Here is a 144,179-nt window from a genome sequence, read left to right as displayed (position 1 = left end):
GTAACAGTTCTAATATCATAACTTGTCATAAATACACCCTTAAAAAGGCAAATCCAGTATAACAGACTGTCTCAATGCAACTCTCGCAGCAGGAAGAGAACCCAAGCATTTATCTATAACCAATAATGCGGGGAAAGACAGCTTCCACATCTTTAAGACCCCAAAAAACTGATGCTACTGAAAAAATAAAACTAGAAATCCTGGTTTAATGGGAGATTGCCCCACCCATTTAGGTTGTTTCTATTGTTCCTTCATTAAATAAAACCTCCAACACCTCACAAGCTGTTTACCTTAAGGGGTTTCACTAGACAGCTCTTTATCTCTGTCTTAAAACCTCTCTTTAAAAAACGGATAAAATGCCACTCTTGAAGGCTTTGTATTGTCACTGCAATTACCTTAACGAAAAAAAAATCAAGGCAGAAAGATGGGCTCGTTTTTAAAAACTTTTAGTCTCTCACTGTTAGTATGTGATACATATGCATAACATTGACTCTGAGCATGCAACCATTCACTACTATAGTCTATTTCAGTCCACTTTCTACCTGCCACCAACACCTTCCTCAATTGAATTTGCGACAACACGTCACCATTATATTCTCTGGTCCTGTCTCGTTCACAATTTTCAAATTGAAAGGATGTAGTAAAAAGCTCCATCTGGAAAAATAATACTTAAAATTTTCCGAAAACTTTAAGGGGTTATGATCAGTACATACAATTGTGTCAGATATGTTTCTGGCAACATAATTGTTCAAATGTTCCAACGCCAAGCTGAAGGTCTTCTTCTCAATCGTGATTGAGAAATTTTTGGATTTTCTGTGAAAATACTCAGTATGTCTTTTTATCTTCCTGTGCTCTTCTTGCAAGAGAAGAACACTAACAATATCATCACTGGCATCGGTAGTCACCTTGAATGTCCAATAACGTGGGCCATGAATGTCATTTACACTTATGCGAACTCACTCTTAGTTAGCTTTGACTTTGTGCACACCTCCTGAAGTTGATGAAATAGTTCTGATCGATAGACCAGAACCCAGCAAAATATGTTAAAAAAATAGCCTCGACCCTAACTTTCTCCTGTTTTAAAGCCAAATGCCAGGTACTGCATTTAGACAGAATTCGCTGGATCAAAATATCAGATTTAAAGCAAAATACACTTCGTACATACACTATAGTTGAAATACAACAAAAGAAAGTGGAAACTGTAATGACTTAAACCTAATAGAAATATTACCAAAATTATACATTATCTAACTACTAAGTATTAGCTTGTCTAATGTAATAAATCCCCCGAAGCACACGTGTGGCAAAAAGCAAATTCAATAAAACACACTGTCTCACATGCAATTCTAGCAGCAGGAGAGAACCCCAGCTTTGAGCTGCAACCAAGAGAGGGGGAAAAGCAGCTTCTACATCCTCAGGACCTCAAGAACTGCTTTCACTGAAAATCTAAAACAGAAAGCATTGGTTCTGTCGGAGACAGTTTGAAGTTGAGTGTCGTGATTGGAACGAGGGCCAGGAGAATCTTAATGATGATGAGATCCCTGATCGGGGTTGTTATCCTGCACCAGTCAGAGATTCCTGCTTGACAGATATAAACAACGGTCTCTTTCCCCCTCCAACTCTATTTTGATTTAATCCCTGCCCTCCCCTTCACTGTTTGATCACGCAATATTGCCCTTTGAGGTGAAGGGCACTGCTTGTCACTGGCCACTCAGGTGTTTCCTTTCTTCCTGGTGGTGGAAACAGAATAAAGAATCGTGCACCTTGTGTCTTTCACTGTGTCTCACACCTGTAACAAGTTCAACCCCAGGTTGCTATTTATATTGATGAAGTACTAATAACAGGAAAGCCAATAAATAGTACTTAAAGAAGTAGAACATAGTGCTTAAATGTTTCTCCAAGGCAGGTGTACACCTTAGAAGGGAATAGTGTGCGTTCCAGGCAGCACAAGTGATCTATCTGGGCTGCAGAGTGACAAAAAAACACATTCCACCCGCTGGAAGATAAAGTGAAGGCAATCAAACATGTTCGGACTCTAACATCTGCACTGGACTTTAGGTCTTTCCTTGGTTTGGTGAACTGTTACTGGAAATTCATATGTAATGTGGTCTCCATCTTGGCACCCTTACATCTGCTTTTAACTAAGGGTCAGTTTTGGAACTAGTCACATAGCCAAGAAGTAGCCTTTTGGGAAGGTAAAAACAGTTATCATCACCTGGGGTGTTGACCCAGTACGATCCGAAGCAAGTGGTGGTGCTGACATGGGATGCTTCCCCGTATGATATTGGGTTGCTGTTGGTGGTGGGTCACTGGTGGCCCAACAGTGAGGAATGTCCGATACCATACGCTTCCCGGATTTTGGCTCATATAGAGAAGGACCATTCGACGGTAATCTTTGGTGTGGGAAAGATCCACCAATACCTTGAGAAATGTAAACTTGTAAGAATAAAGGTCAACAAACCCCTGCTGGGGTTACCTAAGAAAAGGAAAGACCATGTCGCCCATAGCATCTGATCAAATTCAGCAGTGGCCCTTATTCTCAATTATAACTTGGAAGAACGTGGGGTGGATCAGTGGCTCACTGGTTAGCACTGCTACCTCGCTGTGTCAGGGACCCGCATTCGATTCCAACATCGGGCGTGAAGTATTCACATTCTCCCTGTGTCTTTGTGTGTTTCCTTTGGATGCTCCGGTTTCTTCCCACAGTCCAAAGATGTGCGGGCCATGCTCAATTGCCCAAAGTGATAGGTGCAATATTCGTGTGTAGGCAAAAGGGTCTGGGTGGGTTACTCGTTGGAGGGTCGATGTGGCCTTGTTGGGCCGAAGGGCCTGTTTCCGCACTGTAGGGATTCTAATCTAATTGTCGGGAAGACCAAGTGACAAATGTGGATGCCGTCTCCCACTAATAGATATACCATTGATTGTGCATTCCCTGGTAGAGTCTGTTCTGATTTTAAACTTTCTGGACCACATTCGGGTCACTCCTGGCAATATCCGACTGTGCAAACAAAAAGCTTCCACCTTGGCAAAATGAAAAGAGCTGGTGGTGAAAGGGGAAACAGAAGAACATCACCATCAGAAGTGAGACCTTTCTGGACCAACGAAGCCAACATCACAGTAGAGGACAGCACATTATTAGGGGTTGTGTGAATAAAGGTGGCCTGAGTCACTGTCTGATCTCTATCAGAGACATCCATCGGTTTCCAAAATGAAAACTTTGGCATGAAGCTGTATGTTTAGTGTTTAGGATTGAATGCGAACAAAGTTGCGTTGGTGGAGCTTTGCCCAGAGTGCCAACAAGGGCAAGAATTACTGCCAAGTGTTCCCCTACCTTCGGGTGAATGACAGGTTGAACGTTGGAGTGGGTTACACCTCGATCGTGTTGGTCCATGCATGGGCTCAATGTTCTTGGCTATTGTGGATACCCATTCAAAGTATTTGGACGTGCAAAATGTTAATTTGTCAAACTCAGGGATGACAATTGAAAAGCTGCGAGCAACATTCATGATTCATGGAAAATGGGATGTCATTTTCCAGCAGGGATTGCCAGTATTTCCTGACATCGAAAAGCATTCGGCATGCTCAGGCACCTCTTTAATATCCATCGTCCAATGGTCTGGTGGAAAGAACAGTCCAAACATTGAAGGCAGGTTTTAAAAAAACAACAATCAACAGTTTCACTGGAAACTAAACTGTCCCGGGTCCTGTTTGATTATTGGACCACCCCTCACACAACAACAGGGATAGTTGCAGCAGAGTTGCTAGTGGGGAGAAGATGCTGCACCAGGTTAAACCTGATACTCCATGGCCTTGGAGGAGGCTGAAACATGATCAGGCACACCGATACCAGTCACATGCCTCCTCTAAGAGAAAGAGATAGTTTACTTCAGGGGATGAAGTTTGGTATCGAAACCACAGCAACGGCCCTGGATGAGTACGAGGTGAGGTCAGTGTGATGTCAGCTCCCATGACTTATAAAGTTTGGGTAAATGAGGCTGTCCTGAACAAATATGTCGATCACATGAAAGCTTCTCCTTTGAAAACGAGGCAGGATTAATACATACCTGTACCCCCTCAGAACAACCACAAAGTCTTTGGGAACTGTGGGTTCTCCCCCTCCAAATAAGATCAAAGAAACCTCCAAGTCTGAGATGGATGCAGCCGCAATACCGTTACCACCTGAAGAAGAGGAAGAAACTCTCCCAAAATGCTCTGGGCACAAAAGTCATGCCCCAGTACAGTGCACATTGCCCACGTCAGTATAAGAGTCGAAGGAACCAGATCTGGAGTGAAAATGTCCAAGGAGAATATGTAAGAAAATCAACAGGGTTTCGTCCCTTAACTTCGAGGAGTGAGCAATATAGTGAATGGAATGATGTTGACCCAGCTGGATCACATTGACTATGAGTCCACTGATTGGGGCTGTTAATCTGGGCCTTTCAGTGAGCCCTGGCTGACCGAGATAAACAGGAGTCTCAGAGTCTCCTCACTGAAGGAATGGCTCTGAAATAGTTGCTCAGATTCTGCAGATTGTCCTTCTGTAAATAAAGGGTGAGTTGGCAACAAGATAATGGCTTTCATGCAGTTTTCTTACCCTCCAAGCCACTCACATCCTGACTTGGAAATACATAACCATTCCACTGCTGTCATAGAGCCGCAGAAATTTACAGTACGGAAACAAACCCTGCAGTCAAACCTGTCCATGCCGACCAGATATCCTCACCTTACCTAGTCCCATTTGCCAGCACTTGGCCGATATCTTTCGAAACCCTTCATATCCAGATGCCTTTTAAATGCGGTAGTTGTACCAGCCTCCACCAATACTTCTAGCAGCTCATTCTGTACACGCAAATCCCTCTGTGTGAAAAATTGCCACTTAAGTCCGTTTTAAACATTTCCCCTCTCATGCTAACCCTCTGCGCTCTAGTTCTTGACACGCTCATGCCAGGGAAAAAAAAAATGTGTATTTATCCTATCCATGCCACTCATGATTTTATAAACCTCAATAATGTCACTGTTCAGCCATCGAAGCTCCAGGGAAAACAGACACAGCTGATCAGCCTATTCAGTCTCTCTCTATAACTCAAATCCTGCAACCCTGGCAACATTCTTGTAAATCATTCTGAACCCTTTCAAGTTTCACTACATCCTTCCGGTAGGTGGGAGACCAGACTTGCACAGAATATTCCAAAAGTGGCCGAACCAATGTCCTGTACAACCGCAATATGACCTCCCAATTCCCACATCAATGTTCTCATAAGTAAAGGAAAACATATAAAATGCCTTCTTCACTATTCTAGCTAACTGCAAATCTACTTTCAAGAAACTATCAAACTGCACTCTAAAATTTCTTTGTTTAGCAACACTGCCCAGGACCTGACTATGAAGTGCATAAGTCCTGCTCTGATTTGCTTTTCCAAAATGCAGCTCCTCCCATTTATCTAAATTAAAGTCCACCTGCAACTCTTCAGCTCATTGGCCGATCTGATCAAGGTCCCATTGTAATCTGAGATAATCTTCTTCACTCTCCACTATACCTAAATTTTGGTGTCATCTGCAAACTTACTAACTGTACCTCCTATGTTCACAGCCAAATCATTTATATAAATGCTGAAAAGTAATGTACCCAGCAGAAATTCTTGTGGGATACCATTGTTCACAGGCCTCCAGCCTGAAAAGCAACCCTCCACCACCATCCTTCATCTTCTACCTTCGAGCCAGTTCTGTATCCAAATGGCTAGCTCTCCCTATATTCCATAAGATTTAACCTTGTTCAACAATCTCCCTTGAGGAACCTTGTCGAACGCCCTACTGAAGTCCATATAAATCACATCTACCGCTCTGCCCTCATTAATCGTCTTTGCTACTTCTTCACAAACTCAATCAAGTTCGTGAGACAGGATTTCTCACGTGCAAATCCATGCTGACTATACTTAATCATCCCTTGCCTTTCCAAATACATATAAATCCTGTGCCTCAAAATTCCCTCCAGCAACTTGCCCACCACAGATGTCAGGCTCACTAGTTTATAGATCCCTGTTTTTTCCTGACCACCTCTCTTAAATAGCGACAACATGTTAGCCAAGCTCCACTCTACCAACACGTCGCCTGAGACTATTGTTTATACAAACATATCGGCAAGGATCCCAAAAAATCATTTTCCACGCTTCAACACAGAAGTATAGGATACACTGAATGAGGTCCATGTGGATTTGTCCATTTTTATGTGTTTCAAGACATGCAGTAACGCCTCCTTTGCGAGATGGATATTTTTCAAGACGCCAGCATCTATTTCCCCACATTCTATATCTTCCATTTCATTCTCCACATTAAACACTGTTGCAAAGTAACCATTTCAAATCTCTCCCATCTCCTGCGATCTCCACGCAAAGGCTGTCTTACTGATCTTTGAGGAGCCCTTTTCTCTCCCCAGTTACCCTTTTGCCTTAATGTATGTTTTTTTAAAAATTTGGATTCTCCTTAACGTTATTTGCCAATGCAATCTCAAGGCCACTTTGTGCCATCCTGATTTCCTGCTTAAGTATACACCGCCTTCATTTTTACTCGCTGGTCACAATCATGGAGCACCCTCCCTCAGGGCAATGTGTGTCACCCCACAGAAGGTAGTCTGCAAATATTCTAGACAGTGCCGCTTTCGTCTCAAGGGGCAACTCGAGATTGACAATACGTACTGGTCAGCCGGCTCACATCCCACATATGAATGAAAAAAATTCACTTTGATTATGTTAATTTGTATTGATACCAGTTGTGTCTGAAAAGTTACATTTTATGGAGTGATAAGAACAGTTAGGGCAGAGTGACTAACCAAATCATTCAACACCCGGAGTTCACTTCCAGCATCAAAGAGTTTATTGATGCAATACCTGTGGGAGGATACCCTCTGGGATTCCAAAATGCTTCTTCACTGGAACGAAGTAAAGTCATAAACGTTTATACATTTATTTTATCCTAACTTAGCAATTATAGGCCAGTCATATTATTAGTTACTTTACAATCCAATTGGATATGTGACTGTGTGGTCAGTGATGGACATACTTATAGACAACTCTTGGTCTTCTATGATCTCATGATGTTTCCCAGATGCTCTTATGTCTATCCTTGGAGCTTTCACAGTGCGTGCTGTATATAACCACATTCCATTACTGCTGATGTACGCACCTGCAATAAAATCCTCCCTGCCAACAGTGTGAGGGCTCACCTTGACTGTCCAGACGATTTTTAGTTAAATCTCTTTAATGCTTGTTAAGTTTTTTTTAAAAAAACTGCATTTATATTCAAGTTCTGTAGCTAATGCAAAATTTATAACTATCAGCCTCTAGAAATCTTAAAGTCATTCTATTTGTGATGGTTCTCAGTCTTTATAGCAGTTGTCTATGGAAGTCTTCAATAAGCATCCTCAAAGGTGTCCTTACCCAATGGTCTCTGCATCAACAACGACAGCTGCATGTCTGCAACAGGACCCTTTGTGCATTATTTTGATCTGTTACCTTGTTTATATTCTGTATACAAAGCCACAATTGTCCTCACTCATGCGTTACTTTATACTACATTAAGCAAGTTATTTTTAAGTTAGCTGAAAACCACGGTCATCTTTGTAGCGATGGGAACAAGGTGGACCTCACAGAATACGAGTTCCCTGATTGGGGTTGCTATCCCCACTTAAGAGTGGTCCTAAATGAATCGCAGAACGTTGATTTGCAGGCGCAACAGTTAATCAGGAATACAAATGGAATATTGGCTTTCATTGCTTGAAGAATTGCATTGAAGAGCAGGGAGTTCTGTAGCAATTGTATAAGGTGTTGGTGAGGCTACAACTGGAGCATTGTGCGCAGTTCTGGTCTCCTTACTTGAGGAAGGATGTATAAGCTTTGGAGGCAATGCAGACAATGTTTAACAGGTTGATTCCAGAAATAAGGGCGTTACCCTATAGAGGGGAGGTAGATGCACCTGGGACTGTACTCGCTAGAGTTTAGAAGAATCAGAGGGGGATCTTGTCGAATCATATAAATCAATGAAAAGGATAGATAAGCTGCAGGCAGTCAAGCTGTTTTCACTGTTGTTAAGACTCGGACGAGGGGACATTGCCTCAAGATTCGGGGAATAGATTTAGGACAGAGATGAGAAGGAACTCCATTTCTCAAAGAGTCGTGAATTCTCTGTCCAAGACAGCAGTGGAGGCCGCTTCATTGAACATTTTAAGCTAGAGTTGAATGGGTTTTTGCATGGTAGGGGGATAAAGGATTATGAGTATAACATAGGTAGGCAGAGGTGAGATGAGGGATAGATCAGCCATAATCTTAATGAATGGTGGAGCAGGGCCGACAGGCCAAATTGCCTATTCCTCCATGTATTACTATGAAACTTGGTCCGATCAGGAAGCCTTGGCTGACAAATACAAACAAGTGGATCAGGGATTCTGTTCACTTTGAGAGCTGACTCTGACGAAGCTGCAACAGTGCAATGTCCGTGTAACTAAAGGAGGACTTCCTATTGGGATAACGATCTCTGTGGAGTTATTTCAATCTTGTGTTAGTTCCAGCCAAGGGTAGCCCCTACAGCTGTGATGCAAATATGCGATTGATCACAACTGAAGAATGATCACTTTGTTGCAAGGAATTAGTGAAAGAAGCAATTCCCTGACATTTGCCTTATTGAGGAAGAAGTACCTTATTAAGATACAGATTTTGGAGCGAGCTTATGCTGAGCGGCACTGAGATTCTGAAGAAAGAAATAACTGCTTGTGCATTCACTTACTTTTTTAACTTATGGACTATGAGGATAACATAGGCAATGGACATGGGATCCAATTGAATTTGGAATCGTTTTAAATCACAAGAAGACTGCATCTGTACACTTAGCTTCAGTGATAAAGAGGTAGAATATTGGGGACGTACTTTATCTCTCATCTATAGAGGCTCGTTTCTGTTGCCTGATACACGTGTCCAGGATCCAATTGGTAGTGTTAATTAAACTGTTTCCTGCTGCGAAACATAAGTTTCACCTGCCTTTTCAATCGTCGAGTTGTCGAGTCATGCAGCACAGAAACAGAGCCTTCGATCCAACTCAACCATGCCAACCACATTTCCCGAACTAAGGTAGTCCCATTTCCCTGCTTTTGGCCCAGTTTCCTCTAAACATTTTCTAATCCTGTACCTCTCCAAATATCTTTTAAATGTTGCAACGGGACCTGCACCGACCATTTTCTCTAGCGGTTCACTCCACGTACGAACCACCCTCATGTCTCTTTTAAATCTTTCTTGTTTCCCTTTAAAATTATGGGCTCTAGTTTTGAACTGCCCCAACTTACGAAAAACACCTTTGTTCTTCATCTTATCTATGACTTACATTATTTTATAAACCTCTATAAGGTCACCCTCATTTTGGTGTTTTCACATTCTCCCAGTGTCTGCCTGGGGTTCCTTGAGGTGATCCCGTTTACTCACACAGTGCAAATATGTGCAGGTAAGTTGTCCCATAGCACCTTGAAATGTGCAGGCGAGCTGGTTTACCAATGGGAAATGTAACATTACGGGAATAGTGTGAGGGTTCTGTAGGTCTGGCTTGGCTACGTTTAGGAGGATTGGTGGGGACTTTAGATTAGATTAGATTACTTACAGTGTGGAAACAGGCCCTTCGGCCCAACAAGTCCACACCGACCCGCCGAAGCGCAACCCACCCATTCCCCTACATTTACCCCTTTACCTAACACTACGGTCAATTTAGCATGGCCAATTCACCTGACCTGCACATCTTTGGACTGTGGGAGGAAACCGGAGCACCCGGAGGAAACCCACGCAGACACTGGGAGAACGTGCAAACTCCACACAGACAGTCGCCTGAGTCGGGAATTGAACCCAGGTCTCTGGCGCTGTGAGGCAGCAGTGCTAACCACTGTGCCACCGTGCCACTTGATGGGCCGAATGGCCTGATTCCGCATTGTAGGGATTCTATGAACTGTTTGTATGTGGGGTTCAGGGAGATGAAAGTGCTGAAATGACAGACCTGATGGAAAACAATATTCATTCCAACGGAATCTGCCATCCTGCTAGTTCATCTTTACAATTATATGTCTCTTTGAAAACGGGATGATATTGAATTGCACAAATGAACTCTATCTGTATTCCAGGCAAAACAAAAAAACAGATTTAAGTCAATGCCACGCAAAACAATGTTGGAAGGAAAATTCAAACAAATGCAGCAAAACTGATCTGATTGACTTCCCTTTATAGACAGTGCTATAGACTTAAAAACATCAATAAGTTTACTAAAGCAAGCTGTTCAGCAATATCAAGATATATCTCTGGAATAGGAGGGACTTGATCCTGGGACTCCCTGGTCCACAGATAGGAGTTGATAGCACCGGAACAACAGAATTGGATGCTGCTAGGCATCTCCCAGGGAACCAATGCAACTCACTATTTTGAAAATGTAACAGTCAGATTGTAGAAGTACATATTAACTCATCCCAGGCAATATGCTGTGAAATTATTTATTCAAACTCACAACACACAGATCTAATTGGCAACAGTCATTTATGGGCAGAACAAAGTTCTGCTAATCTGATGGTTTGGAATTGAAGCTATTTTGTTTTGCTGTGTTTGATAATTTAAGGGAATTATCTACCAATCATTGTCCTTTGAAAAACAGTCAAGCAACAAAAGTATTGATATAGGACCACTTGATCACCATGAATCAGAAAATATATCTTTCAATGCTAACCAATACATGAACATTATTGCAATCATCACGAGAGAAAACACTTTTCGTGAACTATGTGGAACATGTAACTAACTGCCATATGTGAAAAAAGTGAAAATCGCATGTACTCATTAGTTCCATGTACTAATTAACAGATATTTAACACATTACTCAAGATATGGTGAGTGGTTTTGATCCCCGTGTCTAAGGAAGGAAGCTTTGGACTTGAAGGAGGCTCAGAGGAGGGTCACAGGAACTGTGCACGGGGTGAAGGGCTTGTCATATGAGAAGCGGTTGTGAACTATGATTCTGTACACCTAGAGTTTATAAATAAAATGGGGAATCTGAATGAAACTAACAAAACACTGAGAGACCTGGATAGAGTGGAAGTAGAGAAAATGTTTCACTAATAGAACACATCAGGCCCTGAGGCTATGCCTAAGGGTGAAGGGATGACCAAAAAGAACTAAGAAGAAGAGGAATTTCTTCAGCGAGAGGATGGTGAATCTGTAGAAATCATTGACATAGAGCTGCTGTGGAGAACAGGTCACTGAGTGTTTTTTTTAAGACAAAGATGGTTTATTGATGATAAAGGGATCAAGGGATACAGGGAGAAAGTAGAAGAATGTGGTCAGGAAACATGTCAGCTTCGATTGAATGGTAGAACAGATTTGTTGGGCTTAATTCCCATTCTATACCTTACTTTCTTATGATCTTATGGACAAGTAAGTAGTAAACAACATTTGATCACAAGTGTCAGGCAAGTACCATCTCTAACAAAAGAGATTCTAAACATTGCCCGTTGATATTCAATGACATTGTCATTATGCAATCCACCACAATCCACATCCTGGGGTTTGCTATTGCACCTATGGCTTAGGCATATAAGTATTGTTGCTACAAGTGTCGGTCAGAGGCTAAGAATCCTGCTGCAAAAAACTCACCTCCTGACTCTCCAAATCGTGACCACAATCTACAATGCACAAGTCAGGAGTGTGAGCGAACACTCCCCACTGGCTGGGATGGGTATGGCTCCAACGACAAGCGAGAAGTTTGACACCGTTCAGGACCTTGGGAAGTTCTGAAGAAAACTCATACCAGTCTCAAAACCTTAACCTTTGTTTGTCCATCCAAAGGAAATGGCAGATCCCTTGAGACTGACTTGCATTGTCTTTGTTTATTAAAGATATCTGGCTTGCGCTGTAGTTTGCCTTTATTCCAGGATATATCAGGAGAAAGTGAGGACAGCAGATGCTGGAGATCAGAGCTGAAAATGTGCTGCTGGAAAAGCGCAGCAGGTCAGGCAGCATCCAAGGAGCAGGAGAAACGACGTTTCGGGCATGAGCCTTGAAGAAGGACTCATGCCCGAAACGTCGATTCTCCTGCTCCTTGGATGCTGCCTGACCTGCTGCGCTTTTCCAGCAACACGTTTTCAGTCCAGGATATATCAGCCCACTTAACCGTCACTACATCCACAAACCTTTAGTTTGTACCCCCAGCGACGTCAGTGACAGCAGGCTGTACCATATACAAGACATATACTGCAGCTCATCAAGGTTCCTCGGAACGGTCTCTCTCCCACTCCTACTGGCTAGAAGGTGCAGGTAGATTGGAATGACATCATTTGCAAGTTCCCTTCAAGCCACTTACGTTCCTGGCTTGGAAACACATCACTGTTCCTTCAGCGTTGCTGGATTAGTTAAAAGGTATTTCGACAGCTCCATGGATAGGAAAGGTTGAAGGGGATATGGGCCAAATACGAAGAAATGGGACTAGTTCCGTTTAGGAAAACTGGTCAGCATAGAAGAATTGGACCGAAGTGGTTGTTTCCGTTCTCTATGACTTTATGCGGGTGCTCTTACACCAAACGGTCGACAGTGGTTTGAGAAGGAAGCTCACCACCACGTTCTGAAGTGGAACTCTGGATAGGGAATAAATGCTGACTCAGCCTGTTCTGTATTGGAACTAAATGCTCTGTAAAAAAATATAACTAAACCTGCTTCAGCAGACGAAAGGAAACAACAATGCAACTGAACTACTGGTGAAATCATTAGGAATACATTGTGTGGAAAAAACCGAAGTCATGCAAAGAATGTCAAATTCCAATAAAGAATGAGGAAGTCAAGTTAAACGGGATTAACACAATTATAACTGGATTTAAGGACTTACCAATAATACCAACAGCTGCAAGTATTGGATAGTAAATGCGTGCTATCTGTAAGATTGCTGAGTATTTCATTCTGCCCCAGTCAGGGCTGTCAATTCTTGTGGAGTCAATGCCCACTGAAATACAATCATGTTGTCAACACAGTCTCATTTTATTTGGAAGCTAAATGTCCAGTGAGAAAATAAATCGCGTTGAGTCACTAATTACATTAGTTGCAGTACTCTGAGCAAGTAGCAAAATAACGACTTTTCTCTGAGGATTATGATGCTGGGAATTTAGTTTTAAGAATAAAATGTCGCTAATTTCTTGAAAATTCGAATAAGACTTTATTGTCATATGTACTCAAGTACAGAAGTGCATGAGTAGTGTGAATAGTGGGTAATGTCACTATATCTTTTGGCAGCATCTTTGGTACAAAGGTAGATTGGGATAAAATCTGATGTACAAAGTAGAACAATGGTACAATTTCAAATATTCCAGTATGTCTGAGCATTAATAAGAAGAAAAAGGTGAAATAATGTCAAAAATTAAAAGATTAGTATTTAAATATTTACAAAAGACAGAACAATGCACCACAGTTTGAAATAAAACTATTGTGTACCAGATTGATACGTTCTTTTTCCCAAATTATCACATTTTAAAACAACAAAATAATGGGATGGATATTCCGGTGATTGGGAATATCACACCAATTGTTAATCTGGTTCTTCTCTGATTAAAGTGATGCAAGAGTAAGGTGCCAGATTGGTCATGACTTAGGGTCCATGTTAATAGGGTGCAAGGTGGTTAGGTTGTCAAGGTGCCAGGTATGTAGGGTGCTGACTGGTGAGGTGTTTGAATATCAATTAGAATGTGGGTAGTATGGACATTATGTTCCATGATTGGGGCTGTTTACTTGGCCCAATCAGAGAGCCCTGGCTGACAGATATACATAAGAGTGTCAGTGGCTCTATTAACTCTCGGAGATGGCTCTGAGCTATTTGAGTCAGTGTCATGTACTAGACCCGTGGAAATAAAAGGGTACTTAGTGACGGGACACCAGCCTTCGTGGGGTTATTTCACTGGCAACGAGAGCAACATTAATGATGTAAACATACAAAATGACCTAGGAACTGAAGCCCAACTGAATGTCAAACAGACATTTCCATTCTCTCTATCATCAGGAAATGCAGCAAGTGAAGTTTGTGAGTTACAGGGTAGGGCGATGAAATTGGACAAACTCACCAGGCTGAGTGAGCTTTGAGCACACCACTTCAGTGAAGACAATTGCACAGCGTCAATCTGGACATTGAGCATAGCACTGTGCAGCACAGGAACGGGCCCTTTAGAAAACAATACTGTGTTGAACATGGCCCCAAACCTAATCAGTCCCTTTTACCTGCCCTTGTTCCATATCCCTCCATTCCTTACATATCCAAAAACAACCTGAAATTCTCTGACACCTCCTTATAGATCCTGCACTCTAATCCAGGCAGCATCCTGGTAAATCTCTTCTGCACCCTCTCCAAAGCTTCCACATCCTTCCTGTAAAGTGGCAGCCAGAATTAAGTGCAATATAATAAGTGTGGTTAACGGAACCTTGATAGTGCAGCAACATAGAGAATCTCAAAAAAAATTATAAGATCATGAGAGGCATGGACAGTGTGAATGCACTCAGTCTTTATACCAGCGTTAGGGAATCGAGCATTGGAGGGCATCAGTATAAGGTTAGAGGTGAAAGAATAAAAAGGGACCTTGAGGGGAAGCTTTTTTTTTACACAGAGGAATTTTCCAATTCGAATGAGCTTCCAAAGGATGAGTTGAGATGGATGCATTAACATCATTTGAAAGGTATTTGAACAAATACATTGATAGGAAAGGTTTAGAATAATATGGGCCAAGTGCACGGAAATGGGGTTATCGTGGATGGACATTTTGATCGGCATGGACCAGTTTGAGCCGAACGGAGTGTCTCTGTGCTGTCGGAGTCAAAGACTATAGGACTCTATATCATAAAATTCTGACTCTTACACGCAATTCCCTGATCAATAAAGGTAAGCATGCCCATACACCTTCTTTACCAACCTATCGACTTGCATGGCTACTTGCAGGGAGACATGGAGTTGAACCTCAAGATCATTCTGTACATCAATGTTGTTCAGCCTCCTGCCATTAACTATATACTTTTCCTTAACATTTGATCACTCAAAGTGCAGCAGCTCACACTTATCCGGATTAAACTCCATCTGCCATTACTTAGCCCATATTTGCAACTGATCTATGTCCCGCTGTATCCTTCTACACTATCTGTAACTCCACTGATCTTTAAACCGTCTGCAAACATACTAACCCACCCATCTACAGTTTCAACCAAGTCATTTATATATATTGCAAACAGCAGTGGTCCCTGAATGGTCCCTGCGGAACACCACTAGTCACAGACCTCCAAACTGAAAAATACATTTCCACCTCTACCCTCGACCTTTTATGGGAAAGGGTTCAAAATGATCCCAGTCCAACACCAATGCATCCAGATCTCAGGAAAAAAAAACAATTCTGAAACCACACGGCCAAATCACGTGGATCCAACACATCGTATTCTTCGGGATGAGCATAGCATGAGAGACCTTGCCGAAATCCTGACTAAATTCCATGCAGACAACATCCAATGCTCTCCCATCTTTGACCACCTTATACCGAGCAGATGGACTCCAGGTTAGGCCACACTAAAAGCCCAAAACAAAACAAAACCTCGTCCAAGCTGGAAATATTTTCTTCAGGATTCGAGCTGGTAAGCCATTGTACTTGCTGCTGGACTTGTGACAGTGAAAGAGTCCCACTATACATGAAGTGATAATAGAACTGATATATGTTATCCAGAATTTGCACACCCTGGAAAGTCCACCTACAGCGAGTTTGGAACAGTTACAATGTTTAGCAAGTATTATGGACGAAGGTAGACCACTCAAAACATTCTTAAACAGGCAGCTCAGACTTTTACTCTGCAATTTGTTTTGGTACGTGCACATTGAAAATTACCAAGATTAAGTCTGCTAAGTTGACTATTCGATTTTAAAACAGGCAAAGAAAAATTCACAAAGTGACGCAACGAAGCATGAAGAACAGAACAAAGAAATCCTACAGAACTCAACCTATCCAACGAGAATAAATTATGTTGATCTGAATATACACAGCCGCCCCATTAAGCAAACTGCCTTTTAAACCCAATGTAAATGGAACGCATACTTTCAAGGTGAAGTTGAAGGGCAGAAAGAGGGAGAGATCTTCCAGATAGCTCCCTGTTGAACTTCCAACCAGTTCAAGGCTGAACTAAAACTGCTCAGCTCGGCTAGAGAGCTAACCACTCACCTTTCTTTTTACAGGCCACTTCTACAACATGCGCACTTCAGCTAAATCTCATCTGTTTACATAGAAACAAAAGGTCTTTCAAATTCCTTTTCATCAGAGCCCAGCCCAGTTTATTACCCCTCTTTAAAAAAAATCAAGGAAAAAGTCTCCTTGAGCCAAGGAACAGCTTTTAGAAAAGAAGGGGGCTAGCTTTGTGACACGTCGTCCCTTAAAAAAAAAGAACTATCAATACTAAAAGATGGCTTCATTTTTAAGCCTTCAAAACCCGGTAAAGATTCTAATCACACATATACATTATGATAACCATAAACATGCAAACATGCACAACGCCAAGCAAATTCAGGCCTCGGTACACCCACCAATGAATGACTTCATATCCCATTAGAATCTAGATATCTATCAACAATCACATTTTCATGAACTGCCAAATGCACAATTGTCAAATTAAATGGTTGCAGCAACAAGCTCTATCGAAACAGTCTGGCACTTTTGTCATTATTTTTTTCCACAAATGTCAATGGGTTATGATCAATGTGGACAATTGTCTCAGATACATTGCTGGTAATATAACCAATGAAATGTTGTCGTGCCAACATCAAGCTGAAAGTCTATTTTTTCACCATGAAATATTTCTATTGATGAACGCTCGATTTCCTGGAAAAATACCCGATGGGTCTTTCTGTTCCCTCATCATCCTCCTGTAGGAGCTCCACTCTGATAACCACATCAGTGGAATGGATAGACACCTTGAAAGGCATCGTGTCATTCCATGTATCTCATGCTGGGGCAGTAGCTAACACAGATTTTAGGCTGTCAAATGCCTTTTCACAGTCCGTTGTCCACTGAAACCTTTTGCCTTTTTTAGCAATTCGTTGAGTGAAGCAACCACACTGCTTAAGTTTGGCACAAATATTTGATAAAATCCACTCAACGCTAAAAACCATTGTACTGCTTTTGTTGTTGACGGTGTGGGAATCTCTCCAATTTCTTCCATTTTCGCATCCCATGGGGCCATTTCTCCATGCCAAATAACATGGTTCAGGAAGATGACTTCAGCTTTTGCAAATTCACTTTTACCTAAGTTTACCACCAAGCCTGCTATCCAAAGTTCATCGAACAAGTCCAATAAATGCTGGAAACTTTCCTTCCAGGAGTGACTAAAGATCATCAGGTCATCAATGTATAGCACACAGTTGGATAATCCGGCAATGACCTTGTTAGTCAGTCTCTGAAATCTGGCTGAAGAGTTTTTTTCATATCAAATGGCACGACTTTGAACTGATATAGCCCATTTGGCGTTATGAAAGCAAAAAAATGCCTTTTTTCACTCTCTGACAGAGATACTTGCCAGTAGCCTCTGAGCAAGTCCAATTTAGAAATATAAGTTGCTTATCTGACTTTTTTGACACAATCCTCCAACCGTGGAATTGGATATGCATCAGTCTTTGTAACAGCGTTGACTTTGCAATAGTCCACTCATTGGATACCATGACTATGGGTGGGCTCCATCATTTTAACTTTGATTATGACATCTTAGAGCATGCGCTATATCTTCTTCTGAACCTGTGCCAAGCTGTGAGGCTTATGGATGCCACTTAATAAGAACAGCATCGCCCATATCTTCGTCATACATAACTAGGATAGTACTTCCCAGTTTATTTCTGTATATCTCTACATGTGAGAGTAAAACCTCTGTCAGGTCGTTTAGATTTTTTTTGTGGAAGGTAACTCAATAATTTATCCCAATTTCAAACGACTACTTCATTGTCCAATTTGATTTGAGAAGTGTCTAATTCAGAATCCTCTAAACATGTCCTTCTGTGCTATAATCATTAACATCTTCTCCTCTTGCTTTCCTTCCCTATCAAAATACCTTTTGAACATATTCACACGACACACTCTGTGAGATTTCCTACATTCTGGAGTCCTTATTAAGTATTTCACCTCACTCTGTTTCCTCTCGAATTGATACGGTCCACTAAACCTTGCTTTTAAAGGCTTACATGTTACTGGAAGTAACACCAAATACCTTATCCCCACGTGAAATATTGCAAGTTTGTGACTTTTTAACCGCTCTTGTTTCATTACATGCTCTGATACTTTTAAATACAGTCTAGCCAACTCGCCAGCTCCATTTAATTCTTCTCCACAATCTGACATAAAGTCCAAATGAGTGGTCTCTGAATTCTGATTTATTGATTTTTCCTTAATCAATTTTAATAGTCCTATTACTTCACAATCAAAAATTAATTCACAGGGACTGGATTTGATCGATTCATGCGGTGCATCTCTGATCGCAAAAAGTATGAACGGAACTCCCTTATCCCAATCATCTTCATAATTCTGACCAAAAGCCACTTCATCATAGTCTTTCTTAATCAATGGTATCCCTCTTGCGCTCCTTACGTTTTAAGATGATATGGATTAGATTTGAATTGCTTCATTCCCAAGTTATCCATAAAATCTTTTAATAGTTATTTGAGAAGTTTGATTTTTGATCTGACTGAATCTCTATTGGCAGTCCATATCTCGTAAAAGTTTAAGTAATTTTTCCACAATCCTTTTAGATGTGATGTCGCGTGAGGGGTTGCCTCTGGAAATTTCATCAACATATCCATTAATAAATACTTATTCCCACCTCTTGTTTGAGGTAGGGGGCCTACACAATCAATCAGACGCTTGTGAAATGCTCCTCAAGTGCTGGAATAGGTATGAAAGGTGAAGGTTTTATTACTGCCTGTGATTTTCCGATTAGCTGACATGTATGGCATGTGTGGCAAAATTCAACTACGTCTTTGCGTAGTCCAGGGCAGTAAAAAAAGTCTTTGTATTTTAGCCTGTGTTTTCCTCACCCCGAAATGGCCTCCAAGTTGTACCACATGCACCATTCGCAGTGCCTCCTTTTAATCCAACACTGGCAAAACAATTTGATGAGTCTCTGCCTATTTGTCATCTGTTGAAAGTGTGATGGTCTCCTTTTCCTTACTCAGACAGCATTTGTTAAGTAATAAAACACAGGAATGCATTCGCTTTCTTTCTCGGTATATGCCTTTTCTTATAACTGTTTTCACTCCTATCTTTCTGTGTAATTCAATGAGATTAGGAGAGATAAAGATACTGGCATGAATAGCTATTTTCTCCTTCTTTCTTCCATTTATCTGATCAAAAAAGGCCACGGATAACACTATGTCAGCTTCCTTATCTCTGTCTTTTGATCTCTATTACTGAAGCTTGTGCTCTTGTGATCTTGTGACAACTCAATCCTGAATAAAGGGTCCTTCATTTCTTCAGTTGCCTGCGTTTCCACTGACCTTTCAACTGGAGTATGTAGCACACCTCACAGTGAATAAGCTATATCATTTTCAAGGACAAATTGTATTCCTGGTGCTGAGAGTTTGTCCAGTACTCCTACCAAAAATTCTCTATTCTTCTCTGGACTCTCTCGCCTCATATTGCATAATTGAACACTGTTTGTCTCACCATGAATTCTTGTTACTAGTACCTTTTCTGTCAATGGTCCCTCAGGACTGCATATCTCCACATCCTTAGCATTACAGACTGAGAGGATCCTGTGTTCCTTATTATTGTTACCTCCTTACCTACTACTCCTGCCCTATGTAAGTAAACTTTTCCGTTGCATGTACATTTTTAAAGCAGATCTGGCACTTCCTCCTTAATAAACCTCTGATCATCTTGTACACTCTGGGGCAGTTTTCTAACATCCCTTGGGCGTTTTGTTCCTCATTCAACAAAACTGCCAGGGCTTGTCTGGTTTTCCTACATCTGGTTTTCTCCTAGCCAACCAACACTGATTTCGTGTGGCCCACATTATTACAGTGAAAACACTGGAGCCTTCTGACTTCTTTGTTCCCCTCACGGGTTTATTTTTAAACCCTATGGTAAGTTATCCTTATGGTCTTCATTGATATCTATCTTTCCATTTCCACATGAGGGTGTCTGTTTGCCTCAATTACTATCCCGCATGGATTGAAATTGATTCTGGAAGCCAAACGGAGTTGTTTGGACCAGCTCATAATCATCAGTCACTTCAGATGTTAATCTTGCTGCTTTAACTCGTCCACATGAGTTAGTATTGTTTCCTCACTGAGCCTACCATCAGCCTTTATCTCCAGCCTTTTAAGCTGAAGTTCCGTTTTAAGTATCAATGTTTGAACTTCAAAGACTCTCTTTTTCTTTCTGTTCTGCTGCTTTCTTTCTTTCTCTTCTGCTTCTAAATGTAACTCAAACTGTTACATTTCTGCTGCCCTTTCCTTATCTCTCGCCTCTAACTCGAGCTGACTCATTTGCACTTGAATTCTTGTCATTGCTATAGATTCCGATGGTTTCTCCAGCAAGTTTAAATGCTCTAATTATCTCTCCTTTCCTCACAGAAACAGGCAGTTGCAATTCCAACTTCTCTGCTAAATCTTGTAACTTGGCCCTATTCACATTTTGCAAAACTTCCAAATTCACTGCATCCACATTCAGAAAACTTTTGGCGACTGAAAAAGCCATTCCTATCCCAAGCTTTGACCACCAACCAATCCGCCATCCAAAGTAAAATCACTTGTGATTTAAAAACCCGCAAAGAGTTCGTTAGATGGGTCGGTGTTTGTCCAATGTGTGCAGGAGGGTTTCCTGACACAATATGAAGACAGGCCAACAAGAGGTGAGGCCATACTGGATTTGGTTCTGGGTAACGAATCAGGCCAGGTGTTAGAATTGGAGGTAGGTGAGCACTTTGGGGACAGTGACCACAATTCAGTGACTTTTACTGTAGCGATGGAGAGGGATAAGTGTGCACTGCAGGGCAAGAGTTATAGCTGGGGGCAGGGAAATTATGATGCGGTGAGGCACGACTTAGGATGCGTGGCTTGGAAAAGTAAGCTTCAAGGGAAGGGCGCAATTGATATGTGGAGCTTGTTCAACGAGCAATTATTGAGTGTCCTTGATAAGTATGTATCTGTCAGGCAGGGAGGAAAGGGTCGTGTGAGGGAGCCGTGGTTTAATAAGGAATTGGAATCCCTTGTTAAAGGGAAGAGGGCCGCCTCTGTAAAGATGACGCGTGAAGGATCAATTGGGGCGATTGAGAGTTATAAAGTAGCCAGGAAGGATCTGAAGAGAGAGCTAAGAGCAGCAAGGAGGGGACATGAAAAGTCCTTAGTTGGTAGGATTAGGGAAAACCCTAAGGCTTTCTAAAGGTATGTCAGGAATAAAAGAATGACTAGGGTAGGAATAGGTCCAGTCAAGGATAGTAGTGGGAAGTTGCGTGTGGAGGCTGAAGAGATTGGGGAGATACTGAATGAATACTTTTCTTCAGTATTCACTCAAGAACAAGACATTGTTGCCGATGTGAATACTGAGTCACAATTAATTCGAATGGATGGCTTTGAGGTAGGTAGGGAAGAGGTGTTGGAAATTCTGGAAAGGGTGAAAATAGATAAGTCCCCTGGGCCTGATGGCATTTATCCTAGGATTCTCTGGGAATCAAGGGAGGAGATTGCAGAGCCATTGGTTTTGATTTTTATGTCCTCGTTGTCTACAGGAATAGTGCCAGAAGACTGGAGGATAGCAAATGTGGTTCCCTTGTTCAAGAAGGAGAGTAGGGATAACCCTAGTAACTATAGGCCGGTGAGTCTCACTTCTGTTGTGGGCAAAGTCTTAGAGAGAATTGTAAGGGATAGGATTTATGAACATCTGGATAGGAATATTGTGATCAAGGATAGTCAGCATGGTTTTGTGAAGGGCAGGTCGTGCCTCACAAACCTTATTGAATTCTTTGAGAAGGTGACTAAGGAGTGGACGAGGGTAAAGCGGTAGATGTGGTGTATATGGATTTTAGTAAGGCGTTTGATAGGGTTCCCCATGGTAGGCTACTGCAAGAAATACGGAGGTATGGCATTGAGGGCGAGTTGGAGGTTTGGATTAGGAATTGGCTGGCTGGAAGAAGACAGAGGGTAGTAGTTGATGGTAAGAGTTCATGTTGGAGTGCAGTAACGAGCGGTGTTCCGCAAGGATCTGTTTTGGGACCTTTGCTGTTTGTCTTTTTATAAATGACCTGGAGGAGGGGCTAGAGGGTTGGGTGAGTAAGTTTGCGGATGATACGAAATTCGGTGGAGTTGTTGACAGTGAGGGGGGATGCGTCAGGTTACAGCGGGATATAGATAAGCTGCAGAGCTGGGAAGAAAGGTGGCAAATGGAGTTCAATGTAGGTAAGATTAAAGTGATTCACTTTGGTAAGAGTAACAAGAAGATGGGGTACTGGGCTAATGGTCGGATACTTGGTAGTGTGGATGAGCAGAGGGATCTTGATGTCCATGTACACAGATCTCTGAAAGTTGCCACCCAGGTAAATAGTGCGGTGAAGAAAGCATTTGGCGTACTGGCTTTTATTGGTAGAGGAATTGAGTTCCGGATTCCTGAGGTCATGTTGCAGTTGTATAAGACTCTGGTGCGGCCGCATCTGGAGTATTGTGTGCAGTTTTGGTCGCCATACTATAGGAAGGATGTGGAGGCACTGGAACGGGTGCAGAGGAGGTTTACCAGGATGTTGCCTGGTATGGTAGGAAGATCGTATGAGGAAAGGCTGAGGCACTTGGGGTTGTTTTCATTGGAGAAAAGAAGGTTTAGGGGTGACTTGATAGAGGTGTACAAGATGATTAGGGGTTTAGATAGGGTTGACCATGAGAAACTTTTTCCACGTGTGGAGTCAGCTATTACGAGGTGGCATAGCTTTAAATTAAGGGGAGGTAGGTATAGGACGTATGTTAGGGGTAAATTCTTTACTCAGCGAGTCGTGAGTTCATGGAATGCCCTGCCAGTAGCAGTGGTGGATTCTCCCTCTTTATGGGCATTTAAACGGGAATTGGATAGGCATATGGAGGATAGTGGGCTAGTGTAGGTTAGGTGGGCTTGGATCGGCGCAACATCGAGGGCCAAAGGGCCTGTACTGCGCTGTATTTTTCTATGTTCTATGTTCTAATCCCGAATCTGTTATTGTTTAAGACAGACTACTCAAAATATTCTAAAGCAGGCAGCAACTCTGCAATTTATTTCGGTAAGTGTACAGTGAACATTACCCGGATTAAGTTAGCTCGGTTGACTACTAGAGTTTAAAAACAGACAAAACTTTATTCACAAAATTACGCAATGAAATACAAAGAACAGAATAACAAAACTCCTACAGAACTCAACCTATCCAACTAGACTTAATTGTGCTGTTTCGACTATACGCAAGAGTCCCAATGAACAAATTCCCTTTCAGAACAATTTGAAGGGCAGAAAGAGAAAGAGAAAGCGAGTTTACAGACAACTCCCTGTTGAATTTCCAACCAGTTCAAGACTGAACGAAAACTGCTCAGATCAGCTGGAGAGCTGACCACTCCTCTTTCTTTATACAGGTCACTTCTGCAACATGACTACATGCCCTGAAGTCTAATCTATTTTTTTCTAAAAAAAAAGCCTCTCAGAATTTTTTACATCTCCGTACCAATACAGACTGATCAGAGCCCGGCCTGGCTTATCACCCCTCTGAAAAAAAAATCCAGGACAGAGTGATCCTGAGCCAAGGAACAGTTTTTAGAAAAAAAAGGACTATCTTGGTGACACAACATTCAAGTCAGAACCAATTGAAACAAACATCTGGTTAAATTGTCACCTGATTCTAAAGGAGGAAGGTACTAGCACAGCTGCATCAGTGATTGCAAATTCAAACATTAACAATGTTTGCTCGAGACTCCAAATCATACGTTTGTGTAAGACTTCGGCTTGACTGAGAACCTATCAAAGGGAACATTTTCAGATTAAGACGCCAAGTTTGGTTCCAGGCTCGGATGAGAAGCAACTGTTTCAGTTCGCACTGATTGTAGTAAAAGGCTCAGGCTCAAGACTGATGGGGGGAAATTGGCTGAGAAAGATTCACTTTCATTGGCTCATCCATTTCGACTCGAAAATAGCTGTTTGGTTGAAGGCCGAATGAAATACCAAACGGTTTTTCACGAAAGTCCAGGGGTGCCCGAAGGAGACAAGGCCACATTGCATGTTGACCAGGAAGAAATTCCCTGATTCTGCAATTCCCGCCAAGTGTCATTTGCCTTATGGGGAAAAGTAGAGGTAGAAATCAGGAGGGTGGAAAGGGAAGAAGTCATGAACCCAGTACAGTTTGCAAAATGGACAGCATTGGCTGTACGTAATACGAGGCCTCAGTGGGTCGATTTGCCATTGTGGGATTTTAAACTAGCAGTCCAGAAATTCTCATAACCAGATAAATATCGAATCCTTCAATCTACAGAGCAACATTTTATTATAGGGCACCGGAATGATTGTCCCAAGCAAAGGTAAACCCTGGACTCTTTTAAACATAGACACAGGTCCTCTCCTGGGATCAATGTTCTTGGTTATTGTGGATGGCCATTCAAAGTGGATGGACGTGTAATTTGTCAAAATGGGATGTTGATAACAAGGTGTGTGCATTATCAGTGATACATGGACTCCTGGAAGTGCTAGTCATGGACAATGGGATGTTATTTTCCAGCTGGGATTTCCAGTATTTCCTGATGTTGAAAGGCATCCGGCAAGTTCAGACACTTCCATAACATCCACTGTCCAATGGTCTATCGGAAAGAGCAATCCAATGATTAAAAGCAGATTTAAAGAAATCACCACAGCTTCACTCGATACCAAACGGCCCCACGTCCTGTTTGATTATTGGACAAACCCGCACAGAACAACAGTGTTGCTGATGGGGAGAAAAATCTGCACCAGTTTAAAACTAGTACTCCTGGGCCCGAGGTAGGGTGGTTAAACAGAATTAGGAAGACTAGTAGTGGCCAAATGCCTCCCTCCTACAGGAGAGAGTTGACTTCAGGAGAAAATAAGTTTGGTGTCAAACAAAAAAAATGTCCCTGCATGGGGACGAGGTGAGGTCAATGTGACGTCAAGTCCCGTGACTTACAAAGTTTGGGTAAGTGAGACGGTCCTGAACAAACAAGTAGAGCACAGGAAAGCCGCTCCCTTGCAAACGGAGCAGGAACAAAACATCCCAGGCCCGTCAGATCAGCTGGAAAGGCTGTCAGAAACCAAGTGTTCTCCTGCTCCACCTGGCGTCGAAGGAAACTTTGAGTCTGAGATGGACGCAACCTCGATACCGCTGCCACCTGAAGAGGAGGAAGAAACCCTCCTGTTACACTCTGGGGGCACGAGACTGGTTATGGTCCAGTACACGCCACCCGTGCCCGAGTCAGAGTCAAAGGAACCAGACCTCAGGTTAAAATATCCTGGGAGAAGCTACAAGAGAAAGTGCACATCCCTGGACTTCGTGGGGGATTAATGTCATCGTTAGATCGAGGGCCAGGTGGATCGCATTGGCAATGCGATCCTTGATTCTTTTTAACCTGGGCCAATCAGGGAGCACTGGCTGACAGATGTAACCCGTCCCTCGTTGGTCCTTGAAGATGGTGGAGTGTTGTTTCTTATCCACGTGCTGTAAGCTGACCAACATTGCCTTTCGGGAGGAAATTCCAGGATCTTCACCCAAGGACAATGAAAGGACAGCAATATATTTCCCAGTCCAGATGGTGAGTGACTTGGAGGGGAACGTGCATGGTATGGTGCTCCGGTGTACCTGCTACCTTTGACTGGATGGAAGTGGTCACGTATTTGGAATTTGCTGTATGAGGATCATTCTACAGTGTATCTTGTAGCTTGTCCACCCTGACGTTATTGAATGACAGTGGTGGAGTGGCTGGATATTTGTGGATGTGTCTATATTCAAATAGGTTGCTTTGCTTTTTCCTGAATGGTGGGAGTCACAGAAGGTCCGAATGCATCCAAGGAACAGGACAGTCGACATTTTGGGCAATAACCCTTCATCAGGAATATGGGGGTGGGTGTGTCTACCACCTGGGCTGATAGATAAATGGGAAGGGGTCGGGGCGGGGGGGGGGGGGGAATGATCACTTGTTCCTTTTCATAGATGGTGTCAAGCTTTGTGAGAGCACTTGGGCCTGTACCCATGCAGAGACAGGGATTAAAGGGCATCAATAGAAGATTGGGGTGAGGAGGAATGTCACCCCCCCAGAGAGATTGGTGGCGATGGAACTCCATTGCACAAGGAAATATGGAGGAATAGTCCTTTCCTATATTTAAGGTAGACAGAGACAGATTTCTGATCAGTTGCTGATTGACGGGTTCTGGGGAAAGTACAGGAAAGTGGACATGAGAACTGTCGCACCAGCATGGTCCTATTAAATGGTGTAGCAGTCTCGAGTGGTCGGGCGGCCTCCTCCAATTCTTATGTATTACAGCATCATGGTCTTTTAGACCGTCTAATCACTATCCCAATGAGCCACTGAGTCATGCATTCCTTGTTAGAGAGGAATGACTGAAGGCAATCACTTGACAATAAGTTTCAATCCAATCATGAAATTGTTTATTTCATAGCCAGCGGAGATTAAGTCACCGGGTTTCCCATGTGATTATCCACTGAACAAACGAAATCATGCACTTTGTTTACTTTTCAGAAAGCACATCCTGACTGCTTCAGGATTTCTTACACAATTAGTCTCAGTGGTCTTTTTTTTCCTAGTTAGTGTCAGTGTTCAGTATATCTTTCATAGTAAATCTTGGTGCTGAGTCTCAGTGTTCGGGGCGCTTTTTAGATATGGCGCGGCAAGTGACCATCCACTGTGCATTGTAATTAATGTGCCTGGAAATAAACAGGAGACTGTAACAATAAAGAGTAACAGTTGTAGGCAGGAACTGAAACCTCAACTGACATCTTATGACAGCTTAAACAAAACAAAATTTAAGCTACACACAACTAAAAATTTTCAGGAATGTTTACAATCGAGTAATTTTAATGATGGAGGGTGGTGGATGATATAAAATAATGGGAACAAATGTACACATTGTTTTTGGGAAACAATGCCAAAGAGTGAGTGTGAATTCAAATATTGTACGTTATGATCCCAGCTGCTAAATAATGCTGCTAAAATCAGATCTCAGAATGACAGTAGTTTGGAAGATTTTTAAATTAATCTTTGCATTTGGATGCCATGGAATATACTCACATGAGGCTATCATGTGAGCCTCATGTGAGCCTCATGAGCATAAATAAGAGCATAAATTTATTAATGAGAAAATGTAAAGCTATAAATGCATTAGCAATCGGAAAAGGTCTTAACATGACACAGAATAAGAAAGACTCAACCTTTTGACGAGCAAAATCTTTTACACATTTTCAAACACAGTGAGATATTATTCTCAACTCAAAACATTAATTTCGTGCACAACTGATTATTTCCAATTTTCTGAGACATCTGAGAGGCGTCTTTCCAATTCTGAGGACATAGAGTTCATTTAAATTAGTGCAGCCAGGGAAATTTCACAAGGTCTTTCAACCTGGAGAACTTGTTGTAAGACTGGAAATGCATCATCAAATAGAGGTCAGACTTGTGTGCTTATTTGAACAGTTTAACTATTCGAGTAAATGAATATTTTGCTCCGTTGATTAATTCCTCTCTGAATTTTGTATTAGAGAATATAAACAGGTGCTGGTGCACAAACTCAGAAGCCGTAGCATTAATCCAATTTTTTGAAAGACAAATATTGAACCTTTCAAAGTCTTGTCCTTATAATTATGGTTCATTTCTCGCCGGATTAAAACTTGTATGACAAGCGCTGGCCACAACAATATAGCATTAGCAGACAGTGCAAGAGCAAGATGATGGATTTTCTTCGGGTGACCACCTCTGAATCAGTATTATTCTGTCCATTTCGGTGGATGTGGAGGCGACAGCGGCTCTTGTAATATTCCTGGCAGTCAGAGCATTGAACACCAAAATCAATACAATTGGAAGGAATAGTATCATTATAATATTTATCAATGTATACACTTTCCAAAATAATGACGAGTAATAGTCTGATATTATGATGCAAGACCATGGTACATTGTCAATAACAACTGAAGGAATAAATACAAAATACAAAGTAATTGACCGCAAACAGCTGGCCACGCTCACATTTCCTGTAACCCCAAATGCTGTTCTCGATTACAATATCTTGTTCTTAGCTTCTGGCCACAAACTGCTACAAACCGATCAAAAGTAAAAGCAACTGTAACCCAAACGGAGCAGCTCAGCGCTGCACTGTACATAACAACTCTCAAGGCATAGACAGGAGTGATGGGTAACGAAGTTACTAGGCGGCACAGTGGTTAGCACTGCTGCCTCACAGCGCCAGAGACCTGGGTTCAATTCCCGCCTCAGGCGACTGACTGCGTGGAGTTTGCACATTATCCCAGTGTCTGCGCAGGTTTCCTCCGAGTGCTCCGGTTTCCTCCCACGGTCCAAAGATGTGCAGGTTAGGTGAATTGGCTATGCTAAATTGCCCGTCGTGTTAGGTGTAGGGGAATGGGTCTAGGTGGGTTGCTCTTCGGTGGATTGATGTGGACTTGTTTGGGCCGAAGGTGAAGATACTGTCATGGACAGTATCACTGAGAGGGATGGGGAAGCTGTGTATACTGTCATGGGCAGTCAGTATCACTGAGGGAGTGGGGAAGGTGTGAATACTGTTAGGGGCAGTCAGTATCACTGAGAGGGCTGGGGAAGGTGAAGATACTGTCAGGGACAGTCAGTATCACTGAGAGAGGTGGGGAAGGTGAGGATACTGTCAGGGCAGTCAGTATCACTGAGAGGGGTGGGAGTGGTGAGGACACTGTCTGGGGCCGTCAGTATCACTGAGGGATGGGGAAGGTGAAGATACTGTCAGGGGCAGTCAGTATGTAAGTAATCTAAAAGAAGTAATGATTCGGTTCAGTATTAAAGGAAAAATGACGTGAAGTAAATCTGCTGTAGACATGCTCAACAAATAGTGAGTGATGCATTTGGAGAGCACGCAATTGCCTCGATTCAGATTCACAATTCCCACTAAATCAACTGAAAGAAAAATAAATAAATGCGCACTTTTTCCCGATTAGACCCACAGCAAAATCATCAGCTTGGATGACTGCTAAATCAGACCAATTGCCTCAGATTAATGCCTCGATGACATGAGACAGGATTAAAAGTTACATTGGAAGCATAGACTAACTCGAAACAGAATGAAATGAAGACATGTTGGGAACCAATGTACAAACAGAAAAAGTAAACAAATAAATTACGTGGGGGTATAGCTCAGTGGTAGAGCATTTGCTAGTGGGTGGCACAGTGGCACAGTGGTTAGCATTGCTGCCTCACAGCGCCAGAGAGACCCAGGTTCAATTCCCGCCTCAAGCGACTGTCTGTGTGGCGTTTCCACATTTTCCCCGGTTTCCTCCGGGTGCTCCGGTTTCCTCCCACCGTCCAAAAATGTGCAGGTGAATTGGCCACGCTAAATTGCCCATAGTGTTAGGGGCAAATGTAGGGGAATGTGTCTGGGTGGGTTGCGCTTCAGTGGGTCGATTTGCATGTGTGGGGCCGAAGGACCTGTTTCCACTCTGTAAGTAATCTAATCTAAATGAGGAATAAAACCCGTGATGAATGGAAAGTTCAGCATTATCAATGATGGAAACAAAGAAGCAGGTCCTGGTTGATCCTCCCTCTCACTGACATCTCTCCTGTAAGACCTTGGGTTTGATTTTACCTTTTGTGACAAAGGATGCTTGTGGGCAAGTATTTAGAACAACATCGTTAAATTGGTATAATTTGTTGGGTCTTTGGAATAGGTTAAATTATTCTGAATCCTTTGTTTCTCTTTTGTTTGTATTTCTTCTGATAATCTTGCAAATAAATTGTTTCGTTTAAAACTAAGTGGTTGGGCCAACTGCAGCACATATGGAATATCCACTTAACACCTGCTTAAAACAACTTGCAAATTTAGTGTCCGGCTACTTCCTTGAAATGTTTTGAGGGGGGCCTGGCCTGGTCCATAACAGATTGATTATTATGGATGTCCATTGGATGTGCACAGAGTTAATTTGTCAAAAATAATTTCGAAGCTGCGAGCTTCATTCATGACACGTGGACTCCAGAAAATATTGGAAGCGAGATCGCTGAAAGTATTTGAAAAACGAGATCGATAGATTTTTGAAATACCAAGAGGTTGAGGGCTATGTGGAGCTGGAACGAAAGAAGTTTGAGACTTGCGGCAGTTGAGTCATGATTTTATCGAACAGCCGGCAGGATTGAGGTTTGCCTGCATCTGCTCCTGTTCCAGAGGTTTATATAACATATCAAGAATTCTTAAACATCAAGGAAGTGTGAGAATTCAAGCTTTGGAGGAGATCAATATATAGGAGGAAGAAGTTCAAAAGGAATCAGGAAAATTAACTTTATATACCACCCTGATTGATCATTGAACTATAAAAAGAAATGGTTACGAACAGCAGACTGCAGAACTCCAGGAAGAAGGCATTGAGGACCATTCTCAGAAATGGATCCTGTGACGCAGGGTGTGAAAATAGATTAAAGTATGCAGAAATCAAACAAGTGTTTGGCGGTGGCACGGTGAATTAGTGGTTAGCACTACTGTCTCACAGAGCCAGAGAGTCGGGTTTCATCCCCTCCTCGGGCGATTGTCTGTGTGGAGTTGACACATTCTCCCGTGTCTCCGTAGGTTTCCTCTAAGTGTTCCGGTTTTCTCCCACAGACCAAAGACGTGTAGTTTGTTTGGATTGGCCATGGTAACTTGTCCCATTGTATCGAGAGTTGTGCAGGCTAGGTGGGTAAGTCATGGGAAATGCAAAATTAGAGGAATAGTGTGGGTGCGCCATGGGTCTGGGGTAGATAATCTGAGGAGGATTCATGTGGATTAGATGGGTCGAATATTCCACATTGTTGGGTTTCTATGAACTGAGGTTCTGCGGAAAGAACTTCAGGGAATATGAAAGTACTAAAATGGTAGAACTGATGAAAAACAAAGATCCTTCTCGCAAAATCTGTTGTCCTGCTCCTCCCCCTTGGCAAGAGAATTTCAATTTGATAAAATAATGGTGTTGAATTGCACAAATCAATTTTATCTGCATTCCAGGAGAAAAAGAACATATTTAATTCAAAGCCACACAAAACAATGTTCGAATATTAATCTTAACAAGTGCTGTAAAATCATATATTATTTGATTGACTTCCATTTGTAGACAGTGCCAGAAATTTTAAAGCATCGATATGTTTTCCAAGTCAAACTGTTCAGAAATGTTATGATATACCTTATGAAAAGGTTGGACTTGGTCCACAAGTCAGGATGAATAACATCAATACAGCAGAGTTGATTGTGGTTGGGAAGGTACTGGGAAGCCAATATACTTCGGCTGGTTGAAATTGCAACAGTCATAATGTAGAAATATATATTAACAAGCCCCAGGCATCACGCTGTCTAATTATTTACTCAAGCTCACAACAAGCAGACACAGTGAAAGCTGTCATTTTATGTGCAGTGCTGCTAATCTGATGAATCGGATTGGAAGTTATTTTGAATTGCTGCCTTGATAAGGCAGGACAATATTTTACACCTTCTACTAAAAAAAAATTAAAAAAAATCACAGGAGCAAGCGATTGCCAGAAATCAGAAAATATATCTTTCAATACTAACATGTAACAGAAAATTATTGCAATCATCACAAATAAACGAACTTAGAAAGAACTATGTGGGAAGGGTGACTAACCAATATATGCAATAAAATTAAAAGTCTCATATACTCATTAGTTTCATATACTCATTAGCAGATACGTAACACCTTACTCAACATTTCGCGAGCAGTTCTTGGGCCCCGTGTCTAAGGAAGGATGCATTGAACTTGAAGGAGGTTCAGCGGAGGTTCATAAGAATGGTCTTAGCGATGAAGGGTTTGCTTAGAAGGAGCGGTTAAGGACTCTGTCTATGCCCGCAATATGGTTTAGAAATATGAAGGGCAGTGTGTTTGAAACTTACAGAATATTGAGAGACCGGGATAGAGTTGACGTGGAGAAGATGTTTCCACTAATAGGACGCATCAGGACCTGAGGCATAACCTTGGGATTGGACCTGAGACAAGGAAGAACTTCTTCAGCCAGAGGATGGTGAATCTGTGGAATTAATTGCCACAGAAAGGCTCTGTAGACCAAGTCACGGAGTGTATTGAAGAGACAGATAACTGTTGATGAACTATCAAGGATTACAGGGAGAAAGCTAGAAAATGGCGTTAAGAAACGTCAGCCATGATTGAATGCCTTAGCTCATTCATTGGGCCCGATGGTCTAATTCTGCTCCTATGTCTTATCTTATGGACAAGTAGTGAATGACATTTGATCCACAAAAGTGTCAGGCAATAACCATCTTCAACTCTATAAGGAAAAGCCGAGGCAGAAATCGGAGGCTGGAAAGAGAAGGAATCATTAACCCAGGAGAGTCTGCAGAATCAACAGCACTGCACGTACTGATTGTTAAACCTAATTGGCCTTTTGCCATTTGAGGATTTTAAACAATCTGTACACCAATTCTCACAGCTAGATAAATATCTAATCCCTCATTATAGAGGACAGCATTTTATTATGGAGAACAAGAGGGATTGTTCCGAGTAAAGTAGTCTAACTGATATTGATTGAATACCAGCAGGGTTATCCAGGGCTGTCCAAAATGAAGATGTTGGAGTGAAGTTACGTCTGATGGCCAGGATTGGATGCCAACATGGCCACGTTGGTGGGACAGTGTTCAGTGCTCATATGGATAAACATTATTTGCAGCAGGCACCCCCAACCCCCACCCCACCCCCACACTCCTGCAAACGGCTGGGTAAACGCTGGATTAGTTTACACATGGACTATATCGGCCCTTTCATGAGCTTAATGTTCTTGGTTATTGTGGATGTCCATTGAAAGTGGTTGGACCTGCATTGAATTCATTTTGTAAACTACGTGATGATGATTTAGTGGCTGTGAACATTATCCATGATATACTGACTCCTGGAAGTACTGGTCACAGACAAGAGCATGTCATTTTCCAGCAGTGTTTTCCAGTTTTTCCTGACCTCAAGTATCATTCGGCATGTTCAGACAGCTCCATGCTATCCACCATCGAATAGTCTGGTAAAAAGAGCAGTTCAAGCATTGAAGGCAGGTTTAAAGAAACAGCCAACAGCTTCACTCGATACCAAACTGTCCCGGGTCCTGTTCGATTATAGGACCATCCCTCACAAAACAACAGAGCTAGCTCCAACAGAGTTGTTAATGGGGAGAAGATGCTGCACCAAGGTTAAACCTGATATTCCCAGACCTGGGAGAGGGTGAAACAGCATCAGGAGCACCAATACCAGATAAATGTCTCCTCTAATCGAGAGAGACAGTTAACTTGAGGAAACGAAGGTCGGTGTCGAAACAACAGAAATGGCGATGCATGGGTAAAAGATAAGGCTATTGTGACGTTTGATTCCAAAACTTACATGGTTTTGTAAGTGAAGCGTCCCTGAACAAGAAGGTAGATCATATGAAAGCTGCTCCGTTGCACACTTGGCTGGAGCAATGCATACCTGGCTCCTCAGAACAGCCAGATAGTCTAACAGAAACCGTGGGCTCTTCCCTCTGCTTAGCGAAGAAGACACCTTCCAGTCTGAGATGGATGCAGCCTCGAAACCGTTACCAACAAATAAGAAGAGGAAAGTCTCCCGTGACACTCTGGGGGCAAGAGACTGGTTACAGTCCAGTATACATCACCCCATGGCCGGTTCAGAGTCAGAGAAACAAGACCTGGGGTAAAAGTATGCGAGGGAAGCTACAAGAGAATGAACAGGCGTGCATCCCTGACTTGGTCGGGGAGTAATGTCGTCATTGAAACAAGGGCCTGGTGGATCACTGACGATGTGAGCCTTGACTAGGGCTGTTAACCTGGTCTAATCAGGGAGCCCTGGCTGACAGAGTTAAACAGGAGCTGGTCTCTGCCGTGTGCCTGTCCCTCTTCTGCAGTGGGGTCCGAGGGTGGGTGTCCTCGGAGAGGGAGCATGGAGTGTCTCGATGCATTTAGGGAGAATTGTTCCTGTGAGGGAGAGAGTGCTTGGTTCCCCCTCCAACCCCATCTTCATTTCATCTTTCTTATTCACTTCCCTTTCATCGTTGGCCTTGCTTGTTATTGAAGTCTTGTCCACATAGATGCTTTTCCTGGTGGTTGAATCATAGAATGACCAACCATACCCTTAAAGAGGAAATTCCAGAATATTAACCGAGTGTCAGTGAAGCAACAGGTATATATTTCCCAGTCGAGATGATGAGTGATTTGGAGGGGAACGTGTGGGGAGTGGTGTTCCCATGTATCTGTACCTTTGACTGGAGGGAAGTGGTCAAGTCTTGGAGGGTACTGCCTCAGGATCTTTGGTGAATTTCTGCAGTGCATCTTGTAACTGGTACACACTGCAGTTATTGAGTGTTAGCGGTGAATGGGCGGGACGTTTGTGAATGCAGATATAATCAAGTGGATTGCTTTGTCCTGGATGGAATAAATAATTTTCTTTATAATTAGCATCATTGCTCAGTATTCCTTTCAAAGTGAATGTTGGTGCTGAGTCTCAAAGTCCAGGGAGCAGCTTAGACATTTTGAGGCAAGTGACCATACATTTTGTATTGTAATTAACTGTACAGGAAAAAAGTAACACCAAGAGTCACAATTTTAGGAACTGAAATCTAAACTTGTATTTTATAACAGCTTAAAGAAAACAAAATGCATGGTGCACCCAAAGAAGGAGGTTCAGGAATGATGACAATGTGATTGTTTCAATGATGGGTAGTGCGATGCAACAATGAGAACAACTGAACAAGTTGATTTTTGGAGGCATAGGCAGAGTCTGAAAGTGGGTCGAGAGCGTGGTGCTGGAAAAACACAGCAGGTCAGGCAGTATCCGAGGAGCAGGAGCACATCCATTCCTGATGAAGCGCTGATGCCCGAAATGTCAATTATCCTGCTCCTCGATGCTGCTTGACGTGCAGTGTTTTTTTTTCCATTACCACACTCTCGACCCTGATCTCCAGAATCTGCACTGGTCACCTTTTGTAAGGGACTGAACGTGATGTGTGGAAAAGAGCTTTGAATATTGCATATTCTCATCACAACTGCAAATAATGCCACTAAAATCAAATTTCAGAATGACAGTAGCTTGGAAGATTTTATGTTTAATGTTTGCATTTCGTTGCCATGGTAGTCAGTCATTGAACATATTTACGCAGGTTTTTCACTGAACCTTTAACATAAGAATGTAAGCTTATTGATTACGGAAATCAATGATTTAAATAGTTTTCGAATTGGACTAGTTTTTCACATGAAACACATAATCAAAAACTCATCCCTTTGACCAGCAAAATCCTTGACAGATACTATATCTCAATGACATATTTTAAATACAAATCGTTAATTTTTTGCACAACTGATCATTTCCAATTCTCGTGGCCAAGAGTCGTCTTTCCAATTCTGAGAACATGGAGTTCTTTTCAGTTAATGAAGCCTGGGAAATTTCACAAGTTAGTTCAACTTGGAGATCCTGTAGGAATACTGGAAATCCATCTTCAAATACAGGTCAAGCTTGTATGCTTATTGGCACAATTTAATAATTCGAGTAAATGGATATTTTACTCCATTGATAAATTCCTCTCTGAATTTAGTTTGTGTTAGAGCGTATATGCAAGTGTTGGTGCACGAACTCAGAAGCTGTAGCATGAATCCAATTTCTTGAAAGACAAATATTGCATCATTCAATGTCTTGTCTTTATAATTATAATTTGTTATTTGCCAGTTGAAAGAGTGTACGACATATGTCATCCACAACAGTACAAAATTAGCAGACAATGCAAAGAGCAAGATGATGGATTTTCTCCTGTTTACCACCTCTGGATCACTATTATTCTGTCCATTTCCGTGGATCTGGAGGCGACAGCGGATGCGGTTAGATGTCATAATATTCCTGACAGTCAGAGCATTGAATATTAAAATCAATACAATTGGAAGCAATGGTGTAATTATACTGTCAAACCATTCATACACATTCCAGAATAATGATGTATAATAGGCTGATTTAAAGATGCAAAACCATGGTATATTGTCAATAACAAACGAAGGAATAATTGCAAAATACCAAGCACTTGATTTCAAACAGCTGACCACACTCACAGTTACTATAACCACAAATGCCATTCTCGCATTGCAATATCTTGCTCTTAGTTTCTGGCAACAAATTGCTACAAACCGATCAAATGTGAAAGCAACTGTGAACCAAACTGAACAGTCTCGGGTTGCAATGAACATTGCAAGTCTCAAGGTACACACAGGAGTGATGGATAAAAAAGTAACTGGGAAATAAAGATTGTTAATTCGGTGCAGTAAGACATTAAAGATGACGAGAAGCAGGTCTGCTGTAGACATTGCCAACAAATAGCGAGTGACGCATTTGGAGAGCCCACAATTGCCTCGATTCAGAATCACAATTCCCACCAAGTTAACTGTAAGAAAAATCAAAAAATGCACACTTCCTCACGATTAGAATCACAGCAAAATCATCAGCATAATATATCTGAAAAATCAGACCAATTGCCTCAGATTAATATGTTAACTCAATTACACGATGCATAGTGAAAAAGTTATATTGGAATTACAGACTCAAGCAAACCAGAATGAAATAAAGACACGCTGGGAAAAAAATAGAGAAGCAGAGTAAATCAACAAATAAGCGAGAATAAGAACCATAAAAGAAAAAATGAAATATTTTAATGCAAGTAGGTCATGCTAACAGACTCATTGAAATATTGCTACAAAATATTGTAGCAGACTTTTCATACTTATTAAACTGGTAATGGAAGAAAAAATCAAATCAAAATGTTAATAAGGACAAGATATTTTCCATCAATGGACCTGATCGGGAACTGAGTATGAACAATCACAACAGTATACTTTTTTATGAAGTAAAACTGAGATGGTTGAATATGAAGTCTGAATTGTTGGATTGAGGTGTCGCTGAATTGGGTCCCATGCTTTCTCATGTATGCTAGTCACAAATCTGTAGGGTCTGTTAATGAGGGGAGGTAGACCTCAGAGTTGGGGAGACATAGGAGCATGTGAGAATCAATAGGGAACTTAGTGAATGTGGTTCTTTATCATAACAGTAATACTGTAATTAGAAGGTGTGATTACAACCTGCTTGATTAGCATCACATCTACAAAAGTATCCACCTCATCTACAACCAAAACGCAGGGCCAGCAGTGTGTACTATCTCCAAACTTCGCTGCAGAAATTCACCAAGGATTAACATAAAGCAATAGCCACACTCCGATTCCATACACAAGTACAGGATGTCTGATACACGGTAACACCACCACGTGCAAGTTCCCTTGAAGACATCACCATCCTGACTTGGAAATACATCACCGTTCCTTCACTATTGCTGGGTCACAATCATGGAGCTCCCTGCACCAGGCCATTGTGGGTAACCCCACAGCAAGCAGCACAGCGGTTCAAGAAAGTGCCACCATCTTCTCAAGGGGCAACTAGGAATGGGCAATACATACAAATCTGGCAGCTCACATCCCATTCATGAATGAGAAAAAAAGGATCAGTCAGATTTCAAAATTCATTCGAATATGCCAATTACTGTTCAGATCACTTGCGTTTACAAGGTTAAATTTTGTAGAGTGATATGGACAGTGGTATTGGGAAAGAATGACGAAATGAATCACTCAGCACCCGGCGTGTTTAATATGCGACACTGGTGTGAGGAAACATCTGGCGTTCAGGAAGCTTCTTCACTGAACAAAGGAAAGGCGTATATGTTTATACATTCATTTCATCCCACCATTATAGAACGATCATGTTAATAATTTCGAACATGCACAACTAATCTGATTACTTATGTGGCTGTCAGGTCAGTGATGGAAAGCGTTGTAGTCAGCCTTTGGTCTTCCATGAAGTCATGATGTTTCCCAGACACACCTATCTCTATCCTTGGAGCTTTCGCAGTGAGTACTGTATATAACCACATTTCAATATGGGTGGCAGAGCAGTTAGCACTGCTGCCTCACAGCGCCAGAGACCCGGGTTCAATTCCCGCCTCAGGCAACTGTCTGTGTGGAGTTGCACATTCTCCCCGTGTCTGCATGGGTTTCCTCTGGGTGCTCTGGTTTCCTTCGTCTGTCGCAAAACGTGCAGGTTAGGTGAATTGGCCATGTTAAATTGCCCAGAGTGTTAGGTGAAGGGGTAAATGTAGGGGAACGGGTCTGGGTGGATTGCTCTTCGAAGTGTCAGTGTGGACGTGTTCGGCCGAAGGGCCTACTTCCACACTGTAATTAATCTAATCTAATACTGCTGACGTCTGCACCTGCATTTCAATCCTATCTGTAATAGTATGGGACTCCTCCTTTACTGGGCGGCACGGTGGCACAGGGGTTAGCACTGCTGCCTCACAGTGCCAGAGACCCGGGTTCAATTCCCGCCTCAGGCGACTGACTGTGTGGAGTTTGCACGTTCTCCCCGTGTCTGCGTGGGTTTCCTCCGGGTGCTCCGGTTTCCTCTACACAGTCACAAAGATGTGCAGGTTAGATGAACATGCTAAATTGCCCAAGTGTTAGGTAAGGGGTAAATGTAGGGGTATGGGTGGGTTGCGCTTCGGCGGGTGGGTGTGGACTTGTTGGGCCGAAGGGCCTGTTCCACACTGTAATCTAATCTACTATCTTGAGGATTTTTAATGGAATCACTTTAATGCTTATTACGTTTTTACGGTTATGTGCATATCTATTCAAACTCTAACTGATTCATAACATGTAACTGTGAACATCTGGAAATCTCAACCAATTAAATCTATTTGCACTGGCTTTCAGACTTTACAACAGCTGACTATGGAATTGCTCTATCAGCATACTTAAGGGTGCCCTTATCCAGCCTTTTCTGCATCAGCAACTGCAGCTGCATGTCTCTAACAGGACCTTTTGTTTATTATTTTAACCTATTACCTTGGATGTAATATGTCTGCAAAGCTACGACTGTCCGAAACACGTGCATTATTGTAATGCATCACCAAGCAAGTGTTTTGAAGTTGAAGACATGTACTGTACCTTAAAGATAGAGGGAATGCTGAACTGAACTGAGAGATTACAAGCAACTGTATGTAAGTTCAGATGGCAGTGTCAGAGTGCCCTAGAAAATTGAAAATTTGTAACATTTGGCTGTAGAATGAATCCTAAGTTTTGGTTCATGTTTTCAGAGCAAATCAAATTTAACCAAAGGCTAATTTAACGTTTTAAGTTATGCCCCCGCATACTAAAATTCAATTGAGTTTACATTTATTGTTTTGCCAACATTGAACCAATGAGACCATCCAATGTTGGCATGATGTAAAAATGCAGACATGTTGAAAATTGTTCAGAGATCAACTGCCACACAGAGAAACTACTGGAGAGCGAATTTCCCATCAAACATCTTGTTCTCCAAAGAAATAGAAAACACACTCTTTCAATGGTACGTTTTCACGTGAAACATACTCGCAGTAAAAAGAAAGAAGAAGACCTGGAGAGAACATCAGCTGGAAGAGTGAAGACACAGAAGAGGACAAAGATCGTGTGGTTTTGAAATTAAATTGATGTACCTTTAATGAGTGTCGTTTTGGAACAGCGTATTGTCATAGAGTTTTTATAAAAGCATATTTTTGTAGAGTAAGATGTTCAGAGAAAAGAGGGCTTAGATTTGTGAAACGTTTACTGAATTTTGGGAGTTCTCTGTCACCCATATTTTAACATATTGCCAGGCAAGTCAAGCTGTTCTGTATGATTCGTTGAATTACCAGTGGGTTTCAATCTTTGTGTCATAACACATTCCAATTCTTAATCAACTGCAAGCCACTTTATACCATCTTAATAGCGATGGGAACACGGTGAGCCAGGGACATCTCACAGAATATGAGTTTCCTGATTGGAGCTGTTGACGTGGTCCAATCAGTGACCCCGGCTGACTGATATAAACAGGAGACACGTTAGGGCCCGGGTGTCCTTGGAGAAGGAGCACGCGGTGTCGACCAACACCCTGGAGTTGTTCAGGGAGAGGTGGGCGCTGCAGGGAGTGGAGTGCATCATTTCTCCCTCCAATTCTATTTTGATTTAGTCCCTACCCTCCCCTTCACTGTTTTGATCACACAGCACTGCCCTTTGATGTGAGGGGCAGTGCTTGTCACTGGCCACCCGGGTGTTTTCCTATCTTCCTGGTGGTGGAAATTGAATAAAGATTCGTGCACTTTGTGTCTCTCACTGTGTCTCACACCTGCACACACACACACCATGGGTGCTGGGGATAAAATAAGCACTACCGCACTTAGGCGGTAGTGTGGGGGTTAAAAAAGAAGAAAAAAAATAAAAATAAAAAAAAAAAATAAACAGGAGTGTCAACATGATGTTCTGGCTTAGTTGGTTAAAGTACTAGCTTGGTAAACAGTGAAATTTGGGGTTCAAATCCTAGCTGTGCCTACACATCACATAAAAAAAAAAAGAAAAAAAAAAGAAAAGAAAAAAAAAATAAATAAACAGGAGACACGTTAGGGCCCGGGTGTCCTTGGAGAAGGAGCACGCGGTGTCGACCAACACCCTGGAGTTGTTCAGGGAGAGGTGGGCGCTGCAGGGAGTGGAGTGCATCATTTCTCCCTCCAACTCTATTTTGATTTAGTCCCTCCCCTCCCCTTCACTGTTTTGATCACACAGCACTGCCCTTTGATGTGAAGGGCAGTGCTAGTCACTGGCCACCCGGGTGTTTTCCTATCTTCCTGGTGGTGGAATTTGAATAAAGATTCGTGCACTTTGTGTCTTTCACTGTGTCTCACACCTGCGCACACACACACCAAAAAAAAAATACAGGAGATACGTTAGAGCCCGGGTGTCCTTGGAGAAGGAGCACACGGTGTCGACCAACACCCTGGAGTTGTTCAGGGAGAGGTGGGCGCTGCAGGGAGTGGAGTGCACCATTTCTCCCTCCAACTCTATTTTGATTTAGTCCCTCCCCTCCCCTTCACTGTTTTGATCACACAGCACTGCCCTTTGATGTGAAGGGCAGTGCTTGTCACTGGCCACCCGGGTGTTTTCCTATCTTCCTGGTGGTGGAATTTGAATAAAGATTCGTGCACTTTGTGTCTTTCACTGTGTCTCACACCTGCTCACACACACACACCATGGATGCTGGGGAAAAAAAAAATAAGCACTACCGCACTTAGAAAGAAAAAAAAATAAAAAATAAATTAATAAACAGGAGATTTGGTTACGTTAGGGCCCTGGTGTCCTTGGAGAAGGAGCACGCGGTGTCCACCAACACCCTGGAGTTGTTCAGGGAGAGGTGGGCGCCGCAGGTAGTGGAGTGCATCATTTCTCCCTCCAACTCTATTTTGATTTAGTCCCTACCCTCCCCCTCACTGTTTTGATCACACAGCACTGCCCTTTGATGTGAAGGGCAGTGTTTGTCACTGGCCACCCGGGTGTTTTCCTTTCTTCCTGACAAAAAAAAAGATAAACAGGAGATTTGGTTACGTTAGGGTCCGGGTGTCCTTGGAGAAGGAGCACGCGGTGTCCACCAACATCCTGGAGTTGTTCAGGGAGAGGTGGGCGCCGCAGGGAGTGGAGTGCATCATTTCCCCGTCCAACTCTATTTTGATTTAGTCTCTACCCTCCCTTTCACTGTTTTGATCACACAGCAATGCCCTTTGATGAGAAGGGCAGTGTTTGTCACTGGCCACCCAGGTGTTTTCCTATCTTCCTGGTAGTGGAAATTGAATAAAAAATTCGTGCACTTTGTGTCTTTCACTGTGTTTCACACGAAAAAAAAAGAAAAAAAATTTAAAAAAATATTTAAAAAATAAACAGGAGATTTGGTTACGTTAGGGCCCGGGTGTCCTAAGAGAAGGTGCACGCGGTGTCCACCAACACCCTGGAGTTGTTCAGGGAGAGGTTAGCGCTGCAGGGAGTGGAGTGCATCATTTCTCCCTCCAACTCTATTTTGATTTAGTCCCTCCCCTCCCCTTCACTGTTTTGATCACACAGCACTGCCCTTTGATGAAAAAAGAAAATAAAAAATAAACAGGAGACTTGGTTACGTTAGGGCCCGGGTGTCCTTGGAGAAGGAGCACGCGGCGTCCACCAACACCCTGGAGTTGTTCAGGGAGAGGTGGGCCCTGCAGGGAGTGGAGTGCATTATTTCTCCCTCCAGCTCTATTTTGATTTAGTCCCTACCCTCCCCTTCACTGTTTTGATCACACTTTGATGTGAAGGGCAGTGCTTGTCACTGGCCACCCGGGTGTTTTCCTATCTTCCTGGTGGTGGAATTTGAATAAAGATTCGTGCCCTTTGTGTCTTTCACTGTGTCTCACACGTATACACACACACCATGGGTGCTGGGGATAAAATAAGCACTACCGCACTTAGGTGGTAGTGTGGGGGTTAATTAAAAAAATAAAAAAATAAACAGGAGATTTAAACCTCCTCCTCTGCTAATAGAAGAAAAAATAAACAGGAGATTTGGTTACGTTAGGACCCTGGTGTCCTTTGAGAAGGAGCACACGGTGTCCACCAACACCCTGGAGTTGTTCAGGGAGAGGTAGGTACCGCAGGGAATGGAGTGCATTATTTCTCCCTTCAACTCTATTTTGATTTAGTCCCTACCCTCCCCTTCACTGTTTTGATCACACAGCACTGCCCTTTGATGTGAAGGGCAGTGCTTGTCACTGGCCACCCGGGTGTTTTCCTATCTTCCTGGTGGTGAAAATTGAATAAAGATTCGTGCACTTTGTGTCTCTCACTGTGTCTCACCCCTACACACATACACCATGGGTGCTGGGGAAAAAATAAGCACTACCGCAATTAGGTGGTAGTGTGGGGGTAATAAAAAAAGAAAAAAACGAAAAAAGAAAAAGAAAAGAAATAGACAGGAGATCCCCCTCCAACTCTATTTAAAAAAAAACCAAATAAACAGGAGATTCAGAGTCTCCTCAGTTTCGGAGACTGACTCTGTGCTGTTAGGTGCTACAGTTAGTTTCTGCTTCCCTTCTTTTCTGGAAGGGGGAAACCTGACTTCTGAACTAGCAGAATTATTTAGCCAGTTTGTTAACTGGCATTCCTTTTAGTGAGGACTGATTGTGAAACTCCTGATGCACATAATGTGTTTCAGGTGGAACTCAGTTCTCATTAGGGGGTTGTTGTCTCACTGGCTGGTTACAGTCTGTGTGTTACTCTTTTTACTATTTACTTTTTGAGAAAAGGACAATGTGGATTTTATGGTGGGGAGTAGCCCTTGGACTCAAGTTTTCTTTGTTTTTTGTATGTATCCTCACTGTTTTTGGTGTTTGGACCGAGCCTTCGTGGAAGACATACATTTTACCAGAGGAGCTGTTCCTGTGGGGAGGCCTAGCCCTGGGACTGGGCCACTGAAGATTGAACACCTGTGTGTGTGCTGGGATGTGAGCAGTTGCTGTATCTTGGAGTTTGGCAGCAGAACTTTCCTTCAGGAGTGGACCATACCCCTGTGAGTTAACTGAACCTGGACTATGTTCCTGTAAGTGGGCCTGGTTTTCCAAGGCTGGGCCAGGACTCCATGGAGACTGAACACTTGTATGTTGTGCATTTGCTGCCTTCAGGAGTGGACTCTGCCCTTGGTTGCGGACTTTGATTTTACCAACGGACTCTGCAGTTTGGAGCGGACTCTATTTCCAACAATGTACATCGTATACTGGAGTGGACTCTTCCTAGAAATTGATTCTATATTTTGAAGACTGTATTGATTTGGACTGTGTACCAGAAAGGACTCTGGTTTTTATTTTTTGGTAATTAACTGTATTGTCGTGTTTCCTGGGTCTATCACCTGCACTGTCTAGTGTGTCCCTGGGTCTGGCAGGCCTTACTGTGAACTGGGAGGCTCATGGGTCGTCCTGAAAGCTGTCACCCCGAGAGCCGGAGGGCGGGTAGGCCATCCTGTGAACGTGAAGGTTGGTAGGCTCTCTCGAAAGCCGGAGGGTAGGTAGGCTTCCCTGATGCCAGTCACCCTGAGAGCCAGAGGGTGGGTAGGCCGTTCTGAGCGCTGTTGTCCCGAGAAGGGGTAATCGGGACGGGCTGCTGTAGAGGTGGTCGAAAGGTGTCAGAGCAGCCGAGCTAGAAGGGGCGTAGGGGCGGGCTGAGATCCGGAAGGCTTGTGGGCTACCCTGCACACTGTCGTCCCAGGGAGGGGGACGGGCTGTCCTAGAGGTGGTCGAAAGGTGTGCCAGGATAGCCCACTGGCCGGATGGCACATCGGGATGAGTGAGAGCCCAATGGTAACGTAGGTGCAGGCCGAGAGCCAGAAGGTGGGTAGCCGTTCTCAGCGCTGTCACCCCGGGCAGGTACTGGGGCGGGCTGTCCTACAGGTGGTCGAAAGGTGCTGAGGGTGGTTAGTGAAGCCGGAAGGTGGGTAGGCCGTCCTGACCGCTGTCACCCCGGGAGGGTACCAGGGCGGGCTGTCCTAGAGGTGGTCGAAAGGTGTGTCAGGTTGGACCGAGGTCTGGAAGGGGCATGGGGTGGACCGAGAGCTGGAAGGTGTGTAGGGACGGGCTGCAGTTGAGTGGTCGGAAGGTGGGAGGGACAGAGGCTTGCTGGGTCTGTATTGTATGCATCTTTTTATGTAACTGGATTGTCCTTTTATGTACAAATGTCATTGTCACTGTCTTTTATATGTGGAACTGGGATTTGAGGTTTGTCCACATCTCCCTGAAAACTGGTTGAACGGTAGGGTTTGGGGCCTAGATTTGCTGCTCCTCTCCCTTGTAAAATTGCTGTTGTATACAGCTGTGAATGTTAACTGTTTTTTATAAACTGTTTTGTAACTGTTTAATAAAATAAAGAAATAAACTGGAACAAAAATTAACAGGAGTTTCAGAGGTCTTCTCAGTTTATGGGGCTGACTCTATGCTGGCTGGTGTTACAGTCAGTGTGTTACTGTTGGTTTCTGCTTCTTTTTTTGGAGGGGGAAACCTGATTCCTGAACTAGCAGAATTATTTAGCCAGTTTGTTGACTGGTATTTCTGTTAGTGAGGACTGATTATTAAACTCCTGATGCACATAATGTGTTTCAGGTGTAACTCAGTTCTCATTAGGGGGTTGTTGTTTCACTGGCTGGTTACAGCCTGTGTGTTACTCTTTTCTCTTCTACTTTTTGAGGAAAGGGCAATGTTAATTTTGTGGTAGGGCTTAGCCTTGGACTCTAGTTTCCTTTTTTTTTGTATGTATCCTGACGGTTTTTGGTGTTTGGACTGAGCCCTTGTGGAAGACATATTTTACCAGATGAGCTGTTCCTGTGGGGAGGCCGAGCCCTGGGACTGGGCCTCTGAAGATTGAACACCTGTGTGTGTGCTGGGAGGTGAGCAGTTGTTGTATCCAGGAGTTTTGGAGAAGACCTTTCGTTCAGTAGTGGACCAAACCCCTGTGAGTTAACTGCACCTGTACTATGTACTGTGTTCCTGTGAGTGGGCTTGGCTCTCCAAGGCTGGACCAGGACTCCATCGAGACTGAACACCTGTGTTATGTGGGGTGTGCATTTGCTGTCTCCAGGAGTGGACTCTGCCTTTGGTTGCGGACTGTTTTTAGCAACGGACTCTGCAGTTTGGAGCGGATTCTAATTCTGACATTGCACATTGTATACTGGAGTGGGCTCCTCCTGGAAATGGATTCCATATCTTGAAGACTGTATCGATTTGGACTGTGTACCAGAAAGGACTGTTTTTTTGGTAGCTAACTGTATTGTGGTGTTTCCTGGGTCTATCACCCGCACTGTCTTGCGTGTCCCTGTGTCTGGCAGGCCTTGCTGTGAGCTGGGAGACTCATGGTTCGTTCTGAAAGCTGTCACCCCGAGAGCCGGAGGGTGGGTAGGCCATCCTGTGAACCTAAAGGTTGGTAGGCTGTCCTGAAAGCCGGAGGGTGGGTAGACCACCCTGATGCCAGTCGCCCCGAAAGCCAGATGGTGGGTAGGCCGTTCTGAGCACTCTCATCCCGAGAAGGGGTAATCGGGACGGTCGGTCCTAGAGGTGGTCGAAAGGTGGGAGGGGCAGGGGCTTGCTGGGTCTGTATTGTCTGCACTTTTGTATGTAACAGTATTGTCTCATGTACAAATGTCATTGTCACTGTCTTATAATATGTCGAACTGGGATTTGAGGTTTGTCCTCATCTCCCTGTAAAATGGTTGAACGGTAGGTTTTGGAGCCTGGCTTTGCTGCTCCTCTCCCTTGTAAAATTGCTGTCTCTTGTGTACAGCTGTAAATGTATTTTGGAAACTGTTTTGTAATTTGTTTAATAAAATAAAAAAAAGTAAAAAGGAGATTCAGAGTCTCCTCAGTTTAGGAGACTGACTCTGTGCTGGCTGGTGCTGCAGTCAGTGTGGTACTGTTAGTTTCTGCTTCCCTTCTTTTCTGGAAGGGGGAAACTGATTTCTGAACTGGCTGAATTATTTAGCCAGTTTGTGAATTGGCATTCCTGTCAGTGAGGACTGATTGTTAAACCCCTGATACACATAATGTGCTTCAGATGTAACTCAGTTCTCATTAGGGGGTTGCTGTTTCACTGACTGGATACAGCTTGTGTGTTACTCTTTTCTCTTTCTGAAAAAAAGGACAATGTTTATTTTGTGGTAGGGCATAGCCCTTGGACTGTAGTTTTCTTTGTTTTTTGTATGTGTCTTCACTTTTTATTGGTGTTTTGACTGAGCCCTGTGGAAAGCATATATTTTACCAGAGGAGCTGTTCCTGTGGGGAGGCCTAGTCCTGTGTGTGTGCTGGGAGGTGAGTACTTACTGTATCCTGGAGTTTGGGAGAAGACCTTGCCTTCAGGAGTGGACCAAAACCCCTGTGAGTTAACTGCACCTGTACAATGTACTATGTTCCTGTGAGTGGGCCTGGTTTTTCAAGGATGGGCCAGGACTCCATGGAGACTGAACACCTGTGTGCTGTGGGGTGTGCATTTGCTGCCTTCAGGAGTGGACTCTGCAGTTTGGAGTGGACTCCATTTTGGATAATGCACCACAAAAACTGGAGTAGACCGTTTTTGTGAGAATGGACTCTACATTTCGAAGTCTCTACATCTGGACTCTGCGGACCAGCAAGGACTCTGTGTTTTTTTGTTAATTAACTGTGTATTGTGGTGTTTGTTGGGTCTATCACCTGCACTGTCTTGCGTGTCCCTGGGTCTGGCAGGCCTTACTGTATTGTATGCACTTTTTTATGTAACTGGATTGTCCTTTTACGTACAAATGTCATTGTCACTGTCTTTTATATGTGAAAGTGGGATTTGAGGTTTCTCCTCATCACCTTGTAAACTGGTTGAACGGTAAGGTTTGGGGCCTGGCTTTGCTGCTCCTCTCCCTTGTTAAATTGCTGTTTTGTGCGGCTGTAAATGTTAACTGTTTTTTATAAACTGTTTTATAATTTGTTTAATAAAATTTAAAAAAAAAAACACGTGTTTCAGAAGTCTTCTCAGTTTAGGGGACTGACTCTGTGCTGGCTGAGCACAGTGTGTTGCTATTGTAGTTGGTTTCGGCTCCATTTTTTGGTGGTGGGGAAACCTGTTAAAAATAATAAACAGGAAGCTGAGGATTTCAGTCCACGCTGAGAGCTGGCTCCAAGGAAACCGAACCATGCGATGTCTGATGCATGCGTAAATAAAGGGTGAATTACTGATGGGTCCATGATCCAAGTACTGGCGTTCTTTAAACTGTTTCCTGGTGTGAAACATCTTATTTTTACGTTGCTTTTCAATCATAGAGTCATACCACAGAGTAACAGAAATCTCAGGCCAAATTGGCCATGCCAACTGGGTTTCCCAAATTAAGGTAGTCCTATTTTCAGGCGAATTACCAGTTTCCCTCTGAACCTTTCCTGTCCATGTACCCGCGTAAATGTCTTTTAAATATTTGAACTGTTCCTGCATCCACCACTTTCTCTGGCTATTCATTCCACATATGAACCACCCTCTATATGGTAAACCTGCCCCGCAGTTCTCTTTTAAATCTTTCTCCTTTCTCTTTAAAATGATGGGCTCCTGTTTTGAGTGCCCCTCCCCCCAACACCTAAGAGAAAATACCTTTATTATTCGCCTTACCCTTTGTATTTAGGATTTTCTAACCTCTATAATGTTACCCCTCAGTCTCTTATGCTGGAGAAAAAATAGCCCCAGACTATTCTGCCTATCCTTATGACTCATACTCTCCAGACCTACAACATACTGTTAATTTTCAACTGAAACCAAAGTAATACTATTCCTTGGATCGCAGATGACCAGGACTGTACACAGTATTCCAAAACTGGACTCACCCAACGTCCCGTACAACCACAATATGACATCCAAATACTTGTACACCGTGATATGAGCTATGAAAGATTCCAAACGCCTTCTTTACTAGCCTGCATACTTGCGACATAGCATGAAAACAACTATGTAACTGAACCTTGAGATCTCTCTGTTTGACAGCACTACCCAGTGTCCTTCCATGAACTACAAAAGCCCTTCCCTTGTTCATCTTACAAAAATGCAACACCTGGCAGTGATCTAAATTAATTTCCATCCGTCGCTCCTCAGCCAAGTGACCCAGTTTATCACGATCCCTTTCCAATCTTAGATAACACTCACAGTCTGCTATACAATCAATGCTGGTGCCATCTGCAAACTTCCAAACAATGCATCAAATGATGTTATTTTCTCAGAGGATAGTGAATATCAGGAGTTCTCTGCCCAGAAAAATTTGGAAGCTAGATCAGTGAATGTATTCTAAGCAGAGATCGACAAATTTTTGAAATATCAAGGAGTTGAGGGCTTTGTGGAACTGGAACTGAAGAGTTGTTGTGACTTGAGGCAGATGAACCATGACCTTATCGAACAGCCATCAGGCTATTTCTGCTTCTGTTTCATATGCCCTTATGTCATATTTGAATTTATATGGATCATGGAAGTGTGAGGAAAATTCAACTTTTGGAGAAGATCAACATATGAGAGGAAGAACTTCGAAAGAAATGAAACACCATTTTCAATCTTGGAACTGTTAAAAGGCTAAGAACACGCACAACTACAAGAAGAAAACAGGGCGGACCACACTCAGAAACGGAACCTATGATGTCGGGAGGAGATAGAAACAGTGGTAGACTGCTTGGCAGTTGCACGGTGGCTCAGTGGTTAACATTGCTGCCTCACAGCGCCATGCACCCTAATTCATCCCACCTTCGGGCGACAGTCTGTGTGGTGGTTGAATGTTCTCCCCTCCAGGTGCTCCGGTTTCCTCTTTCAGACCAAAGATGTACAGGATAGGTTGTATGGCCATAGCAAGTTATCACATCATATCTGGGAATGTGCAGGTGGCTTTGCCATGTGAAATGCAAAAGTACGGGAATATGTTTGGCGGGGTTTGGGTTCTGTGTTAGATATTCTGAGGAGGATTGGTGTAGACTCAATGGGTCGAATGGGCTGCTTCCACGCCATTGGCATTCTATGATTCTGTGGACTGTCCTTTCGAATCAAATTTCGGAGTATGAAAGTACTGAAATGGCAGACCTGACGATAGACAAAGATCAATCTCATGGAATACGTTACCCTGTTAGTCTACTTTGTAATAGAACATATATTTGATAAAATGATGAAGAAAACTTGCACAAATGAACTTTATCGCTCTCTCGGAGGAGTAAAACAGGAATACATTTAACTCCGTTTCAATAAATTTCAATAAAGTTTGTAGATGGACAAATTAACTCGTCCCAGGCATTATGCGATGTAATTATTTATTTAACAAGGAGAAAGTGAGGGCTGCAGATGCTGGAGATCAGAGTCGAGAATGTGGTGGTGGAAAAGCACAGCATGTCAGGAAACATCTGAGGAGCAAGACAATCAACTTTTTGGTTAAGATCCCTTCATCAGGTGTTTGGTTTATCCAAGTTCACAGCAGTCAGAACCAGTGGCTGCAGTCGTTATATGGGCAGAACACGGTGCTGCTAATCTGATGGTTCGGAATTGAAGTCACTTCACATTGCTCTGTTTTATAATGTGTGGCACGATGTTGCATCTTGCGCAAATCATTGCCCTTTGATAAACAACCAAACAACAAAAAATTGGACACAGGACCAGGAAGCAGAAAATATACCTTTCAATATGAACAAATGCTGGAAAATGATTGCAATCATCAGAAAAGGACAAATACATCGTGAACTACGTGGATCATGTAACCAATTCACATACGGAATAAAAGTGAAAGTTCCATGTACTCATTAGTTTCATGCACTCATTAGTAGACATTTACCACTTTGCATAAGATATTGTGAGCAGTTTTGGGCCCCCTGTCTACGGAAGGATGTGTTGAACTTGGAGGGGGCTCAGAGGAGATTCATAGGAATAACTTTGTGGATGAGGAATTTGGCATATGAGGAGTGTTTGAGGACTCTTGATCTGTATGCAGTGGGGTTTATAAATATAACGGGGAATATGACTCAAAAGTACAGTCTGCTAACAGACCTGGATTGAGTGGACATGGAGAAGGCATTTCCACAATAGGACAGAGCTGGATCCAAGGGGACAGGCTCAGGGTGAAAGGACAAGCCTTTAGAACTGAGATGAGGAATAATTTGTTCAACGAGAATATGGTAAATCTGTGGAAGCCAATGCCACAGGAAGGCTGTGGAGAAATAAATAGTTTGTTGATGAATGAGGAAATCAAACGATGCATGAAGAAAGCAGGAGAATGGGGTTAGGAATTATATCAGCCACGACTGAATAGTGGAGCATATTTGCCCTGCTATATAGCCCCATTCTGTTGACTACCTAATGTTCTTGTGATGTTATAGATAAGTAGTAAACAATATTTGATGCTCACAAGTATCAAGCAATTGCCGTCTTCAACAAATGAGATTTTAACCAAAGATCTTTGATATTCTTTAACATTGCCATCATGTAATCCACTACTATCCACATCCTGAAGATTAACCATTACCCAAACCAACTCTGGCTTAGCCACGTTAGTATTGTTACGGCAAGAGCAAGTCAGAGGCTAGGAATCCTGCTGTGAAACAGACATTTCCTTACACCGTGAAGCCTGACCACCGCCAACAAGGCACAAGTCAGTGGTGTGAGGGAATAGTCCACACTTGCCTCGATGGGTACAGCTCCAACAACACTAAAGAAGCTCAACATCATCCAGGAGCAGGGAAAATTCTGAAGAAGATTCATAGCAGAATTGCAAACTTAACTTTTTTTTAATCTCTATCCATCGAAACTGACAGATCTGGCAGGTATATCCAACATTTTCTTTGGTTATTATAAATAACCAGCATATGTAGTAGTTTACCTTTATTCCATAATATATCAGCCCACTTGATATCCAACACATCCACAAGCACTGTCCCCCTCCAACACTGTCGCTCATAGCAGAAGGGTGTACCAACAACAATAAACATCGTAGCAACTCACCAAGGTTCACAACACAGCTCTCTCTCTCTCAACCTCACAGCCACTACTGTCTACAAGCATGGGAATGACACCACTTGCAAAATTGCTTGAAGACACTCAACACCACCATTCCTTCAGTATTTTTGAATCAGTTAAAAGTTATTTTGACAGCTCCATGGAGAGCAAAGGTTTAGGAGGATATGGGTCAAATGGAGGAAAATGGGTCTAGTTCAGTTCAGAAAATTGCTAAGCATGGAAGAGTTGGACCGAAGTATCTGTTTCCGTGCTCCGTGACTCAATTTGGATGATCTAACACCAAATGGTCCGCAAAGGTTTTAGAAGGAAGCTCACAGCCGCCTTCTGAAGCGTAACTTGGAATGGGGAATGAATGTTAAATCAGCATGCTCTGCATACTAAATAGAGCGTAAAACATTTCTTTTTAAAAAAGCCCTACTTCATCAGACGGAAGGAAAAAAAATAAAAATGAACTACTCGCGAAATCAGTACGATCGCAAAGATGGGAAATAACCAAAGAGAGGGAAAGTTTGTCAAATTTCAATAAAGATTGAGAGAGGTAAGTAGGTTTTACACAAACATAAAACCCACAAGATCTCCGGGTACTGTAAATCAGAATCAAAATGCAAGTTGCTGGAGAAGTTCTGTGAAAGGGTTACATACCTGAAATGTTATTTCTGATTTCTCTTCCCAGATGCTAGCAGACTTGCTGATCAGTTCCAGCACCTTCTGTTTTTGTTTACAGAAACATAACTGGATTTAAGGACTTACCAATAATGCCAACACCTGCAAGTATCGGGTAGTATATACGTGCTATCTGTAAGATTGCTGAGTATTCCATTCTGTCCCAGTCAGGTCTGTCTGTATCTGTGGAGTCAATGATTCTGTCCACCAAAATATAATAATATTGTCAGCACAACCTCATTTTATTTGGCAGCTAAATGTCCAGTGAGACATTAAACCTTTTTGAATCATTGCAGTCGTCTGAATAAGCAGGAAATTAACCATTCCCCTCTGAGAATTATTGCAGAATAGAATCTGTTTCTAAAAATGAAATACCACTACGTTCTTGAGAATTTCAATTTGATTTGATTGTCATGCGTACTCAAGTGTATGAGTGCAGTGAAAAGTGTACACTGCCACCATTTCTGGGGGCATCTTAGGTACAAAGGTACCTCGTACAACATCGTGTACAAAGTAGAAAAAACAAAGTTACATTTAAAAGATTAATTTTGAAATATTTTCTAGAGACAGAACAAAACGCTCCAGTTTTCAGTAAAACTATTCTGTATCATACTGAGATTCAACGATTTCCTTCATTGTCGCCTTTTAAATTAAGCAGAAAAATACCAGGACAGGTTTTCGAGTAAATGGGAATCCCACACGGATTGCTACTCCGGCCATTTCCTTTGTGATGAAAGAACGAAGCTATGCATTTCTGAGTGGAGATTCCATTCAGGATTACCCTCAGGAATGTGCAAACGTATTTCCATTTTGACAGATCATTTCTGGCTGCAACTGTCTTGTAATGCATAAAGTCAGTGTGATTTAACATTACTGTAAGAGTAAGCTGCTCGGTGGAGAATGATGGTGGGCATCATTTTAATCGAGTGTAAGGTGGTTCGGGTGCCAATGTTCCTGGTATGTAGGGTGCCGACTGGTGATGAGTTTGAATGCCAACTAGGATGTGAGTAGTGTATTGATTGAGTTTGCTGATTGGTGCTGTTAACCTGATCCAATCCCTGATTGACAGATACAATTAAGAGTGTCAGAGGATCTGTTCACTCTGAGAGCTAGTTCTGAGGAAATTCCACCAGTGTCAAGTACTTTACAAACTAAAGTAAAAGTGACTTGATTACGGGATACCGACGTAGGTGGAAGTATTTCATTGAGATTCGTGATGTATTCATGCAAAAGCATCTACTCGCTGAAATACAACTGGACTTCAACCAGGTATTTCAAATGTGGTAAGTGGAACATGCCAGTGGACAGTCTTCCCAGACCAACTGGGCTTTTGGGAAAACCCCTTGAGTGAACGCAATTGCATCTCCTCAGGACATATCGTGAGCAGATGGACACCAGGTCAGCTCACACCAAAACCCCAAAACAAAGCCAAAACTTAGCCAAATCATGAACACTTCGGCAGACCAGGGGTGAGGTTGAAATAACATCAGGAGCGCGAAGATCAGGCACATGCTTCCTCTTAGCGAGAGAGACAGTTTACTTCAGGGGGTGAAAATCGCTTTCGAACCGAATGGCCCTGTATGGGTACAAGGTGAGATCGATGCGAGGTCAGGTCCCCTGACTTGGAAAATGTGGCTCAGTGAGGTGGTCCTGAACAAGCATGCAGATCATGTTTGCTCCCTTGTAGGAGCGAAACGTACCTGTTCCCTTTAAAACAGCCAGTAACGCTTTCAGAAACAGTGGGTTTCCCCCGCTGTCTAGCGTTGAATGAACCTGTGAATCTGAGATGGATGCAACTTCGATAGCATTACTGCCTGAAGAAGAGGAGTAAATTCTAACGTGACACTCTGGTGGCAAGAGACTGGTTACGTTCCCATGCATTTCGCCTGTGTCTGAGTCATAGTGGGAAGAAACAGACGTGGGATGAAAAAGGACCAGTACCAATTCAAACTAATGACCCAGCCAGACAAACGGAGACTTTGGCAAGGACTGAATGACATCACAGGTTCTAAAAAGAGACAGTGCAAGATAACAGACGCTGGCAAATCCTTCCCAGATCGTCTCAACGGCTTCGAGGCTCGCTTTGAGCAGACTTTTGGCAGAGAGGTAACATCTATTCCGACAATGCCTGACCAACAGTCATGGCATGCGAGGTCAGATCAGTTTTCCCTCATGTGAATCCAAGGAAAGCAATGGGACCAGTTGGAGTACCAGACCGTGAACTCAGAGTATGCACAGATCAACTGGCAGAAGTATTCTCGGACATCTTCAAACTTTCCCTGCAACAGATCACTGTCCCTGCCTGTTTCAAGAGGGCCAACCTCATTCTTGTGCCTAAGAGGGCTCATGCAGCATGTCTCAATGACTAGCGCCCAGTGGTCCTAACGTCGGTGGTCATGAAGTGCTTGAAAAAGCTGGTCATGGCATTAATCAGCTCCAGCGTCCCCACTACTCTTGACCCACTCCAATTTGCATGTCAGACCAAAAGATCCACGTCAGTTGCCATATAACTTGCCGTTCAATCCTCCTTAGAACATCTTGACACCAAGAACAGCTCCGTAAGAATCCTACTCATTGACTACACTATTATCCCATGATTAAAAAAGTAGTGATCTCGGACTAAGCCCAATCACTGCAACTGGATCCTCAGTTTCCTGACCCATAGGCTACAATCAGTGAAGACTGGGGACAATATTTCACCCTCACAAAAACTCAAGACTGGAGCCCCCCAGGGGTACGTACTCAGCCCCCTACTGTACTCATTGTAAACCCATGACTGCGTCGCCAAATACCAGACTAATGCCATTTACGAGTTTGTTGATGACATCAGCATAGTCGATCGAATTTCAGTTGGTGTCAAAACAGACTACAGACGGGAGGAAGAAGACTTGGAAAAATGGTGCACTGAGAACAACTAAGCTCTCAACACCAGCAAATCAAAGGAACCCATTATTGACTTTTGGCGGTGTGTTATTCATACCCCGCTACACATTAACAGCACTGAGTTGGAACAAGTGGTGAGTGTCAAGCTCCTGGGAGTGGTCATCAACAACAAGATTTCTTGGACTCTTTATGTGACGCATGAGTTACAAAGGCTCAACAACATCTCTTCTTCCATCAGGCATCTGAGGAATTTTGGCATGACGGTGAATAGCCTTGTCAACTTTTATGGGTGCGCTTTCGAGAGCATTCTGTCTGGATGTATCACTACTTGAGATGGCAATTATACCATTCAAGATCAGAAACGGTTGCAGAGAGTGATCAACGCAAACGCGGAAAATCAAACAGGTCAACCTTCCATCTACAGGGTCCATCGATAGGCCCGCAGTCAAGTAAAGGCTGCCAGCATTCTCACAGATCCAGTCCACTTGCCAATACTTTTCCACAACCTCCACCGTCTGGGAGAAGGTACACAACACTGAACACACGCACCAGCTGGTTTGTAAGAGTTTCTATCCTACTGTTGTTGGAATACTGAATGGACTCACAAGCTCTTAACATTCGCATATCTGTGTTTTTGTTTTTGCCGCTGTTGACTCGTTATTTAATTAACTATGCTTTTAACTATGCGATCTGCCTATTGCTCGCAAGACAAAGCATTTCATTGTGCCTTGTCACACGTGACAATAAATTCAATTGAACGCAATTCAGTTCAAAAAGTTGAAGTAGAAGGTACAAGAGAAAGAGCAGGTGCACATCCCAGGACTTGGTGGGGGAGTAGTTTTATCACTGGAACGAGGGCCAGGTTTGATCACACTGACTATCAGATCCTTGACTGGGAATGTAAACCTGGGCCAACCACAGAGTTAAACAGGAGATGGTCTCTGCTGAGTGCCTGTCCATCTTGTGCAATGATGTTTGAGGCCGAGTGTCCTTGGAGAGGGGACATGTGGTGTCTACCAATACTCTTGATGCCTTTAGGAGAGTTTGTCACAATGGGGAATAGAGTGTTTTATTTCCCCTTCCAAATCCATTTTCATTTCTTCCTTGCCCTTCCCTTCCCTTTCACTTTATTTTCTCACGCACACCTTACCCCTTTTGGGCTTTGCTTGTTAATGGCTACCTGGCTACATGGGTGTTTTTCCTGCTGGTAGAATTATAGCATAGATTTCTTTTGCAATGATGTGGGTTTTTTTCTGAGTCTATACATACTTACACAGCCAGAGGGACACGGGTGATGTGGGAGAAATATAAGCGATACTGCTGTGCAGTGGGCATGTCGGGGATCAATAAAATAGAAAGGGAAATAAAGAAAACAAAAGGGTCTTCTCACTGTAAGCACAGGCTTTGAGCTGGTTGGTTGAAGCCCATGGACTGTGTTCTTGTAAATAACAGATAACATGGTGAATGGATACCGTTCTCTGTTAAGTGATTTCAGTTGTAAATGAATGCATTCATTTGCTATGAATGAGAAGTTATTGCAACTCTGAACCGGCATAAGAAAAACAGTAATTTGTGTGTTGGAACATTATGTCTGTCGGGTGCCACAGGAGAGGGACCAAAATGCACAACTGTTTTTATTCGGTAACATGAGCACAAATTACCGGGTCAAGTTCCTTGCTTTGTGCAATGACGCAGGCATTGAGGCTGTGCTAGCATTGATAGCCTGCCCCTTGAAGGTGGAGCAGCGCTGCTTCCTGTCAATAGCTGGTAGGCTGACCCACGTGCTCTGAGGGAGGGAATTCAAGGAGTCTGACAGAGTGATAGTGAAGGAACAGCAATATACCTCAAACTCGAAATGGCGAGTGACTTGGCGGGGAACGCATAGGGTATGGTGTTGTCATGTATCTCTGCCCTTGTCTGGATGGAGGTTATCACGTATTGGAAGGTCCTGTCTCAGGATCTGTGGTGAATTCCTGCAGTGCGTCTTGTAGCTGGTACACAATGCTGATATTGAGTATTGGTGGTTGAAGAGCTGGATGATTGTGGATATTGATACAATCAAGCATATCGCTTTGTCCTTGGAGAGTGTCAAGACGTTTCTTTATAATTGGTGTCAGTGCTTAGTTTCTCTTTCACAGTGAATATTCGTGTTGACTCTCAATGTTCGGGGAACTGCTCAAATATGTCGATGCATGTGTGATGTGCTGTGCAAAATGGCCTTTGGGGAGGGAATCCGTGAATGGATCTGACTGCTCTGCATCAACATCATTAGCGCGGTTTCATTCAATGGGTCAATGAGTCAGGCGGGGCTGCCCATTCTCTCCTGCCTTGTTTGCCTGTTGTATAGAGCATTTGTCAAGTACATCAGAAGGATGCGAGCCTGAGAGGGGGATCTGTTTCAGGCAGCGGAGGTCTGCAGTTCATAGCCTCTCCGTACATTTATGGCATCACCGATTTCTACTCAGATCTACTGTGGGTAACAAGACTCGAGCATCTGTGACCAGTTCAAGCTGGCCTCAGGAGCCCAGAGAATCCAATGCAAGAGTGAGGCCATGTTCTTTAGGATCTAGACCAACCGATTCTTTATCCGCTTCATAGTCAGAACAGATTACCTAAAGGTGCTGGGCATATGATTCAGAGGGGCTGGAGTGTACACAAAATCTGGAATGAGCACTTTGCCAAGGTGAGGCAGAAACAGGGAGCATCGCTTCTTCTCCATTTCGAGTAAAAACCTGGTCATCAGGTGTGAGACATTATCTCTCTTGTTGTTGTCTGTGATGCAGGTTTGGCCCATTGTCCAGAACTGCACTGTTTCATTCACCCGAGCCATTTTCCACTTCATCTAGAAATTGAAGATGGACAGTGTCCACGGAGACTCCACGGAAAATAAACGCAAACAATTGTATAAGTGAGGGGAAGGATGTACTCAACACTGTCCTCACCCTTTTGGCTACATTTAGGTGCAGCTGCATCAAGCTGTGCAAACAAAAAGTGTCACTATGTACTGAGGTTCTACCTGTCCCCAGTTTTGTGAAGGATGGGACTGGCCTCGTTACCACAGAACACTCCAGGTAGTTGGACGTTTCGTTACCACGTGTCCTTCATGGGGACACTTGCAAAGAGAAATACCTTTGACCACCAGTCCATCAGGAATTCGGCAGCACGCAATGTCCCTGAGACACTGCAAGGAAAGGAGAGGGAGGATCCTGTCACATGGTTCCCTGAACAGACTATCAAAGTCCTTTGGCAGAAGTCTGGTCAGATGGCCCTTTGTAATATGCATCAAGATATCGCTTCACTGGTGGTGAGAAAGGCACTATCTGAGAGACCCTTCATCTGCACCCGGTCTGTCCGTGCCTCCACACGCTGCCTTAAGACAGTGCATGGGGTGGGGTGAGCAGATTGCCACACGTCCCCTACTGGGATGTGCCTGTGCAACGGAGGTCTGGAGGAAAATGAGGTAGTTTTTGAGGGATATCCCAAGTAGCTCCATGATGGAGGACGCCATGCACTATGGTCTGTTCCCCAGGACACACATCGATACAATTATCTGGTGCACCCAAAAAACCATCCACTCAGTGAAAGATGCTGATACATTTGCAGAGTATTTAATTTAAACCTGGTGTGATCACATGAAGGTTGCAACTTCATCACGTTGCTTTTCGCTGTAATTGGAAATCACAGAATTGACTTTGAAGAGAGAGTCGAAGGGTGGGTCAGCAAATTTGCAGATGATACAAAGATTGGTGGAGTTGTGGATAGTGAGGAGGGCTGTTGTCGGCTGCAAAGGGACTTAGATATGATGCAGAGCTGGGCTGAGCAGTGGCAGATGGAGTTCAACCCTGTCAAGTGTGAGGTTGTCCATTTTGGAAGGACAAATAAGAATGTGGAATACAAGGTTAACAGTAGGGTTCTTAGTAAAGTGGATGAGCAGAGGGATCTTGGGGTCTATGTTCATAGATCTTTGAAAGTTGCCACTCAGGTGGATAGAGCTTGTAAGAAGGCCTATGGTGTATTAGCGTTCATTAGCAGAGGAATTGAATTCAAGAGTCGTGAAGTGATGTTGCTGCTGTACAGGACCTTGGTTAGGCCACGTTTGGAGTACTGTGTGCAGTTCTGGTCGCCTCACTTTAGGAAAGATGTGGAAGCTTTGGAGAGGGTGCAGAGAAGATTTACCAGGATGTTGCCTGGAATGGAGAATAGGTCGTACGAGGATAGGTTGAGAGTGCTAGGCCTTTTCTCATTGGAATGGTGAAGGATGAGGGGTGACTTGATAGAGGTTTATAAGATGATCAGAGGAATAGATAGAGTAGACAGTCAGAAACTTTTTTTCCCCAGGTACAACAGAGTGTTACAAGGAGACATAAATTTAAGGTAAAGGGTGGAAGGTATAGGGGGGATGTCTGGGGTGGGTTCTTAACTGCGAGAGTGGTGGGGCATGGAATGCGCTGCCTGTGGGAGTGGCAGAGTCAGAATCATTGGTGACCTTGAAGCGGCAATTAGATAGGTACATGGATAGGTGCTTAAGCTAGGACAAATGTTCGGCACAACATCGTGGGCCGAAGGGCCTGTTCTGTGCTGTATTGTTCTATGTTCTATGTTCTATGACTCCTTTCTGTAGTTAAAAATATATATACTTAGGACTGAGGCAATAAAGGACAATTGTGATCACGTTAATTTGCAAACAAATTGTTAGTTGTATTCTGCCAAGATTAAAGGTGTTTCGTTGTTTTTCAAATTATAATCAGTATTGAAATAAAACTGGTAAATGTCCATTCCTTTTCTGCTGGCAGTCAGTTATTGAATTGTAAATGATGAACATTATCTCCCTCTTTTTATTTTTCTCTTTGTGTCTGTCTGCGTTTCATTTTCTTAACTCTCTCTTCCCTTCTGTTTCTGTTTGTGCACCACTGCCTCATTTTTCTATCTGTCTCTTTGTCTCACTCTCTTTTCTCTTGCGAATCTATTTTTCTCTCTCTACCTGACTCTGTGTATTTGGATTTCTCCCTCTGTCTCTCTTTGTCGCTCCAATTCTCTCTATCTTTGTGTTACAGAGTGATATAGCACGGAAACAGACCCTTCAGTTCAATCAGTCCATGTTATGTATAATCCCAAACTAAAATAGTCCCACCCACCTGCATATGGTCGATATCCTTCCAAGCATTTCTTATTCATGTACTTGTCTAATTGTCTTTTAAAGATTGCAACCAAGGCCATACGTTTAGCTCTATAAGTCTTGTTTTTTTTCCCAAAACGAAACACTTCACATTTATCCAGATTAAACTCTACTTTCCACTACCCAGCCCATTGACCTAATTCATCAAGATCGGTTTGTAATCTTCGATAACTTTCTTCACTGTCATTATACCACCAATCATAGTGTAATCCGAAAATTATGAACCATACCTTCTATATGCAACTCATTTATGTAAATGACAAATGAAAACTGGACTCGACACTGATCCCTTTGGAACGTCACTGATCTGCAGGTTTCCAGTTCCCTTTCTTTTCTGTCTCTTTCTCTCTCATTCTGTGTATCTGTGATTTTAATCCTTTCTTTTTCTGTCTCCATCTCCATCTCTTTCTATGTTACCCCCCCCCCCCCGCCCCGTATTTCTCTTTCACTCTCTTTCCATCTTTTCTCTCTCTATCTGTCCATCTCTGTCTCGTCATGTATTGTTTTCTCTGTCTCTCTGTGTGTATTTCTCTGTATATCTGCATCTCTCCTTTTTTTTCCTGCCTCACTCTATCAATCTTGTTGTTGTGCCTCTGACACAGTGACTGGCTCTTTAACTTTGATTATCCATTCGCTCAGTCAACCTGTAGAATGTGTGACGGGGACTGCAACGTCATAAAATGCAAGTTATGGATCTCGAGCTTAACTGTATAAAGTTGGCCTCACAGTGATAGGAAAGAGGGCTAAGTGGATCTCATTTACAATAAGATCGTTGTTTGGGGTTGTTAACCTGGGCCAATGTGAGAGCCCTTGCTGACAGAGATAAACAGGAGGATCAGAGAGTATCCTCATTCTAAGCACTGATTCGGAGCTGGCTGTTTACGTCACTGGTGGAATATAGCGTGCAATTCTGGTGTCCTTCCTATCAGAAAGATGTTGTGAAACTTGAAAGGGTTCAGAGAAACTTACAAGGATGTTGCACGGTTGGAGGATTTGAGCTATTGGGAGAGGCTGAACAGGCTGAGGCTGTTTTCCCTGGAGCGTCGGAGGCTAAGGGGTGACCTTATAGAGGTCTACAAAATTATGAGGTAAATGGACAGGGTAAATAAGCAAAGTCTTTTCACTGGGGTAGGGGAGTCCAGAACGAGAGGGCATAGGTTTAGGGTTAGAGAGGAAATATATAAAAGAGACCTACGCGGCAAATTTTTCACCCAGAGGGTGGTGCGTGTTTGGAATCAGCTGCCAGAGGAAGTGGTGAAGTCTGCTACAATTTCAACATTTAAAAATGGGCATATGAATAAGAATGGTTTGGAAGGATATGGACGGGGCGGGGAGTGGTAGGAGGGACTAGATTGGGTTGGGATATCTGGTCGGCATGGACGGGTTGGACATAGATGCTGTACATCTCTATGACTCTATGGACAGAATCTATGTACTATGCACATGTAAATAAAGGGTGACTTGGTGATGGGATTGCGGACTCTGCAGTTATTCAGTGGCAACGACGAAAGTGGCAACAGTCAACTTTGAATTGGGTAGGTATTTGTTGTATTATACTTCTATTTGGGAAGTTTGACTTGTTCGAATCTACTGTTAAATTCTGGGATGTGGAAAGAATGCATTATTTTTTGCAGGCGGAAGAAAGGCAACCATAACCCTGATCGATGCAGACCAGCAGAACATTCAGTTATTAGGAGCCTAATTTTCCGAGAGACATCAGCCGCCAAAAAACTTTCAAGGGTGATGCATTTACTTCAGGAATATTACGACTCCAAACCTTCTCTAATTCTAGCTCACTATCAGTATTATTCAACTCTTTGAGAACCACAGAAATTGTAATCAGGAGTTTTTGCATTTAAGACGACCAACCGAAGCTCGTGACATTGGGTTAACCCTGAATGATACTGTTCGGTATGTGGGATTCTTGTCGTGACCAGGCAGAGTACCTCTAAGTTGAAGACTAACTGGACTTCAAATTGGCATTAAAAATGACTTTGTCAATAGAACATGTGGCAAATGGAGCAGGAGAGCTGCAGGGTATCCCAATGGAAGTGGACATCCTACTATGGAACACCACCTGAGTGCAGGCAATTGAGGAGCCTCACGCAGGGCATATCCTGAGCAGAAGGACCATCCATCAGCAATCCACAAAACGCCGTGCCTTGGCCATGTAGCTATAATGTTCTTCAGGATCCTGGCTGACAAACCATTGGAGTTGCTGCCAGTATGCGCAATCGAGACAGCAAAGGGGTCCTACGAGGTCTGACTTGTGTAGGAGAACTTTTAGGCCAGTATCCAAGACAGTACCAGCCCAGGAAAGTCCCCCTATGCGTGGGATAGAACAGTTAACTTGGTTGTCAACATCCTTATCAGAGCCAAGCGAAGTAAACGTCTGGCAAAATAGTCACCCGGTTCTTATGGACGTCGATAAGACCCATCTGTGTCAGTGATTGCAGAACGAGTCTTTACCAAGATTCATGGTGGATTCTAATCCTGACAATTGCACAATACCTCAACCAGATCCTATCCTGGCAAAACTGAAATGGCTGATGGTAATGGGGCGAATAAAAGAGCCGTCAGAACCAGGATTGAAAGCTTTCAGCACCTCAGCGAGACTAGATCACCGTAAAGGACGGCATGTTACCATAATTCTCTCCGAGTAAAGATCGCTGTTAGGTGAGGTGCTGGAAGATTGGAGCTTGGGACCACGCCATCGTTTAAGAAAGGTGGTAAGAAAAATCCAGGGAGCTATAGACATCAGTGATGGGAAAGTTGTTGGAGGGAATCCTGAGGGACAGGATTCAAATGTATTTGAAACGGAAGGACTGATTAGGGATAGTCAGCATGGCTTTGTGCGGGGGAATTCGTGTCTCACGAACCTGATTAAATTGGTTGAAGATGTAACAAAGAGGATTGATAAGGGCAGAGTGGTGGACGTGATCGATATGGACTTCAGTAAGGTGTTCGACAAAGTTCCTCATGGGAGACTGGTTAGCAAGGTTATAGAATATGGAATACAGGGAGAACTCACCATTTGGATACAGAACGGACTCGACGGTAGAAGAGAAAGGTGGTGATGAGGTTTTCTTTTCAGACTGGAGGCCTGTGACTAGTAGTGTGCCATAAGGATCTGTGCTTGTTTCACTGCATTTTGCCATTTAAGTAAATGATTCGGGTGTGAACGTAGGATGTATAGTGAGTAAGTTTGCAGATGAGAACAAAATTGGAGCTGTTGTGCACAGCAAAAAAAAAGGATCTAGATCAGATGGTTCGATGGGCTGAGAAGTGGCAGAAGAGGCTTAATTAAGATAGATGTGAGATGCTGCGTTTTGGAAAAGCAAATTAGAGCCGGCCTTACAGACTTAATGGTAAGGTCCTGGGCAGAGTTACTGAGCAAAGTGACCTTGGAGTGCAGGCTCATAGTTCCTTGAAAGTCGAGTTACAGGGACTTAGGAGAGTGAAGAAGGCATTTCGTATACTTTACTTTATTTGTAAGAGCATTTCTTTACTTTTTTAAATTGATTTTTCTTCAAACAATTAAAGCAGAACAGGTGCAATCACAAGCAATAAACAGCAGTTAACAAAACCCCAACCACACTCCCCATGGCAAATCCCTTCCCCAAAAATTTAAAGAAAAATGACAAGCAACCAGAGTAAACACAAACATCTACAGAACACACAACATAAAAATTAAACCAGCAGTAAGATAACTGCATAACAAAAGAAAAAGGAAAAAAAATAAAACAAATTTGTCACAAAAGAAGATATCTCAATCTGGGACAGGTATAAAAACAATACCCTGAGAATATGAAATGAAGGGTTCCGAATATTTGTAAATTTGTTAGAGGAGCCAGGTAAGGGTAGTCTAATCTTTTGTAATTTAGTAAAGTATAATAAATCTTTAACTCAGCGTGTATGAGTAGGTGGATTTAAGAACATTTTAACAACATCAATCCTCTGGCCATTGGGTAATGAATGCTTTCATGGAGGAGAAAGCGAAAACTGCAGATGCTGTAGATCAGAGTCGAGAGTGTAGCGCTGGATAAGCACAGCAAGGTCAGGCAGCATCTGAGGAGCAGGAGAATTGACGTTTCGGTCATAAGCCCTTCATCAGTAATGAATGTTTTCATGTTTTTTTTTGGAGGAAGAGAGATTAGGTAAATAGGGTGACATCCCATATAAAATGGTAATAGCAGTAGGAGTGAAATTTTCGCCAGATACTTGAGATAAGGTGTCAAACGTATCAGTGCAATATCTACATAAAGAAGGGCAAAGTCAGAACAAATGCATATAATTTGCTGACACCAATCATAGGACGGAGACATCTTCTCAAATACTTTTGCAAGTGGGGCTTTGGTGTGCTGGGCGTGGTGTAAAATCTTGCATTGAATAAAACAATGTTTTCCATAGGTAGAAGATCTGTGCATTCTTTGCAAAATCACATCCCTCAAATCACCCGGAATTACATCTTCCACATTTGCCTCCCAGATAGCTTTAATAGAATCAAGAGAATCTGAGCATACTTTATGGATGTTTGAATAAATAGCAGAAATAGCCCCCTTTAAAGAAGAAAGCGGTTCTACAACGATGTCAACGTCAGAATCATTAGGAAGGGCGGGGAAAACCTGAAATAAGCTATGAACAACACTGTGTACTTAGAGGTATCTAAAGAAATGGCTTTTAGGAAGTGAAAACCTATCAACCAATTGCTGAAAACGTGCAAAAACATCATCAACATATACATTTCAAAGTTTGTATTCTGAACTTGGCCCGACTAAAAAAAGGCACTATCCACGAAATGGGGGGAAAAATGATTTGCTACCAATGGTGCCTTAGTAGAAAATGATCGAAAACAAACTGACATCAACATTGAAATCAAATTTTAAGACAGGATAAAACAATTATATTACTCGTGTAAATAGAGGTTGAAGAAAGGAGCGGTGAATGCAATAAAGCCTTCAATATTTTGGAAGTGTAGAATTTGCCTCAATAGTCAACCAATTTGGGAAAGCACCAAGGTTCACATTTTGGAACCAATATTTCAAATTTCTAATGTTTGCTGCCAAATAAAAAAAAACAACATATTCGGCAGTGTAATTCCACCTTGCATTGTTAGCCTCTGCAATAACTGTTGTCGTAACCTAGGAGATGTTTTTATTCCAAATAAATTCAAGAATGAGGCTATCTAGTTTACGGAAAAAGGAAAGAGGGAGAAGTAAATAAGAAAATTGCAGAAAAATATTCATTTAATGGAACTAATTCTAGCAGCAACAGACAAATTAAGGAGAGACCATTGTTCGACAATTTGCTCCAGTAATGGTTCAAAATTGTTCCTGTGAAAATTAGCTAGTGCATCTGCCACGTGTACACCAAGGTAAACTAACCCAGAGTTGGAAATTTTAAATGGTAAATTATCTAGTGGGTATTCCCTGATAGGCTTGTTGATAGAAAATATCCCACTTTTGCTATGGTTCAATTAAAACCAGAAATCTGATTGAAAGATTCTGAACTTAAAAGTGCAATGGAATGGAGAGAGATAAGTTTGAGACAAATAGCAAAAGATCATCTGCACTGAGAGCATTCCTCAACTCCACAACTTTTCTAACAATGCCAGATAAATTAGGATTAGTCCGTAGGGCAATAGAGAGAGGTTCACTTACAATGGCAAACAGCAGTGGACTCAAAAGGCAACCTTGTCTAGTGGAAAATGAAGCTAGAAATTGTCAAAATTCATATTATTGGTCCTAACAGAGACCTGTGGTGATGCATTGAGCAGGTTGATTGAAGAAGTAACTATTTCCCTAGAGACAAATTAATCCAAAGTTAAAAAATATTAATTGCATTTCACTTTATTAAAGGATTTTTGAGCATCTAAAGATATCCAAGCCTCAGGGAGAGTGGATGTGGAAGAATTGTTAACAATGTTAACTACCCTTTTTCTCAGATCAATAAGAAACAATGTCTGTTGTGAATAAATCCTGTTTGATCCAAGGATATGATAGATGAAAGGATGACTTCCAAATATCGGGTCAATAGCTTTGACAATAATTTAAAGTCAACACGGAGCAGACTTATAGGACGAGAGGAACCACTTCGTAATGGATCTTTGCTTTTCTGTGAAAGCAAATAAATTGATGCCTGAGTTAAAGGTGAGGAAAAAGATTCAGAGGTAAACACTTCGACAAGCACATCTACCAAAAACAGTGCCAGCCTTTTCCAAAATGTCTGATAAAATTTGGTCCGTAATCCATTGGGACCAGGATTTTTAACACATTGTAGTGATCTAGCCGCAGCCTCAAGTTATATATCCATGAATGGTTGTTCCTATTACTTTGGCACATTTTGATCAGTAGTAGGAACATTAATCTTATCAAAAGAGGTCTCAAAATCTGCAGTAGCAGAAGAACATTGAAATGAATAAAGTGAAATGCGCTGCATAAGAAATGATCTCACCCCTGATCAATGCCTTCAGGTTTTCCCACAGCAAAGAAACTTTAATGACTGAGCTCTATCAGCTGAGAGAAATGAAAAACAAAATCTTCCTCTATGAGTAAGCATGCAGAGATACACCAAGGTGGGCGTGTGTTAAGAAACTTCTGAAAAATGAACATTCATAGAAATTGATGTATGGTCTGATAAAGCAATTGAATCCTATTTGCAACCAGAAATGGATTTGAGCAGTCTGTTATCCACCAAGAAAAAAACAATACGAGGAAAAAAGTGTGGTGGACATGCGAGAAAAAAATGAATATTCTTTTTTTAGAGGGTTTAAAAAACTCCTCCATAAAAGTCTGCATATTTTTTAGCAGATTTGGATTGGGCACTCGGAACAGAGGAACAATGGTGTAAGTGAGTTTTCATCCAACAGTTAAAATCTCCTCCCAAGATTACCTCGTGTGTAGATAAATCCAATAACATTGAAAAGAACCGTTTGAATAAATGCCTAATCATCCGGGTTGGGAGCATAAACGTTAACTAAGATTAGGTCAACATCAAAAATCGGTCCAGTAATAATAATAAATCTGTCAGTAACGTTAGACACAGTTTTAGCATGGAAGAAATGAATAGATTTATGTAAAAGAATAACAAACCCTCTAGATCTGCTAGAAAAGAAGGAAGAACACCCTTGTCCAATCCAACCTTGATTCAACTTAAGAATGTCTATATTTTTCAAGTGGTTTCCTGTGAATAAGTTAAATAGGCATCAAGTTGTCGCAAATTATTTGAAATCTTACTGAATTTAATTGGATTGTTTATGTCTTTGCAATTCAGGCTGGCAAATTTGATGTCCCACCTATTAAGTGTGGTGAAGCACTAAACTGTATCATCTGCTATAATCACATATAAACTCCCAGATGTTAAATAATTAACAAATGTAAAGATTGTAAAAATGAGGTTTGGCTCCCAACCCTAACAAAACAAAACAAACTACACCCCCCCCCCCCACCCCCACCCCGCCTCATAGCAGTGTATCCCCATGGTCTCTTCCTCCATAGTGGAAAAAAAAAACTGTTGTATATTGTCGCTCCATCAAACTGCGCGACGACCTTGTGGACTTTAGAAGTTATCTGTACAAAAACTGCAAAACAGAAATGAGTAAAAACGTAAGTATAGTAACAACATATACTATCCATTGTTAAAACAATTGAACTCTACAATCTTTGGTACTAATAGCGCAACACTTTAACAAAATAAAATCTTGAGTAAGAAAACATGGGTATTTCTTGGCAATTGAAGTTCTTGGCAAAAGATGAATAACAAATCCAAGTCCAGAAATCACAGCATGCCATCCACCTTCATCAACACAATGGGAAATATAGAATTTCTCCACGGTAGCATAAAGCTAATGGCTAATATGCCTGTTAGGTCCAACCATCAATCTGGCACTGGAACCATGATCTTTTTGAGGTAGTTTATTCATAAATTCCATAGCCTGATGCAAGTCATTAAATCTATGGGTTAAGTCACCCGGCAAGGTAATATGCAGTATTGCTGGAAGGTCAAGGCCAAATTTAATGTGAGGACATGAATATAGCTCCTTCTTTACCTTGGAAAAAAACGCACGCTGCTTGGTCACAGTTGGGGTGAAATCCGGAAAAAAATGAATGCTCTCTTTCCATTATAAATAAGGGAAGAACCATCTTCAGCATGGCGTAGAATATGATTTCTCACTTGAAACTGGTTCACCCTGACGACCACTGGGCAAGGTAACTCGCCATCTTTCAGTTTAGCATGCCGTATCCAACACAGGTTTAGCCTCGAGACTGAGCAAGTCCTGTAACGGTTGGGCTATATATTCTGTGGGGCGAGGACAGTCCAATCCTTCGGATAAACGCACAAGTCAATTTTATTACGCCTGGAGGGGGCCTCCAAGTCATCATATTTCTTAGTCACAGACTCAACCATAGCAGATAACACACTAGAATTAGCTTGGAGGATAGCTATCTGATTCTAACGCTCATTTGCCAAGTATTCCAGCTGCAAAATAGTCCCACATTGTGAAGAAACGTCTTCCTCCACCCGCTTCAGAACAAATGTTATCTCCTTTTAACACGTCCCAGAAATTATATATCCAAACTTGGTGATGATTTCAGCCCTCATACCGTCCATCATGTCCTTAATACTACGTCGCATAGTTTCATTGCTATTCAGCTTCTCTGGAGACTCGGGCTCAGGCAAATGGCACAGCTGAGCACGATTGGAGTTGAACTGACTTGGGGCTTGTTCAAGAAGTCGCCTTTTGAAAGGATACAAGTAAAAGCAGGTCATGTTTCAAATAAAAAGGACCAAATCTAAGAAATTAAACTACATGAACTTATTACACTTATGTGGAGTGACCCCAAAATATACCCTACATCCTAACTGATGTCAGACTATGCCCTTAAATTGCAGCTTCCAAAGGCAGATGTTAAGTATGATTGTTGAAAGAATGGGAGTAATTGTGGGTCCAGGCTAATGGCGAGCAACCTTGTGCCTGGGTTCCCCCTCAGCCCTGTCCAGCCCGGTCCAGTACTTGGTAGGCTGAAACTTTGGTCTGCTCCAGGCTCATGATACAGCACAACACCGAGTACAGCCTTTCCTTCAGCTTGTGCTATATGCTGGCCCTTGCCCCTGCCGCTGCTGCCACTCCACTGCTTGCGGCTTCTGAGCCTGAACACGATTCAGCTGTCAACTCGGCCTAAACCTGAGACCCCGTTTTTGGAGCTCTATTCAGAGCATTGTGTATTCGACTTGGGAGGTCATGTTGCAGCTGTACAGGACGTTGGTTAGGCCACTTTTGGAATATTGTGCAATTCTGATCTCCATTCTACCAGAAGGATATTGTGAAACTTGTAATGGTTCAGGAAAGATTTACAAGGATGCTGCCAGGGTTGGAGAATTTGAGCGACAGAAAGAGGCTGAATAGGCTGAGGCTGTTTTCCCTGGAGTGTTGCAGGCTGAGGGTTGACTTCATAGAGGTTTATAGAATCATGAGGGGCATGGATCGCATACATAGATAAAGTTTTCCCCGGTGTGTGGCAGTCCAGAACTAGCGGGCATAGGTTTAGGGCGAGAGGGGAAAGATATGAATGGGACCTAAGGTGCAACTCGTTTTTGTGCAGAGGGTGGTGCATATATGGTATGAGCTGCCAAAGGAAGTGATGGAGGCTGGAACAATTAAAACATTACAATCTATCAGGATGGGTAAGTTAATATGAACGGTTTAGAGTGCTATGGGACAAATGCTGGCAAATGGACTAGATTAGGCTAGGATATCTGATCACCATGGACAAGTTGGACAATAGGGTCTGTTTCTGTGCTGTACACTTCAGCAACTCTGTGATCCCAGGTTGTTTTGCAAAAGCAAGGCCAGAGACTGAGTTTCATTTATGGAAAAGTACTTTGAATATTACATGTTATAATCCCAACTGCTAATAATGCCAGACAAATCAAATTACTGACGAAAAGCAGTTTTGATGATTTTTTGTTTAATCTTTGTATTTGTTTGCCATGCTAGTCATTCCTTGAACATTTTCACATAATGCTGCAACTATCCTTTCAGGACAAGAACATTAGCAAGTTTATGAGAAAAATCAAAGATACATATGCATTCAAAATTTGAAAATGTCTCAACATGAAAAACAAAAGCGAGGGATCAGCTGTTAAACCAGCAATATCCTTTGCAGATACGCAATCTCAGTGAAATATTTTTCTAAATTCAAATCATAATTTTTTTTGCACAACTGATTATTTCCAATTTTCTTGGCTGAGAATCGCCTTTCAAATTTTGAGGATACAGCTAATGGAGCCAGAGAAATTCCACAAACTCTTTCAAATTGGAGATCCTGTTGAATCTCTGAAAATACATCTTCAAATAGAGGTCGGATCTGTGTGCTTATTTATACATTCAACAATTCGAGTAAATGGATATTTCACTCCATTGATTAACTCCTCCCTGAATTTAGTTTGTGTTAGAGCATATATGCAGGTGTTAGTGCATGAATTCAGAAGCCGGAGCATGAATCCAATTTCTTGAAAGACAAATCTTGGATCATCAAAAGTCTTGTCTTCATAATTATAGTTTATTTCTTGCCAGTTTAAAGACCGTACAACATATGTCATCCACAACAGAATAAAATTAGCAGAAAGTGCAAAGAGCAACATGATGGATTTTCTCCGGTTTACCACCTCTGGATCAGTGTTATTCGGGCCATTTCCATGGATCTGGAGGCGGCAACGAATGCGGTTGGCTGTTAGAATATTCCTGACAGTCAGAACATTGAATATCAAGATCAATACAATTGGAAGCAATGGTGTAATTATACTGTCAATCCATTCGTACACTTTCCAGAATAACGATGTATAGTAGTCTGATATTATGATGCAAAGCCACGGTACATTGTCAATAACAACTGAAGGAATAAATACAAAATACCAAGTAATAGAACGCAACCAGCAGACTGCACTCACAGTTACTATAACCACATATGCAGTTCTCACATGACAATATCTTGCTCTTAATTTCTGGCAACAAATTGCTACAAACCGATCAAATGTGAAAGCAACTGTAAACCAAACTGAACAGTCCAGGGCTGCAAGGAACATAACAACTCTCAGTGCACACACTGGAGTGATGGATAAGAAAGTAACTGGGAAATAAAGATTGTTAATTCGATTCAGTAAGACATTAAGGATGACGAGAAGTAGATCTGCTGTAGACATTGCCAACAAATAGCGAGTGATGCATTTGGAGAGCCCACAGTTGCCTCGATTCAAGATGACAATTGCCACTAAATTAACTGAAAGAAAAATAAAACAAGCGTGCATTTTTTCATGCATAGTGTCAAAGTAAATACATCAGCATAATATACCTGCTAAATCAGACCAATTGCCTCAGATTAATATATTAACTCAATTACAATTAGTGTAAAGTAACAATGGAATTATTGACTCAAGTAAGCCAGAATGAAATAATAGCTTGCAGTGAAGCAATAAACAAACAGAAGAAATCAATGAAGCTCAAAATATATATCGAATGAATTATTTAAATACAAATCTCTGGTGCTGACGCTTTCACTGGAATGTTTAATAGATTTTTCATGCTTGTTAAACTGTTCATGGAGAAAAAGAAACAGATTCAAATGGTAATTAGCACAAGGTATTCTGCATTAATAGACTCAATCAGGAATTGAGTACATGCTAGCCACGACAATAATTATTTCATGAAATGGACCTGAGAAGTCGGAAAACGGGGTGAAGTTGTTGGAATGGACTGTCACTAAACCAGTCTATGCTTTCTCATGTATGATAGTCAGAAATCTCCAGGGATTGATAATAAGTGAGGTTGAGCTCAGAGAAGTATAGGAATTGGAGCATATGAGAATCATTATGAGCCATGTAAATATTCTTCGAGAAGAGCAAGTCAGAGGCTATGAATCTTTCTGCGAAAAGCTCACCTCCTGACTCCTCAAAACCTGTCCCAATACCTACAACGCACAAGTCTGGAGTGTGATTGTACTCTCCCACTTGCCTGGATAGGTGCAACTCCAACAACACTCAAGAAGGTCAACACCATGCACAGAAACTTTCTCTCTCCACAGAAACTGTCAGATCTGCCGAGTTTCTCCACCAATTCCTTTGTTTATTGCCAATATCCAGCATCCACACAGTTTGCCTTTATTCTAGGATATGTCATTCAACTTGATTGGCAACACAGCCACAAACCTTCTATGTGACATCCACACTGTCGCTCACTAGCAGCGAGGTGTATTATCTACAGGACACATTGCAGCAGCTCACCAAGGTTCCTCAGACAGCTCTCTCTCACCCTCACAGCCGTTACTTTCTAGAAGCAGCACATGGATGGGTTTGCATCACTTGGAAGTTTCCTTCAAGACACGCACCTTTCTGGCTTGAAAACACATTACAGTTCCTTCTGTGTTGCTGGATCAGTTAAAAGACATTTGGACAGCTATATCCAGAGGAAATGTTTAGGGGGGGTATGGGCTCAATACAGGCAAATGGGACGAGTTCATTTTAGGAAACATGGTCAGCATAGATGAGTTAGACTGAAGGGTCTTTTTCTATGCTCGATGTTTCAATGTGGGTTGTTCCCACACCAAGTGATTTGCAGTGGTTTCAGAAGGCAGCTCACCACCACCTCCTGAAGTGTTAATCGGGTGGGGTTTAAATGCTGACTCAGCCTGCTCAGTATAGGAACTAAATTCTCGATAAAATTTTATAAATAAACCTTCTTCAGCAGACTGAAGCAAAAAAAAATACAAACGAACTGATGAACCCACTTTGAAAGCAAAAATTGGAAATAATCAAAGCGAGGGGACGTCGGTCAAATCTCAATTAGAAAATATGAGGGAGTCGGATTAAATAGGATTTGGACAAACATAAAAACCCTAAGAACTGCGGATGCATGTAACTCAGAAACAAAAAAAACAGAAGTTACTGGAAAAGGTCTGAGGAAGAGTCACCAGACTCAAAATGTTAAATCTGATTTTAATCCCAGTTGTTGTTAAATCTGCTGAGCTTTTCCATCAATAACTTACCTATAACGCCAACAGCTGCAAGTATTGGATAGTAAATACGTGCTATCTGTAAGATTGATGAATATTCCATTCTGTCCCAGTCAGGTCTGTCTGTGACAGTGGAGTCAATGATTCTGTTCGTCATACCACAATAATGTTGTCAACACAGCCTAATTTTATTTGGAACCTAAATGTCCAGTGAGACAATAAATCTGTTTGAATCACTAATTACATTAGTTGCAATAATCTGAGCAAGTTGCAAATTAACCTCTATCCTCTGAGGGTTGTTACACCATAGAACGTATTTTGAAGAATAAAATGTCACTAATTTCTTGAGAATTCGAATTAGATTTTATTGCCATGTGTACTCAGGTGCATATGTACATGAGTACAGTGAAACGTTCCCAGTGTTACCATCCCCTGCACCATCTTAGGAACAAGTGCACCTCAGTTCACAAACTTATATGGAAAGTAGAAAAAAAAAGTTAAATGATTAGCTTTGAAATGTTTTTGAAAGACAAAACAATGTGCTCCAGTTTGCATAAAGTTATTTTGTACCAGACAGAGTTGTAGCTTTTCCGTCGTTATCGCCTTTTATATGAACATAATACTGGGACAGGTTTTCCAGTGGGTAGGAATCTCAATGAATTGCTACTCGGGCTCTTTTCTTTCTAATGAAAGAACGGAGCTCTGCACTTCTGAAACGAGATTCCATTCAGGATTACACTCTTTAACATGGAGCTTTAATTCCATCCAGACAAATCTTTCTTGACTCGAACTGTCTTATAATGCATAAAGTAAGTGTTTTTTGACGGTGCTGTAAGTGTCAGATGGTTAGTGCACAAAGGTGTGTGGAGTGCTGACTGGTGAAGTGTTGGATGAACTGAGGATTTTTCGAGAGGCTGAGAAGGTGATAGATAGAAGCTACAGAGACATAGTTACGCCAGAGAACAGAGGTAGCTGGGTAACAGTTAGAGGTGGGAAGGGGAGGAAGCAGGCAGTGCAGGGATCCCCTGTAGTCATTCCCCTAAACAATAGGTATACCGCTTTGGATACTGGTGGGGGGGACAGCCTAGCAGGGGTAAGCTGCAGTGACCGGGTCTGTGGCGTGAGGTCTGGCTCTGAGACTCAGAAGGGAAAGGGGGAGAGGAGGAGAGCGCTAGTTATAGGAGACTCTCTAGTTAGAGGGACGGACAGTCGATTCTGTGGGCATGGGCGCGACTCTCGGATGGTTTGTTGCCTCCCGGGTGCCAGGGTCCGAGACGTCTCGGACCGTGTCTTCAGAATCCTTAAGGGGGAGGGTGTGCAGCCAGAAGTCGTGGTGCACGTTGCCACCAACGACATAGGTAGGAAGAGAGGTGGGGAGGTCATTCAAGAGCTCAGGGAGTTAGGCTGGAAGCTGAAAGCGAGGACAGACAGAGTCATCATCTCTGGGTTGTTGCCGGTGCCACGTGACAGTGAGGCAAGGAATAGGGAGAGAGTGCAGTTGGACACGTGGCTGCAAGGATGGTGTAGGAGGGAGGGCTTCAGGTATTTGGGCAATTGGACTGCATTCTGGGGAAGGTGGGACCTGTACAAGCAGGAAAGGTTGCACCTGAACCAGAAGGGCACCAATATCCTGGGGGGTAGGTTTGGTAGCTATCTTCGGGGGGTGGGGGGTTAAACTAATTTGGCAGGGGGATGGGATCCGGACTTGTAGTCCAGCAAGTAGGCTAGCTGTTTGTCAGGATGTCCAAGTGTGTGGAGAGGCTGTGAAGAAGGTAGCACAGACAGGGAATACTTGCGTACATAGAGATGGGTTCAAGTGCGTATACTTCAACGCAAGGAGTATCAGAAATAAGGTCGATGAACTTAAGGCGTGGATAGGTACCTGGGACTACGATGTTGTGGCCATCACGGAAACGTGGATAGAAGAGGGACAGGAATGGTTGTTGGAGGTTCCTGGTTACAGATGTTTCAGTAGGATTAGGAAGGGTGGTAAAAAAGGAGGGGGGGTTGGCGTTGCTACTTAGAAATAGTATAACAGCTGCAGAAAGGCAGTTCGAGGGGGATCTGCCTTTAGAGGTAGTATGGGCTGAAGTCAGAAATAGGAAAGGTGCACTCACCTTGTTGGGTGTTTACTATAGGCCCACCAATAGCAGCAGAGATGTGGAGAAACAGATTGGGAAACAGATTTTGGAAAGGTGCAGAAGCCACAGGGTAGTAGTCATGGGAGATTTCAACTTCCCAAATATTGATTGGAAGCTCTTCAGATCAAGTAGATTGGATGGGGCGGTGTTTGTGCAGTGTGTCCAGGAAGATTTTCTAACTCAGTATGTAGATTGTCCGACCAGAGGGGAGGCCATTTTGGATTTGGTACTCGATAATCAACCGGGACAAGTGATGGGCTTGTTAGTGGGTGAACATTTTGGTGATGGTGACCACAATTCTGTGACTTTCACCTTGGTTATGGAGAGAGATAGGTGCGTGCAACAGGGTAGGTTTTACAATTGGGGGAAGGGGAATTACGATGCTGTAAGACAGGATCTGAGGAGCATAAGTTGGGAGCATAGGCTATCAGGGAAGGATGTCGTGGAAATGTGGAACTTTTTCAAGGAACAGATACGACATGTCCTTGATATGTATGTACCGGTCAGGCAGGAAAGAAATGGTCGTGTGAGGGAATCTTGGTTGACGAGGGAGGTTGAATGTCTTGTAAATAGGAAGAAGGAGGCTTAAATAAGGTTGAGGAAACAGGGTTCAGACAGAGCAGTGGAGGGATACAGGATAGCCAGAAGGGACCTGAAGAAAGGGATTAGGAGAGCCAAGAGACGGCATGAAAAATCTCTGGTGGATAGGATCAAGGATAACCCCAAGGCATTTTATGCGTATGTGAGAAACATGAGAATGACGAGAACGAGGGTAGGTCCAATCAAGGACAGTAGTGGGAGACTGTGTATTGAGTCGGAAGAGATAGGAGAGGTCTTGAATGAGTACTTTTCTTCAGTATTTACGAATAAGACGAACCGTATTGTTGAAGAGGAGAGTGTGAAACGGACTGGTAAGCTAGAAGAGATACTTGTTAGGAAGGAAGATGTGTTGGACATTTTGAACAACTTGAGGATAGACAAGTCCCCCGGGCCTGATGGGATATATCCTAGGATTATGTGGGAAGCAGGAGAGGAAATTGCAGTACCGTTGGCAATGATCTTTTCATCTTCACTGTCAACGGGGGTGGTACCAGGGGACTGGAGAGTGGCGAATGTTGTGCCCCTGTTCAAAAAAGGGAATAGGGATAACCCCGGGAATTACAGGCCAGTTAGTCTACTTCGGTGGTAGGTAAAGTAATGGAAAGGGTACTGAGGGATAGGATTTATGAGTATCTGGAAAGGCACTGCTTGATTAGGGACAGCCAGCACGGATTTGTGAAGGGTAGGTCTTGCCTTACAAGTCTTATAGAATTCTTTGAGGAGGTGACCAAGCATGTGGATGAGGGTAGAGCAGTGGATGTAGTATACATGGATTTTAGTAAGGCATTTGATAAGGTTCCCCATGGTAGCCTTATGCGGAAAGTCAGGAGGCATGGGATAGTGGGAAATTTGGCCAATTGGATCGAAAAGTGGTTAACCGGTCGAAGTCAGAGAGTGGTGGTAGATGGTAAATATTCAGCCTGGAGCCCAGTTACAAGTGGAGTTCAGCAGGGATCAGGTCTGAGTCCTCTGCTGTTCGTAATTTTAATTAATGACTTGGATGAGGGAGTCGAAGGGTGGGTCAGTAAATTTGCAGATGATACGAAGATTGGTGGAGTTGTGGATAGTGAGGAGGGCTCTTGTCGGCTGCAAAGCGACTTGGATATGATGCAGAGCTGGGCTGAAGAGTGGCAGATGGAGTTCAACCCTGTCAAGTGTGAGGTTGTCCATTTTGGAAAGACAAATAAGAATGTGGAATACAGGGTTAACAGTCGGGTTCTTAGTGAGGTGGAGGAACAGAGGGATCTTGGGGTCTATGTTCATAGATCTTTGAAAGTTGCCACTCAGGTGGATAGAGCTTGTAAGAAGGTCTATGGTGTATTAGCGTTCATTAGCAGAGGGATTGAATTCAAGAGTCGTGAAGTGATGTTGCAACTGTACAGGACTTTGGTTAGGCCACATTTGGAGTACTGTGTGCAGTTTTGGTCGCCTCACTTTAGGAAAGATGTGGAAGCTTTGGATAGGGTGCAGAGAAGATTTACCAGGATGTTGCCTGGAATGGAGAACAGGTCGTACGAGGACAGGTGGAGAGTGCTAGGCCTTTTCTCATTGGAACGGCGAAGGATGAGGGGTGACTTGATTGAGGTTTATAAGATGATCAGAGGAATAGATAGAGTAGACAGTCAGAAACTTTTTCCCCGGGTACAACAGAGTGTTACAAGGGGACATAAATTTAAGGTGAAGGGTGGAAGGTATCGGGGAGATATCAGGGGTGGGTTCTTTACCCAGAGAGTGGTGGGGGCATGGAATGCGCTGCTTGTGGGAGTGGTAGAGTCAGAATCTTTGGTGACCTTTAAGCGGAAATTGGATAGGTACATGGATGGGTGCTTAAGCTAGTACAAATGTTCGGCACAACATCGTGGGCCGAAGGGCCTGTTCTGTGCTGTATTGTTCTATGTTCTATGTTCTATATGTTCACAACTGCGATGTGGATGGTGTAGTGAATGATTCCCTGGCAGGGGTTGTTAACCTGGTCAATCAGGGACCCATGCTGACAGGTATAAACAGGAGGGTCAGGTGTTATGTTCACACTGAGAACTCGCGCTGAGGAAAACAGATTAGTGTCAAGTACTTTACGAGAGTAAATAAAGTGTGACTTCGTGACGGGAAACCGACGTCTGTGGAGGTATTTCATTGTTGATGACAGTGAGGTTAGTGATGTATTCATGCAAAAGTGCCTACTCTCTGAATTCCAAGCAATTCAATCAGAGATTTAAAAAGGCTTTGTTATTCAGAAATGCATCAAGTGGAGCTTAACAGTTGCCGGGTATGCCGATGAAAATGAACACTCCCACCAAGACAACTGGGCTTTCAGGACATCACTTGAACATAGAACATAGAACAATACAGCACAGAACAGGCCCTTCGGCACACGATGTTGTGCCGAACATTTGTCCTAGCTTAAGCACCCATCCATGTACCTATCCAATTTCCGCTTAAAGGTCACCAAAGATTCTGACTCTACCACTCCCACAGGCAGCGCATTCCATGCCCCCACCACTCTCTGGTTAAAGAACCCACCCCTGACATCTGCCCGATATCTTCCACCCTTCACCTTAAATTTATGTCCCCTTGAGTGAAGCAATTGCTTCGCCTCAGGACATATCCTGAACAGATGGACTCAAAGTAAGTTCACACCAAAACCCCAAAAGAAAGCCAAATCTTGGCCAAGCCTTTAACATTTTCTTCAGGATCTGAGCAAGCAAGCCATTGTAGTTGCTACTGAAATGCGGTCTTGTGTCAGTAAAAGAATCCCACGATGCCTGAAGTGAGTAAGAGAACTAATAGGCCGGTATTCAGGAGAGTGCACACCCTGGACAACCCACCTGCTACTTTCTTGAAATTGCTTAGCAACATTCAAATTAGAAGCAAATACAATAAACGTCTGTTTAAATAGTCACCAGGTACTAATGGAGTAGATACCAGTACAGCTCTATCAGAGATTGCAGAATCAATTTTTAACAAAGTTCACTTGGGATTCCAACGCTTAAGTTTGCGTAATATCTCAGCTAGAGTGAGTGCCTATCTTGGGGACCCTTTACAGATTTAAGGGTCACCTTAAGTTCTGGGCTCGTATGAGAAGCAGCTGGTTGGGTTTCCACTGATTGTAGTAAAACGAATCAGGCCCAAGGATCATGCAGCAGAATTCATTGAGAACGATTTACTTTTGTTGGCTGAGCATTTTACACTTAGAAAATAGCTGTTTGGGTGAAATCCCGAAAGAAATATCCAGAGCTTTTTCTGGAATGTCTAGGGATTACCAAAGGAGCCAAGGCGAACTTGCATTTTGACCATGAAGCAATTCACCGATTCTGCAAGAGCTACCCAGTGCCATTTACACAGAAGGGAAAAGCAGAGGCAGAAATCAAGAGAATGGAAAGGGAAAGAATTATGAAACCAATACAATTTGCAGAATGGGCAGCATCTGGCGTACCAATTGTGAGACATATCGGTTGGTTTGCAATTGAGAGAATTTCAACCTAACTGTAAACCAATTCTCACAACTGGATAAGTACGCACTTTATAGAGAACAACATTTTATTATGGGGTGGAAGAGGGATTGTCCCGAGCAAATATCTCCCCCAGCGCCTGTCTGAATACCAGCCGGAGCATCCACTGGTTTCCAAAATAAATACTTTGGCGTGACGTTATGCCTGGTGGCCAGGAGTGGATGCCAACATAGCCATGTTCGTGGGGTTGTGCTCAGAGTACCAATAAGGATAAAGCTTACTGCCAGCATGTACGATCTTACTCATGGAAATGGCTCTTTAAACCCTGAACTCGGTTACACGTGGACAATACCAGTCCTTTCATGGATGTTTGGTTATTGTGGATGCCCATTGAAGGTGGTTATAGTTCATTTGGCAATCTCCATGATGATGACTGTGAGCATTATCCATGCGACATGGACTTTCAGAAGTATCAGTCATGGATAATGGGTCAGCAGTTTGCAGCAGGGATATTGAATTTTTCCTCTTATCGCATGGTGTTAATCAAGTTGCCGCCACTAGGTACCATCCATTGTCCAATTGTCTGGTCAGGAGTGCAGTCCAGACATTGAAGCAGGCTTAAAGAAACAGCGCAGAGTTTCACTTGTGACCAATCTGTCCCAGTTCCTGTTACATTATTGGACCACCTCTCATGCAATCAAGGAAAGCTCCGGCAGAGTTGCTGATGGGGAGAATACTCTGCACCAGGTTAAACCTGATATTCCCTGAATTGGGAGGCGGCGAGAGAGAAACAGCAACAAGAGCACCAATATGAGCCACATACCTCCTCTAAGCAAGACAAACATTTTTCGTAGGGAATGACATTCAGTGTCAAAACCAGGGAAATGGCCCTGCATGAGTACGACGAGACGTAAATTCGAGGTCAGGTCCTGCAACTTTCAAAGTTTGGGGAGGTGAGGCAGTCCTGAACAAACATGTCGATCACATGAGAGCTGTTTCTTTGCCAACGAGGTAAGAGCAAAACATACCTGTCCCCTCAGAACAACCAAAAAGTCTGTCAGGAGCCGTGCTCTTACCCTTTGTTACAAATCGAAGAAACCTCTGAGTCTGAGATGGATGTAGCCTCGATACTCTTACCACTTGTCGAAGAGGAGAAAACTATCCCGACATGCTCTCGGGGTAAGAGATGATTTATGGTCCAGTAAACGTCACCAGTGTCCGAGTCAGAATCACAGGAACCAGAACTGGGTGAAAACATCCCAGGCGAAGCTACAAGAGGAAGAGCAATCGTACATCTTCGGACTTTGTGGAGGAGTAATGTCGTCATTGGAACGAGCGCCAGGTAGATCACTGACTATGAAATCCTTGGCAAGGATCTGGCCCAATCAAGGAACCCTGACTGACAGAGTTTAACTGGAGAATGTCTCTACTAAGTGATCGTCCCTCTTCTGCAGTCATGTTTGAGGCCGGATGTCCTTGGAGAGGGAGCATGCGGTGTCCACCAATTGCCTCGATGCCTTTTGGGAGAGGTTGTCACTGTGGGGGATAGAGTTTTCATTTCATCTTTTCCTTGCCCTTTTATTTTCTCAGGTAGGCCTTGTCCGTATTGGACTTTGCTTCTTCATGGTTTCATGGCCACATGAGTGTTTTACTGATGGCGAATTACAGCATAAATTTCTTGAGCATTGTTGTCTTTTTTTACTGAGTCTGTGTCAACACACACACAGCTGCAGGTGTATGAGTGGTGTGGGGGAAATACAAGCGCTACAGCTGTGTAGTTGTCGTGTTGGGAATATATCAGCCAAAAAGTAAAAAGGAAGGTAAAGAGAAAACACAGGAGGGTTTCCTCACTCTAGGCACTGGCTTTGAGAAAGCTGGTTAGAGCCCACGTACTGTGCGCTTGTAAATAAAGGGTGACTTGTTGAAGGGGTTCCGGCCTCTATACAGTTATTTAAATTAATGCATTCTATTGTTATGAATGAGAATTGATTGGAAAATCGGAATTGGAGTAAAGAAGAACAAGCAACAGATTGAGTCTGCCAGGTTTCTCAAGGGAGGAAGCTAAATACACAAATGTTTTTAATCCGTTAGATGAGCACAACTTACCAGGGTAGGATATTTGCTCTGTGCGATAGTACAGGCATTGGGGCTGGGCCAGCATTGATAAACCTCCCCGAGGTGTCCCTTGAGAAGGTGACGAAGTGCTACTTCATTTTCACCTGCTAGTAGGATCGCCCATAATGTCCTGTGGGAGGAAATTACAGGATTGTGACACAACGACAGTGAAAGAACTGTTGTATTTCCCAGGCGAGATGGTAAGTGACTTTGAGGGGAACGCGGTGTTCTCATGTTTCTGCTTCCCTTCTCCTTCAAGATGGAATTGTCCTGAGTTGGGGATGCTGTCTCAGGATCTTTGATGAACTTCTGCTAAGTTTGTTTTGCAGCAGGTACACACTGCTATGACTGACTGTTCATGGTGGAGGGGTTGGATGTTTGTGAATGTGGTTACAATCATGTGGAGTGCTTTATCCTGGATGGTGTCAACCTTCTTTAGTGTTGTTGTGTCTGTACTCATGCAGGTAAGTGCATTAAGGGGCATCAATACAAGACTGAGATGAGCAGGAATGTCTTCCCCCAGAGGGTTGTGAGACTGGGCAACTCCTTGACTCGGAAAGACGTTAGAAAATTGTCCTTATCTAGACTTAAAGCTGAGAGTGTCAGATTCCTGATCATTTGGGGAATAGCAGATTCTCGGGAAATGGCCGGAAAGTGGACATGCGGACTGTCGGAGCAGCCATGATCCTACTGAATGGTGGAGTAACCTCACGGAACAGAACAGCCTCCTCCTGTTCTTACTTATAATAGCATTATCGTTTGATATAATGTCTTCACAACATCACATTAAACCACCAAATGTCACGTATCACTTGTTAGAGGAGAATGACTGAAGACAATCTCTTAACACTCAGTTCTATTCTAATCATCAAATGATTTATTCTACAGCCACCAGGGAGTAAGTCGCTGGTTTTATCATGTGTTTATCCACTGAGCAAGGGATATCATGCACTTTGTTTACTTTTCCTTCAGCACATCCTGGCTGCTTCAGGATTTCCTATACATTGATTCTCAGTGACGAAGAATTTTCTTCTCAATTCGTGTCTGTGCTCAGTATTTCTTTCCACAGTGAATCTTGGTGCTGAGTCTCAATGTTCAGGGAGCTATCAGATGTGGTGTGGTAAGTGAGCATTCACTGTACACTGTAATTAATGTGCCCGGAAATAAATAGGAGAAAGTAACAGCAAAGAGTCACAATTGTAGACAGGAACTGAAACCTCACCTGGCATTTTATAGTAGCTGAAACAAACCAAACTGCAAGGCAAACCCAAAGAAGAATGTTCAGGAACGTTGACCATAGAGTCATGATTTGGAGTTTCAATCAAGAATTTTGGGAGATGGTGTACAACAATGGGACAACTGGTTGTTTTGAGGAAACAATGCAAGATACTGAATGTGAATTGTGGAAGTCACATTTAATTATTGAATGTTACGGTCCAAGCTGCTAATAATACTGGTCACATCAGATCCCAGAATGACAGTAGTTTGGAACATATTAAGGTTAATCTTTGCATTGGTTGCCATGGTAGTCAGTCACTGAACATATTCACGTGAGGCTGTCACTGTCCTTTCAGCACAAGAACATAAACTATTCACGAGAAAATGCAAATCTGTAAATATATAGAAAATTGGAAGACAAAAGAGAAGACTCAGTCTTTTGCCAGAAATAGCCTTTACACATACTCAATCTCAGTGATATATTATCCTAAACTCAATTCATTACTTTCTGCACAAATGTTTAATTCCAATCTTCGTGGCTGAGAGGCGTCTTTCTCATACAAAGGACCTGGATGTCTTTTCAGTTAATGAAACGAGGCAAATTCCACACGCTCGTTCAGTCTGGAGATCCTGTTGTAAGACTGAAAAACCAGCTTCAAGTACAGGTCAGATCTGTATGCTTATTTGCACAGTTTAACAATTCGAATAAATGGATATTTTACTCCCCTGATTAACTCCTCTCTGAATTTCGTTTGTGTTAGAGCGGAAATACAGGTGTTGGTGCATGAACTCAGAAGCCGTAGCATGAATCCAATTTCTTGCAATACAAATATTGGATCACTCAACGTCTTGTCTTTATAATTAAGGTTTACTTCTCGCCGATTTTAAACTCATGCAATAAACGGTTTCCACAACAGTATAAAATTAACAGACAATGCAAAGAGCAAGATGATGGATTTTCTCCGGCTGGCCACATCTGGATCATAATTATTCTGTTCAAAGTTTGTGAGAAGATTTTTAGCTCGGGTGCTCGTTGTTGTGGTTCTGTTCGCTGAGCTGGGAATTTGTGTTGCAGACATTTCGTCCCCTATCTAGGTGATATCCTCAGTGCTTGGGAGCCTCCTGTGAAGCGCTTTTGTGATGTTTCCTTCGGCATTTATAGTGGTTTGTCTCTGCCACTTCCGATTGTCAGTTCCAGCTCTCTGTTGTAGTGGTCGGTATATTGGGTCCAGGTCGATGTGCTTATTGATTGAATCTGTGGATGAGTATGGATTCTTTGGATTGAATCTGTGGATTCTGTCCATTTCCATGAATTTAGAGGCGACAGCGGATGCGGTTGGCTTTTATAATATTCCTGACAGGCAGAGCATCGAGTATCAAAATCAGTACAATTCGAAGAGATGGTATCATTATAATATTAATCCAGACAGACACTTTTCAAAATAATAATGTATGATAGTCTGATTTTGTGATGCAAAACAGTAGTGCATTGTCAATAGCAATTGAAGGAATAAATACAAAATACCAAATAATCGACCGCAAACAGCTGACTACACTCGCAGTTACGATAACCATGAATGCAGTTATTGGATTACAATATCTTGCTGTTAGATTCTGGCAACAAACTGCTACAAACCGATCAAATGTGAAAGCAACTGTGAATCAAATTGAGCAGCTCAGGGCTGAAATGTATAAACAATTCTCAAAGATCACACAGGAGTGATGGATAAGACAGTAACTGGGAAATACAGATTGTTAATTCGGTTCAGTAAGACATTAAGGGTGACGAGAAGTATATCTGCTGTAGACATTGCCAACAAATAGCAAGTGAAGCATTTGGAGAGCCCACAATGGCGTGGATTTAGGGTCACAATTCCCACCAAATAAAATAAAGAAGGTACACTTTTTATGATTCGAGTCACAGCAAAAGCATCAGCTTCGTTTGTCTGTTAAATCACATGGATTGACTCAGGTTGATATCGTAACTAAATTACACCATACATGGTGAAAAGTTGGAATTGAGGAATCAAGGAAACTGGAAATTATGAATGCATGCTTTGAGCAAATAGAGTAAGTAAACAAAGCAATGTGGAATAAAAGTTAAAATAAATGAAATATTTTATTGCAAGTATGTCATGTTGACAGATTCACCGAAATGTTCAGTACGTTTTTCGTGCTGATTAAACTGGTAACGGATAAAAATAAACACAAATTAAAGTGGTAATAAGGAAAAGGTATTTTACCGCAATGTCTCAATCAGAAATGTAACGCATGAACAGCCACGACAATATATATTTTCTGAAGTGGAACTGAAATGGCTAACGATGTACTTTTGCTTGTCACAGGGGTCGCACACCTTCTCACTTATGATAGCCTGCAGGGTTTATCAAACAGGGAACACAGAAGCAGGAGGTTGGGAAGCATCAGATCACATGAGAATCATCCTGGAACTCTCTAAATGTGGTACTTTGACAGAATAGTGCTATGGACAAGACCAAACTGTCCTCAAAATATATAAAGAAAATAGCAGAGACGCTAAGTTTTATTTTTGTTTTCAAATCAAATGCTCGGTATTGTTTTCCAGATGCAATTTGATTGGTCAAACTGCCAGATTTGAAGCAAAGCATTTTATTCGTGCACCATAGTTAAATCACAACGGAAGAATGAAGAAGTTAGAATGACTTAATTCCTTATGAACATTTTACAGAATAATAGATTATTTAACGAGTGAACAGTAACTGTTCTAACATGGTTATATGTCATAAACACACCCTTGAAAAAAAAAAGGAAACGTCAGTCAAAACAGACGGTCTGAATACAATTCTAGCAGCAGGAAGAGAACCTCAAGCATTTAGCTGTAACCAAGAATGGGGGAAAATACAGGTTACACATCTTCAAGACCCCAATAACTGATGCGACTGAAAAATCGAACATTCACTACTACAGTCTATTTCTGTCCATTTTCCTCCTGCCACCAACCACCCTCAGTCTTTCTCAACTAAATTTGTGACAACACCTCACCAATACGTTCTCTAGTCCTGCCTTTACATAATTTTCAAATTGAAAGGCTGTAGCAAAAAGCTCCATCTAAAAAGTCTGGAATGCTAGTATGTAAAATTTTCCAAAACTTTAAAGGGTTATGATCAATATATACAATCATCTCACAATGTTTCTGGCAGCATTAATGTTGAAATGTTACAACGCCAAGCTGAAGGTCTCCTTCTCAATCGTGATTGAGAAATTTTAGAATTTTCTTTTAAAAAATACCCAATATGTCTTTCTAACTTCCTGCCCTCTTCTTGCCATAGTACACCACTAACAATCACATCATTGTCATCGATAGTCACCTTGAGCGTCCAATAACATGGCCCAGAAATGTGACTTGCGATTTTGCAAACGCCTTTTAGTTAGATTTAAATTTGAGCACACCTCCTGAAGATGATCAAATAGATCTGATAGATGGACCAGACCAGAACCCAACAAAATATGTTAAGACAATAGCCTCGACCCTAAGTTTCGCCTATTTTAAATCCAAATGCCAAGTGCTGCAATCAGACACAATTCGCTTGGTCAAAATATCAGATTAAAAGCAAAACACACCTCATGCATACAGTATAGTTAAAACATAAAAAATGAAAGAGGAAACTGAAGAAACTTAACCCTATTAGAAATCTTAACAAAATTATAGATTATTTACTTACTGGGTATTACCTCAACCAATTTAATAACACCTCCTAGACACACGCGTCAAAAAGCAAAGTCAGTAAAACACATTGCCTTACATGTAATTGTAACAGCAAGGAGAGAACCTCAGCTTTGAGCTGTAACCAAGAGAGGAGAAAAATGAAAACAATTTCCACATCTTCAGGACCTCATAACTGCTTTCGCTGAAAAGCTAAAAAGAAAAGTATTGTATTGGAGACAGTTTTAAGTTGAGTGTTTGCAATGGTGAGAACGAGAGCCAGGCGAATGTCATGGATGATGAGATCAAGATTGAGGTTGTTATCTTGAGCCATTAAAGCAATCCTGGTTGACAGATATCAACCGGGGGTTTGGAGAAAAGGACAATGTTAATTTTATGGAAAGGCTTAGCCCTTGGACTGTAGTTTTCTTTGTTTTTTGTATGTGTCTTCACTTTTTTTATTGGTGTTAGGACTGAGCCCTGTGGAAGACATACATTTTACCAGAGAAGCTGTTCCTGTGGGGAGGCCTAGCCCTGGAGCTGGTCTTCTGAAGATTGAACACCTGTATGTGTGCTGGGAAGTGAGCAGTTGCTGTATCCTGGAGTTTGGGAGAAGACCTTTCCTTCAGGAGTGGACCAAACCCCTGTGAGTTAACTGCACCTGTACTATGTACTGTGTTCTTGTGAGTGGGCCTGGCTCTCCAAGGCTGGACCAGGACTCCATTGAGAGTCAACACCTGTGTGCTGTGGGGTGTGTATTTGCTGCCTCCAGGAGTGGACTCTGCACTTGGTTGCGGACTGTTTTTAACAACGTACTCTGCAGTTCGGAGCGGCCTCTAATTCTGACATTGCACAATGTATACTGGAGTGGACTCTTCCTGGAAATTGATTCCATATCTTGAAGACTGTAGAGATTTGGACTGTGTACCAGAAAGGAGTTTTTTTTTTTTGGGTAACTAACTGTATTGTGGTGTTTCCTGGGTCTATCACCCACACTGTCTTGCGTGTCCCTGGGTCTGGCAGGCCTTGCTGTGAGCTGGGAGGCTCATGGGTCGTCCTGAAAGCTGTCATCCCGAGAGCCGGAGTGTGGGTAGGCCATCCTGTGTATCTGAAGGTTGGTAGGCTGCCCCAAAGGCCGGAGGGTGGGTAGGCCACCCTGATGCCAGTCGCCCCGAGAGCCAGATGGTGGGTAGGCTGTTCGGAGCACTGTCGTCCCGATAAGGGGTAATCGGGACGGGCTGTCCTAGAGGTGGCCGAAAGGTGTCAGAGCAACCGAGAGCCAGAAGACGCGTAGGGGCGGGCTGAGATCCGGAAGGCTTGTGGGCTACCCTACACGCTGTCGTCCCAGGGTAGGGGACGGGCTGTCCTCGAGGTGGTCGAAAGGTGTGCCAGGATAGCCCACTGGTCGGAGGTGCAACGGGGTGGGTGAGAGCCCAATGGTAGGTAGGGGCAGACCGAGAGCCAGAAGGCGGGTAGCCATCCTCAGCACTGTACCGGGGCGGGCTGCCGCAGAGGTGGTCGGAAGGTGCTGAGGGTGGTCAGTGAAGCCGGAAGGTGGGTATGCCGTCCTGACCGCTGTCACCTTGGGCGGGTACCAGGGCTGGCTGTCCTAGAGGTGGTCGAAAGGTGTGTCAGGGCGGACCGAGAACTGGAAGGGGCATGGGGTGGACCGAGAACCGGAAGGTGGGTAGGGGCGGGCTGCCTTAGAGTGGTCGGAAGGTGGGAGGGGTGGGAGCTTGCTGAGTCTGTATTGTCGTCACTTTTGTATGTAACAGTACTGTGTAATGTACAACTGTCATTGCTGTTGTTTCTTTATATCTTTATGTGAAACTGGGATTTGAGGTTTGTCCTCATGTCCCTGTAAACTGTTTGAATGGTAGAGTTTGGGGCCTGGCTTTGCTGCTCCTCTCCCTTGTAAAATTGCTATCTCTTGTATGCAGCTGTAATTGTAACTGTTTATTGTAAACTGTTTTTGTAATTTGTTTGTTTAATAAAATAAATATTAAACAGGGGTCTTTTGATGTGAAGGGCAGTGCTTGTCACTGGCCACTCGGGTGTTTGCCTATCTTAAGAGTTGGAGCAGTGTGAGAGTGTGTTTGTACGTGCAAGGACTCTTCTCCTTGAAGGGGCCTGTCCCTGGACTAGCTGCCCCACATCGGGAGAGAGAGGAAAGAAGAAGGAAGAAGAGGAGGAGGCAGAAGCAGAAGGAGGTGAGAGCTTTTGAGTCTGGGGCCTAGTTTGGAGCTGCAGCCTGGGCCTCACCCAGGTCAAGGGAGTGTTGCTGCTGACCTGGGGCACACTCCCACTGCTGGTCTCTGGGACCCCGCCCGGACCTGCCTCAGCTGTTGCTGCTTGGAGCCTGCCTCACTGCTGCTGCCTGGGACTTGCCTTGGGGTCCCTCCCTGGACCTTCACCACTGTTGCTGTTGTTAGAGGCCCACCTCCACTGCTGCTGCCTTTGACTCAATTTTGGGGCTGCCTGGGACTTGCCTTGGGGACCCTCCCCAACAGGTCTGCCCCCCACCGCTGAGACCGAGGGCCTGCTTAGGACTTGCCAGACGCCTGCCTCCACCATCGCTGCCTGGGACTCGCCTTGTCCCCTCCCCAGGACCTCCACCACTGCCACTGCTGGAGGCCTACCTCCACTGCTGCTGCTGGCTGGGACTCAATTTTGCAGCTGCCTGGGACTTGCCTTGGGGACCCTCCCCAACAGGTCTTCCCCCTCTCCATCGCTGCGACAGAGGGCCTACCTGGGACTCTCCAGAGGCCTGCCTCCACCGCTGTTGCTGCCTGAGGCCGGTCTCCACTGTTGCTGCCTGGGACTCGCCTTGGGTGACTCGCCTTGGGCACCTCGCCACAACCTCCACCATTGCTGCTGCCAGAGGCCCACCTCCACCGCTGCTGCCTGGGACCTACCAATATCCAGCAGCAGAGTATGGCGAGCCGGAAGGTCGCGGGGCCCAGCTGCACCTATGCAGGAGTAGCCGCTGCCTTAGGCTCAGCTGTTCCAACCCCTGTCACAGCTGCAACCCCCTTCAGGCACCTGACTAAACGCCTGGGGGGAAAGGCCTATCCCCACCCCAACATGTCCATTGAGGCCTGCAGCAAGGCCATGGCTAGTGTGGTTGGCCCGGATGTACGGGAAGGCTGTCTTTTTCCTTAAGACCGAGCAGGTGGTCCACCTGGCCGTGGAGAGGGGGCTCACTGTGGGCGGGACACATTTGCCCGTCGACCCTTTGGAGGTCACGGCCTAGAGGGTCGTGATCTCCAACGTCCCGCCCTTCATTTCAAGTGAGCTCCTTCTTCCCCAATACACCACCTTGCGGAAAGATGCGGTCAGGAGTCGAACCGCTCCTGCTTGGTCTTAAGGATCTCGCCCTCCGACACATATACTCCTTCCGCCGCCAGGTGTTTATTTGCCAGACCCGGGAGGATGTCACCGAGGGCTCTTTCACCCTCCTCCATGAGGGCGCGGCCGACCGTGCCTTCTGGACAGCGGTCGGCGTGCGGTGCCACCTGTGCTGCGAGGTGGGGCACATAAGAAATAACTGCCCCACCCAGAATGCTGCCCAGCCCACCCCACCGTCTACTGTGGTGCCGCCGCACCCACTCCCCCTCCCCCGAAGTCAACGCCACAAGCCTCGGCACCGGCGGCTAAGCCGGAGGCTTCCAATGCTCCAGCCTCTGGCAGGGAGGGGCGATGGCTTCTGTCCAGCCAGAAAGCGCTGATGAAGACGCGACGCGTCAGGCCCGCCCACGGGGAGACCACCCTATCCCCTTTCCCGACACCTAGCCCACGACCTGCCCCGCCCGGGCACGACAATGCCCCTGCGGCCGTGCCAGCGTCGCCCTGGCGTGGCAACACTGACCACCAAACCCCCAAACCCGTGCCTGATCCTGGTCCTACTGACCCCACATCCACTCCCCACACTGATAGAGAAACCCCTGGGGCTTCAACACCTGCACCTGGTGCTGTTACACCTGGCCCGGGGGACCCTGAGCCCGAGCCCCGGCCCACCCAGCCACACCCTGGCACTAACCTGGGGGGAACCACCGCTGCCCCACCTCCTGCAGCGACCGTGTCACTGGGCCCCAGAGAGGGAACTGGGCCCCTGCCCCGCCCGCCATTACCTGATAAACCGGGGCGAGGCAGCAAGTGACACGGCAGACCCTCCCCACCCTGACCACGCCTCCTGTCTTCCCCCAGTCTATCATATTCTGGGAAATGCTGGGGGGAGGGACATCGGGCCCCATGACCACCAAGGCGGGCGGGGAGCGGAAGGCCCATAAATTCCCTCCTGTCTCTCTGGGGAAGAGGCACCAGCCCTTGGAGGGGAGAGACACTCCAGCAGCACTGCCCCTCTCCAGGGGACGAGCAACGGTACCTTTCGATTATCCCGCACCGCGGCCCGACCTACCCAAACCCCCAGGGGATACAGCATGGCCTCCTGCTGCCTCAACTCCTCCGGCCCCTGGAGAGGACTTTAACAACCACGAGGGCGGTGGTGCGGGTGACAACGGAGGACCCTCTGGTGGGTCATCGAGCGGTGGAGGGGAGGAAGGTGTTATCCTCGCTCCTCCCTCCCAGACTGTTTTTCTGGAGGTCTTGCCCCTGGGGGAGGACCTGTTCACCGAAGAGCCAGGCGTCCCAGTGTCGGGAGAGGAGCGGGCCCCGAACCTCTGCCGCCTGACAACCCGAACCCGGGACATTCCGGGAAGGCGTGCGCCCAGGATGGTACCGCCAGTGACCCTGGGGGTGGGGTCGCTGGGGGTTTGAGGCCAGTTGGCAGCGCCGGACCAGCCCCCATCCTCTTGGTGGGGGTGCTGTCGGTGACTGAGGGCGACCTCCCGGAGGAGGGTTCAGGATCGGTGGCGGACACCAGGGACGAGGCCGACTCTGTCTGCAGTGACATTTTCGAATCCCAGGTGCCCCCCACCGATCTCCCCCTCATCCCCCTTGAGCAACTTCGGGAATTTGTCGAGGAATCTCGGAGTCACCGGGATAGAGTCCAACTGGCGCTCGACCGCTGGAGCTCCTTTGAAAGAGTTTACTGGTCGGCCCACGCTGCTCGCCAGGCGCCTGGGCTCGATGTCAATGAGCGAAAGCCAGTCAGGAACTTCCTGGGGGCATTCCTGGTGAGGGCGAGGGACTTCTGTGCCCCTCCCTCGTCCTCCCTGTAAATGTGTAGGTAGGTTTTTAACTGCACTGGTGGTGGTTGCACAACGCTTCCGACATGGAGACAACGATAGCCAGCCTCAAATCAACGGCAGCAGGGAGTCACAGCGCAGATTCCAGGCCCTCTCGGTCCTCTGGGATGGGAGGTATGCGCTGTGCTTCCTGCAAGAAACCCACACCACCCCGGGAGACGAAGCCACCTGGCTCCTGGAGAGGCGAGGGGGGGGGATCTACATGAGTCACCTCACCCACAGATCTGGCGGGGTGGCTATCCTGTTGGCCCTGCATTTTCAGCCAGAGATCTTGGGGGTCAGGGAGCCCGTGCCAGACCGTTTGCTTCACCTGACGGTTCGGCTGGGGAGCGCGGTGCTTCACTTGGTGAACGTCTACACTGCCCTGGCCGGGCTGAGGCAAGCGAGCTTCTTTGAAGAAGTATCCACTCATCTTGCTTCCATCGACGAGGACCAGTGCGTTGTCTTTGGGGGAGATTTTAACTGTGTCCTCGAGGGCAGGGACCACGGCGGTGCCCGCACTGGCTGGGCGTCGGGGAGGAGGTTGGGGGACTTGGTCAAGTCCTTCGACCTGGTGGACGTCTGGCGGAATCTCCATCCCGACTCCATCGCCTTCACCTTGGTAAGACCTGGGGTCAGAGCGTCTAGAATCGACCGCCTGTACGTTTCGCGGGCGTACGCCTCCTGTTTTCCGAAAGCCTCCACGCAGCAGGTGTCGTGCTCGGACCATCACCTGGTGTGACCGGAACTCCTTGTGTTCGGCGCCAGGCTCGGCTCCGTGTACTGGCACTTTAACAACCTGCTGCTGAATGACGAGTGGTTCCGGGATTCGTTTCGTCATTTCTGGGCCGGCTGGAGAAGGAAGCGGGGAAGCTTCCCCTCCCTGAGGCTATGGTGGGAAGTGGGCAAGGCTCACGTCCACGTCTTCTGTCAGGAATACGCGAGGGGGTTGACGAAGAGGCGGAAATCCAGGATCGTGGAGTTGGTGAGGGAGATGCTCGACCTGGAGTCACGCCTCAGTCAGCCCGACGCGGATTCGGCCCTGCGTGGGGTGTACGAAGAGAAGAAGGCCACGCTCTGGGACCTGCAGCTCGTCGGGGCTCAGGGCGCGTACGTGAGGTCGCGGATCCAGCTCCTCCAGGACCCGGACCACGGCTCCCCCTTCTTCTACTCGCTGGAAAAAAGGCGTGGCACCCGTCAGCAGTTCCTTGTGCTGCTGGCCGACGACGGGTCCCTCGTCTCGGATCCAGAGGGCATCAGGGCCCACGTCCGAAACTATTACATGGTTCTGTTCTCTCCGGATCCGTCCAGCGAGGATGCTCGCAAAGTTCTGTGGGAGGACCTGCCACAGCTCAGCCCGGAGGACGCTGTAAGGTTTGACGCTCCCGTCACTTTAGAGGAGCTGACCGGCACCCTCGACGGCTCTCGAGGGGCAAGTCCCCGGGGCTGGACGGGCTGACTGTGGAGTTCTTCAGGGCGTTCTGGGGCGTCCTGGGGAGCGACTACGCACAGGTCCTGTCTAAATGCCGGAGAGCCGCCCCTTTCTTGGCGCAGGGCGGTCATCGTCCTGCTGCCAAAGAAGGGGGACCTTCGTTCCTTGAAGAACTGGTGTCCAGTCTCCCTCCTCAGCAACAGGACTATAAAATCTTCGCCAGGGAGTTGTCTTCTCGCCTGGCTTCCGTGCTGGCCCACATGATTCACCCAGGCCAGTCCGACACGGTCCCGGGCCAGAGGATACACGTCAACGTCCACCTGGTCCGGGACCTGATCCATTTCTGTCGATTGGGTTGGTCTGCCGAGCGCCTTCCTGTCTCTTGACCAGGAGAAGGCATTCGACAGGGTCGATCATGAGTACCTGCTCGGGACTGTGCGGGCATTCGGGTTCGGGACGTAGTTTCTCGCCCGATTCCGACTTTTGTACGCCGCCGCAGAGTGTCTGGTTAAAGTTAACGGGTCCCTGATGGCGCCCCTTCGCTTCGGGAGAGGAGTGCGTCAAGGCTGCCCCCCTGTCCCGCCAGCTGTATTCCCTGTGCATAGAGCCTTTCCTGCGCCTCTTGTGGAGGAGGTTGTCAGGGCTGGTTCTGCGCGGCGCGGGCACGGGGGTGGTCCTCTCGGCCTACGCCAACGACGCGCTCCTCACTTTCACCGACCCAGCTGACCTGGGGTGGATGCGCGAGTGCCAGGCCGTGTATTCGGCAGCGTCCTCCGCCAGGATCAATTGGGCCAAATGTTCCGGACTACTGGTCGGTCCGTGGCGGGTGTACTCTCTGCTGGAGGAGTTACGGGGGTTCAGCTGGAGTACCACCCATCTCTCTACCTGGGGGTCGACCTCAGCCCGGCCGAGGAATCCTGGCCGGCCAACTGGCAGGAGCTGGAGGCCAAAGTCTCAGCTCGCCTAGGCCGCTGGACAGGACTGCTCCGAGTGCTATCTTACAGGAGTCGAGTGCAGGTCATAAACCAGCTGGTGGCCGCCATGCTGTGGTACCGGCTGGTCACTTTGGTCCCTCCTCCTGGCTTTGTCGCTGACATCCAGAGAACGTTGGTCGACTTCTTCTGGGACAAAAAGATTCACTGGGTCGCTGCGCAGGTTCTGAGTCTCCCTATTGAGGAGGGCAGTCAGTCGCTGGTGTGCGTCCGCAGCCAGGTCGCGACATTCCGCCTTCAGACCTTGCAGTGATACCTTTACGTCGAGCCTCCTCATAGGTGGTGCGCCCTGGCAACGTATTTTTTCCGCCAGGTGCGAAGCCTCAGCTGCTGTTCATCGACCGTGACGGTTTTGAGGTCGCCCTCAAGACGCTGCCTGTCTTTTACCAGGACCTGATCACTGTCTGGAACATGGTCGAATCATGCCGCGCCTACCCTCCGGCAGGAGTAGCGCCTGTTGTCAGGGAGCCGTTGCTCAGGAATCCGCACCTCCATACTCGCGGTTCGAGTGGCTGTCAGAGGAGAGGGCCGTGGCGGCGAGGGTGACCAGGGTCGGGGACGTGCTGCGTGCCAGGGGCTGGGCTGGACGCTACCGCAGGACATAACGAGCAGGGCAGCGGTAGATATCCGGTACGTGGCCACCGCCATCCGACGCCTTAAAACGGCGGTGCTCGGACCCGACGTAGTGCACCAGTTGGAGGACGCTCAGGTGTGCAGTGGGATCCCGTCCGTGCTCACCCCAGCCCGGACGGAATTTCACATTGGCCCCAAGGTCCCGTACTTCCCGCGGGAGCCTGTGCCCCACAACCTGAGCCGCCTCCGGAATTTTAATTTTGTTCCCTTTCAGGAGGTAGAAAGGAGGGCTCTGTATAGACTGCTGCTGCACACCGTCCTCCTCTTCTCCCTCATCCACCGTCCAGACACGCCTTGGCGTGCCCATTTGCCACCGGGCGGTGGGGATCCCCAGTGGAGGGCTCTCTACGTGGGTGTCCTCCACCTTTCTCTCAGGGATCTGGGGTGGAGGGTGCTGCACGCAGCAGTCCCCTGCAACCGCAGGTTGCAGTGGTTCACGGACTCCCAACCCAACTGCTTGTTCTGTGGCGCTGTAGAGTCCGTGGACCACGTGTATATTGGGTGTGGGCGTTTGCACTTCGTTTTTGATTTTCTGAAAAACCTCCTCCTCTGCTTTTGGTTGCACTTCAGCCCACGCTCCTGATCTTTGGGCACCCGGTACGGAGGAAGAAGGGCAGGTCTGAAGATCTCCTCGTGGGTCTGCTCCTGGGCCTGGCCAAACTGGCCAGTAACAGGTCCAGGCAGCGAGCCGTGAAGGGGGTCGTTAGGGCTGACTGCCTGCCCCTCTTCCGCGGTTATGTTAGAGCCCGGGTGTCCTTGGAGAAAGAGCATACGTTGTCGACTAACACCCTGGAATTGTTCAGGGAGAGGTGGGCGCCGCAGGGAGTGGACTGCATTGTTTCTCCCTCCAACTCTATTTTGATTTAGACCCTACCCTCCCCTTCACGGTTTTGATCACACAGCACTGCCCTTTGATATGAAGGGCAGTGTTTGTCACTGGCCATCCGGGCGTTTTCCTATCTTCCTGGTGGTGGAATTTGAATAAAGATTCGTGCACTTTGTGTCTTTCACTGTGTCTCACACCTGCACACATACACCATGGGTGCTGGGGAAAAAATAAGCATTACCGCAACTATGTGAAAAAAAAGAAAAAAAAGAAAAAAGAAAAAAAGAAAAAAAAAAGAAAAAGGTTCTTGCATAATGCGTTATTTTTTATGGAATCTGAATACACACACACACACCCACACACACTCCGCCAAAACTATGGGGGAAATATCAGTGCTGCTGATGTGCAGCGGTCAAGTAAGAGATAAAGTAATGAAAGGAGAGAAGGGAAACAAAGAAGAGAAGGGAAACAAAGAAAAGAACAGAAGGGCCTCCTCACTCCCAGCACTGGCTTTGAGCTGGCTGGTTTGAGCCCGTGTACTGTGTGCTTGGTAATAAAGGCTGACTAGGTGAAGGTATACCGCCCTCTGCGCATTTATTTCAGTTAAATAACAGTATTCCATTGTTATGAATGAGAATTCATTGAAGACCTGAACTGGAATAAAAGAGAAAAGTCGTTTGTGTATTGGCAGATTGATTCCCAGAGTGTCAGAAGGGATGATGCTAAATCCACAATTATTTTAGTAAGTTACTTGAGCACAAGTTACCAGGTCATATGATTTGCTTTGCGCAATGGTGCAGGCATTGGGGCTGTGCCGACATTGATCGCTCATCCCTAGTTGCCCCTTGAAGTTGGCGCAGTGTTGCTTCTTATCCACATGTTGGTAGGCTGACCCACAACGCCCTGAGAGAGGGAATTCCAGGATATTGACCGAATGACAGTGAAGCAATAGGGATTTATTTCCTGTCGAGATTGTGAGTGATTTGGAGGGGAACGTGCAAAGGGTGCTGTTCCCATGTATATGCTGAACTTGACTGGATGGAAGTAGTCGCGTTTTGGAAGGTGTTGTCTCAAGGTCTTTGGTGAATTTCTGCAGTGCATCTTGAAGATGGTACACACAGTTGTTATTGAGCAGCAGTGGGGGAGGGGCTGGACTTTTGTGAATGTAGATACAATCAAGTGGGTTGCTTTTTCCTGGATGGTGTAAATAATTTTCTTTATAATTAGCGTCAATACTCAGTAATTCTTTAACAGTGAACGTTGGTGCTGACTCTCATTGTTCAGGGAGCTGCTTTGATCTGTTGAGGCCAGTGACCATCCAGTGTGCATTGAAATTAATATGCCCTGAAATGAACACGGAAAAGTAACATCAAGCGTCACAGTGTAAGACAGGAACTGAAATCTAAGCTTGTGTTTTGTAACAGCTTAAACAAATCAAAATGTTCACCCAAAGAAGGAGTTTCATGAATGTTGACAATGTGGTAGTTTCAATGATGGATAGTGCGATGAGAACAACTGAACAAGTTGTGTTTTGGAAACAAGGACAGAGTCTGAACGTGGGTCGAAAGTGTGAAGCTGGAAAAACAGAGCAGGTCACACAGTATCCGAGGAGCAAGTGAACATTCCTAATGAAGGACTGATGCCTGAAACGTGGACTCTCCTGCTCGTCGAATGCTGCCTGAGCTGTGGTGCTTTTGTCGCACCACATTCTCGACTCTGATCTCCAGCATCTGCACTCGTCACTTTCTCTTCCGGAGTGAATGCGAATTGTGGAAAAGAGCTTTGAATATTACATATTCTCATCCAAAATGTGAATAATGCCAGAAGATTCTAATTGCAAAATGACCGCAGTTTAGAAGATTTTATGTTTAATCTTTGCATTTCGTTGCTGTGGTTGTCAGTCATTGAACAAATTCACACAAGGGTGCCACTGAAATTTCAGCTCAAGAACGCAAACTTATTGATGACGCAAAGCAAAGCTTTAAATACATTAGAAATTGGACAAATTCTTCACATGATATACAAAACCAAAAACTCAACCTTTTGACCAGCAATGTCCTTGGCAGATACTCTATTATCAAGAAATATTCTAAATGCAACCTGTTAACTGTTTGCACAACTGATCATTTCCAATTCTCGTGGCCAAAAATCGTCTTTCCAATTCTGAGGACGTGGACTTCTTTCCAGTTAATGCAGCCAGGGAAATTCCACAAGTTTGTTCAACCTGGAGATCCAGTTAGAAGACTGGAAATCCAGCTTCAAATATAGGTCAGGCTGAGATGCTTATTTGCACAATTTAATAATTCGAGTAAATGGATATTTTACACCATTGATTAATTCCTCTCTGAATTTAGTTTGTGTTAAGGCGTAAATGCAAGTGTTGGTGCACGAACTCAGAAGCCGTAGCATGAACCCAGTTTCTTGAAAGACAAATATTGGATTATTCAATGCCTTGTCTTTATAGTTATAGTTTATTATTTGCCAGTTGAAAGAGTGTATGACATATGTCATCCATAACAGTATAAAATTAGCAGACAAGGCAAACAGCAAAGTGATGGATTTTCTCCTGTTTACCACCTCAGGGTCAGTATTATTGTGTCCAGTTCCGTGGATCTGGAGACGATAGCGGATACGGTTAGCTGTTATAATGTGCCTGACAGTCAGAGCATTGAATATCAAAATCAATACAATTGGAAGCAATGGTGTAATTATACTGTCAATCCATTCATACACATTCCAGAATAAAGATGTATAATAGGCTGACTTTATGATGCAAAACCATGGTACGTTGTCAATAACAAACGAAGGAATAAATGCAAAATACCAAGCAATTGATTGCAAACAGCTGACCACACTCACAGTTACTATAACCACAAACGCAGTTTTTGTATTGCAATATCTTGTTCTTAGTTTCTGGCAACAAATTGCTACAAACCGATCAAACGTGAATGCGACTGTGAACCAAACTGAACAGTCTAGGGCTGCAAGGAACACAGCAAGTCTCAAGGCACACACAGGAGTGATGAATAAGAAAGTGACTGGGAAATAAAGATTGTTAATTCGGTGCAGTAAGACATTAAGGATGACGAGAAGTAGATCTGTTGTAGACATTGCCAACAAATACCGAGTGATGCACTTGGAGAGCCCACAATTGCCTCGATTCAGAATCACGATTCCTACTAAATTAACTGAAAGAAAAATCAAGAAGTGCACATTTCTTCACGATTAGCGTCACAGCAAAAGCATCAGCATAATATGTCTGCTAAATCAGACCAATTGCCTCAGATTAATATGTTAACTCAATTGCACGATGCATAGTGAAAAGTTTACAATGCAATTACAGACTCAAGCAAACCAGAATGAAATAAAGGCACGTTGCGAACAAATGGACAAGCAGAGTAAATCAACAAATAATTGAGAATACGAACCATAAGAAATGAAATATTTTAATGCAAGTAGGTCATGCTAACAGATTTACTGAAATGTTTAGCAGATTTTTCATGTTTGCTAAACTGGTAAGGGAAGAAAAAATAAATAAAATGGTAATACGGGCAAGGTATTTTGCATCAATGAACTTGATCAGGAACTGAGTACATGAGCAATCACAACAATGTATATTTTATGAAGTGAAACTGTGATGGTTGAATATGAGGGCTGAGTTGTTGGAGTGAGGTGTCACTGAATTGGATCTCATGCTTTCTCATGTATGCAAGTCACACATCTGTAGGGGTTGTTAATGAGGTGAGGTAGACCTCAGAGATAGGTAGGCATAGGAGCATATGAGAATCATTAGGGAACATGGTGAATATGGTACTTTACCAGAACAGTAACACTGTAATTGAAAGGTTTGATTAGAGCCTGCATGATTGGAATCACATCCACAAAAGTATCCATTTCATTTAACACCAAAACCCAGTGCCAGCAGTGTGTAAAATCGTCAACATTCACAGCAGAAATTCACCAATGATTAACAGACAGCAATAGCCAAACTCACAAGCACTTCCATACAGAAGGGCAGAGTGCCTGATACATGGTAGTATCTCCCCTTGCAAATTCCTCGAAGACACTCACTATTCTGACTTGGAAATACATCACTCTTCCTTCACTGTCCCTGAGTCACAATCGTGGAGCTCTCTGCCCGAGGGCATTGTGGGTAAACCCACAGCAGGCAGACTGAAGCAGCTGAAGTTAGTGCCACCATCTTCTCAAGAGGCAACAAGGGATGGGCAATACAGACTGCTCTGCAAGCCCAAATCCCACACATGAATGAAAAGGATTAGTCAGAATTCAAAATTCATTTGAATATATCAGTTAGTGTTCAGATCACCTGTGTCTGCAAGGTTAATTTTGTAGACTGGTGTGAACAGTGGTGTTGGGGAAGAATGACTCAGCACCCGGAGGGTTTATTGTGTTACACCAGAGGGAGGAAACGTCTGGAGTTCAAAAAGTTTCTTCACTGAACAAATGAAATGCGTAAATGTTTATACATTCATTTCATCTCACCATTATAGAACAATCATGTTATTAATTTCGTACATACACACTCAATACAATTAGTCACGTGGTTGTAAGGTCAGTGATGGACAGCGTTGTAGGCAGTCCTTGGTCTTCTATGAAGACATGATGTTTCCCAGACGCTCATATCTCTATCCTTGGAGCCTTCTCAGTGCGTGTAGTAAATAACCACATTTCAATACTGCTGACGTCTGCACCTGTATTTCAATCGGATCTGAAAGAGTGTGGGTGCTCTCCCTTATGGTCCAGAGGATTTGGCATCTCTTTAATGCCTATTAAATTTTTACGCTTATGTGCATATCGATTCAAATTCGTAACTGATTCATCACATGTAACTGTGAACATCTGGACATCTCAACTAATTGAATCTATTTGCACTGGCTGTCAGTCTTTACAGCAGCTGAATATGGAATTGTCCTTATCCAGCTGTTTCTGCGTCAACTGCAGCTGCATGCCTCTAACAGGATCCTTTGTTTCTTATCTTAATCTGTCACCTTGGATGTAATCTCTCTGCAAAGCTACAACTGTACTAACTCATGCACTAACATAATGCAACACCAAACAAGTGTCATGAAGTTGAAGACACTTTGTACCTTTAAAAGAGAGGGAATTCTGAACTCAACTGATAGATTACAAGCAACTATGCATATGATCAGATGGTAGCTCCAGAGTGTCCTGGAAATTTGAAAGTATGTAATGTTGGCTGTGAAATGAATAGGAGAATCGACGTTTCGGGCATGAGCCCTTCTTCAGGAATCAGGGCTCATGGCCGAAACGTCGATTCTCCTGCTCCTTGGATGCTGCCTGACCTGCTGCGCTTTTCCAGCAACACATTTTCAGCTCTGATCTCCAGTATCTGCAGTCCTCACTTTCTCCTGTGAAATGAATACCCGAGATTTGGTTCATGTTTTCAGATCAATTCAAATTTAACCAATCGTTTTAAATTATGCTCCTGCATACTAAAATTCAATTGAGTTTAAATTTAAAGTTTTGCCAACACTGAACCAGTGAGGCGATCCATTGTTGACGTGATGTAAAAATGCAGACATGTTGAAAATTGGTCAGAGAACAACTGCCACACAGAGAAACTACTGGCGAGCTAATTACCCATCTAACATCTTGCTCTCAAAATAATTAGAACACGCTCTCTTTCAATGGTACGTTGAACATCAGCTGGAAGAGTGAAGGCACAGAAGAGGACAGCGTTTGTATGCTTTTGAAATTAAGTTTAGGTAAGTTTAATAAGTATCCTATTGGAACAGCATATTGTTATAGAGTTGGAGACAGGTAGAAACCTGTTAAGAGAAAGGAGGGCTTAGACTTGTGAATAGTTTTTTTAATGTTCATTTTCGAGGTTATTTTCTTTAAATAATGGGATTTGGGAGTTTTCGATCACCCATACTGAAACATATTACTCGGCAAGTCGATCTGTCCTGTGTGATTGGTTGAAATTTCGACCTCAGCGGGTTTCGACCTCAGTGTCGTAACACAATCTATATCTTAATCAACTGAAAACCACTTTAGACTATCTTTATGGCTATGGGAACGGGGTAAGCCAGGGAGCTCTTGAAGAATATGAGATCCCTGATTGAGGCTGTTGACGTTGTCCAATCGGGGAGCCCCGTCTGACAAATTTAAACAGGAGGGTGAAGATTTCTGTTCACTCTGAGACCTGGCTCCGAGGAAATCAGATCATGCGATATCTGATGCACTTGTAAATAATGGTGAATTAGTGATGGGTCCATGATTCAATTGCTGGTGTTCTTTAAACTGCTTCCTGATGTCAAACATCTTAATTTTTACGTTGCTTTTCAATCATAGAGTCACACTGCAGAGTAATAGCAACTTCAGTCCAATTTAGCTATGCCAACTAGGTTTCCCAAATTAAAGTAGTCCCATTTTACTGCGCATTGCTGTTTTCTCTCTAAACCTTTCCTGCCCGTATACCTTCACAAATATATTTTAAATATTGAAACTGTTCCTGCGTCTACCACGTTCCCTGGCAGTTCATCTCACATACGAACCAATCTCTGTGCGAAAACCCTGCCCTTAGGTGTCTTTTAAAACGTTCTCCCTTCCCTTTAAAATTATGGTTTCCCATTTTGAGTCCCCTCTGCCCACGTGAGAGAAAAATACTTTTATTATTCGCCATTCCCTTTGCACACAGGATTTTGTAAACACTTTCAGGTTACCACTCAGTCTCTGACACTGGAGTCAAAAGGCCAGAACGCCATCCAGTCAGGGGTGTGAGGGAATAGTCTCCACTTGCCTGAATGGGTGAAGCTCTAACAACACTAAGGAAGCTCAACACCATCCAGGACCATGGAATATTCTGAAGAAGATTCATGCCAGATTTGAAAAACTTAACTTTTGTTTATCTATCAATAGAAACTGAAAGAAACTGAAACTGAATGATACGAAAGTCGGAGGAGTTATGATACGAAAGTCGGAGGAGTTGTTGACAGTGAGGAAGCATGTGGCAGGTTACAGCAGGATATAGAGAAGCTGCAGAGCTGGGCAGAAAGGTGGCAGATGGAATTCAATGTAGCTAAGTGCGAGGTGATTCACTTTGGGAAGAATAACAAAAAGATGGGGTACTGGGCTAATGGTCGGATACTTGGTAGTGTGGATGAGCAGAGGGATCTTGGTGTCCATGTACACAGATCTCTGAAAGTTGCCACCCAGGTAAATAGTGCGGTGAGGAAGGCATATGGCGTACTGGCTTTTATTGGTAGAGGAATTGAGTTCCGGAGTCCTGAGGTCATGATGCAGTTGTATAAGACTCTGGTACGGCCGCATCTGGAATATTGTGTGCAGTTTTGGTCGCCATACTATAGGAAGGATGTGGAGGCATTGGAACGGGTGCAGAGGAGGTTTACCAGGATGTTGCCTGGTATGGAAGGAAAATCGTATGAGGAAAGACTGAGGCACTTGGGGCTGTTTTCACTAGAGAAAAGAAGGTTTAGGGGTGACTTGATTGAGGTGTACAAGATGATTAGGGGGTTAGATAGGGTCGACAGTATGAACCTTTTCCCGCGTATTGAGTCGGGTATTACAAGGGGGCATAGCTTTAAATTAAGGGGGGGGTAGATATAGGACTGATGTTAGGGGTAGGTTCTTCACTCAGCGAGTCGTTAGTTCATGGAATGCCCTGCCAGTAACAGTGGTGGACTCTCCCTCTTTATGGGCATTTAAGAGGGCATTGGATAGGTATATGGAAGATAGTGGGTTAGTGTAGTTTAGGTGGGCTTGGATCGGCGCAACATCGAGGGCCCAAGGGCCTGTACTGCGCTGTATTCTTCTATGTTCTATGTTCTATGTTCTATGTAATCTGGCAAGTATATCCAACATTTTCCTAGGTTATTACAAATATCCAGCATCTGCAGTAGTTTGCCTATATTCCAAGATATTTCACCAGTGTCCTCATTTCCCCTCCCCCCACCCTGTCTCAGTCAAATCCATCAAATTCAGCACCGCCTTCCTAACCTGAGATCTTCTTCCCGACCTCTCCGCCCCCACCCCAGTCTGACCTATCACCCTCACCTTGACCTCTTTCCACCTATCACATTTCCGACGCCCCTCTCCCAAGTCCCTCCTCCCTACCTTTTATCTTAGCCTGCTGGACAAACTTTCCCCATTCCTGAAGAAGGGCTTGTGCCCGAAACGTCGATTCTCCTGTTCCCTGGATGCTGCCTGACCTGCTGCGCTTTTCCAGCAACACATTTCCAGCTCTGATCTCCAGCATCTGCAGACCTCACTTTCTCCTTTATTCCAAGATATATCAGCCCACTTGATTGCCAACACTTCCACAAACGTCCAGTCTGTCCCCCTCCAACATTGTCGCTCAGTAACAGAAGGGTGTACCAACTACATCATAGCAACTCATCATAGCATCAGATATAGGGGAATGACACAAATTGCAAGTTCGCTTGAAGACACTCAATTTCCTCGCTTGGAAACACTTCACCGTTCCTTCAGTATTGCTGAATCAGTTAAAAGTTATTTTGACAGCTCCATGGAGAGGAAAGGTTTAGAGTGATATGGGTAAAATGCAGGAAAACGGGGCTAGTTCAGTTTAGGAAACCTGGTAAGCATGGAAAAGTTGGACCAAAGTGTCTGTTTCCAAGTTCCATGACTCCATATAGGTGCTATAACACCAAATGGTCTGCAGTAGTTTTAGAAGGTAGCTCACCACCACCTTCTAAAGTGTAACTCGGGATGGGGAATAGATGCTGATTCAGCCTTCACTGTATTGGAACTAAATACACTGTTAAACATTTTTAAGTAAACAAAAAAAAAACTAGTGAAACCACGAGGAACACATACACTGGAAATAATCAAAGTCAAGATTAAAGTGGTGCTGGTAATGCTCAGCAGGTTAAGCAGCGTCCGAGGAGCAGGAGAATTGAAGTTTTGGTCAAAAGCCTTTCATCAGGAATGAGGAGTGAGCCTGCGGGATGAAGAGATGACTCAATTTGGGTATTCTAACATCAAATGGTCTTCAATGGAAATAACCAAAGGCAGGGAACGTATGCCAAATTTCAATGTAGAATGATGGAGTTAAGTAGATTTGACACAAACATAAAAACTGCAGATACTGTAAATCAGAAACAAAATACATAATGCTGGAAAAGTTCTATGAATGAGCTACCAGACCTGAAATGTTATTTCTGATTTCTCTTCCCAGATGCTGTCGGATTTGATGAGCTGTTCCAGCACATTCTGTTTTGTTTACAGAAACATAACTGGTTTTAAAGACTTACGAATAATGCCAACAGCTGCAAGTATCGGGTAGTATATACGTGCTATCTGCAAGATTGCTGAGTATTCCATTCTGTCCCAGTCAGGTCTGTTTGTATCTGTGGAGTCAATGATTCTCTCCAACAAAACATAATAATATTGTCAACATAACCTCATTTTATTTGGACGCTAAATGTCCAGTGAGACATCAAATCTTTTTGGAGCACTAATTGCATTAGTTGCAGTAATCTGAACAGGCAGGAAATGAACGATTTCCCTCTGAGAATTATTGCAAAATAGAATCTATTTTTAAAGTAAAATGCCACTAATTTCTTGAGAATTCGAATTTGATGTCTTTCTGATGTGTACTCAAATGCAGAAGTACATGAGTACAGTGGAAAGTGTACAATGTCACCATTTCTGGCGCCATCTTAGGTACAAAGGTACATCGTACAAAATCTTATGTACAAAGTAGAAAAACGAAGTTAAAAGTTAAAAGATTAATTTTGAAATATTTTCGAAAGACAGAATAAAACGCCTAGTTTGCAACAAAGCTATTCTGTGCCATACTGAGATGCAATGTTTTCATTCATTATCGCCTTGTAAAACAAAACAAATACTGGGACAGATTTTCCGGTGAGTAGGAATCCCACACAGATTGATCCTCTGGCCCTTTTCTTTCTGCTGAAAGAACAGAACTGAGCCTTTCTGAGAGGAGATTCCATTCAGGGTTACCCTCGTGCAGGTTGGAAATGTCTTATAATGCATAAAGTCAGAGTGATTTAACAGTGCAGCAAGAGTAAGGTGCTCAGTGGGGAATGATAGAGGGCATCATTTAAATAGGGTGCAAGGTGGTTAGGGTGCTAATGTTCCTGGTATGTAGGGTGTCGACTGGTGAGAATTTTTAATGCCAAATAGGATGTGGTTGGATTCCTGATTGAGTTCCCTGATTGGTGCTGTTAACCTGGTCCAACAGAGAGCCCTGGCTGACAGATATAATCAAGAGTGTCGGGGGATCTGGTCGCTCTGAGAGCTGGCTCTGATGAAATTGCACCAGTGTCAGGTACTTTACACATATAAATGAAGGTGACTTGGTGACGGAATATTGACCTCTGTGGAGGTATTTCTTTGACGACGGGTTTGGAATTTGTGATGTATTCATGCAAAAGCACCTACTAGCTGAAATCCAACTGGACTTCAAACAGGCATTTCAAATGGCTTTGTCAGTCGAAAATGTGGTAATTGGAGCATGTCAGTGGACAGTCTCGCCAGACCAATTTGGCTTTCGGAAACCCCCTTGAGTGAACGCAATCGCATCTCCTCAGGACACATTGTGAGCAGATGGTCCCGAGGTCAGCTCACTCCAGAACCCCAAAACAAAGACAAAACATGGCCCAGCCTTGAAAACTTGCTTCAGGATCGGAACCAGGAAGCCATTCCAGTTGCTGCTGGGATGTGAACTTGTGAAAATGAAAGAGTCCAAATTACCTTGAATGAGTAAGAGACCTCGTATGCCGGTATCCAGGAGACTGCAGAGCCTGGAAAACTCATCTATAGCTGGCTTGGAATAGTTGAATTCCTTAACAATATCCAAATCAAAACGAAATCAAATTAAATATTTGGTTAATTGGTCATCTGGTTCTAATGGAGGTAAATATAAGCACAGCTGTATCAGTGATTACAGAACCAATCTTTACAAAGTTCGCTCCGGACGCCACCTCTGAAGTTCGTGTTAGATCTCAACTACACTGAAAATCTCAGGGAACGTTTACACATTAAGAGGATAACTTCGTTTGCGATCTCATTTGAGAATTGTGATTAATTTGGATGTCCATTTAAAGTGGTTCGAGTTCATTTGTCAAACTCTGTGATGATGATTGCAAAGTTGTGAGCATCATCTGCAAGACACAGACTCCCTGAAGTATTGGTGACGGGCAATGGGAAGTCATTTTCCACAACTGATATCGAATATTTTCTGAAGTTGAATGGCATTCGGCATTTTCAGGAAGCTCCATGCTATCCACCACACAATGTTTTGGTGGAAAGAGCAGTCGAAACACTGAAGGCAGGCATAAAGGAACAGCCCAGAAGCTTCACTGGATGCCAAACTCTCCTGTCCGATTATTGCACGACCTCTCACACAAGAGCAGCGATAGCTTCAGGAGAGTTGCTGATGGGGAGAAGATCTGGACCGGGGTTTAAACTTGATATTCCCAGACCGTGGGTCAGCTGAAATAGCATCAGGAGCGCGAAGACCAGGCACATGCCTCCTCTAAGTGAGAGAGACCAATTCTTTCGGGGGGCGAAGTTTGCTTTCAAAACTAATGGTCCTGTATGGTTTCAAGGTGCGATCGTTGCGAGGTCAGGTCCCATGATTTGCAACGTTTGGTTAAGTGAGGCAGTCCTGAACAAACGTGCAGATCATTCTTGTTCCCGTCAGAATAGCCAGTACCGTTGTCAGAATCAATGGGTTTTCATGTCTGTCTAGCGTTGAATGAATCTGCAAAGGTGAGTTGGATGCAGCCTCCATAGCATTGCCATCTGAAGAAGAGGAGGAAACTTTCACGTGACAATCTGGTAGCAAGTGACAGGTTACGGTCAAGTAATTGTCGCCTGTGCCCGAGTCAGAGCTGGAGGAAACAGTCCTGGGGTGAAAAAGGAACAATACTGATTCAAAATAGTGACCCAGTCAGACACCCGGAGACTTTGGCAAGGACTGAATGACATCACAGGTTCTAAAAAGAGACAGTGCAACATAGCAGACGATGACATTTTCCTCCCAAATTACCTCAACGCCTTGTATGCTCACTTTGCACGGAATTATGACAGAGAGCCAACACGCATTCCGACATGTCCTGACAACCCTATCCCAACAGTCACTGCGTCAGGGGTCAGATCAGTTTTCCTTTGTGTGAATCCAAGGAAAGCGATGGGACCAGATGGAGTAGCAGGCCGTGAACTCACAGCGTGCGCAGATCAACTTGCAGAGGTCTTTTCGGACATCTTCAGTCTCTCCCTGCAGCAGGCCACAGTTCCTGCCTGTTTCAAGAGGGCCAAAATCATCCCTGTGCCTCAGAAGGCTCATGCAGCATGTCTCAATGACTGTTACCCACTCGCCCTAAGTTCGGTGGCCATGAAGTCCTTTAAAAGGTTGGTCATGGCATCAATCAACTCCAGTCTCCCCTCTACTGATTAGATTAGATTAGATTAGATTAGATTACTTACAATGTAGAAACAGGCCCTTCGGCCCAACAAGTCCACACCGACCTGCCGAAGCGCAACCCACCCAGACCCATTCCCCTACATTTACCCCTTCACCTAACACTACGGGCAATTTAGCGTGGCCAATTCACCGAACCTGCACATTTTTGGACTGTGGGAGGAAACCGGAGCACCCGGAGGAAACTTCCGCGGACACGGGGAGAATGTGCAAACTCCACACAGTCAGTCGCCTGAGGCGGGGATTGAACCCGTGTCTCTGGCGCTGAAAGGCAATAGTGCTAACCACCGTGCCACTCTTGACCCACTCCAATTTGCATATCAGACCAACAGATCCACGTCAGATGCCATATCAATTGCCCTTCACTCCGCGCTAGTACATCTTGACACCAAGCACAGCTACGTAAGAATCATACTCATTGACTACAGTTTACCTCCAATGCTATTATCTCCTGATTGCTAAACTTAGTGATCTCGGACAAAGCCCCATTCGCTGCAACTGGATCCTCAGTTTCCTGACATACAGGCCACAACCAGTAAAGATTGGGGACAATATTTCATCCTCACTAATACTCAATATTGGAGCCCCAGAGGTGCGTACTCATCCCCCTTCATTACTCACTGTATACCCATGACTGCGTCGCCAAATACCAGACTAATTACGTTTACAAGTTTGCTGATGACATTACCATAATCGATCGAATCTCAGTCGGCGACGAAACAGACTACAGACGGGAGGTGGAAGCCTTGGAAAAATGGTGCACTGTGAACAATGAGCTCTCAATGCCGGCAAAACCAATGAAACTATTATTGACTTTTGGCGGGGTGTTACTCATACCACCTGCACATTAACAGCACAGAGGTGGAACAAGTGGAGTGTGTCAAGCTATTGGAAGTAGTCATCAACAACAAGCTTTCTTGGACTCTTCTTTTTTTGGACGCACTGGTTACTCTTCTTCCTCAAGCAGCTGAGGAAATTTGGCATGATAGCGATTAGCCTTGCCAAAATTATAGGTTCGCCATCAAAAACATTCTAAAAATGTGTTGCTGGAAAAGCGCAGCAGGTCAGGCAGCATCCAAGGAGCAGGAGAATCGACGTTTCGGGCATAATTCCTGAAGAAGGACATATGCCCGAAACGTCGATTCTCCTGCTCCTTGGATGGTGACTGACCTGCTGCGCTTTTCCAGCAACACATTTCTGAGCTCTGACCTCCAGCATCTGCAGTCCTCACTTTCTCCATCGAGAACATTCTGTCTGGATGTATCACTCCTTGGTCTGGAAACTACACCATTCAAGATCAGAGACGGTTGCAGAGAGTGGTGAAAGCGGCCGAGAAAATCACAAAAGCCAACATCCCATTTATAGAATCCATCTACCAAGCCCGCTGTCAAGGAAAAGCTGCCAGCATTCTCAAAGATCCATTCCACACTGGCAATGTTTTTTGCACAATATCTACCGTTGGGGAGAAGGTGCAAAAGCCTTAACACAGGCACCTGATAATTTCGTAACTGTTAATGTCCTGCTGTTGTTGGAATATTGAATGGACTCACAAGCTCTTAACATTCGCCTGTACCTGTGTTTTTGTTTTTTTCTGCTGTTTACATATTATTAACTTAACTGTGCTGCTTAACTATGTGATCTGCCTATTGCTCGCAAAACAAAGGCTTTCACTGTGCCTCTTTACACGTGACAATAAATTCAATTGAACTCAATTCAAGTTAAAAAGTTGAAGTAGAAGGTGTGATTGAGGTTCACAAGGAAGAGGTAATAGAAATCTTGCAGAGTGTGAAAATAGATAACTCCTCTGAGCCGGATGGGATTTATCCTAGGATCCTCTGGGAAGCCAGAGAGGAGATTGCCGAGCCTTTGGCATTGATCTTTAAATTGTCATTGTCTACAGGAATAGTGCCAGAAGACCGGAGGTTAGCAAATGTGGTTTCCCTGTCCAAGAAGGGGACTAGAGACAATATTGGTAATTATAGACCAGTGAGCCTAACTTCAGTTGTTGTTGAAGTGTTGGAAAAGGTTATAAGAGATAGGATTTAAAATCATCCAGAAAAGAATAATTTGATTAGGGATAGTCAGCACGGTTTTGTGAAGGGTAGGTCGGGCCTCACAAACCTTATCGAGTTCTTTGAGAAGGTGACCAAACAGGTAGATGAGAGTAAACTGGTTGATGTCGTGTATATGGATTTCAGCAAGGCAATAAGGTTACCCACAATAGGCTATTGTACAAAATGCGGAGGAATGGAATTATCGGAGATATAGCAGTTTGGGGTGTAGGTTGGATCAGTAATTGGCTTGCTGAAAGAAGGCAGAGGGTGGTGATTTATGGGAAATATTCACCCAGGAGTCCAATTACTCGTGGTGTACCACAAGGGTCGATGTTACGTCCAAAGCTGCTCGTCATTTTTTTTAAATGACCTGGATGAGAGCGTAGAAGGGTGGGTTAATAAATTTGCAGACGACACTAAGGTGGGTGGAGTTGTGGATAGTGATGAAGGATGTTATGGGTTACAGAGAGACATAGATACGCTGCAGAGCTGGGCTGAGAAGTGGCAAATGGAGTTTAATGCGGACAAGTGTGAGGTGATTCACTTTGGTCGAAGTAACCGGAATGCAAAGTATTGGGTTAATGGTAAGATTCTTGGTAGTGTAGATGAGCAGAGAGATCTCGGTGTCCAGGTACACAGATCCTTAAAGTTGCTACCCAGGTTGACAGAGGTATTAAGAAGACATTCAGTGATTTAGCTTTTATTAATAGTGGGATCGAGTTCCGGAACCATGAGGTTATGCTACAGCTGTATAAAGCTCTGGTGCGGCCGCACTTGGAGTATTGTATATATTTCTGGTCACCGCATTATAAGAAGGATGTGGAAGCTTTGGAAAGGGTGCAGAGGAGATTTACTGGGATGTTGCCTGGTGTGGAGGGAAGGTCTTACGAGGAAAGGCTAAGGGACTTGAGGCTGTTTTCGTTGGAGACAAGAAGGTTGAGAGGTGACTTAATAGAGACATATAAGATAATCAGAGGGTTAGATAGGGTGGACAGGGAGAGGCTTTTTCCAAGTATGGTGACGGGGAGCACGAGGGGGAATAGCTTTAAATTAAGGGGTGATAGATATTGGACAGATGTCAGAGGTAATTTCTTTACTCAGAGAGTAGTAAGGGTATGGAATGCTTTGCCTGCAAAGGTAGTAGATTCGCCAACTTTAAGTACGTTTAAGTCGTCATTGGACAAGCATATGGACGTACATGGAATAGTGCAGGTTAGTTAGGCTTCAGATTGTAATGACATGTCGGCACAACATCGAGGGCCGAAGGGCCTATACTGCGCTGTAATGTTCAATGTTCTATGTACAAGAGAAATAGGAGGTGAGAATCCCCGGTCTTGGTGGGGGAGTAGTGTAATCATTGGAACGAGGGCCAGGTTTGATCCCACTGACTATGAGATCCTTGACTGGGGCTGTAAACATGCGAAAATTATGGAGTTAAACAGGAGATGGTCTCTGCTGAGAGCCTGTCCTTTTTCTGCAGTGATGTTCGAGACCGGGTGTCCTTCGAGAGGGAGCATGCAGTGCCCACCAACACTCTTGATGCCTCTAGGGAAAGTTTGTCACGATGAGGAATAGAGTGCTTTATTTCCCCCTGCAGATCAATTTTCATTTGGTCCTTACACTTCCCTTCCTTTTCACTTTCTTTTCTCACGCACACCTTACCCCTTTTGGACTTTGCTTGTTAATGACTACCTGGCTACATGGATGTTTTTCCTGCTGGTGGAATTACACCATGAAGTTCTTGTGCAATGATGTCTTTTTTTATTATTGAATCTGTACACACTCACACAGCTACAAGGACATGGGTGATGTGGGAGAAATATAAGCGTTACTGCTGTGCATTGATCATGTCGGGGATGATCAAAAGGGAAAGAAAATAAAGAAAAAAAGTGGGTCTCCTTACTGTAGGCACTGGCTTTGAGTTGGTTGGTTGGAACCCATGTACTGTGTCCTTGCAAATAAACCGACCGACTCCCACAGCTACCTAGACTACATCTCCTCCCAACCTGCCCCCTATAAAAACGCCATCCCATATTCCCAGTTTCTTTCCCTCTGCCGCATCTGATCCCAGGAGGACCAGTTCAAACACCGAACAACTTAGATGGCCTCCTTCTTCAAAGACAGCAATTTCCCCCTAGACGTGGTCGACGATGCCCTCCACCGCATCTTCACCACTTCCCGCTCCTCCGCCCTTGGGCCCCGCCCCTCCAATCTCCACCAGGACAGAACCCCACTGGTCCTCAACTACCACCCCACCAACCTCCATATACACCGTATCATCCGTCGTCATTTCCGCCACCTCCAAACGGACCCCACCACCAAGGATATATTTCCCTCCCCTCCACGATCAGCGTTCCAAAAAGACCACTCCCTCCGTGCCTCCCTTGTCAGGTCCGCACACCTCCCCCCCCCCCCCCGCCCCCCACCATCCCAACCTCCTCTCCCGGCACCTTCCCCTGCAACCGCAGGAAATATAAAACTTGGGCCCACACCACTCCCCTTACTTCCCTCCAAGGCCCCAAGGGATCCTTCCATGTCCACCACAAATTCACCTGCACGTCCATATACATCACTTACTGCATCCGCTGCACCCTATGTGGCCTTCTCTATATTGGGGAGACAGGCCGCCTACTTGCGGAACGTTCCAGAAAACACCTCTGGGACACCCGGACCAACCAACCCTACTACTCCATGGCTCAACACTTCAACTCCCCCTCCCACTCCACCAAGGACATACAGGTCCTTGGACTCCTCCATCGCCAGACCATAGCAACACGACGGCTGGAGGAAGAGCGCCTCATCTTCCACCTAGGAACCCTCCAACCACAAGGGATAAACTCAGATTTTTCCAGCTTCCTCATTTCCCCTCCCCCCACCTTGTCTCATTCCCAACCCTCGAACTCATCACCACCTTCTTAAGCTGCAATCTTCTTCCTGACCTCTCCACCCCCATCCCACTCCGGCCTATCACCCTCACCTTATCACCCTCACCTTTACCTCCTTCCACCTATCGCATTTCCAAAGCCCCTCCCCCCAAGTCCCTCCTCCCTACCTTTTATCTTAGCCTGCTTGACACATTTTCCTCATTCCTGAAGAAGGGTGCATGCCCGAAACGTCGATTGTCCTACTCCTTGGATGCTGCCTAACCTGCTGCGTGTTTCCAGCAACACATTTTCTGGTCCTTGCAAATAAAGGATGATTTAGTGAGGGGATACCGCTCTCTGTGTAGTTATTTCAGTGTCAAATGAACACATTCCTTTGTTATGAATGGGTGCTAGATGTAAATCTGAAATGGCATAAAAGAGAACGATCACTTGTGTGTTGGCAGATTGTGTCTGCCGGGTGCCACAGAGAAGGAACCAAACATCGATTACATGAGCACAAATTACCAGGTCAGGTTCTTTGCTTTGTGCAATGACGTAGGCATTCGGGCTGTGCTAGCATTGACAGCATGCCCCTTAAAGGTGGAGCAGTGCTGCGTCCCGTCAACAACTGGTAGGCTGACCCACACGCCCTGGGGGAGGGTAATCCAGGATATTCACAGAGTGGTGGTGAAGGAGAAGCAATATATTTCCCAGTCGAGATTTTGAGTGATTTTATAGGGAAGTGTAGGGGGTGGTGTTCTAGTGTGTCTCTGTCCTTGCCTGGATGGAAGTGATCACGTGTTGGAATGTGCTATTTCAGGACCTTTGGTGAATTTCTGCACTGTGTCTTGTAGCCGGTACCCAATGCTGATATTGAGTATTGGTGGTTGAGGGGCTGGATGATTGTGGGTATTGATACAATCAAGCATGTTGCTTTGTCCTGGAGAGTGTCAAGACCTTTTTTTTATAATTAGCGTCAGTGCTCAATTTCTCTTTCACAGTGAATATTCGTTCTGACTCTCAATGTTCGAGGAACTGCTCAGATATGATGCTGTATATGGCCATCCACTGTGTGCTGTAACTAATGTGCCCAGAAATAAACAGGTGAAAGTAACAACAAGAATCACAATTGTAGACACAGACTGAAACATAACCTTACATTTCACAATCGCTGCAACAAAACAAAATGTCAGACACACCCAAAGAAGGATGTCCAGGAATGTTGACAACGGGGTAGTTTCAATGATGGGCAGTGGGAGATGGTAAATAGAATTGTGAACAACTGGACAAGCTTTGCTTTTCGGAAGCAAGACCACAGACTGAATGTGAGTTGTGGAAAAGAGCTTTGAATATTACATATTTTCATCCCAGCAGCTAATAATGCCAGTAAAATCAGATTCCAGAATGATAGCAGTTTCGAAGACATTAAAGTTTAATCTTTTCATTCTCTGGTAGTCAGTCACTGAACATAGTCACACGATTTAGCACACGAACGTCAACTTATTGGTGACACAAACAAAGCTAGAAGCACATGAGAAATTGCAAAAGGCTTTCACATGAAACACAAAAGCAAAGACTCAGTCTTTTGCACAACAATATCCATTACAGGTAAACAATATGTGTGAAACATCATTCTAAATACAAATTGTTAATTTTTTGCAGTACTGATTGATTCCAATTTTCATGGCCGAGAGTGGTCTACCAATTCTGAGGACATAGCTTTCTTTGCAGTTAACACAACCTTGGAAATCCTACAAGTTCTTTCAAGTTGGAGACCCTGTTAGAAGACTAGAAATGCATCTTCAACTGCTGGTCAGACTTGTATGGTTATTTACACAGTTTAATAATTCGAGTAAATGGATATTTTACTACTTTGATTAATTCCTCCTAGAATTTAGTTTGGGTTAGAGCGCATATGCAAGTGTTGGTGCATGAACTCAGAAGCTGTAGCATGAATCCAATTTCTTGAAGAACAAATGTTGGATCATTGAAAATCTTATTTTCATAATTATAATTTATTATTTGCCAGTTGAAACAGTGTATGATATATGTCATCCACAACAGTATAAAATTAGCAGACAAGGCAAAGAGCAAGATGATGGATTTTATCCTGTTTACCACCTCTGGATCAATATTGTTCTTTCCATTTCTTTGGATCTGGAGGCGACAGCGGATGTGGTTAACTGTTATAATGTGCCTGACAGTCAGATCATTGCATATCAAAATCAATACAATTGGAACCAATGGTGTTATTATACTGTCAATCCATTCATATACTTTCCAGAATAATAACGTGTAATAGTCTGATTTTATGATGCAAAACCATGGCAAGTTGCCAATAACAACTGAAGGAGTAAACACAAAATACCAAGTAATTGACTGCAAACAGCTGACCACACACAAAGTTAATATAACTACAAACACAGTCCTCGTGTTACAATACCTTGCTCTTAGCTTTTGGCAACAAATTGCTACATACTGATCAAATGTGAAAGCAACTGTGAACCAAACTGAACAATCCACGACCGCAATGAATATAACAAACCTCAAGGCACACACAGGAGTGATGGATAAGAAATTAAGTGGGAAATAGAAATTCTGTCTAGTAAGACATTAAGGATGACGAGAAGTAGATTTGCTGTTGACATTGCCAATAAATTGCGACTGATGCATTTGGAGAGCCCACAATGGCCTTGCTTCAAGATCACAATTGCCACTAAATTAACTGAAAGAAAAATAAATAAAATTACACTTCTTTATGATTAGAGTCACAGCAAAAACATCGGCATAAATGAGACCAAGGGCCTCAGATTAAACATGGACTAAATTGCACGATGCATAGGGAAAAAGTTACAATAGATTGATGACCCAAGCAAAAAAAGAATGAAATTAAGATATGTTGGGAACCAGTAGACAAGGGGAATAAATTGATAAATAAATTAGATTAAAAACCATAAAAAAGGAAACATTTTAATGCAAGTATATCACGCTGACAGATCACTGAAATAGTTAGCAGATTTCTTCCTGCTTACTAAATTTGTAATGGAAGAAAAAATCAAGTAAGAATGGTAATAAGGATAAAATATTTAATATCAATAGGCCTCATCAGGAGCTCAGTACATATGCAATCTTGACTATATATATATATGAAGTGGAACTGAGATGGTTTAATATGATGATTAGGTTGTTGGACTGGCCTGTCACTGAACGGGTTTCCACGCTTTCTCATGCATACTAGTCATTAATCTGCAAGACCTGTTAATGCGGGGACATAGCTCACGGAGATGGGCAGGCATAGGAGAACATGAAAATCATTTTGGAACTTGGTAATTGTGGTACTTTATCAGAACACTAACACTGTAATTGGAATGTGTGATTACTGTCCGCTTGATTGTCAACACATCCACAAAAATGGTCACTTCCTTTACCACCAACACTCAGTCGCAGTGTGCACTGTCAACAAAATTCACTGCAGAAATTCACCAGCGATTCACGGACATCATCAGCCACACTCATAAACACTTCCATACAGAAGGACAGAGTGTCTGATACATGGGACCATCACACCCTGCATGTTCCCTTGAACACACTCACCATCCTGACTTGAAAATACATCACCGTTCCTTCACTATCTCAGGTCATAATCATGGATTTCCCTGACCCACGGCATTGTGGATAAACCCACATCAGACAAACTGCAGCAGTGCATGAAAGTTCCATCATCGTTTCAAGAGGCAATTAGCGATGGACAATAAATACTGGTCTGCCAGCTCACATCCCACACATGAATAAAAAAAGGACTAGTCAGAATTCAAAATTCAGTGTTCGGATCACTTGTGTCTGTAAGGTTAAATTTTGTGAAGTGACACGAACAGAAGTCTTCAGGACAGAATGACGAAATGAATCAATCAACACCTGGAATCCACTTCCAGCATAAAAAAAACATTGATGTTACAACAGTGGGAGGAAATCCTTGGGGTTCAGACGCTTCTTCACATATCAAACGAAAGGCACAATCGTTTATACATTAATTATATCCCACCCTTACAGACGAATCATATCATTAATTATTTGCATCTGCACCCAATCTAATCAGCCATGTGACTGGCTAGTCAGTGATGGACAGCCTTACAGACATCTCACGGTCTTCTATAATGACATAATGTTTCCGGATGCCCTTATCTCCATCCTTGGAGATTTCATAGTGCGTGCTAAGTATAATCACATTCGAATACTGCTGACATTTGCACCTGTCATTGAACCCTCCTTGCAATAGTGTGGAAGCTCTCCCTCACTGTCCAGAGGATTTTTAGTGTAATCTCTTGAATGCTTATTCAGTTTTGTTTTTAGGTTATACACATTGTAAATAATTAAAACATTCAAATATGAACATCTGGAAATCTCAACTAATGTAAATTATTTGTGATGGCTCTCAGACTTTAAAGCTGCTATGTATGAGATTCGTCTGTCAGAATCCTTTCGCATGTCCCTCTGCATCTGTTTCTGCATAAACTGCAGTCTCTAAAAGGATTCTTTGTGTATTATCTTAATCTATTATGTTGCATATAATCTATCTGCAAAGCTACATTGTCCTAATTCGTGCTTTACTGTAATGCTACACTAAACAAACGTTTCGAAGTTGAAGGCATGTACTGTACATTTAAGAGAGAGAGAATGATGAGCTGAACTGAGAGATGACAAGCAACTCTGTTATGGCTGGATGGCAGTCCTGGAGTGTACTGGAAAGTTGAAATATGTAATCTATGGCTGTAAAGTGAATACCTGAGTTTTGGTTCCTATTTTGAGAACAATCCCACTTTAACCAAACAGCCAAATTATGCCCCAGGATACTAAAACCTAACTGAGCTTGAAATTGCGGTTTTGTGGAAAAAGGTGGACATTTTGTAAATTGGTCAGACAGAAACTGGCATATAGAGAGAAACTGTTGCAGAACACATTGCCCATCTCACGTCTTGCTCCAAAAAGAATAAGAAAACATACTGTATCAGAGCTACCTTCTCAGTTGAAAAATACTCGCAGTGAAAAGGAAGAACACCACTCAGAGAGATAATCAGCCAAACGAGTGCCGACACAGAAGATGGCAGAGACTGTGTGATTTTGAAATTAAGTTGCTATGATTTCAATAAATGTCTTATTATGGATTTTGAGGCAAATTTTCAGCAGTTAAGAGAATGGAGGGCTTAGATTTGCGAATTGATATTTTTTTGTTTACTGTTTGCTTTCACCGTTTAAAAATTAAATTGATTTTATTTTCTATAAACAGTTGAATCCGGGAGTTCCTTGTCACCAATATTTTAACGGATTGTGAAGCAAGGCGAGCTCTTCTGTGTGATTGTCTTAAATAACAGAGTGGTTCAACCTCCGTGTTGCAACACACGTTATTTCCCAGTCAACTGCAAACTGTTTTAGCCATCATTGCAGCAATGGGAACGTGAGTTCCATGATGAGGGCTGTTAACTTGATCTAATCAGGAAGCCCATGCTGATAGATATAAATAGGAGTCAGGGCTTCCTTTCACTCAGAGAGTTGGCTCTGAGGGAGCTGGATTAGTGTCAAGGACTGTCCATGTATAAATAAAGAGTAACTTGGTGACGGGACACTGGCCACTGTGGATTTATATTACAGGGAGTCTACTGTTCTTGATCTGGTCTTGATCTAAATCTGGAACTTCCCTCTGAAATGGCCTAAAAATAAAAAAAAACAAACAGGAGTGTCCGGGTTTTATTGACTCTGAGAGCTGGCTCCAAGAAAGCCGGACACGTGCAAATAAAGAGTGAATTGGTGATGTGATACCAGCCTCTGAGGAGTTCTTTAAACATTGTCTTGGTTTCAGCTAAAGGCAACACATACAGCTACGATGCAAATATGCAATTGACTGCAACTGAAGAATTATCACTTTGTTCCAATAAATTAAAGCAATTTCTTAACATTTGCCTTGTTGAGGCAAAAGTAATTTCCGGCTACAGATTTGGGAGCGACATTATGCTGAGCCACACCGAGATTCTGATGAAAGAAATAACTGCTGTTTTTTTTATTATTTCCTTTTGTGAGATATTGAGCTCCAACTGAAGTCTGGGTCATTTTAAATCAGAGAAAGACTCGATCTATACAGGTAGCTTCAAGGATAAAGGGGTAGAACATGGGGAATTTACTTTGCCTCTGAGCTACAGAGACCAGTTTCTCTTTAATGAGGCATGTGTCCACAATCCAATTAATAATGTTCATTAAACTGTTATCTGATGTGAAGCATCTTAAGTCTTACGTTGCTTTTCAATCATGGAGTCGTACCAACATACAGCACAGAACCAGAGACATCAAACTAGCTCATCCATGCCAACCGGGTTTCCCAAACTAAGGTCGTCCTATTTTCTTGCGTTTGGGCCCATTTCCCCCTAAAATGTTTCTATTCATGTACCTGTCAAAATACATTTTTAAATGTTGTAACTGTGCCTGCATCCATCATCTTCTCTGACAGTTCATTCCACGTAAGAATCACTCTCTGTGTGAAAAACCTACCTCTCAACGGTGTTTTAAATCTTTCTTTTTTTATCTTTAAACTTATGGTCTCCTGTTTTGAGCCTCCTCGCACATCTGAGAGAAAATAACTTTACTTTTCATATTATCCTTGCCCCTCATGATTTTATAAATCTCTGGAAGGTTACTCCTCAGTCTCCAACGCTGCAGAGACAATAACTCAAACCTTCCAGTCCTGGCAACATCTTGACCAATTTTAACTGAAACCTCTCAAATCCATTAATATGCTTTCGATAGCAAGTGGCCAAGACTGCACATTATTCCAAAGCTAGATTCACCAACGCTTCGTACAACGGCAACATGACATCGCAACAACTATATTCAATGATCTGAGCTATGAAACACGCCAAGTGCCTCCTTTATCTACCTGTGACACAACATGCAAACAAGTATGTACCTGAATACTAAGGTATCTCTGTTTGACAACACTTCCCACGGCGCTTCCATGTACTACAAAAGCCCTGCCTTAGTTCATCTTACCAAAATGCATCACGTCACTTTTATCTAATTTATGTTCCATCTGCCACGCCTTGGCCAATTGACCAAATTGATCAAGATCCCTTAGTTATGTCAGATAACCATCACAGTCTGCTTTACCACTAATGTTGGAGTCATTTGCAAACGTAATAACCATATTTCAAATGAATGTCTTCTCTCAGATAGTAGTAAATGTCAGGAATTCACCGCCCAGAAAATTTTGGAATCCAGATCCCTGAAATTATTTAAGGCAGAGATCGATAGAATTTTGAAATATCGAGGAGGTCAGAGCTATGTGGAGCTGGAAAAAAAGAAGTATTGAGACTTAGGTCAGATAAGCCATGACCTTATCGAACAGCCATCAGTCTACTTTGGTTCCTGTCTCCATGTCTTTATATCATATCAGGAAATTTTTAAGATCATGGAAGTGCAAGAACTCATGCTTTGGAGAAGATCAACATATGACAGGAAGAGCCTCAAACGGAATCAGCAAAATAAACTTAATGTGCCACCATGTTCTATCTTTGAACTATTAGAAGAAATATGGTTAAGAACAGCAGAGTGCCGATCTCCAAGAAGAAGGCATTAAGGACCACGCTCAGAAATGGAACCTTTGATGTGGGGAGACGAAATATACAAAGATAGACAGAAACCAAGCCACCGCTTGGGGTTTGTACAATGGCTCAGTGGTTAGCGCTGCAGTCTCAAAGCACCACAGACACGGGTTCAATCCCACCCTCAGGAACCTATCTGTGTGGAGTTTGAATGTTCTTCTCATGTCTGCTTCCACGCCGTCGGCATGCTATGTTTCGATGGGCTGTTCTGCAGAAAGGAAGTCAGGGAGTTTGAAAGTCCTCAAATGACAGAACTGACGCAAATCATTCTCATGGAATGTGTTGTCCATTTAAACAACACCCTTTGTTATTCAATAACATTGCCGTCACATAATCCACCACTATCAACATGCTGGGGATTACCGATGTCTCAAACCAGCCCTGGCTTAGCCACATAAGTATTGTTGCTACAAGATCAGATCAAAGGCTAGGAATCCTACTGTGAAAAAGTAACCTCCAGGCTCACCAAAGCCTCTCTGCCATCTTCCAGCCACAAGGCAGGAGTTTGAAGGAATACTCCCCACTTTCCTGGATGGGTGTAGTTCCAACAACAATCAAGATGCTCAACACCGTCCAAGACCATGGAAAATTCTGAAGAAGATTCATACCAGACATAAAAACGTAACTTTTGCTTCTTTCTCCAGAGGAACTGACAGATCCGCCGAATCTCTTTAACATTTCCTTTGCTTATTACAACAGTTTGTCTTTATTCCAGGATATATCAGCCCATTTGATTGCCACGACATCCACAAACCTTTAGCCCATTGTTGCTCAGTAAAAAACAGTGTGCACCATCTACAAGACTCATTGCAGCAGCTCACAACTTTTCTTCAGACAGCTCTCGCTCACCCTCACAGCCCCTAATGTCTAGGAACAGCAGATGGATGTGAATGATACCACTTGCAAGTTCCCTTCAGGACACTCACCTTCCTGGCTTGAAAACACATCACCGTTTCTTCAGTGTTGCTGAATCAGTTAAAAGACATTTGGACAGCTCCATGGAGAGAAACAGTTTAGGGGGATATGGATCAAATACAGGAAAATGGGACGAGTGCTGTTCAGGAAACCTGGTGAGCATCTATGATTTTGACTGAGGGGTCTGTTTCGGTGCTCTATGACTCGATGTGGCTGCTCTTACATCAAATGGTCTGCAGTGATTTGAGAAGGCAACTCACCACCACATCCTGAAGTGTAACTCGGGATGGGGAATAAATGGTGTCTCAGCCTGTTCGATATTAGAACTAAATACTCTAAACTTTTACAAATAAATCTGCTTCAGCGGACGCAAGGAAGCAACAAGAACTACTAGTAAAATTAGCAGGAACACATAGATTGGAAATAAACAAAGCCAGGGAAAGTATGTCAAATTTCAAAAATATTAAGGGAGTTGAGTTAAGTAGGTTATGCATGAGCATAAAAACGACACAAAAAAACTGTGAATGCTGTAATTCAGAAACAAGAATAGAAGATGCTGGAAAAGCTATGAGGAAAGATTACTGGACGCAGAATTTTAACTCTGATTTCTCTTCCCAGATGCTGCCAAACCTGCTGAGCTTTTACAGCAACTTCTGATTTTTGTTTACACAAACAAAACTGGATTTAAGGACTTACCAATAATACCAACACTTCTAAGTATTGGGTAGTAAATACGTGCTATCTGTAGGATTGCTGAGTATTTCATTCTGCGTCAGTCAGGCCTATCTGTTCCTGTGGAGTCAATGATTCTGTCCACCGATATACAACATTATCGTCACACAGCCTAATTTTATTTGGAACCTAAATGTCCAGTTACATTAGTTGCAGTAAGCTGAACAAGCATCAATTTAACCATTTTCCTTTGAGGATTATTATACAATGGAATCCATTTAGAAGAATAAAATATGACTAATGTCTTCAGAATTAGAATTAGATTTTAATGCCATGTGTTCTCAAATACTGAGGTAAACGAATGCAGTGAAAAATATACAATGTTTCCATTCTTGTCACCATCCTAGGTGCAAGGGTACCCCAGTGTATAATATTTGGTACAAAGCAGAAAATTGAAGTTAGATGTTAAATGATCTGGTTTGAAATAGTTTCGAAAGGCAGAACAATGCACGACAATTTGCAATAACGCTATTCTGTGTCAGACTGAGATATAACTTTTTCTTCATTATCTTCACTTAAATCAATGAATTGCCGGGAGGGGTTTTCCAGTGAGTGGGAAACTCACACGGGTTGCTACTCTGGCCCTTTTTTTCTGATGAACGAAGACAGCCCTGCATTTCTGAGAGGAGATTCCATTCAGAGTACCCTCAGCAATGTGGAACCATATTTCCACCCTGACAGATATTTCCTGGTTTGAACCTATAGTGCATAAAGTAAGTGTTACTTGACAGTGCTGTAAGTGTAAGTTGCCAGGAGAGTAATGATGTAGTGCACCAGGTTAATATGGTGCAGGAGGTTCGGGTGTCAAGGTGCCAGGTATGTAGATTACCGATTGGCGAGGCGTTTTAATGCCAACTAAGATGTGGGTATTGCAGTGATTGAGTTTCCTGATTGGGGCTTTTAACCTGGTCCAATCCGGGAGCCCTTGGTGATGGATATAAACAGGAGGGTACACACACACCATGGGTGCTGGGGATAAAATAAGCACTACCACACTTAGGTGGTAGTGTAAGAAAAAAAAGACAAAAAAGAGAGAAAAAAAAGGGGAGGTCCCTCACTGTTTTGATCACACAGCAAAAGAGAAGAACAGGAGTGATCACTGTAAAAAAAAATAAATAAATAAAATATAAACAGGAGGGTCAGGAATTCTGCTCACTCTGACAGCTGGATGTGAGGAAGCCAGACAAGTGTCAAACATTTTGCATGTGTAAATAAAGGGTGATTGGGTAACGGGATACCAACCTCTGTGGAGTTAATTCACTGGCGAGCAGAGTGAGATTAATGATGTATGTATTCAGCCTTACCAGCTGAAGTCCAATTGGACTTCAACTAGGCATTGCAAATGGCTTTCCCTTTGAAAACTAAGCAAGTAGAGCATATCAGTTGCAGGTTATGCCAATGGAAGTGGATACTCTCACGAGACCAACTGGGCTTGCAGGGCACCACTTCAGTGAAGGCAATTGCATCGCCTCTGGACATATTTGCTTGGAACTCCGACTCCTCAGTTTATGTAAGGCATTGGCTGTACTGAGAACCTATTCCTGAGAACATTTTCAGGTTAAGGGTACAACTTCGGTTCCAGTCTGCTGTGGACCAGGCCACACGCCCTCAAAACATTTCAAGGAAGGAGGCCTGACGCTAACGTGGCCAGGTATTTTAAGCAAGTATTATTTAGGTAGGCAAGGAGTGATGCAGCTGTTCAAACAAAACAGAATTTATTTATAAGGTTACCGAATGAAATACAGACAGGAGAGAAGAGAATACTGAATACCACTAGCTATTCGAAAACCCAACAGATTGTGGCAATTTCATGATGTTGTCCCCAATACTTTCAAAAATCCCTAAGAACATCCCCAGCAAAAAAAGTTAAAATCAAACCTAGGTTATTACACAGCTCGTGTCACTACATTACCAAAAGTATGTGGATGCCTTGGAGAGATTGGAGAAAAGGTTTACGAGGATGTTGCATGGAATGGAAGGTGCTAACTATGAAGAGAGGTTGAGTAGGTTAGGTTCATTTTCATTAGAAAAAAGTAGATTGAGAGTGGGGGCAGGCGAACCTGATTGATATTTACAAAATCATGAAGGATATGGACAGTGTAGATAGAGATAAGCTTTGTTTTCCCAGGGTGAAGGAATCAATAACGAGAGGTCACGCTTTCAGGGTGGGAGTTGGAAAGTTTAATGGGGATACACGTGGCAAGTAATTCACACAAAGGGTGATAGGTGTCTGCACCGTGTTTCCAGCAGAGGTGGTAGAGACGGTGTGGTGTAAAATTATGTCCCAATACATGTGTGAATCATAATGTAACACATGTATTGGGCCAAGCAGTGGAATGTGGTGAAACGGTTAAAAATTATGTCCCAATACATGTGTGAATCTAACCGGAATGGAGGTGTTGCTTAGTCCCGTGTGAATCTTATTACACACCTCCCCGTGTGAATCTTCTTATCTGTATGTAACCAGAATGGAATGTGTTTTTTAGCCTTGCTCTGCTGTTCACATGAATGTTTATATCTGGAAAAGAGTATATCAGCTGGAAAAGTCTCCAGTTCGGTGAGTCTGCTCCGGGGTTACGTTTAACCGCCGAGCGTGGGTTGTTGGCAACCGCTCTACGAGAACTGACGGCTCCCAGTTCCGGTAACATGTAGAGTGAGTATAAGCCAGACCCGTTGGTTGTGGCGACGCTGCGGGGAATAAAATGCCCATATTCTAGCAGACTCGCCTCTTGGTCGTTTGTTCTGTGTCAGACTACTCTCCTACGAACCTGACCTTGAGAATTTTTTAAAACATTTGGCGTAGTCGGCAGGATCAATCGCAATTGAGGAGAGATTTTGATACAGAACAATGTTTTGGAAAAAGACTAAGAAACCAGAAGAACAAACTGTGGAGGTCCCGACCGTCCCGGGATGGCATGGATATGGGCATGTACGTGGCAGATTGTTTGAGAGAGGATCCCAGTCCTGCCGAAGAACCCCTTGCCTGGGGTACAGCGGAGGATGTGGGCATGTCCAAAAAGCTGAAGCGGAGTTAACAGAATTGAATGGGATTGAACTGAACTGAACTGAGTGGAACTGAAGTGAATCAAATTGAACGGAACAAAATGGAACTGAGCTAAATTGAATTGAAATGGACGGAACTGAATTGAACACAATTGAATTGAACTGAACAGACCTGAACTGAGCTGAATTGAACTACACTGAATTGACTGAACTGAAATTAACTGAAACGAATTGAACTGAATTAAGCATAATGTAACACATGTATTGGGCCAAGCAGTGGAATGTGGTGTAAAATTATGTCCCAATACATGTGTGAATCATAATGTAACACATGTATTGGGCCAAGCAGTGGAATGTGGTGAAACGGTTAAAAATTATGTCCCAATACATGTGTGAATCTAACCGGAATGGAGGTGTTGCTTAGTCCCGTGTGAATCTTATTACACACCTCCCCGTGTGAATCTTCTTATCTGTATGTAACCAGAATGGAATGTGTTTTTTAGCCTTGCTCTGCTGTTCACATGAATGTTTATATCTGGAAAAGAGTATATCAGCTGGAAAAGTCTCCAGTTCGGTGAGTCTGCTCCGGGGTTACGTTTAACCGCCGAGCGTGGGTTGTTGGCAACCGCTCTACGAGAACTGACGGCTCCCAGTTCCGGTAACATGTAGAGTGAGTATAAGCCAGACCCGTTGGTTGTGGCGACGCTGCGGGGAATAAAATGCCCATATTCTAGCAGACTCGCCTCTTGGTCGTTTGTTCTGTGTCAGACTACTCTCCTACGAACCTGACCTTGAGAATTTTTTAAAACAGACGGGCACGGTAGATTCAGTTAAGATACGTCTGGACAAATGCATGAGCACGTGGGGAGCAATGCTGAGGAATTGACTGACAGATTTAGACCATAGAGTAGCATTGGTTCAGACTTGGAGGGCTGAAGGGCCTGTTCTTGGTCTGTAAATTTTCGTTGTTCTTTGTTCTTTGATCTAGAAGCCAGAGAGATAGGAGGATCAGCCTGGATCTGCTTCTGTGGGTCCAGTTCTTACAACATGACTGCTAAAAAAGCAAATCAAACCACAGAAGAGCTGAGCTGCGAGAACTGGACACCCCATTCATTGTACAAGTGTTTTGTTTGAACTTAATAGCCTTTGTCTGAGGCAATATCTATTAGCTATAATCAAATTCGCTCTAAGACCCTTGAAGGGCCTGTTCTTGGTCTGTAAATTTTCGTTGTTCTTTGTTCTTTGATCTAGAAGCCAGAGAGATAGGAGGATCAGCCTGGATCTGCTTCTGTGGGTCCAGTTCTTACAACATGACTGCTAAAAAAGCAAATCAAACCACAGAAGAGCTGAGCTGCGAGAACTGGACACCCCATTCATTGTACAAGTGTTTTGTTTGAACTTAATAGCCTTTGTCTGAGGCAATATCTATTAGCTATAATCAAATTCGCTCTAAGACCCTTGAACTCCAGACTTTTTGGAGCCTGGGTATTTTAAGAGCGCTCTGAAAAAGAAAAGCCAAGGGCACCAATACCTTGTTAAAGGAGCAGCATAGTCACACCTCCCCCCCGCCCCCCCCCCCCCAACCCACCTTAAAAATGAACCATCAATATTCAAATATGGCTTCATTTTAAAATCCTACGTTGTCAGTACTCCGTACCACACATACCAATAAATTGATTATAATCATGCAAACATGCACTACTATATTTTATTCCAGTATGTTATACACCTGCCACCGAAACGCCTCTGTTTCTCATTCGATTCTCGACAATACACAGGCAATCACTTTTTTCCTTCCTGCCACATGCACAATTTTCAAACTGAATAACTGCAATAACAAGCTCGGTCAAAATACACTGGCATTTTTCTCCTTAAATTTCTCCACAATCTGCAATGGGCTATGGTCAATGCACATTATTATCTGAGGTATGCTACTGGTAATATAAACATTGAAACCTTATAACGCCAATACCAAGCTCAAAGTCTCGTTCTCAGCTGTTGAATATTCCTGTTGATGAATTTCAATTTCCTGCAGAAATACCCGATAGGTCTTTCTATCTTTTCATTGTCTTCCTGTAAGAGCACGGCACAAACACCAACATCATTTGCATTGATAGCCACCTCGAATGGCTTTACATCATAAGATGCGGTTAATACTGGGGCAGTGGTTAACACAGCTCTCAGACTGTCAAATATCTGACTGTCCGCTGTCGACTGAAATTCCTGGCTTTTCTTTCACAATTCAGTGACGAGAGCAGCCACACTGCTAACATTTGGTATAAGTTTTCAATAAAATCTATTCAATTCCAGGAACTGTAATACTGCTTTTTTTGTCGCTGATATAGGAAATTCACCAATTTCGTATGTTTTTGCATTCTGTGGAGTCATTTTCCCAAGTCCAGAAACATGGCCTTGGAAGGTCGCTTGAACTTTGGCAAATTCACTTTTAGGAGAGCCAGGTTTATCACCAAGCCTGCTGTATGAAATCAATCGAACAATACTGATAATGTTACAAGTCCTCCTTCAATGTCTGACTAAAACTTAACAGGTCATCTATGTTTATGACACAGTTGGTTAGTTTTGTCAGTGACCTAATTTGTTAGTCTCTGAAAGATGTCTGGCACATGTTTCATATCAAATGGTATGACTTAAAACTGGTACAGTCTATTCAGTGTGACGAAAGCCGAAATTGTCTTTGCACTTCTGACAATTGTTTTGTACCTGCCAATATCCTCTGAGCAAGTCTAACTTAAACTTATCCATCATTTCAACATAATCTTCAAAAGGTGGAATCGGATATGCATCAGTCTTTGTAAATGCATTGATTTTGCAGGAACCTACACATGTCTGTTGGGTACCATCTTATTTTGGCACCATTTCTATGGGTGAACTCCTGTCGCTTTAATTGACACTGATTATGTCATCTTTTAGTATAAGTTCAATCTCCTTTACAACCTTTGCCAAAGTTCGAAGTATATTCTGATATGAATGATGCTTATGCAGAACAGCATGCATAATTAGGAGAAAGTGGGGACTGCAGATGCTGGGGATCAGAGCTTAAAAATGTGTGGCTGGAAAAGCGCAGCAGGTCAGGCAGCATCAAAGGAAAAGGATAATCAACGTTTCGGGCATAAACCCTTCTTCAGGAATGAGGAGGGTGTGTCAAGCAGGCTAAGATAAAAGGTAGGGAGGAGGGATTTGGGGGAGGGACGTTGGGAATTCGATAGGTGGAAGGAGGTTAAGGTGAGGCTGATAGGCCGGAGAGGTGGTGGGGAGGAGAAGTCGGGAAGAAGATTGCAGGTCAAGAAGGCGGTGCTGAGTCTGAGGGCTGGGACGGAGAAAAGGTGGGGGGAGGGGAAATGAGGAAGCTCGAGAAATCCGCATTCATCCCCTGTGGCAGGAGGGTTCCTAGACAGAAGATGAGTCGCTCATCCTCCAAGAGTCGTATTGCTATGGTCTGGCGATGGAGGAGGCCAAGGACCTGCAAGTCCTTGGCAGAGTGGAAGGGGGAGTTAAAGTGTGCCGGGAGTGGAGGTTGGGTTGGTGGGGTGTGTGGATCTGATAAGGGAATCACGGAGGGAGTGGTCTTTCTGGAATGCTGATAGGGGTGGGGAGGGAAATATATCCTTGGTGGTGGGGTCCGTTTGGAGATGGATATATTGTCAGATCCACACACCCCACCAACCCAACCTCGACTCCCAGCACCTTCCCCTGCAACCGCAAAAAATGCAAAACGTGCGCCCACACCTCCCCCCCCCCGCCCCCCTCACTTCCGTCCAAGGCCCCAAGGGATCCTTCAATATCCATCAGACATTCACCTGCGCCTCCACACATCATTTACTACATCTGCTGCACCCGATGTGGCCTCCTATACATTGGGGAGACAGGCCGCCTACTTGTGGAACATTTCAGAGAACACTTCTGGGACACCCGCACCAACCAACCCAACCGGCCCATGGCTGAACACTTTAACTACCCCTCCCACTCCGCCAAGGACATGCAGGTCCTTGGCCTCCTCCATCGCCAGACTATGGCAACACGACGACTGGAGGAAGAGTGACTCATCTTCTGCCTAGGAACCCTCCAGCCACAGAGGATGAATGCGGATTTCTCCAGCTTCCTCCTTTCCACTCCCCCCACCTTATCTCAGTACCAGCCCTCAGAGTCAGCACGACTTTCTTGACCTGGAATCTTTTCCCGATATCTCCGCCCCACCCCCTCTCAGGCCTATCACCCTCACCTTAGCCTCCTTCCACCTGTCGCATTCCCAACGCCCCTCGCCCAAGTCCCTCCTCCCTACCTTTTTTCTTAGCCTGCTTGGCACACCCTCCTCATTCCTGAAGAAGGGCTTATGCCCAAAACGTCGATTCTCTTGCTCGTTTGATGCTGCCTGACCTGCTGAGCTTTTCCAGCAACACATTTTTAAGCATCATGCATAATTATCTTAGTACTTTCCAGTTTATATACACATTTCTTCCCATGCGATAGTAATAACTCTTTCAGTTCATGCCAATTTTCCTCTGGAAGGTGACTCAATAATTTATCCCAAGTTTTGGCAAATTCCTCAATGTCCAATTTAATTTAAGGAATGTCTAATTCAGAATCCCCTGACGTTGGTTGTTCGCTCTGTGTTGAAGCCAATAGTAAATTGTCCTCTTTATTTCCTTCACTGTGAAATAAAACCTTTTGAGCCTATTCACATGGCACACTCTGTGAGATTTCTTTTATTCTGGAACTATTGGCAAATAGTTCGCCTCACTCAATTTCGTTTCGACTTGATAAGGTCCGCTCAACCTTGCTTAAAAAGGTTCAACTACTACTGGAAGTAGCATTAATACCTTATCCCAGACATCAAAATTTCAAGTTTTTGATTTCTTGTCTGCTTCCTGTTCCATTTTATGCTGTGAAACATTTAAATGCTGTATAGTCAACTCCTCTGCTCTAATTAATCGTTCCTGAAAATTTGCCACATGATCCAAAAATGTTCTTTCTGCATTCTGACAAACTACTTTCTACTTCATTAATTTTAGTCGTCTTCTGACTTCATGTCCAAACACTAATTCAAATGGACTGAATTTGGTCTATTTATTTGGTACATTTCTGATTACAAAAAGCACAGATATTTCCTTCTCCCAATCATCTGGATAGTCTTGACTATTATCCTTTAGCATTGTCTTTAATGTCAGATGCCACCTTTCTCGAATTCCCGGCGATTCTGGATGGTATACAGTAGATTTGAATTTTTTGATTCAAAGCTGTCCATAATATCCTTGAATAATTTCAATGTGAAGTTTGATCCTTTATCTGTTTGTATCGCTGCGGGTAGTCTAAATCTAGTGAAAATTTGAGTAATTCCTCTGCAGACCTTTAAGCTGTGATATTGCATAATGGGATGGGCTCTGGAATTCTAGTAGTACATACTTCATGGCTAACAAAAACCAATTCCCACTTTTTTTTAGGGAGGGCTCCAACGCACTTTGTAAAAGGTTCCATAAATGCAGGAAGAGGTATTAAAGGTGCGGGTTTTATTACTTTCCATTCGTTTCCTGTTACCTGACATGTATGATATGTCTGGCAAAATTCAACTATATCCTTGTGCAGTGCAGGCCAGTAAAGATGTTTTTTGCATTTTCGGTTGTGTTTTTCTTACTCTGAAATGTCCCCTAATGGTAGAACATGTGCCACACAAAACACCTCCTTTCGATCACCCACTGGCAATACGATTTGCTAAACTTCTGTCTATATCTCATATGTCTGATCATGTGTTCCTCTCCACTTCCTCGTTCTGACAACATTTAGGGATACATTTGAATACTTTTCGTGTATGACATTTGATAGATTTAATGTAAAGTTTCATCGTCCTGCTGTAATTCAGTTTATTTACCTGAGCTAAAGATGTCTATTTTGTCAACCTACCTGCTCCTCGTTTGTGTGAACCATTTGATCAATCAGGGTCTCTGCTAATTCCACTTCAACTTTCTTATCTGTGCTCCTTGTACTCTCTTGCTTCATGTGGTGACTTTGTGACCTCGTTACCACAGAGTCAGGAATAATCTCAGGATATGTGTCCTGCAATATTTCAGTTGCCTGAGTGTCCATTGGCTTTTCAAACACAATAGGTAGTTTTACTACATGTAAATAAACTGCAGAGGAACCTCGATTATCCAAACGAGATGGGCAGACGCTATTTCCTTCAGACAATTGATTGTTTGGTTAATCTAATCAATGCCTTGCCTGTGCGGCTCTGATTTCAGAAGTTTCCTTTATCCTCGCTCTGCCTGCCTTGCACCTTCTCTCAGTCTCAGGATGTGTTTCTGAGCAGGCACACATTTGTGTGTAAGGAACCTTCAGCATTTCTGAAGCCTCCTGCATACCCTCCCCGCTCCCCCACCCCATCAGTTCAATGGGTTTGACAAAGTGAGCATTTGCTCAGTCTGCTCCCTGTTCAGGAGACCAGCCACATCGCACATGAGAGCCTGCCATCTCATCCAGCTCCACAACCACGTTCATGTTGGAGATATTATCTGGGTAAGGGGTTTTTAGAGTACACCCCTGTGAAGAACATCAGAGAAAGTGTGGAGAGAGAGAGAGAGGACGGGCGGTCAGTCATTTGGAGATGGTGTCTGGGCTCCCATCGATGACCAGGACTGTTTTAAGCAGGATTTCAGTAAGCTGAGTTCACTTTTAATCACTGAAATCAAAAGATGCTGTCAGGGTTAGAAACACCACTTTGATATAATGGTTCTATCTGGACCTTGAGATCTTCTTCAGATAATCTGAAATTCGGATAATTGATATTCAGATAATAAATGTTCCTCTGTATATTGTTAGCAAGGTAAAATTCAATCCTGGAGCTAAGAGTTTGTCACATACTCTTACCATGGCTCCTCCACTCTTCACTGGTCACTATGACTTCACTTTACATAATTGAGTGCTTCTTGCTTCACTGTGAATTCGCATTACTAGCACCTTTTCTGGCAATCATCCTTTAGGTATCTCTTCATCTTTCAACATCAAAGATTGAGAGGATCCTATATCTTTTAACCTTGTATCCTCTTTGCCCGTTGCTCCCGTCCTACGCGAGTAAACTTTACCATTGCAGGAATACGTATTAGAAGATCTAGCACTACCTCCTGAGCCAACCGCCTCCAGCTTATACGTTCCCGTGCTGCTTTCTATCTTCCACTGTGCTTTCCGTTATCACTCCAACAAAAAATCATACATCTGGCTGGCCAGTGCTTTTCTTCAACCAAAAACACAGTGATTTCACAGTGATTTACTCCAAACCGGAGTAAATTTGAGCTGGAAGAACTGGCCACTCCTCGTTCATTGTTCAAGTCTTATTTTTAAAACTTAGAAGGTCTTCAAATATATCAAGCCAGGTATTTCAGAATCTACATTTCGTAAAACACTTTGCAAAAAAACCAAGGACAACACAACCTTGTTGAAAAGGGCAGATCATCACACAATGGCCCCATACTAATTCCTGGCAAGTACTGTTCTTTTTGTTTGAAATATTTTTATTAGAGATCTTTATAAATCTATTACAAAATATCTACATACAAAAAGAAAAATTATACCAAAAGAACAGAAAAAAGAAAGGCAGTACAACAAAGCAATATCGTGATACTATTAGTAATAATGACCTTCTATTTTCCAGAACAAACGTATCTATAACTTAAACTAAAAATATAACTTAAACTACAGGCAAATTTAATAAAATAAAACTGAATTCAAATCAACTTAAATTATATCACACTACTTTATTCTAGTTCATTCATCACACCTCCACTGAGCCTCACATCTCTGGGAGCACCAATCATTGTATTCTGTATTCTTTTTCCAGTCTCTCTCTCCCAGGGCCCGCGGGCACCAAGCCCGATTCTAACGCCTAACCACTGCCCTAATTAATATTGCTGATAAATCTGCGTCAATATAACTTCGAAAGGGCCGCCAAGTCTTTGAAAACTGCTCGGTTTTATGGTGCACCATATTTGTGAGGTAGTCTTGCAGGAGATGCTCCATCACCAGCCTACGCCACTCCATAAGACCTGGTGCTTTATTCTGATGTCCAATTCTTTAAAATGTTCTTCCTCGCACAGTGGAGAAGAATGTTACGCAATCTCTTCACATGTTCCCCAAGAGAGGGCAAATTTGGCAACCTCGCAAGAAGAAATACTGGACCAATTAATTTCAATCCCCAGGATAACTTTTATCTCCCTTATTGTAGCACTCCACTCTGGATCTTACAACATGACCAATAGCAGTGTGTAAGAGTGCCTACAATATTTTAACATTTGAAAACCCTGGTGATGCTCCTGTCTTGAACTTAGCTAGCCTCTCTGTGACATAGGAACCCTGTATAAGATCTCCAATTGCATGGCCTGCACTCTGCTACATATTTAAATTTTCCTTACATTTCCCCATATGCCTTCCCATACCTCCAATGAGATATCCTCTCATAGCTCTCGATTCCAGGTCCGACAGAGTCCTTTCGCCTCCCCTAAGTTACGTCCTTTCTGTAAATGATACAAAATACTGACGGAACGAGCGCCCTTTCACTGGAGCAGAATTTTCTCCATATCTGACTTGTAAAACTGAGCCAGAACTGTGATCTTCCTCTGCATATAATCCCTTATCTGAATGAACCAGAAAAGGTCCCTATTAGACAATCCATATTTCTGACTTAACTGGCTAAATGACATTTCGAATAAATCTCCCAGACAAGAGATTCCCTTATTCTCCCATAATGTAAAGTCGGAGTCCATTGCCTCAGGCTTAAATCCTTGGGCTCCCACCAACGGGGAAACGGCGAGGTCTTAAAACCAATTACCCGCATCTTGCCTCATTATCCTTCAGCCTTTCACCGTATTTAAAACGATTGGATTCTTACATTGTTCAGTCACGGATTTCATCTTATCCATAAATAATAGACTAAGTAGGTACATCTCGACTGCGGTGCTTCAATGTCAAGCCAAATCCGAATTCTCCAGTACCCAATCACTAACATATGCTAACAGGGCGCTTATTTGATATCTATTCAAATCCAAAAGATCCACCCCTCCCTCACCCTGCAAAAGTTGCTATTTGGTAAACCTACTTAGACACCAAAGGACCCTAGCCAATCGTTTATCTTCCAAGACACTCGTCTGGATAGCAAATACGAGCATTCTCATGGGGTACAACAGATGAAAAAGAACATTCATTTTAATCAAGGGTATTCTGCCTAACAAATGATAATGGCAAAGCTTCCCACCACTGTAAATCCTGTTTTATCCTTTCCAGTAGTTACACAGAGTTAGATTTATACAGCTGGTGAAAGGCAAGGGTAATAAAAATGTATTAATATAAAAAGAACATTTTGGCGACCATCTAAACGGGAACTGCATTCCATCCTTCCGATCACCTACCCTAATCCCACATTGACATGGCCTCCAATTTTGTAAAGTTGATCCTGTAGCCCGAAAAAAAGCCAAATACATTAATTGTTTGAATCAATCGAGTAACGGACTCCTCTGGACTGGCCAAGAATAAAAGGACGTCATCAGCATAAGCGATGACCTTGTGCTTCCACATTCCCCACCCGTGTCGTTACAATTTCAGGATCCCTCCTGATAGCCTCAGCTAACGGCTTAATTACCAAGATAAATAATAGTGGTGAAAGAGGACACCCCTGTCGATTTCCATTCCCAATATTAAAGCTTTTTGACTTGGTGCCGTTTGTGTTGGATGCCACCTAAGGATCATAATTCAATACTGCCACCCATCTGGCACAGGATCTCCAAGACAAAGTTGTTCTGGGACTCCAAACAGCTACGGACATAATACCCGGCCAAATGATTTTTCTGCGTCTAGAGAGATCCCCAAACAAGGGATCAATCTTTTCTGGCATAACTGAACTATGTTCAGTAACCTTCTGATATTGTTAGAGGGGTTATGGCCCTGAACAAAACTCATCTGATGTTCTATTATAATATGGGGCAACACCTTTTCCAACCTCGGGGCCAGTATCTTGGATAGAATGTTAAAATCTACCTTCTGGAGTGAAATTGCTCTATATGAAGCATATTCTTCGTGGTCTTTCCCCTTCTTTAAAATGAGGAAGATGTTAACCTCCCTAAGAAAGGCCAGCAGACAATCCTGTGCATATGAATAGTAATACATGTCCAGTGGTGGCTCCACCAACACACTTATGAATTCCTTGCAGAATTCACTTGGGAATCCATCTGGTCCCAGTGCTTTGTCACCCTGCGGATGCTTAATTGCTTTCTGCACATCCTGTACCGTCATAGGTGAATTCAACAGGGAAGCCTGCTCCGGTTTTATACTGGGGAGTCCAGGTTCTCAAAAAGGATTGCATTTTCGCTGCATCATGTTTGCCTCCCTCTGACCGATGTAGCTCTGTGAAGTATTCCCTAAAGCTAACATTCACCTTCTTCAACTCACGGGAAACCGTGACAGCCTTCTCTCTAACAGACATAATAGATTGGGAAGCTTTTTTCCTCCTATCCAGATGTGCCAGATATCTACCTGGCTTATCACCAAATTCAAACAGTCTTTGCTTAGCGAAGGAGACCACTTTTTTGCCACGCGTGTGCAATGAGTCAAGAGCCGTCCAGAGGGCCGTGACCCCATTCACCTTCACCAAAGAAGGCCTTTTATAATATGCTTCCTCAGCTTTCTACAGCCATGGCATTCAGCATTCATTATTGCTCCACCCTCTGCCTCCTTCTAATTGCTGAATACGAAATGATCAGGCCTCGTAAATATGCTTTTGTGGCTTCCCAAATTATTGCCAGAGTACTGGCCATACCCGAGTTGATATCTCAAAGGGCCTTGAACACTGTTCTGATGCACTCAACAAATTTGTTATCCTTTAACAGGAATGGGTCCATGCGCCAGTGCTGTGCATCCATTCCACCACCCTTGCATTTAACATCTAAGTACACTGGCACATGGTCTGAGACAACTGTATTCAAAACTTTGTACGCCAATGTTCTGTCCAAACAGTCTGATGGCATTTAAAAGAAGTCATTTCGCGTATGGCACTTGTGTCAGTTGGAGTAGAAAGTGAAGTATCTTCCATTAGGTCGAGATGCCCCCACACATCCACTAGTTCCAACTCCTCATACATGCCCAAAAGCTGCTTGGATTGCATGGCGTACCTGCCAGCCCTTCTGGCATTCTGTCAACCTCGTGATCTATTAGACAACTGAAATCCCCTTTTATGATTGTGCGGCGCACCCCAAGATATATTAATTTAGCAAATGCATCAGTTAGAAATTTAGGTGGGTGCACCGGGGGTCACATTCAAGACTCCGTGCTCTTTTCCATGTAATCGAGATTGAAGAATGATGAACCATCTATATTCGTCCTTAATTTGATCAGCTACCTGAAAGGGGATGGGCGGGGGGCTTTCCTCCTTTCCAATATAGCCACTGCTCTACTCTTAGAGCTGAAAGAGGAGAAGAATACCCTGCCATAAAGCTCTGCTGTAGTTTCAGATAATCACAGGACGGAAATTCACAGCAGTAGAAATCTGGAGAGTATCACTGGACAAGGTACGAACTCTGGACACTTCCAGAGACACAGCCTTTTTTTTTGTTTGGAATTTTGACTTAATTCCAACGTTAATTTGGAAATAGCCACGATCTGTTGTGAGGCTTAAGGTGTCTGGTTTTGGTTGCTACTTGCCAGAAAGTTTAAAGTTCTCTACAAGATTTCTTAAAGAGTAGATGGATGAGAGGTATCTTGTGGTAATTTACCACAGTTGTCACCGTAACTATTCATAATTCATTTACCTAATCAACTCGCCAGAAATGGTGCATTACATTTACACGCCATTGACCAAACAAAGAGTTCTGAGGAAGGGTCAAAGGACCCCATACGTTAACTCTGAGATACCTCCACAGATGCTGCTTGTCCTGCTAAGCTTCCAGAAAGGAAAATCTGGAAAAAAGAAAAACGTTTTGAATACACATGCTTTTCAAACTTGTATTTCTTTATTAGAAGTTCCTCACCAATATTTGTTTCCATTCTACACTTGTCACATCCCTCATGTTTTACTGAAGTTAGCATTCACCCATTTTACAATCTCGTCTTGAGATTATCCCTGCTTTTCTCCATCACTTAGAAACAAAGGAGATGGAAGAGGAGTTGGTCATTCGGCCCGTCGACAGTGCTCCACTATTTAATATGATTATAGCTGATCATTCAAATCCCCACCCTGTTTCTACTCTCTCCCCATACAGGGGGTCTCCGGTTTACAAGAGTGCGTACTTATGAACATGATCTCATTGATTGGCATGCCAAGCTTAGACTGAGGTTAGAAAGTTGTGAGCCTTTTCCATAGAGAGTAGTTGGGGCAGTTTCCTTGTCTATACTGAAGATGAAGACAAGTAGATTCTTGATCAGTCAGGGAAACAAGTGTTACGTGGAAAGGGTAGGAAAGCAGATATGTGGAATACACGATCATCCATGATGCCATTCGATAGCAAAGTCGGCGTGAGGGACTGAATTGACTTCTCTCGTTCCATATTTTTTACAGTCGTATGGTCTAATCTCATTTTCCTGCAATTGGCCCATAGCCATTTGGCATTACAAGTGTGAATCTATCACCCTTACAGGAAGTGAGTTCCAGATTCCCACCATGTTCTAAATGAAAACGTTGCCCAAACCTCCCTTCTTAATCTTCTGACCCTTACTTTAAATGGATGTTTCCTGATCATTGCGCCTTCTTCTAAAGGGAATTATTTCTTCCTTTCGACTATGTCTGTGCCTCTCATAATTAAATCCTCAGATTTCACCTTCCAAATACATTGCCACTTCCATCTGGAAGGACCAGGGCTGCAGGTAAATATCACCTCCTAAAGCACTTGGACAGCAAAGGTTGAGAAGGCAGTTCACCACACTTTCTTAAGGGCAATTTTGGTTGTGTAATAAATGCTGGTCAGTGATGCTTACTCCCCACAAGTAAATAAAAAACGGCTCACTCAAGTATATAGAAGACAAATCTGCATATCAAATGCAGATGCATGGTCACAGAGACAGTGTGTATATTCAACATGAAGTAAAGACATGCATCAAATTACCCAACGAAATTTTGTTTCACTTCTGCTTAAGTTTAAGCAATGTTAGAATTAACATTCACGGAGAGATCACGAATTTCTTCAAGTCTTCCCGCAATTTTCTCTGAGTAGCTGCACGTACTTAGAGAGGAACTCAAATGCTTCAGCATTGCACCGATTTCAGTGGCAATATATCCAGTAGTTTCGTAGTCACCTCTGCAGTTATTGGTGTTGGTCATTCTGGTCATTAGGAGGCTCACAGCTGTAACCATCTGGAGCAATAAAAATCTGCTTGATATAGTGAGGACCAAAATGATGGACTTCCTTCAGTTCTCCATCTCACGGTAGCTTTGCATCTGACTGTGGTGACATCGCAGAGCCCTGTGAACTCTGCTGTCCACTAAAATTCTAGTGATTATCAACGAATTCAATAAAATAATTAAGGCAAACATTAACGTGTCTGACGTTCCCCACTCTTACACTTGCAAGAAGTGTGTCCAACTGCAGCTGTTGTTTGATCGCATGAAGGCTCTGGAGCTGAGGATGGAATCATTGTGGAGCATCCGCGATGCTGATGAGGTCGTTGACAGCACGATTAGTGAACTTGTCACACCGCAGGTTGGGATTGCTGAAGGAAACAGTGAATAGGTAATCAAAAGACAGAAAAAGAGTAGGAAGGCAGGTGTCCCCTGCCGTCATCTCCCTCCAAAACAGGTATACTGTTTCGTTGGGGAAATAGGCTCACCAGGGGAGGGAAGCAAGCGTCAAGACCATGGCACCTTGGCGGGCTCTGCTGTTCAGAAGGGCGGAAAAAAGACTAGTAGGGCCATAGACATAGGGGATTCTATTGTGAGATGAGTAGACAGGCGGTTCTGTGGCCGAACACGGGACTCCCGGATGGTATGTTGCCTCCCAGGTGCTCGGGTCAGGGAAATCTCTGATCGGCTGCCGAGCATTCTAAAAGGGGAGGGTGAACAGCCAGTTGTCTTGGTGCATATAGGCACCAACGATATAAGTAGAAAGCGAGATGAGGTCCTGAAAGAAGAATTCAGGGAGCTACGAAACAAGTTAAAGGGGAGGACCTCAAAGGTAGTGATTTCGGGATTACTGCCAGTGCCACGTGCTAGCCAGCGTAGAAATGAAAAAAAAAAGGCAGGATGAACACGTGGCTTGAGAGATGGTGTAGGAGGCAAGGGTTCAGATTTGTTGGACATTGCAACCAGTTCTGGGGAAATTGGGACTATTAAAAAAGGGACGGCCTACATTTGAACCAGACCAGTACCAATGCCCTTGGGGGAGTTTTTGCTACTACTGTTGAGGAGATTTTAAACTAATGTGGCAGGGGACTGGAAACAAGAAGAGAAAACAGGTAGGCAGTGAGGTGGAGACTAGAGACTGTAAGAATTATGAAGATAGCATTAATAAAGAGAAGAATACGCAGAGAGCACATGAGCACCAAATAACTGGTGGCCTGAAATGCATCTACTTTAATGCAAGGAATAGAGTGTGTAAGGCAGATGAACTTAGGGCTTGGATTGGTGCCTGGGAGTCTGACAATATTTCCATCACAGAGACTTGGTTAAAGGAAGCGCATGATGATTGGCAACTAAGTGTTCCAGGATATAGACGCTTCAGACAGGACAGGTAGGGAAGTAAAAGAGGGGGTGGAGTTGAATTGCTGGTCAGGGACGATATCACGTCTGTGTTAAAGGAGGACACTATGGCGGTCTTGGGTAGTGAGGCATTAGGGGTGGAGCTGAGAAATAAGAAGGGTGCAGTTACATTTTTGGGGCTGTATTACAGACCTCCCAACAGTGACCGTGAGGTAGAAGAACAAATAGGTAAACAGATTATGAATAGATGTAGAGGCAATAAAGTAAGGGTGATAGGAGATTTTAATTTTCCCAACATTGACTGGGATAGACTTTGCGTCAGAGGTCTGGATGGAGTAGAATTTGGACAAAGCATCCAGAAGAGTTTTCTAGAGCAGTATGTCAATAGTCCGACGAGGGAAGGACCTGGTACTGGCAAACAAGCCAGGACAAGTGGTAGAAGTTGCGATGGGGCATTTCTTTAGGAACAGTGACCACACCTCTGTAAGTTTTAGAATACTCGTAGATAAAGAAGGGAAGAGTGCCAAACTGGGCCAAAGCCAATTTTATCAAAATTAGGCAGGAGCTGGGAAATGTGGATTTGACACAGCTATTTGAAGGGAAATCCACATTTGAGATGTGGGAGGCTTTCCAAGATAGATTAAAGGTAGTGCAGGATAGGCATGTCCCATTCAAGGCAAAGGATATGCAGGGCAAGATTCGTGAACCGTGGATGACGGCAGAAATTGTGCGACTAGCCCAGAGGAAAAGGGAAGCGTACATAAGGTCTCGGCAGCTAAGAACAGAACGGGCACTGGTGGAATATTGGATGAGTAGGACAAGTCATAAACAAGGAATCAAGCGGGTGAAAAGTGGTCATGACATAGCTTTAGCAAGCAGAATTAAGGAAAATCCCAAGGCATTTTATTCTTATATAAGAAGCAAGTGGCTAACTAGAGAAAATATTGGTCCACTAATAGATAATGAAGAAAGGCTGAGAGAATGAGTGAGATTCTGAATGATTACTTTGCATCAGAGTTCACTGAGGAGAGGAACATGATGAATCTTGAGATTAGAGATAGAGGTTTGATTAGTCTGGATCACTTTGGCATAAGTAGGAAGATGTGTTGGGTATGCTAGAGGTTATTAAGTTGGACAAATCTCAAGGACCGGATTATATCTATCCCAGGTTCTGAGGGAGGCGAGACAGGAAATAGCTAGGGCCCTGACAGATATCTTTATGGCATCCTTAAATACAGGTGAGGTGCTGGAGGACTGGAGGGTAGCTTATGTTGTCCCCCTGTAAGAAGGATAGTAGGGATATTCCGGGTAACTACAGACCAGTGAGTCTGACGTCGGTAGTGGGGAAGTTGCTGGAGATGATACTAAGAGATAGGATCTTCTTATATTTAGAAAAGAATGAGCTTATCCGTGATAGGCAACATGGTTTTGGGCAGGGGAGGTCGTGCCATACCAACTTAATAGAGTTCTTCGAAGAAGTGACCAAGTTGTTCGATGAAGGAAGGGCTGTTGATGTCATATACGTGGACTTTAGTAAGGCGTTTGATAATGTTCCACATTGTAGACTAATGGAAAAAGTGAAGTCACATGGTGAGCAGGGTGTTCTCGCTAGGTGGATAAAGAACTGGTTGAGCAACAGGAGACAGAGAGTAGTAGTTGAAGGGAGTTTCTTGAAATGGAGAAAGGTGACCAGTGGTGTTCCACAGGGGTCAGCATTGGGTCCATTGTTGTTTGTAATATACATAAATGATCTAGAAAAGGGCACTGTTGGTACAATCTGGAAGTTTGCAACATGATTGGTGGAGTAGCAGAAAGAAAAAGGGACTGTCAGAGAATACAGGAGGATATAGATAGACTGGAGAGTTGGGCAGAAAAGTGGCAGATGGCTTTTAATCCAGACAAATGAGTGGTGATGCATTTATGCATCGAGAGCGAATTATACAATGAATGGAAGAGCCTTGGGAAATTTGATGGACAGAGAGTGTGGACACTTTGGAGAGGGTGCAGAGAATGTTTACGAGGATGTTGCCTGGTAGGAATGTGCTAGCTATGAAGAGAGGTTGAGTAGGTTAGCTTTATTTTCACTATAAATGAAGGAGATTGGGGGGTGGGGGGGAGGGGGGGGTACCTGATTGAGGTTTACAAATTTATGAAGGGTATAGACAGGGTGGATTGAGACAATTTTTTTCCCAGGGTGAAGGATCAACAACCAGAGGTCATTCTTTCAAGGTGAGGGGTGGAATGTTTAAGGGGGATACACACGGCAAGTATTTCACACAGAGGATGGTGGGCATTTGGAGCGCATTGCCAGCAGAGGTGGTAGAGGCAGGCACAGTAGATTAATATAAGATGCGTCTGGACATATGCATGAGTAGGTGGGCAGCAGAGGGATACATATGCTGAGGAATTGACCAAAAGGTTTGGAAGTACATTTGGATCTGCTCAGATTTGAAGGGCCGAAGGGCCTGTTCCTAGACTGTAAATTTTCTTTGTTCTTTGTTCTAACAGAAACCAGAATACCATGATGCTGTGAAACCAGGAGTAATGTAGTCCAACAGATAAGGACGAGAATTCTGTACTTGTCCAGCTGCCCCACTGCACATAATTATCTGTTCATTCAGCTTCAAAGACAAATGCAATAGAGAAATCCTTGACGATGATAAAATTAGAGAAACTTATTATGACTATCATAGCAATACTCTCTGCAATAATTTAATTTAACCTCTTGGTAGAATAGAGCTACAAATCTGTCGAATGTGAAGGTGACCGTGAATAAAACAGATAAGTCAGGGGCAACAGCGGTCAGGGACAGAATAATCCTGCACACAGGATTGAGCGACAAGAATGAAAGTGGAAAGTGATAATGACTGTGTAATACAATATTGCATTGATGATCATGACCTGTAGATCGGCTGTTCCCATTGCCATCTTGTAGACAGAGATGCAGTTCGACAAGCCCCAGTTTCCCTCGAAGAGAATCATGATTGTCAATGAGCCAGAAGCAATAATTGACCTTATACTGCTGATTGCATTGCATTTGCACCTGCCTCTAATAGAGCATTTAATCAATATACAGGTTACCTTTTTTGTTGGAATGCAGAATTTTGAGAACAGCATTGTAAAGGAAACTGTTGTACAGGAATGCTTACCATAGTATAATCAGCTTCGTCAACATTCACACTGTACATGGCGATAAGGCAATCGGGAGTTATGCAAAAGAACTTTCAAAACAAACATTTGCAACTCAGTAAAATAAACACATGAAGTTGCTTAAGACATTTGAGTCATTCAAGAGATTCTCCTTAGGATGAATGAATGTAACAATAGTAAAGAGGTTATTTACAAAACATGCAGTATGACAATGGATAGAGTTAACATCACACTAAAAGACAAAGTACAGTGATTCATCAGGAACACCAGTAATGGCAAGAGTCGGGTAGTAAATCTGCTTTATCTGCAAAATAATATGTTGCTCCATTTTGCAAATAAAATTACGAATTTATTATCAGTTGAAAGACTTCACAGAGTACACCGCAGAAGGAATGATGGAAAGCCAGTACTTATACACAAGTCAAATCTGCAGAGATTCATTTGAAATGCAGCCATTTATCAAACAATCTCAGCGACAATCCTTTCACCGGATAGTTCACATATAGAACATGCAGAAAAAATGTTTATTTAATAGCGATTTTTTTAAAAAACTGAAGGCAATCTCACTTAAACACTGTCAAAGTAATTGAAAGAGAATGTGCTCAATGTTTGGGCTGAACATCTCTCTGCAAAGCAGGCAAAGGAAGATACCTTGCACAATACACCATGACTCTGCCTTGGACTCAGTTTCCTATTACTGTTATGAAGATGTGAGTGTAATATACGTTAAGAGAGTAAAAGCTAGCAGCGACAGCACCACATGATTTTAGTAAGGCACACTGTAACATGTGCTCCAGCTCCTGGAGCAGCTGGTTTCCTAGAAATGACAAAACAGATTCGAATTAGGCCAATCAGTTTAAGTTATACCCCAAATTCCTATCAAGTTTAAATTGAGAAAATTAAAACTCTTAAAAGCAAATGTCACAATCCGATATTTTGGGAGACAAGACCAGGGAAAATTGAAAGGTTAAGAGGAGAACTGCCACCATACTAACAAAAGTAGACTGC

General features: G+C 43.6%; 3 protein-coding genes and 1 pseudogene across 3 annotated transcripts; all 4 read right to left on the bottom strand.

The window, feature by feature from the left end:
• LOC148138394 (putative G protein-coupled receptor 139) overlaps positions 1 to 12,958 on the bottom strand; it is a 14,833-nt pseudogene extending 1,875 nt beyond the window's left edge.
• Positions 12,959 to 35,755: 22,797 nt separating this feature from the next.
• On the bottom strand, positions 35,756 to 52,469 carry LOC148138393 (putative G protein-coupled receptor 139). Its single transcript, XM_087981534.1, has 2 exons — positions 52,400 to 52,469; positions 35,756 to 36,660 (listed from the first exon to the last, which is right to left on the bottom strand). The coding sequence occupies exons 1-2, from the start codon at positions 52,467 to 52,469 to the stop codon at positions 35,756 to 35,758; spliced, it is 975 nt and encodes a 324-aa protein (XP_087837660.1).
• An 18,181-nt stretch (positions 52,470 to 70,650) lies between these two features.
• LOC148138392 (putative G protein-coupled receptor 139) lies at positions 70,651 to 73,481 on the bottom strand. The gene is given in 3 exon segments (XM_087981700.1): positions 70,651 to 70,760; positions 70,763 to 71,650; positions 73,412 to 73,481. Coding segments are annotated over 3 exon segments (1,068 nt in total).
• Positions 73,482 to 97,935: 24,454 nt separating this feature from the next.
• Positions 97,936 to 105,000, bottom strand: LOC148138391 (putative G protein-coupled receptor 139). Its single transcript, XM_087981550.1, has 2 exons — positions 104,931 to 105,000; positions 97,936 to 98,840 (listed from the first exon to the last, which is right to left on the bottom strand). The coding sequence occupies exons 1-2, from the start codon at positions 104,998 to 105,000 to the stop codon at positions 97,936 to 97,938; spliced, it is 975 nt and encodes a 324-aa protein (XP_087837676.1).
• Between the last annotated feature and the right edge of the window lie 39,179 nt (positions 105,001 to 144,179).

The sequence above is a fragment of the Chiloscyllium plagiosum genome, unplaced genomic scaffold (assembly GCF_037043375.1).
Source record: "Chiloscyllium plagiosum isolate Xiang-an unplaced genomic scaffold, Cpla_swu_hap1 HiC_scaffold_40, whole genome shotgun sequence".
Classification (NCBI taxonomy): domain Eukaryota; kingdom Metazoa; phylum Chordata; class Chondrichthyes; order Orectolobiformes; family Hemiscylliidae; genus Chiloscyllium; species Chiloscyllium plagiosum.
Note: the sequence above shows the minus strand (reverse complement) of the source record. Positions and strands in the feature narration are given on the sequence as shown.

Coding starts and splice junctions, on each gene's coding strand:
- LOC148138391 (XM_087981550.1), bottom strand. CDS start 105,000: ATGGAATACTCAGCAATCTTGCAGATAGCACGTATATACTACCCGATA. Junction 98,841..104,930: donor TGCAGCTGTTGGCATTATTC/GTAAGTCTTTAA, acceptor TTTTTCTTTCAG/TTAATTTAGTAGGAATCGTG.
- LOC148138393 (XM_087981534.1), bottom strand. CDS start 52,469: ATGGAATACTCAGCAATCTTACAGATAGCACGTATATACTACCCGATA. Junction 36,661..52,399: donor TGCAGGTGTTGGCATTATTG/GTAAGTCCTTAA, acceptor TTTTTCTTACAG/TTAACTTGGTGGGAATTGTG.